This window comes from Balaenoptera physalus, assembly GCF_965194825.1.
Source record: "Balaenoptera physalus genome assembly, chromosome: 17".
NCBI classification, from domain to species: Eukaryota; Metazoa; Chordata; class Mammalia; order Artiodactyla; family Balaenopteridae; genus Balaenoptera; species Balaenoptera physalus.
Window position 1 is genome coordinate 84127560 of NC_138895.1, and position 138197 is coordinate 84265756.

The 138197-nt window shown below is 62.4% G+C and overlaps 2 protein-coding genes across 23 annotated transcripts in view; one reads left to right on the top strand and one right to left on the bottom strand.

The window, feature by feature from the left end:
- Nucleotides 1–3517, bottom strand: part of TSNARE1 (t-SNARE domain containing 1) — a 132228-nt gene extending 128711 nt beyond the window's left edge. For all 17 annotated transcript variants that reach the window (XR_014255388.1, XM_082432810.1, XM_082432812.1 and 14 more), the window contains exon 1: nucleotides 607–3517. The gene's annotated coding sequence lies outside the window, so the exon portion shown is untranslated. The remainder of the gene's footprint in view (nucleotides 1–606) is intronic.
- Nucleotides 3518–31724: 28207 nt separating this feature from the next.
- Nucleotides 31725–114625, top strand: ADGRB1 (adhesion G protein-coupled receptor B1). Of its 6 annotated transcripts, none has more exons than XM_082433450.1 (32): nucleotides 31725–31881; nucleotides 44280–45269; nucleotides 55800–55961; nucleotides 56901–57011; nucleotides 57367–57531; nucleotides 57653–57817; nucleotides 58224–58388; nucleotides 58698–58862; nucleotides 59076–59177; nucleotides 60798–60904; nucleotides 61116–61310; nucleotides 61478–61546; nucleotides 62266–62374; nucleotides 66337–66480; nucleotides 66921–66996; nucleotides 67101–67203; nucleotides 68089–68132; nucleotides 85959–86100; nucleotides 92214–92317; nucleotides 93579–93681; nucleotides 94332–94482; nucleotides 94952–95021; nucleotides 96466–96532; nucleotides 98735–98820; nucleotides 100688–100786; nucleotides 103979–104150; nucleotides 107083–107178; nucleotides 108825–108879; nucleotides 110975–111663; nucleotides 112941–112976; nucleotides 113158–113262; nucleotides 113826–114625. In XM_082433450.1, exons 2-32 carry the CDS (start codon nucleotides 44498–44500, stop codon nucleotides 114024–114026), a joined length of 4830 nt encoding a protein of 1609 aa, XP_082289576.1. In that variant the 5' UTR covers nucleotides 31725–31881; nucleotides 44280–44497; the 3' UTR covers nucleotides 114027–114625. The 6 variants fall into 6 exon arrangements, with proteins under 6 accessions (XP_082289576.1, XP_082289578.1, XP_082289577.1 ...); XM_082433452.1 differs by having other exon boundaries at nucleotides 108825–108864; XM_082433451.1 differs by having other exon boundaries at nucleotides 31726–31881; nucleotides 113829–114625.
- The last annotated feature ends 23572 nt before the right edge of the window (nucleotides 114626–138197 follow it).

Consider the following 138197-nt stretch of genomic DNA (forward strand, 5'->3'; position numbering starts at 1 on the left):
GTTCCATGCCTGCGCCGCGCTGGCTAGTGGCCGCCACACTGGACGGCGCACAAAGAGCCCAGAGGGCAAAGGAGGAGTGAAACGTGAGTCTCCCCACAGGAAGCCCCTGGAGGGCTCCCGCGGGGGCAGCACAGATCAGAGTCACCTGGAAGCTGGACGGGCGGGAGGGCCCCTGCCCTCCGTGCCCCAGAGGCACGTTTTAAGCCAAACGTAGAGGAAAGGCAGAAAGGAGCAGAGGGGAGGAGCATCGTGTCCGGCTCTCCCTCAAGGGCTGCCTCCCGCTCGCTGGTGATGAGCAGCGTCCCTGGCGCCCAACAGGTGGGCACCCAGGCCTCGGTGCGAGCGCTCCGCCCCCGAGACCCTGCCCCTCCCGCGACCCCGCCCCCTAGACCCCGCCCCTCCCATGGCGGTCCCGCCCCTCCCGGAGGACCTCCCGCCGCGCGGGCCCCGCCCCACCCCGCCCCCGACCACCCCTGGCCGCGCGCGCCCCTCCCGGCCCCGGCCTCCGCCGCCTCCGCCTCCGGCCTCGCGCCCTCCCAGCCGAGCCAGCCTACCCCCCCCGGCCCACCCCCGCCGGCCCGGCGCCACCGCGCGCCGCTGCCTCACCTGGGCCTCGGTGGCTCGCGGGCGCGCTCCGTGCGCTCTCGGCGGGAGGGGCGGTACGGGGGGCGGAGCCGGCACCCAAACATCACGTGACGGCCCCTCTCGCGCCGGCGAGGGCCGCGAGGCCGCCCCCCGTCCGTCCCGTCGGCCCCGACGCCTCGCGCCAGCCAATGGCCGCCGAGCCGCGGACGGGCTGCGGACGGCGTGAGCCCGGGGACTGCAAGTCCCAGAGTGCCCCGCGCGGGCGGCGGAAACGGCTTGGGACGGCGGCCGGCTGGGCCAGAAAGCCTGCGCCCGGCGGGAGCACCCGCGGGTACCCAGGGCCGGGGCCCTCGAGGGCCACCGAGGATGCGCCGTCCCAGCCTGCCGGGCTGGGTCGAGCCGTTCCCGCCGCCTTCCCGGGCCTGTAGGTGGCCGGCTCACTCGCACCCCCGAGCCTCAGTCCCCCCATCTGTGGAACGGGGGTGACAGACGCGGAGTAGGCGGCCCCCGCCTCAGAGGCCCGACCGGATCTCACGGGTCTGAGAGGCAGAGCCGCGGCGGCGCAGTGGCCGTGCGGGCCCCGGACTCGGGTCCGGAGGGCACAAGGGCCAGCGCCCGGGTCTAGGGCGGCCGCTGAGCACTGCCGGGAGGGGCCGTGCCCTGCGGACCCCACGCCTTGGTCCGTGCCTGCGGGGAGTAGACGGGATCGTCACCACACACCAAAGCCTTTCCGCGGAGGGCCTTCAGGGGACGGGTCTCCAGAGAGCGCGGTCTGAGCGTGCTCCGGCCACGCCCCACCCTCAGCGGGCGCGGGTGTGGAGGAAAGGAGGGGAAAGCGAAGTACACCTCCTCCAGGACGACCACCTGCAGAGTGTGCTTCCCGCCAACCCAGCGGGCCGAGCGGGTGCCCCGGGGCTGCGGACCGGGTGGTCTAGCGCGAGCAGGGCCGCCCAGGGCGGGTGCTCAGTACCTGCTGCCTCCTCCCCAGTCTGGGGCGAGGCCCCCTAGCGCCCCCCGGAGAAGCTGGAGAGACGGCCCCCTCCATCAGGACCTTCCTCTGGGAGAACCAGGACCCGGACGGGTGAGGGTCAAGGGGATGGCCAAGAGACCCCCAGAGGAAGAGCGGAGGGAAGAAGCTGCCGCAGCCCCCACGGGGCATCTGTCCGCTGCACTGCAGCCTCACTGTGCCCGCGGGGTCTTCAGAAGGAGCCTCCGTGTAGCGCCCGCCGAAGCCGACCCCAGAAACGCTCGCTGTAACAGGAGAAGCCACCTGGGCTTCTGCGTGGTTGTACCAGATCCCTGGGTCAAACACTGTCAACCTGGGGTCTGCAGCGAGTTCCCCTCCCCCACCCTTCCTGTCCATCCCCTGAAGACCGGCTACCAGGTCAGCTTCTCTGGGAAATCAGCCCACCCAGCCCCGTCCAGGGGAAGAAGGTGTTTACACTTCCACGCTGCGCCCCACCACCCCCCCCGCCCCGACCCAGCACGTGGCAGCCCTCACTCACCCACCACAGACCCTCCTCCATCAAATCCTGTGAGCAGGTCATCCCTGCGGCCCAGTCCCCCTTTGTCCCTTACCAACAGAAACCATTTTGTTCAAGGCAGCAAGGTAGTGCTGGCCCGGAGGACGACGGCAGAGGACACGGTGAGTCTTCAGACCCAGAAGGGACCGATGTAGTCAGCTAGCCCTCTGCCTTCTCTTGTTCCAGCCTGGAACGCGGGCACGGTGTCCCAAGGAGAGCAGCCATTTGGGGAGCAGAGGGGTGGGTCCCAAGCTGTGGGCAGGGAGCAGCTGCGTGGTGGAGCCTCCGCCCCAGCTGCACCTTCTCATCAGTGAGGAGACTAGCCCCTGCTTCCTCCACACTGCTGCTGGCACCACTCCTAGCCCGTACGACCACATCCGGGCATGACACCCTCTCATGAGACAGGAGACCAGCCCCTGCTTCCTCCACACTGCTGCTGGCACCACTCCTAGCCCGTACGACCGCATCCAGCATGACGACCACCCTGGTAGGCTTGTGACCTGCCCACCGTGCAACAGGCCTCTTGAGGGCAGGCCCATGTGGTTGAATTTGCATCTTGGCGCTCAGCAGGGCACCCTGCACGTGGTGTGGCCTCAGGGAGTGATGACAAGTCAGTGAGCACACAAGCTGCACTCACGGGGGCCTAGTGTTCACTCTGTGTCCCCACAGAGCCTACTCTCTTCTAACACCAAACCTATCCCTGTGTTGCTGTGTGATGTTGAGCAGTGACACCTTCTCTGGGCGTGGTCAAAGTGGTGATGTGGGAGCTGGCTGGAGAGCAGGCATGGGAGGGGCAGGGTGGCGCACCACTACCCTGTCACCTGTCACCCGTACGGGGCAGTGTCACTGGGGGACACGTGCTGGGGAAGGGCTGGCGCAGGCCCAGCACCTAGCAGGGGCTTGACCAAGACAAGCACCTCAACCCCAGCTGTTCGAGACCAGTCTCAGGCGCTTAGAAAACTGACTCCACGTGAGACTCCTAGCAGCCTACCAAGGTATTTATCACCAAGCAGGAGTGGCAAAAAAAAAAAAAGAAACTGCGTGACAGGAGCACTTGAGTGTTGTCTTTGCTAATCGCATCCTCTGTGAAGGAGGAGTTTGCCGCCCCTCCTGGGAAGTAGCAGAACCTGCTTATTCCCCACCCCCATGGGAGGAGGCATCTCCACACCCCAAGGAGCCAGTCTGTCTATCCCTCACCCACCACCCAGGCTTGCTACCTGGCACAGCGTCCCCCTCTCCTCTTGCCAAATCTTATCCTGTTTGCCATCATTTATTCATTCAACAACCTTCCGATGTCAGGCAACATGCTAGACCTTGGGGATGCCACACAATTAGATTTGGTTGCTAATGCCAGAAAATCCCAATAACAGTGGCTTAAATAAGATCAACGTTTACTTTCAGTGGTACACATTCAAGTCCAAATAGGCCATAGGGCTGGGAGGGTGGGCCTCGCAATCATCAGTACCCTGGACTCCTTTAATCTTGTTGTTTCTCTGACCCTGTAATGGGCCCCTCTGCCTCATGGCACAAAATAGCTGTATAAGTGCCAGCCATCACGTCTGCTTTCCAACAGCAGGAAGGAGAACTGGATAGTGGGAATGCACGCACCCCCAATCCCATCCTTTTAAGGACAATTCCTAGATACTGTACACCCCATATCTGCTTACACCCCCCACCACCACCACCCCCCCCACTTGCCAAAACTGGGTCCCTTGGGTACTTTTAGTTGCAAAGGAGGCTAGGAAATGTCTTCTCCCCGAGGACTATGTTCCCAGTGGCCATCTGGCCTCTTGTACCAAGTAAGAAGGGGAGGATGGGGCCCATCTAATAGTCTCCACCAAGACACAGCCCTTGTCACAGTGCTTGCTGTTTAGCAGGCAGGCCACAAAACGCACAAATGTGCACTGGGAACCTGGGTGAAGGCTGTACAGGAGCAGAACGGGGGTGTGGGGGATCCAAAGGGGGACTGGGGGTCAGGGAAGTTCCCCTTGACAAGGAGGCCTGGCACAGGGGCGTGTTGAGGGGTAGCGCTTCCAGGAGGTGAGTTGGGAGTGTCCAGCAGGAAGGCAAGGAGCCTGCGGACATCCGTGTGCCGCTGTCACACCTCCTCTGTGGAGGCGTCCTGACCTCTCCAGCCACTGATGGCCTCAGAGCCCCTGCCGCTCAGACCACCCCTTCTGCTCCCTCAGCCACAGGTGGGGAACCTGGCCCTGGCAGCGAGGGGCACACACAGGCCCAGCGCTGCTGAGGCCCCAGGCCTGTCTCTGACGCCCAGGCCAGAGCTCTACCTCTACATCACAGCCCGCACCCCTCGGGGCCTAAGATCATGGGCATGTAGTGGCCTTCAGATCATGGGCCGTGGGCTCGAAGACCAGCCCAGTGGACTTTAGGGAGGGTCTCGTCCACTTCTCCCTTTAAGGTCCACCACACACAATTTGGCCTGATTACCTGTGCTCGGTGTGTGCACTGATGTGCAGTACACCTGCGCCCAGGTGACACTGGGACCCCATGAGGGCCGTAAGCATGCTGGCCACACCCCCAGCCCCTGGGCAGCCTGCGGTCCTCACATGGGGGGCGAGAGCAGAAGAGATGGGAAGACAGACACTGAAGGGGACACCTTGGGGGCCAACCGAGGCAGCCAGAGCTCACTGGCGCTTATTTCTCTGCCCAGGACACACCTGCATTCTGTGGCCTCCCGGGCAGTTTGGCGGCCCCATGGCTGGCCCCAGACACAGGACCGGGAGCAGCAGTAAGGGGCGCCTCTTTCCAGCTGTGCCAAGCCTGCCCCACTGTCCTGCGTGCATCCCCCTTGCCACCAGGACATAGAGGAGCTCTGCCAGCTTGAGGGCCTCCAGCTGACGCCAGACAAGCCCCAAGAGGGAAGGGCCCCAGGCCGAGGGGCTCTCTCATGCATGGGCGACTGAGTGTGAGAGGAGAGGACAAAGGTTGGGCTACAGGAAGCGGACAGAGGAAAAGGCACCGCCTCTGCAGGGCCTGGACCACTATCTGAGCCCCAGACAGCACTTGGGGTTTGGGGAAGGGGGTGCGTCAGCCCAGCACTGTTTCCCAGGGGCTCAGGGAGTTGGCGTGAGGAGCTGGCAAGTGGGGGAGGAAGAGAACAAAAGAGCAGGGGGTGTTGGGGGAGGGGGAAGGGAGCAGGGGGCCACTGCCCCACCCTGCGTGGGTCTGGCTCACCCCCAGGTAGGGCGGTGGGAGCTGGGCCTGCGCTTTGGGCTCCTCTGGGAGGAGTGTGGTGAGTTCTCTCGGCCCAAGGCGTCCCCATGCCGGGACCAACGTGGCTTCTGCCCGCACCCCGCCTTGATTTCCTCTGAGGTGCTCTGCACACATGGCACCTTGTTCTTTTGGTACCAAGTCTCTGTTTAAGGACAGGCAGACTCCTTCTCCTCTCCCTGTCCCTCTTCTCCCTCCAGCTGGACCGCCAGATCACTGGCCACAGTGGCCCACCAGCCCTGCAGCGCCTCCCCCTGGCTCTACCACTGGCCAGCAGGGGCGGCACGTCGGCACCTGCCCTGAGCCTTGGCTTCCTCAGATCTGCAGCATGGACCACAGTGTCCCCTGCTCTGTGGAGCTGACGTGAGGCTTGTGTGGGCCAACGCCCGTGAAGCCTTCACAGCCCTTAGCCCAGGCCTGGCCCGCTGGAGACCCTGGGCACGTGTGAGCACATGGCCTGTCTGACTTGTCATTGATCTCTTGGGTGGGTGCTGAGCACCAGTGCCAAATACCAGGGCCAAGAGCATGTGGAGGCTGCCCTCAGGGTGTCTCAGAGGAGCAGAAGGGGACAGACAGGCCCAAAGAATCACCTACTGGGCTGTAAGTCTGTTGTTAGAAGGTTGTATGAGGAAACAGGGTGTTGGAAAGGTTTCCCAGAGAAGGGGCATTTGGATTGGGTGCTGAAGGATGAGTAGGAGTTTGCCAGCAGGAACGGTATGAATTTAACATGGCTGCTGAAGAAGGTCGCCATGTCCACCTCCTGTGTCGGATTCTGCCCAAACTCCTATCCCAAACCTAACACGTGGGGGTTTGCCCGGTCTCTCCCCTGCTTCCCCCTCCTCTCCTCCCTGCACACATTGACATTGACACAAACACAGTCCTACACACTCATACACAGTCACACACATTCTCACACTCATAGAGTCAAGAACTGATTTCAGTGTGTTCCTCCCCATCCCCACCCGCCATGCGCAGGGAACTGCAGTAACGAGATGCTAATGAGCAAAGGTAAAGCTCAGAGAGAACAGCATTTTACAAAATCAAAACACTTTGTGCTTCCAGGGCCCCCTCCCGGCAAGCAAGCTGCCAAACCTCACGACGGCGCTGTGTGTGGGCAGAAAGCACCCGATAGCCCCACCTCCCGGGTTGTTGATGAAGTAGGAGGGGTCTGCAAGGTGGCAGAGTGGGAGCGCAGGCCCCAGGCCCTGCCGGACGCTGCCGCAAGCCCACGGCCACTGACTCTCCAGGTGCATCCTCTCACCTGTGCCCAGCCGGGTCCCTCTGCCTGGAAGGTGACGTCCCCATCCTTCAAGCTGTCCCTCCCACACACCTGCACCTCGGCCTGGGGCTGGGGTCTCCTCCAAGCTCCCCGGCCCCGGGCTTGCCTCTTTCACAGCACTGATCACACTGTCCACGCCTCCACCCCCGCCCCCAACCCCAGCATACCGAGAGCGACCTGTCGGCAGCACCTGTCACGTGGCTGCTTTTCACTGTGTGTTAATAGAAGGAATGAATGAGTGAGTGAATGAGTGGTAGATGGAGTGGCCGAGCTGAAGAGGTCTTGGAGATCATGTGGAATGTTCTGGGGGAAACTGAGCCCCAGAGCAGGGAGGTGGCCCCCCAAGGCTGCCTAGCAATGGGGCAGAACTGGGCCTGGAGCCTGAGCTCCTGCCTGCCTGTCCGATGCCCTTCCCTCCTCCTCTGACTGCTAACGTCCCCAGGGCTGGGGGCTCTGCCCTCGCTACGATGGTCTGTCCCCTTCCCTGGGGTCCCCACGAACCTCAAGCTCCATCAGCTCTCTCTCAGCCCAGACCTGTGACTATCCCTCCTCCCTCTCGGATACCTGCCCCCTGGCTGAGCTGTGGGGTCTGAAAACAGGTGGACTGGGGGCTTGAGGGCGTGGCTGGGGGCTTCTCCCTGGGGCCAGTGGGCCCTGCGCGCCTTCATCTTCGGAGGTGTCCGACACCAGAATGAACAGCGTCTCTGGCCCCTCAGAAGTCAAGGAGGCCTAGAGGAAGGGAATCCAGGCTGGACCACGGTGGGCTGCTTCCTCGGCCTGTCTGCAGGGAGCTCCCAGGGCCTATGAGGCCATGGGATGAGGGTCTTGGAGCCCCCTGGGCAGTGCACAGTTACTGGGTGGAGTTATCCTGGTGTTGACCATGGAGCAGACAGCCCAGGCGTCTCCCCTGTTTCCATCAGGGTGGGTGTTTAACAAGGCATGATTACAGAGACCAGCCCGTGGGGCTCCAGCACAGTCCCCGTGTAATGGGGGAATCTGGGGGAGGGGGCGGCACACGGTGCCAGAGCGGCTCCCCTGTGCCCGGCTCAGGCTGAGCCCTGAGCGGGGCCCCAGGGACAAGTGCCCAGGCCCCTGCAGGGCCAGCCAGGCCCAGGAACGGTGGTCAGTGGGGTGAGATCAGGGAAGACCAAGGCCCCAGCCTGACCTTGACTCCCCGTGTCCTGAGCCACATCAGCATTTCCGGACATTCCTTTCCCATCTGGAAAAAGAAGACGTTGGCCTTGATTCCGAGTCTCACCTGGGGGCACCGTCACCTCGGGGGACAGAGCAGAGCCTCCTGGCTGGGGAGAACCACCCACGTGGGTTTTCTGGATTTACGGCCCCGCCTCCTGCCCCTGCCTGGGGGCCTCCCAGCAGTCCCGCAGGTGCGCTGCGGAGCCCCTCCTCCCTCCACGCCTCGACAGATCCCCATCCATGAGGAGGGGCTGCCTGGAGGTGAAGGTGGGGCGGCTGCCCTGATAAAGCGCGGTGGTATCGCCCTCGCCCCGCACTGAGCCCCTCATGGGCTCAGCGGGGCCATGATTTCATGTCCTCCATCCATCTACCCGCCCACCCACCCATCCTTCCTTCCTTCCATCCATCCATCCATCCACTCACTCAACGAACATTCACAGAGGGTCTTGACCAAGCACAGGGGACAGAAGAGACCGAAACCAGCGAAGCCCCTGTCCCCTCCAGGAGTGGGCGTTGGGCGCGGGGAAATGACCACATATGAGGTCCACCCAGGTTGTCACCCCCATTTCTCTAATGGGAAAACTGAGATCCAGAGACCCCAGGGAAAGAAAATGTCCTATTAACTTGGCATCACAACTGAGAAGAAAGATGAGAGGTGCCCGCATGTCCACTGGGGGGGAGATGGGGTCTGTCCCAGGGCTCCAAGCTGAGGATCTGCCGCACCTCCCCTAGAGCCTCGTGTGTCAGTCCCTCTGCCCCGGGTCCCCGGCTGTGTGGGTGTGCAACACCGCGGGCAGGAGGCGTTGGGCACGTTGACCATATTTGGTGATCACTGCTGTATTTATAGGGCCTGATGGGGATAAAAATAAAGTGAGGGAGCATTGCAAGAGTCACTGTGCGGCACTGCGGGCGGGCGTGGTCCCTGCCTCTCCCGCCAGGAGTCGGGGTCTCGGGGGCAGTGGGGAGGGAGTAGGGGCACGTGGGCCCAGCACAAGGTGTGGACCTGCTGGTGGATGTCAGTAGAGCCACGTGCCCAGCTCAGAGTGGGGTCCCCATAACCACTGCCCCTCTGCTTCTCCTACCCAGGCTTCCCTGTGGCCAAGGACTGTGCCACTGGGCTGTCCAGTGAGGTAAGGGCTCGGACGGGGACCAGGGTCAGCCTGTGACCAGGTTCAGGGCTCAGCGTGCACCGAGGTTGGGTCTCAGTCTGGCCCCGAGGCGGGAGGTCTCCCACGGTCCTGGAACCCCAGGAGGAACCGTGCTCAGGTCCTGTCTGGGAACCTGGGTGCCTTTGAAAGTGTCCCCATCAAGCATCGCTGGGTCTGGATCCCCTCCGAGTCACTCTCCTGGCGAGTCCCTCACAAGCAACCAGGGCAGTTCTGTGTGGAAGGTGGGCACCCTGCCGGCCCTCCCCGTCTAAGGCCCCCAGCCCTGTCCTCCAGGGGTAAAGCTTCCTCTCCAGCTCCATCCCACCAGCTATTTTTGCTTTGAATTCAGCCCCATGAAGTCACCACATTGGGGAGGAGCGAGGTCAGCAATGACCCCACCCCGGGCCATGGGGCTTGCGGTGGCTTCCGGGAACACCCCCTGATTCTCCTTCAGGCCAGGCACCGGCTCTCCAGCGCTGGGGTGCTGCCAACCCCATCCGGTTCCCTCTGTGGGACCGGCCTGGCTGGAAGGGGCCTCCTCACCGTCCACCGCAGGGCAGCCCACAGCCCAGGACTGGTGCATAGACTCTGCAGAGGCCCAGTTTGGGACAGCTCTACAGGGTCGTCCCCCCTCCTGTGAGGCCAGCTGGGGTCTCTGGGTCGAGGGCACCTAGTGCGGTCTCTCCCTCGGCCCAGCCTCCCCCCGCCGCCCCAGGAGCTGTTCCCATCTGCTTTCCACAGTAAACTTCCAGCGGGCAAATCTCTCAGGACCCAGAGACGGGACCTTGGCTGTGGACCACCACCTCCCTGTCCCCGACCCTGGACTGTGAAGGGATCCTCTTGGGTGACGGCCCATCCCCACTCCTGAGTCAGGCAGGGGCGGAGGAACCGGAGGAGGGATGCAGCGGGCAGAAGACCGTACCCCCCAACCGACACCCCCGGCAGCTTTAGGCCAAACTCCTGTCCGGATCCCACAAGGCAGACATGGCCACCGTCCAGCCTCCTCCGTCTGATGTCAGGCCGGACTCACGCACCAGGCGTGCGGTGACTGTGATGGCGGGGTTTCCCGCTGCTGGGCGCGGGTCCAAATGTCCACACCACCGTCAGCCATTGCCTTCACTTCACCACTGGCTCCATCCCTGCCGTCACCGTGGGACCACCGACATCTCCACCGTCCCCACGGTCACTGCTGTACGTGGTGCCACCTCATGTCCCCTCTGCCGCCATCACGGTGCAGTCACCAACACTCGGCCCCATCGTCGTCCCCCCCCCCGAGGCCCACCAGCTCTCAGGCCTGGGAATTCTGTCCTTCATCTAATGGATGTTTGGTTTTTCACCCCTTTGATGACAGAAAAGGATGAGAACTTTGGAACAAACGTCTAATGGCACAGAGGGCCAGCATCTCGTGAGAAGATAAAGGCTTTTCTTAAGGGTCGAGGAGGGAAGTTTAGGTTTAGGCGGTGCAGGGAGAGTCCAAGCACCTTCAGGAGGTCAGACGATGACGTTCCTTCCACCTGCCCTTCCTGAATTCCGGATGGCTCTGGGAGCCATGCTCAGGCCGAGTGGTCCGCGATGGCTTTGGACCTTGCCTACCCCGTCATGTGGCCTGGCTCGCTTCACCCCAGCCTTCTGCACGTGGGGTGATGCTTGGCTTGGCGGGTCAAGCCTAGACCCTCCCTAGTGTCCCAGATGGAGGGTCTAGGACTCCTCTGTGTTGGAAAGACAGATAATTAAACGGGGGGACCCCATCCCCTTTTGCCTTCTCCTCCCGTTTGGAGACAGGTGGGGGGCCCCAGAGGCTGAGGCCGTGGGGAAGGGAGGTTGGTGTTAAAGTCTCTGGGGGATCGGTTGCAGGTAGGACGGTGCAGGCACACACACCCCCTCATTGATCGTGGCTGCAAACCCAGACGGAGTGCCCAGAGCAGTGCGAGGGGCTCTCGCAAGTAAAGGTTAGCAGGTGCCTGGGAAGAAAACTGGACTTTGAAGCGCCCTCAACTCACTGGCCAGTTCCCCCCCCTTTTCCCTCCTGTCCTCCAGCTTAGATCAAGGCTGCCTGAAGTCTGGAATGGGCCTCAGTGCCACCAGAGAGAGTTCAAAGAAAATCCCTCTACTTAAGGCTCAAAGAAGAGGACTCCTAACACTGAAAGAGAGTGGGAGAGGTGCCCCGTTTATTTTTCTTTCCTCTGTCATCCCACACCCAGCCCCCAGGCAGTCCTTGCAGTGGCCAGCTTGGCAATGGCAACAGCAGTAGGCCCGAGGGCATTAAGTGTGTAAAGGAGGGGAGATTCCCTCCCTAATCAGGAGCTGTGCTCTCAAGAAGGCCAGGTGGACCCACTTTTTTTCTCTCTCACTCCCTCCTCACTCCACTTGGTCCTGGATGTGGACACAGTCATAGGAAGTACATAGCAGAGTGTCCTAATGAAAACCCCATCCTTTGGCCAGAAGACCAAAGGGAGGCATCCCAGGAAACAAACGATCAGGAGAACACAGAGAGGGGGCTCGGAAAAGTGACCCCTTACTTGTTTATGATTGCTGAGGATCAGCCCCAAGCTAAGCAGGCGTGGACCCTAAATGGTGTGCCAACAATTCTGAGAAATTAGCTACAGGGTAGATACTGCCCAATCCCAGAATGTCCACGGGATGCTCACACAGGATGGATCTGAATAGCACTGAAATGCTCTAAACTCTGACCTGAGGTAGGAATCACAACCCCTGAAGACTGGTCAGAACTTGCAGCCTGGACGCAACTGTGTTGATTGCCTGCTAAAGTCTAAGCGTCTATTTGATACATCTCCACAGGACTTAGAACATATCCAGAGTCTTATAAAATAATATTCAAAATTTCTAGGATACAATCCAAAATGATTTGGCATATGAAGAAACAGGAAAATCACAACTTGCATTTTTCATGGAACAAAATGATAAACAGCAGCCAACGTGAGATATCACTGATGTTAGGATTATCAAACAAAGACTTAAAAGCAGCCATTATAAAAATGTTCCAACAAGTAAGGGCAAACAGTCTTGAAATAAACAGAAATATAGAAAGACTTAGCAAAAAAAAAAAAAAAAAAGACATAAAGAAGAACCAAATGGAAACATGACAACTGAAAAATACATAACCAAAGTAAAAATACTCAGGGTATGAATTCAATAGCAGAATGGAGATGACAGAAGAAATTACTAGTGAACGTGAACACAGATCAATAGAAAGTGTCTGACATGAGCAGGAGGGGAAGATAGATTAAAAGAAGAAAAATAGAGCTCTAGGACCTGTGGGATAATATCAGAAGGTCTAATATTCACAAACTTGGGGTCTCAAAGGGAAAAAAAAATTTGTGATGCAGAAAAAATATTTGAAGAAAGAATGGCTGAAAATTCCCCAGATTTAGTAAAATACATAAACCTACAGATTCAGGAAGATCCACGAACCAAAGAAATTCATTCTCAGACACATCAAGATCAAACTGCTAAAAGCTAAAGACAAATGAAAGCAGAAAGAAAAACAACGAATTATTTACAAGGAGAAAACTATCCAGATGACTTTGGCTGTCTCATCAGAAACCATGGAGGCCAGACAGAAGTAGAACAATATTTTCCAAGTGCTGAAAGAAAGAACTGAAGTTCAGACTTCTATGTCCAGGGAAAATACCTTTCAGGCATGAAGGTGAAATGAAGACATTCCCAAGTGAAGGATTTCTCTCTCTGTGGAAATTTCATAACCTCCTGTGGGTCTATCATTGTTTTGAAATAAAAAGTTAAGGGAATAAAAAGGGCCAAAGATTTGAAAAGGCACACCACCGAAGAAGATATTCAGATTATAAATAGGCATATGGAAAAATATTCAACATCACTAGTGATTAGGGAAATGCAAATTCAAACCGTGATGAGATACCAATTCATACCTATTAGAACAGCTGAAATAAAGAATATCAACCATCGAGCAACAGCAACGTTCCATCAACCATCAACCATCAACCATCAACCATCAACCATTAACGTCGAGCAACAGCAACGTTCACTGCCGGTGAGGATGTAAAATAGGACAGCCATTCTGAAACACAGTTAGACATACACATAATGCGGGGCCCATAAGATTCCTGGTAAGTGGATACCCATCCTAGGAATTTACCCAAGTGAAACAAAGACTCATGTACACAAGTGTTCATAGCACTTTTATTTGTAATAACTCCAAATTGGAAATAACTGGATGTCCTTCAAAGGATGATGGTTAAACCAGCTGTGGTACCTGCGTGCAGTGGAGCGGTCCCCAGCAGGAAAAAGAAAACAGCTAGATACATGCAACAGTGCAGGTGAATCGCAACAGCTTTATGCTGAGCAGAAGAGGCCAGCCTCAAAATTCGGCCTGCTGTGTTATTCCGTGGACAGGACAGCCTCAACAGAACAAAACTGTAGTGATGGAGGACACACACGCGGTGGCCAGGGATGAGGGGTCAGGGGAAGGTGTGCCCACAGACGGGCAGCCTGGGGGAGTTTTGGCGGGGACAAGACTGTTTGTATCCTGATAGTTGTGGTGGACAAACAAATATAAAATATGTTAAAAGTCACAGAACTCCACGTGTGAATTAATTAGTTTAATGTCTGGGGTGAGGGCCTCGGACCCGGCCGGGCTTCAGGAGCACTTCCGGCGGGAGCGTTGGGTGGGACAGCAGCTCACAGGCTTCCGTCCTCGTTATGATGCTGAGACAGGCGGTCAGTGGCCCTCGGTCCCTCCCTCCACACTTGCACCTGTCCTCCCTCGGGGTGTTCCGTCTCCCCGTCTCCCCGTCTGGCTCTCTGAGGGCAGCGGCGCCCCTCCCTGTTAGACTGGAAACAAGAGATGGAGAATGGTAATTATTGGGCGCCTACTGTGTGCTGGCCCCTGCCGGGCGCTGCACACGCCACTCCCTCGACGGGGAGACCTTTGCCCCACTTTTCAGGAAGCATCAGAGGCCCAGCCGCAGGGGGCCGGTAGGCACAGGAGAGGCTGGGATTTGGAGCCAGGACTGCCTGAAGCCAGGGACGCCCCTCCCAGCGCGCCGCTGGTCGTTCCTCTGCTTCTGCTTTGCCCTCAGGTCACTCTGCAGTGACTCTGTCCTCCATCTAAGGGCACCTGTCGAGCAGGGTGGTGGGGGGGGGGGACAGCGGCAATGCTGGGAGGGAGCTGGAAACCTGTGCAGGGATTCCCGCGGGCTCAGCAGGGCCCCCGGCACAGGGGTGACCGGGGGCAGGACACCCGCGGACCTCTGGGTGAGGGCCGGCCCTCGGGCGCCCTGCTGCCAAGGGCCCCACTCACAGGAGTCAAACTGGGTTGTGCTAAAAGGTGCCTCCCGCTGCAGGAGAGGGCTTGTTAATTCGTTAAATGACACTTTGGCTCCCTGCATGGCCAGTGAGTGAGGACGGCCCCCGGCTCTGGGGAGAGGCAGGAGGGCCGGAGGCGGGCAGCGTGGGCAGCGGGTCAGGCCTCCAGGGGGTCTTGCTGGGCAGGTCCCGTGGCCACAAGCAGCCCGAGGACGCCGGGCAGGCACAGGCACCAGGGCCCAGCGCCATCCTGCGCGCTTCACCCGCCCCCTGCTCCGCGGCAGGCCAGCCCGTTTCCCCAGCTAGATGGTCCACCTCTGGGCTGCCGCTGCCTGTGGCCAGTGGGCGCTCTGCCCCACGCCCAACCGTGGGGTCTTCCCCGCCCTGGACCACCCTGCCCAGAGCGTGCAAAGGGATCCCTTCCTCGGCGGCTTCTGTCTGACCATCTTTGTGTCCCTCGCCACCCCTGTCCTGGATCCGAGGTTTATCTCTCCACCGGTCTGTGGGTGACCAAGGGTAAGTCAGCGTCTGAGTCACCCCCGAGCCACGGCTCCTGCAGCGGGGCACGGCTCTGCTTGCCGATGGGGCTGAGCCAGGACGGTGAGGGCAGGCCCCACGCTGGGATTGTCCTGGCACTCCCAGGGGGTGGCGTCTATAGCCACTTGCCAACGGCCCCATTCCCCAGTGCTCCTCCTTCCTCTGGAATAAACCCTGGGTCTTCAGCTGGGTGAGGAGCTGCCAGAATAGACTTCACTGCGAGGCAGCCTGAGTCTATGTTCTGACCAGTGGGATTCATGGGGAGTGATGTGAGCAACCTCTGGGAAGTGCCCATAAAGAGCAGAGCAGACGTTTCTTCTCCCCTTCTTCTTCCTGCTGACCAGAAGACAGACGTGACAACTGGAGCTTGAGCGGTTATCTTGTACCATGAGGTAAAAGATGCACGATGAGGAAGACTGTGTGGGGTGCAGGTGAGGGCTAAGGATGCTGTTTCGTCCTGCTCTGTGAAGGGAGCCATCATGAAGACAAAGTTGTCACATGAGGACAAGGCAAAGCAAGGAGAATTGCAGAGAAGCAGAGCTGGAACCCTGATCACACTTTGCCTGAAACCCACACTGTCCAGACTTTCATTTATAGGAGTCAATCCATTCCCTTTACGGTTTAAGCCAGCTTGAGTTGGGTTTTCTGTTACAGGCCACTGAAAGATACTGTGGGGGAGGCATGTGCTGTGAGAGAGGCATGCGGCTCAGCCGTCCTCTGTGGACAGGGTCCTGAGGAAGAAAAGGAGCCTGGGGCACACAGGGCAGGCTCCCTGGAAGAGGAGGAGCACTGGCGGGGGGCGGATAAGGGCACGCCACAGTGGGGCGAGGGTGTGGGGGGCTGGGCATGGTGTGGGCAGTCCCTCAGACCGGGAGGGGCTGGTGTCCCTCCTGGAGCCAAGAGCGTGGCAGCCCCTGGTTGCCAAGCCCAGGACACTGCCAGTCTCCATTTGGCCCAATTTAAAATTCGCAGGTAGCACCTCACACCTTCAACTGTGGAAAGCACAACACGACCATTATACAATCCAAGCGGTTTATTCATCGGGCCACCCAGCTTCTCCAGGGCAGACGGATTTGCCACTCCTCCCTCGTCCGGCCACAGCACATGCCAAGCAGGCACTCATACATGTGACGAACCCCCGTGCCCGTGCTCTTATACCCGTGAGGTCTGCACGGACCTCGTGTATTTGTGTTTACATTCACATGCATGAGTGTCCGCGTGTGTGACATGTGTGCACGCCAGCTGTGTTTGTGCAGTGCACCATACCTGTGGCCTTGCCCCGTGTGCATACACGTGTGTGCACACATATGCATGGGTGTGGTGTGCGTGTGCATGCCTGTGCCTCTGTGCATGCGCACCTGCACTGCATATCGTGTGTGTTCACACCAGCATACGTGCACGCACACGTGGGTTGTACACACAAGCACGTGCCAATACACCTGCTTTCCCTCCAGAGTCAGCCGTGACATGAGCACTGCGGGTGGCACAGGGTGGGCCCGGGCCCGCCCTGGACTGAGGGGTGTCCTGCCTGCCCCGCTCAGGCCCCCACTGTGGCAGAGCCGTAGGGGTCTCTGACCAGACTCTGGGCGCAGCTGCGGCCAGGGGCAGATGTCAGGCAATCCAGCTGAGCGCCTACCCTCCAGGCGATGCCTGAGCTCAGTCCAGGTCCTCAGCCCGCGTCACCACTCACCACGCGTCTGCAAAATGGGCGTCCCGTCACCCTCGCGGGCCCTGAGGAAAGCAGGACACGTGGGCTGTGGACACACCAAGAAGCCCTCCGGTCAGGGTGGCCCTTCCCCACCTTGCCCGATGCTGGGACGCTGCCCACTGCCCTCGCCTTCTGAAGCGAGACTTCCGCAGGTCAGGAGGTTGGCGCGTAGACTCGGGACGGCGGCACTGAAGCCCCAGAGCTCTCTGCTGTGGCCCTGATCTCGGCTCTGGGAGAGGCCAGACGGCTCCTTCCCAGGACCCAGGGGACCTCGGCGCCAGTGGGGGTCCCAGGAGCCGAGCCCGTCCTCCCCCAGGAAACCTGGATTCCGCTCTTGGCTGGGTGGGTCCAGGCCGCGCTGGCTGCACCGGGAGGCGGGGGTGCCGCTCTTTGGGGGGGCGGGCACGTAGGTGAAGGTGCCACCCACCTTCAGATCAGCGCTCTGGCTCCAAGGGCAGGGAGGGGGCGGGGCAGGGAGAAGTCCTGTGTCTTTTCTCCTTTTATCAGTTGGGAAATGGCCTTCCCCACCTTCTCAGGGTTTGGGGAGCTGCTGATCTTCACGCATCTAAATCTGGGGCCAGCAGGTCGTGGGCGCCAAGGGCACTAAGGAGGTCAGCCCAGGAGGGACAAGCTGCACAGCCCTGGCCCTGTTTGTGACCCATATCGCCTGCCCATGGCACTCGGGATGCCACCCCTGGGGTGCAGTGTGATTCTGGGGATGGGGGTGGGGGCGTGCTGAGACCATCACTCCTTACACGCAGACACGCACACGCGCGTGCACACACACGCAATGCACACACACGCACACGCACACACATGCACGTGCACACACGCACACGCACTGGCCTCCTGTCCTTATAGATGGCCCCTGGGCGTGTCCCCTAGGCCCCTCTCTCCCCACACCCCATCCAAGAAGCTGGTCTCTGGGTCTGTCCTGGGCAGGAGCCAGACCAGGCAGCCCCTCATGCCAGGCCCCGGGGTGATCCTGGGCCAGGGCGGAGCCTCCATTTCATTCCCTCCGCTGCCCTGTGTCCATCAACTCCACCAGCCACCCTGCCCCGCCTGCCACGTTCCCTCCCACCCCCGCCGTCGGGGAAGAGTCTAGCTGCAGAAACAGGAAAACAGGAAGTCGGAGGTCGAGCAACACAGACTACCAAGAAATGAAGTGATCGGCCCCAGGTCTCACGACCTTTCGGGGTCAGAGCCAGGATTTAAGCCCCCCCGGGTTGGGGACTCCCACCACCCGCCTGACAGCAACACCACCCAGCCCCCCGATCCACCAGCCACCTTGACGTCCATCTCCTTGGCGCCATGCCCTCCCCCTCGTAACCAGCCCCACCACCCCCGGCTTTATTTCTGTCGCGTCACACATTGTGGCAGCAGCACCGGGGAAAAGGGCACAGGCGGCCCGCGGCACACCTGTCCCGCCAGCTCCACCTTCACCAGGCCCGTAGGCGGCATCACCCTCCTGCCCTCCCCTCCCCATGGATGGCGAGCTCTCCCTCGGGGCGCCGGGACCCCCAGTACACGATCATACTCTTCGGAGCCTGCGGCCAGGCCCTGCTCCAGGTGCCAGGTGAGCCTCGCCCGTAACTGTCCGGGCCCCCACTCCCCCCGCCCGGTGCCCGGGCCTTGTGTGGGCTCTGCTGAGCCCCACCCAGGCCCGCTCAGCTGGCCGCCGCTCCCCTTCCCAGAATGAGCACTAACGAACCCTCTGGATGGCTGGGCTGGGTGTTGGTTTCCTGTTTATTTTTTTCCTCTTTGTGTCTATCTCCCTTTTCTCCCTCTAAATTGGCACGGAGAGGGGAATTCACAACTCCCCCTCCGGGTTCCCATCCCAGCACACGCACCTCTCTGCGGTCTTAATCATCTAGTTTGTAATATTTCATCTCCCCTCCCTTTCATCTCCCTCCGAACACCTCGACCGGTTAAAATAAATACGTAGTTTTAATTCTGAGGCACCTAATTTAATCTGGCAGGCAACGTTCCGCCACTCACTGGCACGCACCTCCGGCTGAGTCACATTCCAGCTCACCAGGCACACCGGCCCCCGCCCACCCTGCCAGGGGCTGCGTGGGGAGAGGGCTCGGGGCCGTGTTACCAGGAGGCAGGCCCGGGACAGGCGGCAGTGCCCTCCCCCAGTGGTGTCCTTTCCTGGAGAGGCCACAGGACACCGCCAAGGAATCCCATAGGCGGCTCCTGGCCCCAAGCACTGGCCCGGAAAAGCCAGCCCGAGGGCTCCAGCGTCACTCACCTTCCTCCCTCCAGGGCCGGGCCAGGTACGCAGGAGGGCCTGTCGGCAGGTGAGCAGGTAGAAGCCCCCAGGCAGGTGGCAGTTGCCCCTTCCTGGTCTCCATGGGCATATTTCTGGCCCCTCCTCCCCTTTGCAGGGCTTGGTCAGCAAGGTGGACCTCAATCTGGGTGGCTCCTCTCAGACCACTCAGAGGCCATTGTCACCTCCCTGGAGACCACCGACACCCGACTGCATTACCATCCTTGACCCTGGCCTGGGGCCTGCCACTCTGCTCTCTCTCCCCTGCCCAGCAAGCTGCAGGGCCTGGCCGTACGTTCCACAGGCGGGCCCAGGAGTTGACAGGTGAGGGGTGGCACCTGGCCTGCTTGAGGCAAGGGTGCCTGAGAGGACGGGAAGCCAGAGCCCCAGCCCTGTGTCCCCTGGCCAGGCCTGGCTCTGATGAGGCTGGAGGGCTCACCCAAGGGGACCTCAGACCCCCACTCGCCGAAAGACCTGTTGGAACCCATTACCTTAAGCAGTTGGCTGGAGGTGATTTAACGTCCCTAAGTCAGTGGACATCTTGCCTCCCAAGTGAAGTCTTCTCCAGCTAGTCTGTTCTTTCATTCATTCCTTCATGCATTCATTGGGTCATTTGCTCATTCATTGGTCCAAAAAGTGTCTGGCTGGCCAGGAAGGAGGGGCTCCAGGGATTCAGAAATGAGCTGTGTTGGAAGACGGGGTTCTGAAGTCAGGAAGGTTGTGTGCTTAAGGCTGAGGCAGTGGGGGTGAAGACAAGCTCCCAGGCCCTGGGGTCTCTCTCACGGGTCACGGCTGCCACTCCCACCGGTGCTCAGAGCAGGAACCTGAATCTGGGTTCCACCTGGACCAGGGCCTGGCCTGCGCTGGCCTGGGCCTTTCTGCCACTCCCGGGGCCTCCAGGCAGCGGGTCTGAGGCCTCTCCAGGTCCTTGCCGATGACCTGCTCCAGCCTGCCCATCTCTTGTCCCTTCCCACTCAGCTTCCAAGGCCGACGGGAATACCTGAGTGACAGGGAATGACAGGAATGGAAACCATGTGAGATTTCATTCGTGCCCCTAGGCAGGACCCGCTACAAGGACAGGGGAGGTGACGGCCAGCTCCCCCAGGGTGTGTGCGCCCCACGGCACATCCACACTGGACAGTTCAAGCTTCGCATGCCCTTTGACCCAGCGCTTCTGTTCCTGGATGCACATCCCAGAGAAAGTCTACCCCGTGCACCCAAGGGGTCACCAGCAGGATGTCCCACCCTGTTTGATGTGGGGACAGCAGCCAGGCACTGCCGGAAGCTCGTCTGCACAGCCGCACCTGGGGAAACGGAAGTTCCGGGAGTGGGATAGAGGACGGATGAAAGGACTGTGGCCCCATCCAGGATGGAGCACCTCGCGGCCAGGAGGGTGAGGAAGCACAGGGCTACAACCTGCACGTGATTCACCCCACAGAGTTGAGTTAATTGCTGAAAGGAGTTAGCTTGGGACACCACTCACCCACGTCTCAGGGGCCCATAGACCGCCTCAGTGCACTGCCTGGGTCAGTGCGTACGGCCCGGAGATGTAAAGAACGAGGCAGAGGCGTGATTGGCTCAAACACGGGCAGAAGAGGGGCCATGTGTGCCAGGAAAGTCACAGAGAACCTGTCCACGTTGGCGAGGTTTCCTCCCCTTAAAACCAGAAAGATCTCAGGCCAAACACTAAGCTCTGTCGAAGCTGGGTCCTGGACCAGGGTTCCCCCATAATTATTGTCCCCCCATACTTATCAGCATACTTGAAACGTTATATAGGGACTTCCCTGGTGGTCCAGTGGCTAAGACTCCGCGTTCCCAATGCAGGAGGCCCAAGGTTCAATCCCTGGTCAGGGAACTAGATCCCATGTGCCGCAGCTAAGACCCGGCGCAGCCAAATACATAAATAAACAATTTTTTTAAAAAAAGTTGTATAAGTTTCAAAGGAGAAAAATGCATCTATTAACTCCTCACCATGAAGGTGTAAAATGCTGGCGACCCAGCAGCCCTGGAAGCTCTGGGAAAGTGCAGCGTTCCCTAAAGGGAACAGGGGCACATGGGGGGACATGGCGCTCCTGACCATCAAGGGTGGCAGGCTCAGAGTGGAGCTCCTCCTGGACCCTCTGCAAACATCTCAGCTGGCTGGTTCCCAAGGTGGCAGAGCCTGCATCTAAGCCCCTCTTAAGAGTTTAGGGACCAACCCCAACCTGCTCAGGGAGAATGGGCCCCCCTTTCTCTCTCCATGAGGTACTGACCCCGCCAGCTCCCAGGGGCACTCAAGTTGGTTGATTCTCAGAAAGGATCCTTTGCAGCCACAGCTCCCTCCCTGGGAATGTACAAGTCCGGCTGGGTGACACCCATAAGGAGAGTGGCTGGACCCTGTGGAGGCTCGGGGGTGGCATCCAAGGCCACACGGGGTGCAGCAGGGTGAGCACATCCTGGTGTCAGGAGAACAGACCCCCGGGCTGGCTCTGCTCCGCCTGGCAGCGTGATCTGGGCCTGCGTGCTGGGTCGTGTGTGGATGTGGGTGTGTGTGATCGTGTGTGAGTGGGGAGGGGGGTTGGTGTCTGCAGTGTGTGTGTGCACAAGGCTGAGACCAGCAGTGAACCTGGGACCGACAGAGCCCTGAGGGCCCTGTGGAGCCAGGTTCTATGACGAGGGCAGAGAGGGGCAGGAGCAGGTGCCCGCCTGGCCCCGGACATGGTGATGTGCAGGGTAGGGAAGAGGGCCGCAGAGTGGTGGGGACTCTTGGGGTCTAAGGAGCTGCTCCCTTGTCTTATTGTGTCTCCACATCTGGACTCATTCAGGCATCTATTCATCACATATTGGCCAAGTAAGGCAGCTCCTCGAGGTAGGGGCCAAGATGGACGAAGAAATAAGGATGCCCAGGCCATGCCACCCGAGTGCTGAGAGAGACAGCACAGCCTGAGGGGGCTGCCTGGGAGAACAGGATATGGGGAGAGCACTGAGAAGGGAGCAATTCCCCACCCTCCCAGAGCTCCAGATGAGGAGGGGATGGTGGACTAGCCACAGGCAGAAGGACAGATGCATTAAATAAGCCAGCCACTGGCTCCAGAATCTTCGAGGAAAGAGGCACACAGATTCCTGACTTAGGCTTCATGAGACATCCACACCAGGCAGACCCATTCTCTTCAACATCATCAGAATCACCACTGTCCTCACCATCACCATTATGATCACCATCACCACCACCATCAACACCATCATCACCACCACCACCACCACCATCACCACCATCACCACCACCATCATCACCACCACCACCATCACCACCACCACCATCACCACCATCACCATCACCATCACCACCATCACCACCACCATCACCACCATCACCATCACCACCACCATCACCACCATTACCACCATCACCACCATCACCACCACCATCACCACCATCACCACCACCATCACCACCATCACCATCACCACCACCATCACCACCATCACCACCATCACCACCATCACCACCACCACCATCACCATCACCACCATCACCACCACCACCATCACCACCACCACCACCACCACCAACATCACCACCATCACCATCATCACCACCACTGTCACTATCACCACCATCAACATCACCACCACCACCACCAGCACCACCAGAACCATCTCCACCACCATCACCACCATCCTCCTCCCGCATTATGTTCTGGGTAGAGGACTGTGTCAGTCAGAGCAGGCAGCCGAATAGCCAGGGCTATTGAGGAGTCGGCTGGGAAGAACAGGAGAGGATTTGCAGGATCCAGATCCTTGCCGGGGTCCTTGCTTGTCACGTGACCTCGCACAACTGACTTGTCCTTTTGAGCCTCAGTTTCCGCCCCTTTAAGAGCAGAATTATGCTCCATGGCCCCTCTACTTTGCGATGTTGTTCTGAGAGTGAAATAAACTGAACTATTCGAAGGTGTTGTGCAAATTTGAAAGTGGTGAGCAAACGCTATGCGTTCTCAGCACGTAGAGTCCATTCCCAGCTGAGCCCCTCTCTCTGCACCCCCTCCCAGCAGCCACACACCTGCGGGTCCTGGGAGTGTGCGGTTCCAGGAACCAACCCCAGGAGCTGGAAGATTGACGCCACCTCTGACTGGAATGCAAACAACATGCAAATGAACAAGCGAATTCCCTCTCCTCCTTTGGGAGAGCCCTCCCTGGTCCTGGGTGGGCTGCCCTGCCCCGGCTCCTGTTCAGGACACCACCAGCGCGCTCGGCGGTGGAGGGACAGGGCTGCGGGGGTCCAGGCGGAAGGAGAGGCTTGCAAACACCACACGTGACAGAGCACCTGGCAGGTCAATGTTCTCGCCCTGTCTCTGCTCCACAAAATATCCACGTGTCTTCCGGAGCTGCAAGCTTCCCTCCCTCGTCTCAAACGTGGCATCCGTACCCGTCACTCCGCCCTCCTCTCTCTCCTCCCTTCCATCCTTCCTCCAACTTTCCCTGGGGGACCTTGCAGGCCCTGGACTTGGTGTCCAGCACCGGCACTTGGGCTCCGGGAGAGACTAACCAGAGGCCATGGCCCCGCAGTCCCAGCTTACAGTCCAGAGTGTCACCCTATGGACCCCCGGGGGTCCGAGGCCACTCCTTGAGAAACCCTGGCGTAGAGCTGTGTCTACCACCCTCCACACGTCTGTCTGCCCGGCCACCCACCACCCAGGCTGGGCTGTGTCCTGGGTGCCCACACCAGGGCCCCTGCCCAGTGGCAGCAGGAGCTAGTGAGACCCCCTGGTGGGGCCATGGGGATGGGACATCAGAGCCCGGGGGCGGGGGAGGACCCATGTGGAGGCTGAGGTGGTGTCCAGGGTCCCTGTGGACACCTGGGGCCTCTTTGGCGCTCAGAGGTGGTGAGAGTGGGGTCGTGCGCCTGTCTCAGGGGCCTGGGCAGGGCACCAGCACGCGGGGGAGAACTCGGTCTGCGCCCGCAAGGGGGCCAATGCCTCATCCGTGCCACTTGGAGCCCGCTGGGCGCCAGGTGCGGTGGGCAAGTGTGCAAAGCCGGCTGGGCCGTCTCGAGCCTCAGCTCCCTCAGCTCTGTGATCCCTGCGATTGTCTGTATTTATTTTCACTGCACGGTTTATTCAATGCTTAATCTCCCTCCACGGAAAGCTCCCAGAGCGGAGCGGCGTCCTCACTCCCAAGGGCCTGCTAAGCCCAGGGGAAGGCCTGACGGAAGCCGGGAGGCGACTGGCACGGGCCCTGAGTCCCCACGGCCTCTGCTCTGGGAACCGGGGCGGCAGGGGTGGGGTGGGGACCGGCCCGGTGTCAGCAGGTGCCAGGCTCGTGGGAGGCGCCCAAGGAGGCCGGGCAAACGGCTGCAGTTGATACTCCTCCTCAGGGGTGACTGGGGAGGGTCAGGGCTCAGTCGGGGCGTCGTGAGGACTGGAAGTGGCGCTGCAGAAGGGTCCAGGGCCCGAGGCAGGAACTACGTGTAACGACCCCCCCTTCCCTTTCTGCCCTGTCCATCTTGAAGACCCCCTTTGAAGAACAAGTCCATGACTCTCGGTCGCACCTGGTCGGAGTGAAGGCTTTGGTGTCAACCCTAGTCCCCGGCTGTGTGAGCTTGGGCAAGTCGCATCACCATTCTGAACCACGAGATTCCCAGCTCCAGGATGGAACCATGCCTTGCAGCCTCTGGAGGTCACAGATGGAGAAGGGGCACGCAGTGGGCTGGCCAGCACGGCTGCTGAGGACGTGTCAGGAAGATGCCCTTCGGGCTGCCCACTTGCAGGGCCGTGAAGGCCCTTGGGGGTCCCCAGTCGGCCCCGCCCTGGACCCCCGGAGCAGCAGCAACAGTGCCAGCTGTGGGCTGGTGCCGCCGTGCCTCTCCCTGACCTGCATGTCCTCTGCCGGGCCCCCTGCGGGGGGGGAACCCACCATTCGCGCCTGGTTCTCACCCAAGAGTTGTGACAATGAGTGGTTGAAAATAGTCTGAAATTACCCCGGCCTCCTCCTCCCCAGGGAGGGCAGGGCGGGCGAGGGGTGCCGAGGAGTGGGCAGCGCGCTCGGGTTAATAAGCTTGGTGCCCTGGGCGCCCCGGGCTCCCCGGGAGAAGGCAGAGGACTCAGCTCCATGACCGGGAAGCCAGGCGTCCTGGGCCTGCGGACGGGTCGTGCGGGCAGGGCATGGGCTGTGGGCCCGGCAGAAGCTGCGGGGGACGGCTGGCCGCGCAGACTTTCCCGGGCCTGAGGACCAGGTGGACGAAACTCTCCAAGCACTTGGTCCTGAGTCCCCCAAACAAGTGCCCCATTCCTCCTCCTCCTCCCAGAAGCCCGCCTGAGTCCCGCCCGATGGAGACCCGCCAGCGCCTTCGCCTCTCTGAGCCTTTCCCGGAGAGCTCAAAGAAATAACGCCGCCCAGCCGACAAAGGCGGCCTCAGCCGCAGAGGCGGGCTCGGCAGAGTCCAGAGTAAGACTGGCCGATCTGCCCCTCACCTCTGCCCACCTGCTCCCCCTCTCAGGAGGCATGTCCCTCTCCTGGGTACCCACACCCCAGTACCCCCACGGCTTCAACGCCATCCACAGAAGCAAGCGCCCTGCCTGGCTGAAGGGAACTCTGTCTTTCCAGGCCTGGTGTCCCCCCGAGTGACCCTCAACCTGAGATTTCTGCGTCAGGCAGGCCTGGTGTTCTCCAGGGCCTTAGGCGGAGGTGGTGAGCAGGGATCAGATGGAGGGCCGGGGCCCATGCTGCAGCAAGAGAGCTTAAGGTCAGGCGTAGGAGGAACTTCCAAGGGGCGAGGGTTGTAACAGCTGGAATCGTGGGGCAGCTCTTCCCTCCTGTCTCCTGCCCTTCCACTCCCGAGGCCCATCACTCAGCCAGCCAGCCCAGGCGTGGGTGGTGGCCCGGGAGGGCCCCCGGGGCCAGGGCCACACTGAGAGTGTGCACAGTGGTCCAAGGGAAACTCGTTCCTTGGCACTGGGGGCAGGTGGCAGGAGCTCAAGGCATCAGGGCCAGACAGGGAACAAAGCCGTGGGCAGCCAACTGCCACCTGCTGCCGTCATGCCGCCTGACCCCAAGGGGCTGGTGGGAGGGGGTCCTGTCCTGTGGGCTGGGCTGAGTCAGTGCAAGGAGGCAAGCGGGAGTGGGGCAGGAGCTGGGCCCCAGCCAGGAAGCTTGGCACCAGAGAGCAGGAAAATTGGGGTTCTGGCGTGGAGCCCACACCTCCATTGGTATTCACCATCTGTGCCAGGCCCTCCTTGATTTACTCATTTAATCCTGACAAAGACCACATAGGTGGTACTATTATTGTCCCCATTACAGATGAAGCAGGCACAGAGTGGGTAAGTTGCCTGAGGTCGCACAGCTAGAAAGTAGAGCAGTCAGGACACAACCCAGCCTCCGGTCTGGCTGCAGCCACTGCACCAACGTGCCCTGAGGACACCCCACTCTCACCTGGAGCCCCGATGTGTGGAGGGGAGAGGTGCTGGGTGGCTCACCAGCTCTGCGGCTGAGCCTGGAGCCACAGGTCGTGCGCTCGCCAGAGTGCAGTTAATGACAAATCTCAGGCCCCCTCCAGCCCGGAGCCCTCCCAGGGGAGCCTCAGGGCTCCTGGACGCCAGAGCCCGCGGGGTGGCCGGCCACACCAGCAACAGGGCAGCCACAGGCACACGTGGCTGTTTAAAGTGAAATTAGTCTAAAGTAAGTAAAGTTACAAATTCAGTTCCTCAGGCACACAAGCCACTTTTCAAGTGCTCAGGAGCCACACGTGGCCAGTGGTGGACGTGTTGGACGGTGCAACACAGAACATGGCCACCATCCACTCTATTGGACAGCTCTGTAGGGCCATCTTTGGAGACCGGCCTTCTGTGCCCTTTGCCACTCCCGCCCCCTGGCCCTGGGGTGGGCAGCCTGGGGAGAGGGGCAAGGGGAGGGTGGGAGGGGAGTTTGGCCTCCCTGGGCCCTCTCACTGCCCGCCTCCGGGTAACTCACCCCGACGCTGGCCCTGAACCTAGTCTGCTGGAACGCGGACCACAACTGGGTCGCTGCTGTGTGTCCAGACCTGGCCTGGGCTGGTGAAGGGTGATGGTCCACGCAGGACTGTGGACTTCACGGAATGGAAGCTGGCTGCACATCTGCCCAAGACCCTCTGTGTGCTGGCCCAGTCACCCAGCTCTGGGCTGGCCCTGGGGTGCAGAGCCCCTAGTGGAGGGTCCCGTCACTGTCACTGGGCCCAGGGAGGGTCTCGGACTGTCTGACTTTGTGGATGGGCTGAGATGTGTCCGGTGTGTTCCCGGGATACAGCGAGGGGCCATGCCTTCCAATGAGGAGATCAACGGGGAGGATGGAGGACTTCCCGGAGGAGGGGCCCTTCTGAGCTTCATCCTTTAGAACCCGTGGTTAACCGGAGGAGCTGGGAGCCCCTGGCCTTGCTGTCCTTCCTCCCCAAGCATCCCTCTTCTTTTTCCTCCTCTCACAGTTGCACAGCCTGAAGGGACCAGGGTTGAGTGGGGTGGGAAGGAGGGGGGACCCAGAAGGCAGAGCTACCACAGGGCGGGGCCTCGCTTCTGCAGAGTGGCAGTGCAGGTCCTTCGTGTCCTGGCTGGGAGGCTAATCATGGCATGTTGCATCCACAACTAATTATGTGCATGTGAATCAGCTAATTACTCACCATGCTCAGCGCCCCCCCTCCAACTCTGGCTGGCAAAGTTCACGGAGTGGTTGGAGAGGACCACGAATGTCCCCAGGCTGGGAATCCTGTGCAGTCCCCTCCTGCCCAGCCCCCAGGTGGCCTCTGAAGGCCCGGAGAAGGGTTGCCAGATGCTAAGGGCTCTCGCTCCACCTCTGTCCCAGGAGCCAGGAGTCAGGGAGCTTGGTTCTAGACCACCTCGCTCCGCACGCGACCGCATGTAGACCCCCTTCTCCCCTGAGGAGAGGACTGTCCTATATGAAAATGCTTGGAAATAGACAGGGCCCCGAGGTATGCTTCCTGCTGCTCCACTGGGGGTCCTCCCAGCCCCCCGCAAAGTTCCTGTTTCTCATCCCTCAGGGATGCCTTAGTGTGTACACTCGGGCCTGGGAATAAAGAACTGGATGGGTAAGACTACCATGAGGTCAGAGCTCAGCGTGGGACCAGGGTCAGGGCTCAGTGTGGGACCAGGATCAGGGCTCAGAGTGGGACCAGGATCAGGGCTCAGTGTGTGACCAGGGTCAGGGCTCAGAGTGGGACCAGGGTCAGGGCTCAGAGTGTGACCAGGATCAGGGCTCAGCGTGGGACCAGGATCAGGGCTCAGCGTGGGACCAGGGTCAGAGCTCAGTGTGGGACCAGTATCAGGGCTCAGAGTGGGACCAGGATCAGGGCTCAGCGTGGGACCAGGGTCAGAGCTCAGCGTGGGACCAGGATCAGGGCTCAGAGTGGGACCAGGATCAGGGCTCAGTGTGTGACCAGGGTCAGGGCTCAGAGTGGGACCAGGGTCAGGGCTCAGAGTGTGACCAGGATCAGGGCTCAGCGTGGGATCAGGGTCAGAGCTCAGCGTGGGACCAGGATCAGGGCTCAGAGTGGGACCAGGGTCAGGGTTCAGCGTGGGACCAGGGTCAGGGCTCAGCATGTGAGCAGAGTCAGTCAGGGCTCAGTGTGTGACCAGGATCGGGGCTCAGAGTGGGACCAGGGTCGGCCCTCAACATGTGACCAGGGTCAGGGCTCAGTGTGTGACCAGGGTCAGTGATGAGTGAGTCAATGGCTGTGGTCAGGGATTGGTTTATGGCCACGAAGAGGGCTTTTAATGTCATGCTCTCTCTGCGGCTGGGTGAAGAAGTTCTAGAACCTGGGTAGTGTTGACCTGGCAGGGGATCATCAGTTTCAGCCTCCTGTGCTAAGCCCACCCTGGGTTTCTTCAAGCTGTGGCCCCGCCCTCAGGTGGCTGTGAGATGGTCAGGGGTTTGCACACGCTTTGGTGGAGGGTGCTGGATGTAAACTGATAGCAAATCTCCGGAAGAGTGGCCATTGGCTTAGAGTTCTAGAATCCTGGGGTGTCTGGGCTGCCAGAAACCTTCAAAACCCTTCTGTCACGGTACTCATGTACCCATAGGGACACTGAGGCTGCAGCGGGGCCAGTGTGACTCTGTTTATTTCCGGGCACTCAGCTGGGTGCGGGCCTGGGGCAGTGGATAGAATCCCTGCCCTGGAATTTCAGGGGCCGTGCTGACTTTGCTCCCTCCTCAAGGAGGAGCACGGGGGCAGACAGGCAGCTCTGCTTCTAGGAGGGGGAGCTGTCTGGGGTCTGGACCAGGAACTGGGGCAAGGGGACACTTTTCTAAAAGGGGCAAGTAATGGAGGGAGGCAAGGAGTCCCGGAGCAGGGAGGGGGAGGCATGGCCCTGCTGAGAAGCAGGGACACCTGAGGGGACACCACCTTGCGCTGGATGGCCTGGGTGGAGGGGGTCCCAGCCTTGCCCTGGGAACCCCAGGCGGGGGTCCCAAAGCAGAGGAGTGGGCTGGCTGCTACCCTCCCCCATCCACGGGAGAAGGGTTGGTGGCAAAGCAGCAGCTGAAATCCTGACTCAGAGCTACCGGCACCCTTGGCAGGGCCTTGTGGCCTAATACCGGAGGACCCCTGGTGGCCACGAGCCGCTAGTGCAGGGAGGAGATGGAAGCAAGGGCAGCGGCGGAGAGGATCTGGGCTAGGAAGGGTGGGAGGCGCAGATGGGGCAGCCCCTCACCCCCACCCCGCCGGGGGCACCACCTCCGTCTCTTCCCCCAGTTCAAAGACTTTGGGAAGAAGGTCCTTTCCCCGGGAGGGAGGGGGAGGAATAAGGCTGCCCTGGAGGTTGACTGGGAAAGGGGCCTCCCCTGCCCTCCCAATTGCCTTGGGATCTGTGTCTCCCTAGCTCTTCCGACCAGCCCCTCAGGACACCCCTAGAGGCTTAGGCCACAGGCTGGCCTTTCGAGAGGGACTGGTTCGGACGGAGCTCCACCTGATGAGGGGAGCAATGTGCAGTGACTAGTGATGGTGATGTAGTGGCACTGTTTGGGGGTTATGGCAATGGTCATTGGGAGAACAGTGTGGGAGTGGCTGCTGACATTCACGTTGAGAATGGTGACAGTGATTGTGAATTAATGTTTGATGGTGACAATGATGACACCCTGATGGAGCCTCCTGGGAAGAAGCTGAGAAAAGCAGACAGACAGTTGGACCAGATGCTGGGCTTGGGCAGCAAAGGCATTAGTGGACTGCTAAGATGATAAATGTGTATTGTATTGGATATTCAGGCAGACCCAAAGAAGATTTTGCATTCAGAGTGGACCACAAGTTATGAAAAAGCCGCAAGGGGCTAGGAGGCATAAACATCCTGGTAGAGAAGGACCCTGAAGTAATTTCCCTGAGGTCATTCCTCCAAGATTCTGTATTTCATTTTAGGGAGGCCCCCTATGGGTATCTGGCCAGAGGTCTCAGAAGAAGAGGAACTGTTGTCACTTTAAGATGGGAGATGAAGCAGCTAAAGGGGCCATCTCCATCAGCTTATGGAAAACGAAATCTAAATATGGGACTGGGATGTCCTCACTGTCACCAAGTCAAAGGAGGATGCATGGAGGATGTGAATGTGGATGGAATGGCTGAGGACAGCCCCACAGGGTAAGTGGTGGTCTGGACCTCACTTTCAAACCCTTGGCTCTTCTCCCAAGCCCCTCCCGCAGCATCTCTCAGAACAGAGTACCCCTGAGGAAAGACTTGACAAATCCAACCTGGGCAGTTCAAACTGGCCCTTCCCACGTCCGCCAACCTCTGATCTTCTTGGATGGGGTCCAGAGTCTGTGCCTCTGACTCTGTCTCCTGCCCATCACTCATTCCATCTTCCATCCAACCCGCCCACCCACTCTCATCCACCTATCCATGCATCATCCTTCCAACTGCACGGCCCACCCCATCTCTTCAGCCCTCCACTCATGTGCCATCCATCCATTTATGCACCCACCTATCCTGCCCATCCTCACCCGCCTCTTCCTCCATCCATCCACCCACCCTCCACCCTTCTATCTACCGTCCCACCCATCTCTCTAGGCATCTGTCCATCCACCCATCCTCCAGAGCACCTCCTCAATCTACGCCCACTTACCTCATCCACCCTTCCACACATCCCATCCTCTCATGGACCTTTGTGCATTGTTCACGCACAACCCCATATAACTTCCTTCTCTCCATCCATCTGCCCTCTGTCTATCCATCCATCCCCCTGTCCACCCATCCACCCATCCATTTATCCAGCCGGCCAGCGGCAGCCACTCCTCGGCTCCTGGAAGAGGCAGAGAGCTGAGACCCAACTCTTGGTTTTCCTGCTGCATGGGGCAGGAGCTGGGCTTTCCTCGGTGTGCGCGCTTGTGTGCGTTTTACCCGTGCCCCCCACCCCGTTATCTCTCTCCCCTCCCCCACACCCCACCCCCTGCTCGCGCTCCCCTCTAATGTGTGATCTGGAAGCTCTATACAGCCTGATGTAATCCGTAATGCAGTCTCTGGCTCCCGATTCGGGATCCAGTTTCAGAGAGGGAGAGATTGGGGAGCGCCGGCAGCCCGGTGGGGGGAAGCAGCTCGCCTCTCTCCTCCTCCTTCTCCCCGTCCTCGGCCTCCTCCTCCTCCTGCCCGCGCCGCCCCGCCCCCGGCTCGGCTCGGCTCGGCTCGCCCCCCCCCCCTCAGGAAGGGGAAAAAAGGCGAGAGGAGCGGGGCAGGCGAGAGGAGCGGAGCGGCGGCGGCGGCCGGAGAGGGAGCGGCGGGCGCAGGCGGCGGCGGGCGCGGCGTTGGCGGCGGCCCCGGCGGAGCGAGCGTGGAGCCGGCGAGCCGGGAGCACAGGCGGCCGCGCCGCGTCCTGGCCGGGCCCGGGCCCGCGCGCTCCGCATCGCCCGCAGCCCGGGCATCCGGACCTCCCCGGCGCCCGGGGGGCGCCGGCAGGCGGGGGGAGGGGAGGGGGCCTGCGCGCGCCGGCGGGTGCGCTCCCGGGGGCGTCGCTGCTAGGCCTGGAGCGGGCCGGGGGCGGCGGAGGCAGGAGGACCCCCCCCTCCGCCCGGACGCCCGGCTCGGCCGCCGGCGACGCGGGGCGCTCCTGGGTATTTGCAACTCGCCGGATCAAGTCTTCGCCAGCGGGGCCGCTGCTGCCGGGAAGGTAAGGAAGGCTCTGGCGGGCGGCTGGGGGTTGGGGGCGCGGCGAGAGGGGGCGCAGCGAGGGTGGGAGGGGGCCGGGGGAGGGGCGGACGCCCGGACTTCTTAACTTCGCCGTTTGGAGCTTCGCAGCTCCGAGGTTTGCGCTCGGAGCTCGGGAGTTTGGACCCCCCCATCCCCCCGCCCCCTGCCTCCTCCAGCGGCCGCGACGGAATCTGGCAGGTCTCCGCGCGCCCGCACTGGGGGGCTGAGGAGGGGGCGACCTGGACGTAGGAGAGGCTCCTCGGCGCTGCTCACCTCCCCCCAGTCCACACACACGCAGCCTGGCCCGGGTGGCAGGCCGGGCTGGGGAAGACACCTCCTCCCCGTCACAGGCACAGACCCAGGGCAGGCTGGGGAAGGCGTTCCCGTTGTGTCCTCACCACATACGGACGCTGGCAGGGGCCTCAGGGAGCCCCAGATGTCCCCACAGCCACACGCAGACCCAGGTAGGTTCAGGAGGGACACCCCAGTGTGTCCCCCTTCCCCTCATCACAGCCAGAGCCCCTACAGACATTGTAGGGGCCCGAGATGTCCTCCCCCACGCACAGTGCCTCCCTCGAAGCCTCACGGTAGACCCGGCACTGGCGGTGGACACTCCCCGGCGGTTCTCTTATCCCCAGATCGGGCGGAGGGCTACCCTAGCGCCCGTCCGCCCCCCTCCACACACACGAACGCCCTGGCTCCTTCCGTTCTCGGCTTCTTTTCCGCTCGCTCGCACAGGCCGCGCGGATAAGCCGCTCCGAACTTTGGGTCGGCCCTGCGCCCTCTCCGCGTGAAGCGGGGAGGCCAGGCGCCGGGCACTCCTCGGTCCCCATTCCCAGCGGGCCGAGGCCGCCGGCCCTCCGCGGCCGCCGCGCTCGCTTGGAGCCGCGCGGAGCTGCCTCGAGGAACGAGCTTGGCCCCCGCCCCCTCCCGGGCAGGCTGGGGCTCTGGGCCCGGCCGGGTGCCCTCTCCCACTAGTCTCCGCGGCCCCCTGGGCAGGGCAGAGCGCGTCTCGGGCCTGCCTCGGGAGGGGGCGGCGGAGCTGAAAATCGCCGCGAAGCAAGGTGGCCCGGAAGGCTCGTCAGAGGATGCGGCTCCCAGCCCCAGTACCTCTGCCGGGCCGCGGCGGCTCCTGCTGGGGTCACTTCCCAGGCAGCCTAGAGAGAGCGCCCGTTCGGGCACCCAAACCCCGGCCCGCTAGGCACCTTACCCTTCCCACTTTTATTTTCGGCTTCCAAGTTTCTTGGAGCGCAGGGAGCCAGGATGGGACCGGACGAGTCCTAACCCGCCCCTCCTTCAGCACCCTTTCCCTCCGCGCGCTCCCCAACACGTCCCATTCCCCCGGGTCTGCGTCGAGGGTTCCTTAGCGGCAACTCCCGAGGAGTTGAAACGTGTGCAGGTGTGTGGGTGGGCAGGGGGCGCGCACCCACGCCCCAGAGGAGCGGATTGCCGAACGTGTTGGGGAGGGGGCCTGGAGGTTTGCCCTCCCAACCCACCCTCGGGACCTAAGGGGACCCCCAGTGCCTTCCGCCACGACACAGACACACGCCCCCTACGAGCAGCGGCCGCGCGGGCGGGGTGGAGAGGGCAAACGGGAGGCTGGGGTCCCTTTTCACATCCGGAGGTGGCATACGGTGTATCTGGGGTCTGAGGAGGCGGCCAGAGCGTCTCCTAGAACCCGAAGCCTTCCATTTCTCGGTGAACCCCGCCGCCGCGGAGGCAGCGAGGGAGGTCGAGGGAGAGAGCCGCTCCCTCACCACCGCAGGCGGCAGCGAAACTCTGCGTCCGGACGCCCGGGTGCCGCCGGGTCCGGCTTTGAGTACCCGAGCAAGGTCAAGCAGGCGAAGGAGGGGGCGGGGGCTCCTGGGCGCGCCCCCGCCCGTGCAGAGTCGGGGCCTTGGGAGGGGTGTGGGCCGCCCACCGAGTCAGCCCCGAGCGCCCGCCGCCCGCGCCCGGTCCCCGGAGGCGGACGTTGCGCGCGTTCCGGGATCCCGGAGCGCCCCGCGCCCGGCCCGGCGCCCTTCCTCCCGGCTAGCTTGCTGGCGCTCGGCGCTGCTTTCAGACTTGTTGCGCCTGGATGCGGGGGGCGGGGGGGGGGCCGGCCTGGGAGCCCCGGAGCCCGGGCGGCGGGGGGCCGAGCGCGAGGCCGGCGGGAATGCGCCAGGGCGGCGCGCGGCTCCGCGGGCGGGCGCGGCGCTGAGGCTCGAGCAGGGAGTTTGCCGCCTCCGATCCCGGAGAAGGGCGCTTGTCCCCGCCACGCTCCCGCGCGGGGGCGGAAAAGACGATTCGTCGCCCTCGGCATCACGCCGCTCTCCTCCAGACCCTGGGCCGGGAGGGGACGCAGCCAAGTTGTCGAGCCCTCCCTTGTCCGCAGGCTCCGGCCCCTCTCGGGCCTCTGTGGCCGCGTCCGTGAAATGGGGGCGAGGGTGGGGGTCTCGGAGCCCTTCCGGCTCAGGCCCTCGGAGCTCGTCCCGATGTCCAGCGTGCTGGGCCCGCAGCGTGCTGGGTCTGCGGCGTCCCGACCGGCCGGGTCCGGAGGCAGCTGGGCGCCTGCGGACGCGCGGCCGCGGGGACGGGCACGAGGCGGACCCGGCAAGGCCAGACGAGCAGCGGGGCGCGAGCAACCTCCCGTGGAGTCCTCGCCCCCTGGCCGGCCCGGCCCCGCCTCCGGAACGAGTCCTGGGTCCCAAGCCCGCCCCCTGGGGACGCCTCCCGCTCAGGCAGGGGCGGCGGGCGCGGGGCTGCGGTGGCGGTGGCGGAGGGCGGCGCGCTGTCGCGTTCGGCCGAGAGAGGGCGCCCGCGCCGCCGGCCGCCTGCCCGCCCCTTCCGTCTCCTCCGCGGCCCAGGCGCCCGCCCCATCCTGGGCAGCCCTGGCCGCCCCCGGCCTCTCGCAGGGAGCGCTGTCACCTGTGTCTCCCCACACTCGCCTGGCCCCCGTACCTCCGTGCCCTGTGCACGGGCGTGAGGAGCATGTTTGTATACGTGTGCCACGCGTGCATGTGCGTGTCCGGCCGGCAGGCTGGCGGCATGTGTGGTCGGGCATGCAAACTGCCACACGTGTGTGTATGGCGCGGAGCAGGTCTGTGTGAATGTGCGCCCTGGATGGCGGTATTTAACCGAACCACATTTTACCTGTGGCAGGTCCTGTAACTGGCTGTGTGCAAGAGGTGGACCCCTGGGAGTAAAGCTCTAACCCCGCCCCCCAAACCCCAAACCTGGAGGATTTTGTTAACTCCATCCGAGCCAGCAAACCCACACTATCCCATTGTCCTCTGGAACCCTCTGGCCTCCAGCCTCCGTGGCTGCAGCTGCGCCATCGGTCAAAGCTGTGATTTCTGTGTGAACACACACGGGCCGGATACCCCTGTGCACAGCCTGCGTGCACACACATACTGAACATGTGGGTGCCCACGTGTACACAATCGCACTAGTGGTGCGGCGGGGACGAGGCAGAGGGCATGCCCCCCACCCGGTGTGAAGGCTGGTGGGAATACAGGAGGAAAGAGACCCTGCTCGGCTCAGTGAATGGACCCTGGGGGTGGAAGACAGCAGCCTGCAGGAGCCCAGAGGTGGGCTCCCCGAGAGCCCTCCACGGGGAAGTGGCAGCTAAGCTGGGAGAAGAGCGGTGGTGGTGGTGAAGATGAGGAGGGTCTCAGTATGGGACCAGCCATGCAAAGGCCCTGTGGCAGGTGTGAGGCGTAGACAGGAGCTGGAAAAGAGGTGAATGGCAGGATTGGGGCTTCAGAGGGAGCGGGGCCAGACCGCAGATCCCTGTAGGCCTCGGGCTATGTCCTGGGAGTGGTGGGGGCCACGGGGGGTGGGGGTAAACAGAGGTGATGACTTGGCCTGATGGACATGCCAAAGAGATGGCAGGTGCTCCTAGGGGCAGCCAGGTTGCATGGGGCTGCCCTGCCCACAACTGCACTGGACTCCAGACTTCACTTGTCACCACAGAACGGCCATCACCCTGACACCACGCAAGAGCCCCATCAGTGTACACCGACCCACAACACAGCACAGAATGCGAGCGTGCGCTACCCTGGAATCTGGGCCCTGAGGTGGACATTCATGTCCGGGGACATGGCGTCGCTCCGAGGACCCTGGGGCCGCAGGGCACGGGGAGAGCCCCTCTTCCCGCCCACTGCCCATTTACAGTTGTTGGAAAAGTAAGGCCAGAGAGGGGAAGAGCTTCCCGTTGGAACTTTGATTCCAGGCCTTTGCCTCGGCCGCAGCTGCAGGTGACAGAGGCACCAGCCCCTCCCCCTGCAGGGCGGGACTTCGCAGGGAGACCCCAGGACCTGTGGCCTCAGCTGAGTGTAAACCCCTGGGTTCAGATCTCGTAGGGAGCGGTCCCTGCGTCCCGGTGTCCTCCTGGCTCCCAGGGTAGGGGAGGACTGGCGCTCGCCCGGAAGGCACACAGCAGGCGGGAGGCTCCTTCCCGGCTGCAGCCCCCGCCCCCTCCTCTTTCTCTTAATTCATTTCTACTCATTGGAAAGTGAACCGCGATGGGGGCAGCACCAAAGGGCTAGAGCGCAAAGGGAGTCTCCTTCCCTCCCCAGACCCCAGGTCCTCCTGTTAATGGGTCCGTGTTATCCTTCTACAATGTTCTGTGGCTCCACAAGCGTAACTGCGTTTGTCCTGTAAGTGCTTTGGACAAATGGAGGCGGTCTGCGTGCGCAGGGGCACCTGGCTCACCACCCGCCGTCACCCCCCGCCGTCTCATCCCCCCCACTCCCCACCACTGCGCCCCGTCCCCGCCAGCTCCCCCGCCCTCACCTTCGGATCTGCACCATGTTCATGCTGATCCCACCGTCCGCGTCCCTGTCCGTTGGGGTCTGTGAGCATCCTCGAGGGCTCACTTGGAGGGGGCGTAGATGGGGTCCCCAAGGTCCGCTGGGCCCTGCTGGGTGACTGTGGGACCCGGAGAGGCCTGCAGGGCAGGGGGTTTCCAGGGGCTCAGGGGCCGAGGTGGACAGCGAGATGAGACCCAGGCTGTCCCCATCCCCTCATGCTGTGTTCGGTTTTGGGGGTCCTGACCCTCAGCTGAGACATGGGCTGAGGGGTCCCTGAGGTGGGAGGAGAGGTGGAGGCACGGCTGCAGGAAGAGGAGCTGAAGTGCTGGTGAGCAGAGCCTGAGAGCTCTGCGGGCGACCCAGGTGGCCTGGCCGAGTCACCGGACCTCCCTCCTACGTGGCCTGGGGACTTCGGACAGCACTTGTCTGAGGCTCAGAGACTTTGGATAGGGAGTCCCGCCCCAGAGAGGGGCGGAGCGGGCGCCGGGGTCCCAGCGCCCAGGGGCGCCTCCGGAAAGCCTTCCACTCACACACGTGCACACCCGCGCACATTCACCCCGTACACAGCGACCCTCCCCGCTGCCGCGCACACGCTCCCTCACGCACTGCACACGCGTGTGCATAGGCGCCCCCGCGCGTGCACGCTGGTCCCTCCGCAGCCCTGTCCCCGGTCTCGGGGTCCGCCTCCTCCCCGACGCTCACCCTGGGCCGCAGGTTGGCTTGCCCTGTCTCCTCCCGGCCCACCCTCTGCCACCCTCGCTCACCTCGGCCGTCCTGGAGAGAGGGGAGAGGGCGCCCCGTGGGTCTCGGGGAGGCCCATGTCTGGAGCCTTGATACCTCTGGGCACCAGGTACCAAGGTACCTCTTGGGACGGCCAGTCCTGCCACAGCTGCTGGCACCATTAGGGTGGGTACAGGGGGCGTCGGGAACCAGGAGACCTGGGTTTCCTGAAGCACGTCCAGGCTAAGCATCCCCTTCCTCTGTTGTCATCCCCCCCTCCCCACTCCATGCTGTCAGGACCTCTGCGTCCCCACCTGGCCAGGCCTATCCGGGACGTCCCTGGGACCTCAGTGTTGTCTGCCGGCCGCCAGGGCCCTTCCTGACCGCCTCTTCCGAGCTTGTCACCATCCTCACACCCTCCCCATGTGGCCTTGGACAGGTGACCTTGGATGAGACCCTCTTCCTGGGAACCTCGGGAACGGATCCTGGCGTGCGGTGTGGGTGGGTGTCACCCATAGGCCAGCCCTGAGCGGGCATGGAAGCTGTGTCTCCCTCTCCGGGAGCAGGGGCTTAATCTGGGTACCGAGCAGGGGGACACAGAGAGGAGAGGGCAGTGACGTACGTCACACCCAGAATTTCAGGAGCCTCCCCTCCTCAGCAGAGTTCCCCGCTCCGGTGGGATGCCCCAGCTGATGGGGCAGACGCTCTCACTGTCCCCGCCTGGCACTCTCCAGAGAGCGTGTCTGTGTGCACGCAGGGGCATCGTGTGTGTGTGTACGCAACCATGTGTGTGCGTGCCCGGGGCGCAGGACGCAGTGGGCGCTCAGAGGGGGAGGGGTCCGGCAGGCTCAGGTAAGGCTTCTAGGGCAGCCACCTGGCCCGTGTCCTGAAGGACAGGTGGGTGTCTGCTGGGCAGGGGCCAGGGCAGCGGGGGCAGCCCGGGGGCTTGAGGGCACGGGGTGTCTTCAAGACCTACAGGTGGTTTGGGGTAACAGGCTCCTGGGCAAGAAGAGGTGTGATGAGGGTGAGGGTGTGTACGGGGAGGCCTGGAGCAGAGCCAGAGGGCCCTCCCTCCACCCCCCAGCAGTGGACCTTCCGGGGCACCTTTCTTTTTCCTCCTGGGGAGCTCTGCCTGGCCTCCGGCCAGATTCCCCTGGCAGCCCCTGTGCCCAGGCAGGCAGGGGAAAGAGGCCTCCCTGCCGGCAGCCCCGCCCCACCCAGGCGGCCCCTCCCAGCCCCGCGGAGACACCTCACTGGCGTGCTCCCACCTCTCTGCTGTGAGTGGAGCATGGCCGGGGCGCCTTGGGGCAGGCCTGGGATGCGCCACACGTCAGTCAGGCGGGCTGGGGGCAGGATCTGCTAGCGGCGCCCCCCCGCTCTGCTCATGAACAGAGGCCTGCCTGGCTGCCTGACCTGCCACGGCCCAGGAGGGCTGCCCACGTCGGGCGGGCAGGCTGCCGTGAGCAGGGTGGGCAGGTGGCCCCGGGGGGCCTCTCGCGCATGCTCTCCCAGCCCCACCCGGCCGCCGGCCCCTTGGGCTGCCCTCCGCGCCGCGGATGCCCACCCGCCCCTCCCCCAGTACAGCCTTCCCCAGGACACACAGGCGGGCACTGTTCAGAGGGCCGGGCAGGACAACAGAGTGCCTTTTGTGGCTGGTGTCAGGGGATGCCATTGGCGGCCTGGGGTGGGTGGGGAGGGATGGAGGCAGGGCCTGGGTCCGGCCTGTGTGTTGGACAGTTGTGGGGGGGGATCCCACGGACTAAGGTGAGGCTGGAGACTTCTGGAGGCTGATGGGCGGGCATTCCAGCCCACGCCCCTGTGTGGCGGCGATCCCGAGGCACCCAGGGCTTCTGATCGAGGCCAGGGGCTGGATGGTCCCCCCTTGCGCAGATACGTCTGGGGCGGTGGTGGGAGGAGAGCGCGTCACCCCTCAGCGGGTGGCGACCCTGCCAGCTGCGGAGTGGGGCCGCTACTGCTCCCGCCTCCTGGGGTCCCGTGAGATCTGAGACCGGTCCTGTGTGCGGTCAGCGCTCAGTAAACCAGTCATCGTCTCCCTCTCTCGTCGCTGTGACTCCAGATCCTCGTCCTCCGCCTGCTGTGGCCGGCTCTCTGGGGTTCCCCGCCCCTCACCCCGAGGCCACCCTGCAGGCTCTGAGAGGCCGCGTGGTAGGTTCGGGGCAGAGGCTGGCCAAAGGGATGGGGGCCAGACACCAGGAGAGTTTCCTGCAGCAGGGCAGTTTGGCCCTGAGAAGGTGATGGGAGAGGCGGGGGCCTGAGGGGGCTTGGGTGCTAATTGGCCACCGTCCTTGGGAACCCAAGATGGGCAGGGGGCGATGGACGCTGCAATGACCCAGGTTGGGATATGGGAACCCAAGGACCAGACAGGGGGCCTGCAGCCCCAGGGAGACAGTCCCCCCGTGAGCACCTCTGGAGAGGAGCGACCAGCAACCTCGCTGGACCCCGGCACCGAGGCCAGGAGCCTCTCCCACCCCCCTCACCTGTGGTCGCCAGGCTTGTAGAGTTTGACCCCCAGCGGAGGCCTGGGCGCTGGGTGTGGCTGAGGGGAGGGGGCGTGAGCCAGCCCAGGGGAACCACAGCGCCAGTCACCTGCACCCAGCGTGGAGCCAGCCTTCTGCTGGCCTGGCCCTCCTCTGAGGCCCTGCCCTGGCCTCCGTGGGGCTCCATCCTGGCCACGGGCTCCCCCTCCAGGCAAGCACTCCTCTCCCAGCCCCAGTCCCTCTCCCACTGCCCTGCACATCCCGTGATTACACGCTGAGCCCTCCTCCTGCTGGGAGCCTTGTACACGCGTGCTACTACACGTGTGCATGTGTGCAGACACAGTGCAGGCACGCACACACATGTGCGCACACAGAGACATAGGTGTTGGCACATGCACGTGCATGCACGTGTACGGGCACACGTCTGCTCCCCCCAGCTCAGCGAGGGTCCCCACCACCCATCGCCCGCATGCTCAAGCTGGAAGCCTGGTCACCTCCATGACCCTGTTTGTCCTCTGACCACCCTCCCAGCCCAGACACCACGCAAGCCTCCCCCCGGCTCTCCCTGCCTGTGCCCCCTCCCCCGTCAGAGGAATCCCCCCAGTGAAGATCGATGCTGTCCCCCTCATCCCGGGACCCTTCCCCGGCAGTGCCCCCTCCAGGACACTATCCCTGGGTGCCAGGTGGGGTCAGGGGCTCCCCTGCACGCCCCACCCCGTCTCAGCTCTGCTTGCCCGGGCCTGGGCTGGATTCAACCGGCCTCCACCACGGCTGTGTGACCTGGGGCCTGACACGGGTGTGCCCCGGACCAAGGCTAGAGGGGACCTCTGAGCCATTTATCCAAGGCCTTGCTGGAGCGTTTCAGGCAGGCAGTTAATGGGAATGCAGAGGCCTCAGCCTCTGGAAAGCATCTGTGGGTGTGTTGGGGGCGGGGCAGAGGGCAGGGTGTGGGGTGTGGGCAGGTGGAGGGTGAGTGGCCGCTGGCAGGCACAGGAGCTGTCCGTGCTGACGGCCTGGGCCTCCTGCCCAGCTCTGCCCCAAGACCCAGCCAGAAGAGGCAGGGCCAGGCCAGTTCTGTGGCACTCAGACTCAGAGCTGGGACAGCGTTCTGGCCAGCAGAGCCTTTCCCAAGGCCCAGGGTGTGGAGCTGTTCAAGGTGTAGAGGATGCCTGGCCCCCCGGTGGCCCTAGTGGTCCGCGCTGTGGAACCCTGTGTGAAAACCCCATGGGTGGGCTTTTCTAGGCCATCTTCCGGCCCCAAGAGCCTGTTGAAGGCTCACACCAGAGCCTCAGTCCCGGGGGTGTGGCGTCCTGACCTGCCACTTATCCCCCGTCCCCATAGGCACCTCCCGCCTCCCCAGGGTCCAGGCCAGCAGTGTCCCCTCCACATCCCACCGCCCAGCCGGGACCGGGGCTGGGGCCGCTCTCTTCTGTGTCCTGAGCGTCCTGGCCCTGCCTCCTTCCTCACCGCCCCCCTGCCCCCACCCCGCGTTGCCACCCTTCTAAGGGACAGTTCTGAATGGGGCACTGTCCTGCATCTGACCCTCACTTCTCCCTCTTGCCCGCTGTGCGGAACACTGGGGTGGGCCTCGCTCCCCTGACAGGCCCTCCAGGAGTGGAGTGAGCTGGTGTGGATGAGGGCCAGCCGGCAGGGATGCTAGGAGGGCCCCGGCTCGGCCCAGCTCCCACGGGCCCTGGGACAGGGGCAGGATTAGGGCCCGTTCTGCCTGGCCTAGGGCAGTGCCAGCTCTCAGAGGGCAGGGGCTTTGTGCTGCAGACCTGGGCCCGGATCCTGCCTCAGGCGCCCAGCACCTGCAAGCCCCCACCAAGGTTGTTCGTCTGTGGCCCCCATGTGCCCATCTGCAGAACCGCGCCATAGCAGGGGCCCCAGGATTGCTCCTGCGGAGACAGAGTGCCCCGCACAGGATGGAGCCCAACGTTGGTCCCCTCCCCGCCATGAGCCCTGCTTCTCCTGTGCTTTCCCTCCGCGCTGGGCCTGGCTGGGACGCCCCTCCAGGCCTGCGAGCCCTCAGGGTGGTGGAGGCAGCTGTGCAGGCTTGGGGCTGAGTGTCTGAGACACCTGAGCCCCGGTGTCTGCGCCAGGCTGTACCCGCTTTCCAGACGGGAGGGCTGTGGCGTCGGCCGCCAGGGGCTGGGGTGGGGAGGAGAGAGTGTGGGCCCGGCCTGGGCCATCTCAGGACCGGGCAGGCCCCTCTGGGGGAAGGTGCTGGGTTTTGGCGTGGCCTTGACCCCGGGTCAAGGGGGATGAGTCAGAGTGAGTCGGCTGTCACGTGGCAGGGATCAGGGTGGTGTTGGGGGAAACGTTCGACTACGATCCGAGTTTCTGCTGGGCTTTGCCGACTTCCACCTGGGATTCTCCGGGGCATCGGAGAGGGTTTGTCCCCAGGCTGGGGCCCCAGCTGGGGGCATTAGGTCCCAGCCTGGGACCAAAGAAGGGGGCGCTGCAGCTGGGGCTGGGGCTCAGGTGAAGTTTCGGATGTCATGGCCGCCCCTGCGGGCAGCCTCCTAGGTCTGGGATTGACTGTGGGACCCTGGCCCCGGCCTCTCGGTTCCCACATATGGCAGTGGGTGGCCAGGGCAGGCGGCTCTGCTATGCTGGCGTCCAAGGCTGGCCCAGAGGCGCGACCGGAAGAGGGGCTTCCTGGAAGCAGGGGCCAAGTGCAGGGTCTGCATGAGGGGTCTGCAAGTTCTTTCCTCAGGGGACCTGAGCGTTGGCCACTAACGAGCCCCACAGGGCCGCCCCTGGTGATCCAGAGCCCCTACCGCGGTTGCCTCCTGCTCCACCTCTGGGTAAACCCGCAGGTCCAGCGCTGACCTTATGCTGGGAGAGGGAGGCTTCAGCCCCCACTTGACAGGTGGGGAGGCTGAGGCTGGGAAGTGAGGGCCTTGGCCGAGTCCACACAGCCATGAGCGGGGCAGCCCGTGTCCAGCCATCCTGGCCAGCCCGAGGCCGCCCACGCCCAGCTCCCTGCCCTGCCTACAAGGCCTGCCAGGAAGGACGCCAGGAGGGGACTGCAGAGCAGTGACCGACCTTGTGTCGCCGGCCAGCTGGGCCCAGGCAGCAAGAAGCAGCGAGTCCCTGTGGGCAGGCGGCCGGCGTGTGCACGGTCGGCGGAGCCGAGGCGCCGGCACCAGGCCAGGCGGGCTGCGGGGGGCTGCTGTGGCTCGCCCTCCTTTGCCCACCCGCTCAGCTGCTGCCGGGACGACGCCCAGCAGGGGCTTTGGGGAGGGAGGGTGGGGAAGCTGAGGTTTAGGCAGAAGGAACTTGGCCGGGTCCGCGTGGAGGCGGGCCAGGGTGGGCAGCGTTGGCTTCCCGGGTCCAGGACGGCTCTGCTGTGTCCCTGCTGACCTGGGCCGGGAGCTGCCTGCCCCCCCTGCCCAGGTGTGAGCCGGCGGCACACAGCCAGCGCCCACTCCTGGTGCAGGGCAGGTGACCCCAGGGCCACAAGGTTGGGGTCAATCTGGGGGGGTTCAAGTGTGAACCCCCTGCTCCCGCCCCCTCCCTGTGACGCCGTCAGAGCCTCGATTTCCTCATTGTGAGATGGGAGGCGGGGAGCAGGCTGGCTAAGTGGGACGGGGCAGGCGTCAGGTGACTCCGGGGGCGGGGAGAGGGAGGGTCCCTGGCAGGAACATGGCTGCGAGGCCAAAGGGGCACCTGAGTGGCTGTGTGAGCAGGAAGGGGGGCAATAGGACGTGGGTGGATGTCATAGTCACAGCCAGAGACACAGAGACGGGGCACCAACCCTACCCTCACCCCCCAAAAACCGGTCACTCCTGCTGTGACGAAACAGAAGTGGGAGGGGTCTCTGCACCCGCACCCGGCAAGGCCCAGAGGGGCAGGGCTGCAGGGAAGCTGGGCGATGGCCAGAATGACCTGTCTCCTCTACTCCCCTGCCCTGCTTCCCTTCTGGCTGGGTTTGCAGATTCTTCCCTGAATGAGGGCTGGAGAAGGGTATGGTCAGAGAGGCCACAGAGGCCCAGGGGCGGAATGGCCTCCGTGGCTGCCCCAGGGCTGGTGGGCGGGCCCAGAGCCCGTGGAGCCACGCCAGGCTGCCCAGCCAGATGGGCACAGCCGAGGCCCCTGTGGCCTGCGGCCCTGGCCGGGGCGGCCCACCGCTTCCCGCTCAGGCTTGTTGGGGGAGGAGGGGCCCCGGCCCCTGGCTCCTGCCCCTGCAGGTGGACATGCTGGCAGGTGGCAAACAGACAGGTGGGCAGAGCAGGTGCCTGAGAGCGAGGCCAGGGCCTGTGTCGGAGGCCCAGAGCCCGGGGCGGGCACTGCCCCCAGCGTGCCAAGTCCCAGCCTCCCCAGGGGGCTCACGCGTCCCCTCTCCGCTCTTTCTCTTCCAGCTGCTGCTGGCGGCCACAGGCGGGCACTGGGGCCCCGGACGTTAGGAGCCGCCCCTGCCCACTCGGTCGCCTGAAGCCACCTCCTCCTCCTGTCCTCGCTTGAAGCCCCTGCCCCCCGGCCCCGGCCCGCTCCGCTCGCTGCCGGACCCTGGCATGTCAAGGCCTGGCCCGCGCCTGCCTGCCCAGCCGGCGGAACCCTGGCGGCCCCGCGAGCTAGGATGAGGGGCCAGGCCGCCGCCCCGGGCGCCCTCTGGATCCTCGGGCCACTGCTGCTGCTGCTGGGGCACCAGGCGGGCACGGCCGCGGGGACGGACGTGGGGCCCGGGGCCGAGCCGTGCGCCACGCTGGTGCAGGGCAAGTTCTTCGGATACTTCTCGGCAGCCGCCGTGTTCCCGGCCAACGCCTCGCGCTGCTCCTGGACCCTGCGCAACCCGGACCCGCGCCGCTACACGCTCTACGTGAAGGTGGCCAAGGCGCCCTCCTGCGGCGGCCCCGCCCGCGTGCGCACCTACCAGTTCGACTCCTTCCTGGAGTCCACGCGCACCTACCTGGGCGTGGAGAGCTTCGACGAGGTGCTGAGGCTCTGCGACCCCTCGGCGCCCCTGGCCTTCCTGCAGGCCAGCAAGCAGTTTCTGCAGATGCAGCGGCAGCGGCCGCCCCAGGACGACGGCCCCGCGCCCCAGGACGGGCCCCCCGGTCCCAGCGACGACTTCTCCGTGGAGTACCTGGTCGTGGGCAACCGCAGCCCCAGCCGGGCCGCCTGCCAGATGCTGTGCCGCTGGCTGGACGCCTGTCTGGCTGGCAGCCGCAGCTCACACCCCTGTGGCATCATGCAGACCCCCTGTGCCTGCCTGGGCGGGGACACCGGCGACCCTGCCTCGGGCTCCCTGGTGCCTCGCGGGGATGTCTGCCTGAGGGACGGCATGGCCGGTGGCCCCGAGAACTGCCTCACCAGCCTGACCCAGGACCGGGGCGGGGATGGCGCTCCAGGTGAGTGACGGCTAGGAGAGGCCCTGGGGTGGCTCTCTGGGCATACGGTGGGTGGGAAGGGTCTTCTCTGCAGGGCTGCCCTGGCCACCCATCCCCCGAGCACTTCGGGGAAGCCAAGTGCAAAGAGAGAAGTTCTCTGCAGGCTTGCTGAGAATGGGCAGCCTGGGATGCTTGCCTCTGGCCCCCAGGGTGCTGGGGTGCCTGCCTCATGGGTGGTGCTTGCTAAGTGCTCAGGGAAGGGAGGGATGGAAGGAAGGAAGGAAGAACGGGTCTGATTTCTCCCAGGATGAGGGAGTTTTAGATTCCTGTCTGGGGAGGGTCCCTCCGGAGGGTCCCTCCCTTTTCTCAGGCAGGACCATTCTCATGGGCCAGCAGGCTGCTGTGGCCTGTGGCCGGGGTCTGCAGGGGCCTTCTGGGACATGGGAGAAAAAGTGAGCAGAGTGGACTCATGTGGTCAAGGAGATGCAATGTGGGGATTGCAAGTGGTTACAGCCATGCGAACCATCATGCAGCAGTTAGTTACCCAGCGCCTGTGAGGTGTCCTGGGCGCCGGGGACACGCAATGAAGACAACAAGAAACAACAAAAACAAAACAACAAAAGCCCCGCTCTCGTGGAGCTGCCTTCTGGGTCTGGGCGGTGTTAAAAGGCAAAGCACAAGAAACAGGCATGTCAGGTGGTGATGAAGACATCGCAGGGGGAGGGACCCTGGTGGCGGGGCTGCGTGTCACCTGGAGGTCAGGGGGTCACTTGGTCAGGGGGCTGTGTTCGAGGTTCTGGGAGGAGTGCGGGTGAGCCCCATGCGGGTCAGAGGGCAGGGCAGGGCAAAGGTGGGCGTGGGCGTGTGCTCGGCTGGTCCCACCTTCTTAGCAGTGTGGGTTCCTCGGTGAGGCGGGCACCTGCACAGGAGGGCGCCACCAGTGGGATGGGACGCTGAGCGGGCTCCCTGGCATCGGGGCAGGAGGGAGACCCTGCGTGGGCTCGGAGCGGGGCGCCCAGGGTGTCTCGGGAGGCTGGGGCTGCGGGCCCGGGACAGCTCTTCACCGAACGCGGAGTTTGAGACACCAGACAGCGTGCCGGGCGTCCGGGGGCCAGGCTGGGCTGGGCGTTCATGCGGGCAGGTCACCGTGGGACCAGGTGACGTGGTCCAGGGCTCTCGGTGTCTCCGGAGCCAGTGAGGCCGATGGATTCCTCCGAATAACGTCTGTAAAGGCATAAAAGAAGCTACGTGGGGTTACAGAGGAAACCAGCTATCCCGGAACATGGTTCTATTCATGGGCCCCGGGCCGTGGATCCCAGATTAGAAACCTCCGTGGAGCGGTGAGCGTAGCTGGAGAGGATAAGGAGAGGAGGGAAGAGGCGGGCAGAGCCCCGGGAGGTGGAGGCGGTGTGGTGTCCAGGAAACCATCAGAAAACCCCCATCTTCCATCAGTTGTGTCAGGGCCCCCAGCGATGGCGTGGGAGGCTGGGAGGGCTGACCTTCGGGCTGGGCAAGGTAGAGGTCACTGTGACCTTGGCGTGGGCAGGCCCCGCAGCGGGGTGGTGGGAGTGGTCCTCGGGGGATGGGGAGGAGGAGAATGGAGCAGAGATGCCGGGCCGGCGGCTGGTTTGGGAGGTGGGCGGATGCAGGAGGACCAGGGGGGCAGGGGCCCGGCCGGACATGTCGCTCAGCCACTCCCCAGTGGTCACCTGCCCCTGAGCCTCAGCGTCTTCGCTGGCAAAGTGCTGACTGCTTGGAGGGACTATTCAGTCACCTCAGACCTGATTGCCCCGGGGCCTGGCCCACACTGGAAGCCAAAGCGCAAGAGCTGATCTCCGTTAGCATCTCCGGGCGGTGACCGTGCCGGGTGGATACCTGGTATAGCTGGAGCCATGTGGAGCTTGCGGGAGAAGGTCAAGGGGGCAGGGCTGGTGTGATACATGTGCGGCAAGTGGCAGGAGTTTGTGGGGCTGTGACGTCGGTGCTGGAGGGAGCACGCCCCGCTGCTGGAGTCGGGTGCGATGGTGGACAGGCCTCCTGGCCGGAGTTTGCATGTTATCATGAGAGCTGAAGGGCCATGGGGGGCTTTAAGCAGAAGGGTGACATCGCTGGGGCTGTAAATGCAGTGTCTGGCTCAGAGGGGGAATCCGGGGCAGGGACAGGGCACTGCAGGCATCCAGGAGGGGGCTGACGCTGGCCTGGGTGGGAGGAAGGGGGAGGATCTTGGGGGGGGGGCGGTGGTTGGGGTGATGGACTTGCTGATGCAGAGGATGTGGGCGTGGAGGAAGGAGATGGCTGGACCGCTCCTAGGTTTCTGGCCAGGAGTGAGGACCCCAGCCGAGGTGGGGAAGTGGCGGGGAGGATCGGGCTGGGCAGGAAGATCCAGAGGGCAGAGTGGGACCTGACTGTGCGAGGCCCGTGGGTCACCTGGTGGGAATGTCGTTTGAGAGGGAGCTCTGGGACCTGGCGCCCCAGGATAGGACCAGGTCAGGTTCAAATCCCAGCCCGCCCCACACTCGCTGTGTCCCTGGGCCAATCCCCTCAGGCCCCTTGTCTTTAAAATGCAAAGAGTAAAAAGTCTTCTGTTCTTGATTGTTATGAGGAATGAGAACTGGGGTGAAAGTGTTTCTAAGCAGAAGCAACATCAGTGATGAAATGTCAATATCTGTGTTTACTATGAGGTAGAGAATCTAGAGGGCTTGGGGGGCAAAGAGACAGATTGGAGGAGCGGAGCTGTTTGGAGACCAAGGCTGGGTGCTTCGGGCTTGCACAGAGATTCTGAGAATGGGAATGTTTGGAACTGGTGCTGGAAGGGGGTGGGCAGGCGTGCGTGTGTGTGTGCATGCTTGTGCACATGCTTGTGCTCATGCATCCATGTGCATGTATGTGTGCAGTGTGTTACGTGAGCATGGGTGTGTTCATGCATCCATGTGTACAAGTATGCATGTGTGTGTGCGTGTATGTGTATACACAGCATGTATATGTGTGTTCACATGCACGTTGCCAGTACGTGTGCCGTGCATGCATGGTGTGTGTGCGCGTGTGTGCAGTGCATCGGGCATGTGTGTGAGTATGTGCATGCGTGTATGGCTGGTGTATATATGTGTGTGTGCCTGTGTGCAGTGCATCGTGTTTGTGCACACGTGTGCATGTGAGCATGTGCAGGTGTGCACTTGTGGTATGTACTTGCTGTGTGTGTGTGTGTGTGTGTGTGTTTAGGCTGGCTCTGTGCAAGCCGATTTCAGCAATCCTGACAGAGCGCAAGTCAAGGCTGTGTGTCAGGGCTGGCAGCCTCGTGGAAGGCAGTTGGGAGGGCACGAGGGCTGGGGCTGCCGCCATGAAGTGAGGAGCTCGACTCCGCGGGGCGGGGGGCACAGGACATGGTCGCCGGGCCCACAGGCAGCTCAGACCCCGTGCCCGTGCCCTGGACTCGGAAGGTCCTGATGCTCCTGAGACCTTGGGAGTAAACCTCATCTTAGTAGTGGCAATAGCCGCATTCTGCGTGTTTCCTTTGTGCAGGAAGCACCCACATCTTAACCAGTTAACTCTTGCCAGTTGCCCAGAGATGGCTCCCCAGCGAGGCACCTACCTCCCTGCCCAAGGCCTTTGCATGGGCCGTTCCCTGGCCTGGAACACTCTCCCCGCGTGCCCACAGGGCTCCGTCCCTTGAGTGCTTGCCCAGATGGCACCTTCTCAAGACGCCCTGGCCCTGCTGCAGAAAGTGGCAGCAGCCCCAGCCCTGCTGTCGCCTCACACTCTCTCTCTCCCTCTTTCTCTCTCTTCCCACACGGTATTGCCTGTGAACACTGGAGAATTTCCTGTGTCCTTATTCTCTGTCCCTGCCACGATGTACCCACCACAGGGCAGGGGAGTTTGCCCTGCTCTCTGACAAAGCCCTGTGTGTGGGCCAGTACCTGGCACACAGCAGGCCCTTGATTAATCCTTGTTGAGTGGAAGGAGGCACAGAGACGTTAAGGCAGTGGCCAGGGTCACACAGCTTGTAAGGGGGAGACAGAGAGCAGAGCCAGCTCTTGGTCACCTGGTGGTCCTGCCTGGGGCTTCTCCTGCAAGAGCTCTGTGGGGAGGGTGTGTGTGTGTTCATGTGTGTGTAGGGGCGGGGTGGCATATGGACCAGAAAGGTCCAGCAGTAATTCAGAAGACACACAGCAGATCCAGACCCCATATCTTGCCTGCCGAGCCTGTGCCCAAGGAGCTGCGTCCCCTCACGCATGCCAGTGGAGGCTGGGTCAGGCGCGTCCCTCCGTAGCCGCGGAGCCGGAGCCGGAGCGAGCAGGAGGCCCAGGCCAGCCCGTGGCCCATTTTCAGCCCTGCCCCCGCCCGGCCTGTCCAAATGCCACATGGCCACGTCACGCGCCCGACTGGCAAGCGTTACTCAGGCCAGAGCAACTGTTCCCTCTCCCCTTACCCCGCCGGCTGCCCCTCTGCGCTGCCTGCCCGCTCCCACCCGCTCTCGGGCTGTCCCTCCTTCCCCCTCCCAGAGTCTCTCTGCGTTTTTCTGCCTCTGGTGAGATGGTGCCATTTCTCTCAAGGGTTGTTTTAAATATTCATGTTTTAATTAAAGAATTTTATTGCAGAAGCGACATGTAAGATAATGGAAAAGCAGCATCCTGAGGGCTGGGGGCGAGTGTGCGTGTGTCTCCTTGTGTGTGTGTCCCTGTGTGTGTGTGTGTACATGACCCTGTGTGTGCCCGTGTGCCCCCTCCATATGCCTGCATGGGGTGGGGGTGGGGGGCTGGAGCCTGAGCGTGTGAGTGTGACATCCCGGGCGTGTGCTGGGCTGCGATGCCGGCCTGGGGGGCCGTGACCTGCCCAAGGCCACACCCCCTCCTCCAGGCCCGTCGCCTCTCAGCTGGGGCGCCCCCTGCCCTGACACGCCCCCCCCCCCCCCCCCCCCCCCGGCAAGGGCTTTGGAGTCATTCCAACTCTAAATGCCCCACAGCTTGCCTCAGGAGGAGGCTGCCAGCCCTCTCTGGGGCCCGCAGGGTGTGCAGAGGGGCTGGGCTGGGGGGAGGGACGAGTGGGGAATTCCAGGGGGAAGGGCGTGTCTCTGGAGTTTGGGGGCGACTGGGAGCATGGGGGTGGGGAGCAGGGGCGGGGCGGGAGTAGGAAGGGTTAGGGCCTCCCTGCCAGGACTGGGTTTGTCATCCCAGCCAGGGGAGCTGCGCTTTTGCCCAGGGGCCAATTTAGAAAAATCTGGAAAACAAGGTTTCAGGCTCCATTGTAGACAGCCCCCATTCCAGATGGAAATAGCAAGATATGACCCCATGAAAACAATAAGTACGCACGGGGCATCACCCACAGAGGAACTGCCACGAGAGGCCAGAGCTCACCCCACGCCACCCGGTAGTGAGGGAGGCTGGGAGTTGTGGCCCTGCTGGGGTCCCACTTCCCTAAAAGATGGGGAGAAGGGCTGTCGGTCGTATAGCCAAGGCTCAGGGAGGAGAAGCGACCCGCCCAGGTCATCCAGCGCGGCAGGGCAAAGCCGGGTGGGACCCAGGCCTTCGAGCTTGTAACGGGCACCCTTCTTAGGGGACACCTGCCTGACTGAGGAAAAGCAGCATTGAGAAAGTGAGTAACCCTGCAGACGGGGCCAAGTCGCCCCTCAGTTTCCCTTCTGTGAAATGGGGATGGGACAGTACCCTGCTCATAGGGTCTTGGCGCCTCTACCATGCTTGGAGGAGCCCTCCTTGTCCTCCTTCTCTGGCAAGTGGCCCCATGGGCAGTGGGCACGGCTCTCAGCCCGTCCTGAGATCCAGGGGTGCCTGCGGCAGCTGGGCGGACTGCTGGTCACTCGGGCCCCGACAGTGGGTGCTGCAGGCCTTGGTGAAGGATGCACCAAGTCTGGACCTGTGGAGCCAGGGGCGCTGTGGACTGGGGATTGGGTTGGAGAGGGGCTTCAAGGAGCTGTCCAGTTCCCTGTGGTCCTCATTTGCACATCCATGCAGGGGGCTGAGAGGAGGATCCTGCGTGCCGCAGTACAGACCTCAACTCGGTGGCGGGCAGGGGTCCGCAGGGGTCCGCACAGGGGCTGGACTTCGCGAGGCGGATGTGTACGGAACCCGGCCTGACGGTCGGGGGCGGGGCGGGAATGGGCAGGGGCTGACCCCCCAGCCGGGTGCTGCCTGACCTGCTAGACTGGGGAGACCTCTGCTGGAGGAGACGGGAAGTGCACCGCTCCCCTCCTCCGAAGGGGACCCAGGAGGCAGGAAGGCCCAGCGGGAAGAGGGCCTCCCCCAGCGCCCTCATCCCAGCCGACTGGGGGCACAGGGACCAGGGAGGCCATGGCCTGCAGGCTGGGGCGCCAGGGTGGGAAGGGGGCCAGGAGCCCCCCTCTCCGTGCGCTCTCTCTCCTGGGCGGCCAAGGCTGCCTGGCGGCCATTAATTGGCTCTATTCATCCCTTAATGAGATGGAAATGAGGCTTCCAGACAGAGGGGGCATTGAGCCCGGGAAGAATGGCGGCTTCTTTCCGGGCCTGGAGGGGCAGCCCACCCCCCAGCCTTGCCCGCTCCTCTGCTGCCCCCTCAAAGCCCACCCAGCCCAGGAGCACCGTGGCCACCCAGGAAAGGGTGGCCTGAGTTCCTCTGTGCCCAGCTCTGCGGGCCCCAGGAGCCCTGCCTGGGTAAATCCCTGGTCGTGGATGCATTTGCTTGACAAACATTTATCAGGTGTCAGCCGTGGGGGGGACACACGTTAAAAATAAAAATGATAACAAAAATAGCAGCTACCATTAACTGAGTGTTCATCAGTGGTGGGAGTGTGGCCAAGGTCAGGGATCAGTCTGTGAGTGGGATCAGGGCTCAGTATGTGATGGGGGATCAGGGATCCTGTGTCCAGGATCAGAAGTCAGTCTGTGAAGAGGATCAAGGCCCAGTGTATGATCAGGGTCAGGAATCAGCATGTGACCGGGGTCAGGGCTGGGCCTGGGGGGCAGTCTGTGCTCTGAGCCAGTGGACCCCCTGCCTGGCCTCTCCTGATATGACCCCTCCTCTCCTCCCCCTCCCCCCACCACATCCCCACCACCTGGGTCACCAAGGTAACCAGCCCTGAAATTGTGGGTGTTTTGGCAGCGGAGGCCTAACCTGAGTCTATCCTGAAAGACTGAGCTCTGCGGCAGTTGCCATGGAAACCAAGTGGCATCCTCCGATTAGCCGGCTTGGACACCCTCTCTCTCCCACCCACTTCCAGCTTCCACGTCACTCAGGCTTCCGCGCGGGGGCTGGGCTGGGGCAGCAAGGGGGGACAAGGCAGGACGTGCCCACGTTGTCCCCGCCGCCAGGCCTGTCTCCCTGGACTCCAGGCCTCCCTGTTCCTTTGTCTCAGTATGACGGGACAGGGGGCTTCAGCAGATGAGACCACTGAGGCCTGCGGCGCCAGGCTGGGGGTGGTCCAGGCGGGCAGCCTCTGCCTGGGGGGCGGTGTAGGGGGAGCGCTTGGAATCTGATCATGAGTCCAGTCCCAGCTCCTCTCCGTGTCAGCCCGGTGGGTAACTTGGCCTCCCTGTCTGCATCTGCCAAATGGGCGTGGTTGCGGGGCTGTGAAGGTCCCCAGAGTGAAGGCGCCTAGAGTGGCGGCAGTGAGGGCCCCATATCTGCGCAGCCTCGCCCCGTCACACCCTCAGAGCCGAGCCGCTCACCAGTCCTGCCGTGTGCACCTGGAGGCTGCCCTGGGGGCTCCCCACCCCCTCCCCCGTGGCCCTGGCCTGCTTGTCTCTCACCCCCAGGGCACGGACATTTCTGTCCACAACGAAGTCGTATTTGTGTAGCGTCCTCCATACTTCTGGTTCTCACTCAACCCTGGGGACCCTGGCGCCTGCCTTCTGAGGCTCGGGCCTCCATGCCTCCTCAACTCCAGGGCAGATCCTCCTGCAGGTGGGGGGGGGGGGTGGTCACCAGCCCCTGACTGTCTGGACCACCCATCTTTGAGCCTCAGTTTGCTCTGCTGTAAGTGGGGTGAACGTTTGGTTCCTGGGTGGACTTGGACTCGCGGTTCCTGAGGCGTCTGGCATGGAGTGCGGGGAGACGGGGGTGGGGGAGTCAGGACTCGCCTGCCCAGGATGCCGCCCTGAGAGCCGGCCTTGAGGGAAGCAACCGTCCTTGAAGGGTGTATGGGTGGGCCGGGTCCGACAACCTGGGCGATTCCTGCTCAGCCCCCTCGTAACTGGGGGAGCACGGGCATCCCGTCACTAGGGCAGGCCTCGGTCTTCCCATCTGAACAATGGGAGCAGAGAAGCCTCCCTTGTGGGAGCACAGGACGTCACGCCCAGACCCAGGAAGGGGCTCAGAACCAGGCCCCTCGGCCCCCTGAAGCGAGGGTCCCTGCAAAGCTCAGCCGGGCTCCTACAGAGTGAGAAGCTCCTCCCTGGGCCGCCGCTGCACGGCTAGGAACCAAGTGTTACTGCGCGTGCGCGAGGGGCAGAGCCGGGTCCACGCCCACCCACAGACGACAGCGATTAAGGTCCGAGCCGGCCCCCCCTACAGGTCCCTTGTCTGGGTGCGTCGGCCCGCCCACCTGCCCCACCCACCTGCGTGACCCACCAGCATGGCAAGTCTGGAGGACAGGAGGCCTGACTTCTGTGTGCCCTTGGCCCCTTGATGCTCTGCCTCTCTGGGCTCAGGGGGAAGTGAGGCGTATGGGAGGGCGGGTTCTGCAAGGGGAGAGAAGATTCCTCAAGGGCTTGGGGGCGTGGAGGGAGAAATGAGCCCCGCCTTCCAAACTGGGGGAATTGGGCTCCCTCCCCCGCCTCCCGTTCACTTGCTTCTGGCGCCCCCTGCTGGTCGGTTCCCAGCACAGGCGCAGGGACCACTGGGAGGGGCTCTGGCACCTTTCAAGCGGCCGTCCACAGAACAGAGCACCTGGACGCCCAACTTGCTGCAAATCAAAGTGAGTTCTCTGGGATCGACTGCGACCCCAGTGACACCCACACCTGTCGTCTCCCAGCCATTTCTTGCCATTTACCCTCACAGGCGTCAGTCCTAGGGAGTAGTGCCCTCATCCTCTGGTGAGGGGTGTGAGGCCAGGGCAGGGTGGACTTAACCATCCCATGGTCGTGGGTGCCGGGGCCGCCATGTGAACCTGGTCTTTCGGCTCCAGCGCCCACCCTCCAGGATCCGCACAGGCCTCATTCTCACCCTATGTGCTCCCCAGATAAGCCAGGCTCCAGGAGGCATCAGGGACGCTCCTGCCGGGCCAGGTGTGACCTGCCCCTGGCCAGCCTGGCTCCCCTGCTCCAGCCCCGGGTGAGCAGGCAGCATGGGGCAGTGGCCCAGCTCTAGTGCAGCTCCCAGTGCTGGGCCTTGGCAATGCCATCTCCTCGCCTCCTCATACATGGGTGCCCTGTCAGGGGGCTGTGTGCAGGGTGCCCGGCCCAAAGTAGGCGCTTGGTGAGGCTGCGTGCCCTTGTTGAGTCTGCCCTGACCCTGCTGTGCTGGGAGTGTAGGGGCCCTGGGGTTCCCCAGGACAAATGGGGTGGCAGCACCAGAGTCCCTCGAGGCGGGGGTGATCTGGGCACCTTAAGCGTGGCCTCTGACCAGAAAGCCTGGATGGAGCAGCCCCTTCCTGAGCGAATCAGTGCAGCCTCCGGCTCTGGCCCAAGATGTGTGGCCTCCCTGCTCCTCACCCCTCAGTGGCTCGCCAGTACTTTGAGGCTGTCCCTCTTAGTGTCCTTGGTGGCACTGGGGCCACCAAGGGGCTCAGAACTTCGGGGTCACGAGGTCATGATGGGGGGACGGGGCCGGGATGGAGAAGACCCTTGAGAGGGCTGAAGGAGGGTGGCCATAGGGGCCTGGAGGCCCTCAGCAGCCAGTCTCTGCTGGGTCTGGGGGAGGCTCCGCCTGGCGGGGCCCTGGGTGTGAGACCCCACTCGGCTCCCAGGGGTGGGACCTCGGTCACCTCTGGTGTCCCTGCGTGTGGTGGGGGAATGAGCACATGGGTCATGGGGGGGGGGGGTGAGCAAACTGGGGCTCAGAGGAGACTGGACTGAGGACCACGGGGAGGGGGTTCGGCAGGGCGTGAGGCTCGGTGCCAGGCAGGAGAGACCCTCTGCCCCCAGCCCATCACCCGGCCCTGGGTATAAGGTAGCCGTTGGGGTGGGCAGGGGTGTCATTCATTCATTTATTCATTCATTCATTCTCCAGACCCACCTGGGGCTCCAGCTCTGTGTCCAGCCCCACACTGGGGACCTGGATTCAAAGCCAGTGGAGACCCTGGCCCAGGTGCCTGTAGACAGAAAAGGAGAGCACAGAGACTCCAGAGAGAAGTGGGGTGGGCCCCGGACCCCACCTTGCCCGGCACCTCTGCCCCTCCCTGCCCTGTCGGCCTCTGCTTCACACCCCATCACCAACCCCGTCCAGGCCCACACTCGCCTCCTAGCTGACCCTCCAGGGTGCTGGTGCTGGTTCCGACGCGGAGGCCTCTTCGCAGGGGCCGCTGTGCCCCAGATCCCTGCCTGGGAGACCCCTAGAGGTCACTCCCCGAAAGACACCGCAGCCCTTTGCCCCTGGCCTTGACCCCTGCCCTCTGGTCCCCACCAGGCGGCTGGAAGCTGTGGTCCCTGTGGGGCGAGTGCACGCGGGACTGCGGGGGAGGCCTGCAGACGCGGACGCGCACCTGCCTGCCCGCGCCGGGCATTGAAGGCGGCGGCTGCGAGGGGGTGCTGGAGGAGGGCCGCCTGTGCAACCGCAAGGCCTGCGGCCGTGAGTGCGCGGACTGGCGCGTCCCGGACGGAGCCGGGAGAGGGAGGGGCGCGGGGCGGGGTCAGGTGGAGGCAGGAACCCGGACTGGGCCGGGCCGGGCGGAGAAAAGGGCTTGGCGCGGGGAGGGGGGGCGGGCAGGGCCTGGCCGGGTGAGGTAGAGAGGGAGGGCGCTCGGGGCGGGGCCGGCCCAGGCACGGCCTGGGCTACGAGGGGCGGGACCTGGGGCAGGGGCGGGGTCAGAGGGTGGAGCCTTCCAGGGGCGGGACCAGTAGAAGTAAGGTCCCAGGAGGAGGGGTGGGACCCGGTGTTAGGACTGGATGGGCCTTTCTTAGCACCTGTGGATTGGGAATTCTGGGGTGCACGTGGGAAGCCGGCTGTGGGGCTTGTCCCGCCACCGCCATCCCTAGCCCTGGCCAGACCCGACTGTCCCAGCCGGATGCTGCCTCCAGGATGTATTTCTCTAATAAGGCTCTCTAATGACCTCATGCATATTTTAGCTGCTTCCATAAAATTAAATCAAGTTATAATGAGATTGTCATTCTTCGGGTTGTTTTTTCCCCGACGAACTTTCCTGGGGAGAGGAGCTCATCTCAGAAGCCTGGAGAGGGCCCTGGGGTGTCGGGGCTGGGCCGCGGGGGGCAGTAGCCGTTCAGACGTGCTGCCCCGCAGGTGACTCCTGCGGGCCCCGGAGGAAGAGAGGGAGGGGCGCAGGGCAGGGGAGACTGGACCAGACAGGGATTGGCGCCAGGCCAGGGTGCCCTGGTCCCGAGTTTCCCACCTGTCCAGTGCGGCCAAGTGGCCCTGGTGCTGACAAGCCCGGGCCTTGCTGCGGCTGGGGACCGAGGGACCGAGGGACCAAGGGCCGAGAGCGCCCCTCTAGAGCTGCAGGGCGGGGGCTGCAGGCCACGTCCTGGACGCTTACCTGAACCCGCCCTGCAGCCGCTGGGCGCACCAACTCCCGGAGCCAGTCCCTGCGGTCCACGGATGCCCGGCGGCGCGAGGAGCTGGGCGACGAGCTGCAGCAGTTTGGGTTTCCGGCCCCGCAGACAGGTGAGTGGCAGCGGCTGGGCGGGGCTGACACGCAAATGCACTAAAACCCTGGGAAGTGGGGAAAGTTGGTTTCAGGGGACTAGGTCTTTGGGCAAGTACTATACGTTATTAATTGCCGTTGCTTCTAAGTAATGACTGTAATAATTTTCCATAATTAGACTAATCTCTCAGGTGCCAGGCGCTCGTCTCCAGGCACACTGGATTTAGGGGAAGTGGTGTGAGGAGAAGGGGACTGTCGAGAAAAAAAAAAGGGGTGGGGTGCTCAAGGGCTTTGCTGCGGCCGCCTGAGGGTCTGACCGTAGCTCGGGTGCAGGGGCAGCAGCAGGCCTGTGATGCTGTAGGTCTGGGCCCACAGGTGACCCCGCGGCCGAGGAGTGGTCCCCGTGGAGCGTGTGCTCCAGCACCTGCGGCGAGGGCTGGCAGACCCGCACGCGCTTCTGCGTGTCGTCCTCCTACAGCACGCAGTGCAGCGGGCCCCTGCGGGAGCAGCGCCTGTGCAACAACTCCGCCGTGTGTCCAGGTGGGCGGCGCGCCGTGGGGGGGCGGGGATAACAGGAGCAGGGGGCGGGGCGTCAGGGGCGGGTGACCGGGCTGCGGGCTCCGGCAGACAGGGGTCGCAGAGTATTCTGTTCCTCCCGTAGTGCATGGCGCCTGGGACGAGTGGTCGCCTTGGAGCCTGTGCTCCAGCACCTGCGGCCGCGGCTTCCGGGACCGCACGCGCACCTGCAGGCCACCCCAGTTTGGAGGCAACCCCTGTGAGGGCCCGGAGAAGCAAACCAAGTTCTGCAACATCGCTCTGTGCCCTGGTAGGTGAGAGGGAGGGCGCCGGGTGAGGTGGGACAGGGGCGGGAAGGGAAGGGAAGGGAAGGGCCCAGTGGGCCACCGGCCAGCCCCGGGAGCCCCGCTTTGCCTGCTCAGACCCACCTGCTAGGGGGCTCAGAGGTTGGAACCTCAGGCTGTGATCAGGCTGAAGGTTGGAGACCTTGGGGCGTTCTCACTCGCGTCCCGTGGGCGTTGGGGTGATGGCAGTGTCCATATACTCCAGTTGCTGAGCAACTGGTGATGCCCTCTTGGGTGTCACACCCGTGCCTCAGACTTCGTGGGGGTGTGGTGGCCACACCTGTGGGGTGTTCACGCCTGTGCCCCAGGCTGGGTGTGGGCCCTGGCTGTTCACGCTGCCCTCCCGTCCCCTTCCTCCCCTGGGCCGGGCAGTGGATGGAAACTGGAATGAGTGGTCAAGCTGGAGCTCGTGCTCCGCCAGCTGTTCTCAGGGCCGGCAGCAGCGCACGCGCGAGTGCAACGGGCCTTCGTACGGGGGCGCCGAGTGCCAGGGCCACTGGGTGGAAACGCGAGACTGCTTCCTGCAGCAGTGTCCAGGTCAGGGCCGTGCTCCGGGGCCTGCGGGTGGGGGGATCTGGCGGGCGTGAGCCACTCGGGAGGGGTGAGACCCCGGGGGGCTCATGGTGGGCCCTTGTACACGGCCCCGGGGATGTGGGGGGCCGCGGGGGTGACCGTGAGGGACCAGTGCACGTGAGGCGTTTGTCTTATCCTGTGTCAGTCTGAGCTCTGGCTTCCCCTCCCTGGGTCTCGACTTCTTTCTCCTCGTGGCTTCCCGCCCCTACGTCCCTGTGTCCGCACCCTCCTCATCCCCATCCTCGTGGCTCTGTGCATGGCCGTGTCCCACAGTGGATGGGAAGTGGCAGGTCTGGACGTCGTGGGGCGGCTGCAGTGTCACATGTGGAGGTGGCACACAGCGGCGGGAACGCGCCTGCTTGGGGCCCTTCTTTGGGGGAGCAGCCTGCCGGGGCCCACAAGATGAATACCGGCAGTGCAGTGCCCAGCGGTGTCCCGGTGAGTGTCCCACACACCCACCCCACAGCTGGACTCTGGGGAGGGGCCTTCTGAGTGACGGGGGAGGGAGCTTGGAGCTTAGCTCTACTGGGGAAAGACTCCCCCTCGTGAGGATAGATGTCCTGCAGGGGTCTTGGTCTTCCTGACCCTGCTGCCAGGTCTCGGCCCACCCCCCGTACCCCGCCGCCACTCACATTTCTAGCCCCTTGGCAGAGCCCCATGAGATCTGTGATGAGGACAACTTGGGCGCTGTGATCTGGAAGGAGACCCCGGCGGGAGAGGTGGCAGCAGTCCGGTGTCCTCGCAACGCCACAGGTGAGGGCCGACGGGGCAGGTGTTGTGCGGGGCTCCTGTCCCTTCCTCACAGAGGTGCATGGAAGGCACGGAGATGCCCCTACAGGCCCGCCCACGGAGCTGTCAGCTCAGGGCACGTGGCCCAGACCCTGCCCAGGCAGCCCTGTGCACACAGAGGCTGGTGCAGTACAGGCGGGGGCCCGGGGCCACCGCGTCCTGAGAGCTCACCAGGAGCCAACGCCAGTATGAAGCCCTTTAGTGCGATGTCCCACAAAGTCACCCATTTACATGTGGGAAACTGAGGCACAGAGGAGTTAACACACTTGCCCTGGGCTTGGGGGCCCTTAAGTGGGAAGTCGGCTTTGAACACCGTCATCTTAATCCCCATGCAGCCCTGTGGAGTGATGGGAGGTGTGGAAAAAGCAGGGTGGGCTCCCAGAAGGGGCTCGGTGCATCAAGCTCGGGCAGACAGCTTGGTTTTGGTTGGCTTGGTTTTCTTCGCCCCTCTTATCTGAGGAGTGCATGCAGTTTTTTACCCCTGTTTGCTGTGTGACATCCAGGAAGTGACTTAACCTCTCTGAACTTTGGTTTTCCTTCTGTAAAACAAGTGTGTTGTGAGTGCCGCACCACCCGACAGGGCTGGTCCACGTGGTGGAGGCTGTATATTTCCAGCTGTGGTTGTAGCCCCCCTACCCAGAATAATACATGTTCTGGGTAGCGTCTTACAAATACAGGGAAGCCAAATGAATAAAATACAAGTCACAGAACGGTGTGACTCCTCTGGCCTTTTGTCTGCATGTATGACCTCTCATTTTGATGCTGCACCATGCTGTGGAGCAGGTGTGCTGTCCTGCCCCGTGGCTCCTGTTGGATGACAGGGTTGTGGCAGTTCCCTAGGGTCACCACCGCTGTGTGTGTGCACAGCTGTGGCTGGCTCCCTGGGAGTAAGTTCTGAGTCATAGGCTGTGCCCGTGTTCCAGGCCGTCGACACCTGATGCCAGTCAGCCCCAAGGCTGCCCAGTGTCCGCAGCACACCCGGGCCATCGGGGGCCCCTGATCCCAGGGGTGGAGCTAGGCAGGGGCCAGGCCGTTGGTTCTCCCCAGGGCTCTGGATAGGAAGGGGCTCCAGGAGAGGCCCCGGGCTGAACACTGAAGCCCCTCACTCGGCCCAGGGCTCTGCCTCCACGCCGGTGGGCTGCCTGCAGGTTTGCCTGGCTCCTGCCAGGTTCCAGTGCTTGGCCTGTGGCGTCTGCGCAGAAGTGCTTTGAGTGAGAGAATTCCCTGGCGGTCCAATGGTTAGGACTCCGAGCTCTCATTGATGAGGGCCAGGGTTCAATCCCTGCTTGGGGAACTAAAATCCCACAAGCCACGCGGCCAAACAAAACAAAACAAAACAAAACAAAAGCAACAAACAAACAAACATAAAAAAAAAGAAATGTTTTGAGTGAAAGAAACCAAGGGGGGCCTGGCCCCCACACCAGCTCTGCTCTTGGAATGAGGCCACAGGCGAGTGCCTGCTTCTAGGGCTGTAGGGTCTCATCCAGAGGGGCTTGTGCCTGGGAGCCGGGGATGGGACTCCCACCCCGGACGTGGGCATCTACCAGAGAAGTGGGAGACAGAGCTGACCCACCGTGTCCCCAGGCCTCATCCTGCGACGCTGTGAGCTGGACGAGGAGGGCATCGCCTACTGGGAGCCCCCCACCTACATCCGCTGTGTCTCCATCGACTACCGAAACATCCAGATGATGGTGAGGCCGGCCCCGGGGTCTCCCGCCCCACCCATCACACCAGGGCTCACCTCTGCCCTCCGTCCTCAGACATAACCCTGTGTCCCCAGTGGCACACTCTGTGGACGTGAGTCAGCCATGGCCACTGGCTGCGGGCTGCAGAGGACCCTCTGGGCATGGGAGGTCCTTGGTACCTGCAGAGTCATGGCACTCATACCCTCCACCTCCCCAGACCCGGGAGCACCTGGCAAAGGCTCAGCGCGGGCTGCCCGGAGAGGGGGTCTCCGAGGTCATCCAGACACTGGTAGAGATCTCCCAGGATGGGACCAGCTACAGCGGGGACCTGCTCTCCACCATCGATGTCCTGAGGAACATGACAGAGATCTTCCGGAGGGCGTACTACAGCCCCACCCCGGGGGATGTACAGGTGGGCGCCCAGGAGGGCTGTCCTCCACCCCAGCCTTAGACAGAGCCCTGACCTCAGATAGAGCTCTGACCCTGGTCCCACGCTGAGCCCTGACCCTGGTCACATTCTGAGCCGTGATTCTGGTGCCTTATTCTCTGCTCACTGGCCTTTCTTCCTCTTCCTTTCAGAACTTTGTCCAGATCATCAGCAACCTGCTGGCGGAGGAGAACCGGGACAAGTGGGAGGAGGCCCAGCTGGTAGGGACGCCAGGCTGGGACTCTTGCGGTCAGAGCAGCAGGATGGGCGCGGGCGTCTCTGGTGGCTCCCTGAGCCCCAGGCCAGCTCAGGGTGGGATCTTGGGTTCAAATCCCAGCACAGCCTCTGCCAGTCTCGTGGCTTTGAGGAAGTCACTTAATCCTTCTGAACCTCGGCTTCCCCGCCCGTCGGAGGGCAGTGGCTCACCACGTGGGGCTCAGGGAGGGGTGTGAGAAAACGTGTTGGCCGTGGGGTACACACCAGGACGTGGCGGTTCTTTCTCATCTGGAGAAATTGGCCCGCCTCCCTTCCTCCCAGGCTGACCTGGAACCTGCCAACACTCCTGTGCCCAGGGCAGCACCCGGGGTGAGGACTGCAGCGGCCAGAAACCCTCTGCTCTCCTCCCAGCTGGACCCCTGGCCACCGGGCTGGAGCGCAGCAGCCCCTCTGGGCTCAGTGTTCTCGTCCACACAATGGCGATGGAGACTCAGGTCCCCATCTGCTTCCCAAGTCAGGTCCAGAGCCCTGCGGGGCTAGGGAGTGACCGACAGGACCTTGATAAGGAGGGAACAGATGAGGGAAGGAGGCCGGCGGAGGCAGAGCAGCGAGAGGGCGTGTCCCTGCTGGGGCGCAGGGGTCTTCGGGGACCCTGAGCTCCGGTGGTTGGCGTTCTCTGCGGGGCTGCTCCCCACCATCTCCCTGACCCCCGCCTCCCCTCCAGATGGGCCCCAACGCCAAGGAGCTGTTCCGGCTGGTGGAGGACTTCGTGGACGTCATCGGCTTCCGCATGAAGGACTTGCGGGACGCGTACCAGGTGACAGACAACCTGGGTAAGCCCAGCCCTCGCTGCGCCGACCTCCAGGCCCCTGCCCCACGGCGCTGGGCAGGGCGCTTCGGCCTCAGTTTCCTTGTCTGTAAACAAGCAGCGCCAGATGCTTCCTGCAGGACCCCCGGGCCGGGTTCTAAGATGATCTCTGTATCCTCAGGTGCACAGACCCGAGTCTTCTGACGATGGTCTGATGTGACCCCGGGAGGGGGTCGGCGTAGGGGCTTTCAGACCCAGACAAGGTCCTGGAGACCTCGAATCGTGGGGCACACCAGGAAGTCCCAGCCACAGCCAGCCCCTTGCTTCCACCTCCCTGGGGCTGGGGGCCCACCTGGACTTGTCCTCACCCCCCCGGTGCCCTCTCTGTGCAGGGACCTTGAAGGCAGGACTACGTAGTCCTCCGCTCCCAGAAGTGGCTTGTCAGAGGGGCCTGGCTCCACCCAGCTCCGTGGTGTTGACCGACTCTCTAAAGTGGGAAGGCAGGAGCGCTGGCCTTGTGGGGTCAGGAGGAGCAGTAGATGGGCCTGGGACCTGAGAGCTCAGTGGTGACTGTCAGCACAAATACTACACAGTTACATTTAACGATTGTCATCAACGTCCCCTTAAATAGCTCTCTTGGGCCACATTTGTCAAGTCCTCCCTGTTTTGGGGCACCTCCCCAGATAATCTCCATTGTCAGGGTTCCTCCTCACAGTGGGGAACCCAGGAGTGGGCGCTGGACCCGGCTGTGGTCCTAACAGCACCAAGGAGGGAGACTGTCACATCCCTTGCAGAGACACTCGGGCCTCTAGTGACATATCCTAGGTCAGCTGTGCTGCATTAGCACACACCTGGGGACCTGCCTGGGCCGGGACAAACGTTCGCTAAGCTGGAGGTTCCCAGAGTACTGGCTGGCCCTGCCTTTCTGCCTTAGAGCTCAGGACCCCAGAGCCGGGGAGACCTCTGAGGCCAGGGGATCGGGGACAGCCGTCATCTCGCAGGTGGGGAGACTCGGGCCTGGGGGTCAGGTGCTAATGGAGGTCACCTGGCAGGTGGGATCAGTGGTGGCACCAGGCCGGCTGGGCCTTCCTTCCCTTCCTCACTGGGCTGACTGGGCCTTTCTTCACGGTGAGATGGGAGTGGCCCAGAGAGGGGAGAGCTTTTATGCAGCCGTGCGTGAGCGGGCATGGGACCGGGTGGCTACTGCAGCTCTCAGCCCCCCTGGCCCAGGACCTCACTGTGGAGGCTGGTTCCCCAGCTGCCTAACCCCGCCCATGGCCCCTGGAGGGGCGCTCAGGGCCCACCCTTTGTCACCAAAGGAGGCCCTGGACTCCTTCCCATTAGTCCTCATTAGCCATCCCACCCCACGCACCCTCACACCCCCAGTCACCCCCTAGCCCCCCATATACTCACACACCCGTGTACCCTACACGCCTACACACCCTACACGCTGTGTGCCCCATGCACCCATACACCCCATGCACCCTGTGCACCCTAGACCCCCAGTTCACCCCCTACACCCCTCATATACTCACATACCCATGTACCCTACACCCCGTGCGCCCCATGCACCCATACACCCCCATTCACCCCCTATACCCCACGCATATACTCACACACCAATGTACCCTACACCCTGTGTGCCCCATGCACCCATACACCCCCATTCACCCCCTATACCCCACGCATATACTCACACACCCATGTACCCTACACCCCGTGTGCCCCATGCACGCATACACCCCCATTCACCCCCTATACCCCACGCATATACTCACACACCCATGTACCCTACACCCCGTGCGCCCTATGCACCCATGCACCCCCATTCACCCCCTATACCCCACGCATATACTCACACACCCATGTACCCTACACCCCGTGCGCCCCATGCACCCATACACCCCCATTCACCCCCTATACCCCACGCATATACTCACACACCCATGTACCCTACACCCTGTGTGCCCCATGCACCCATGCACCCCCATTCACCCCCTATACCCCACGCATATACTGACACACCCATGTACCCTACACCCTGTGTGCCCCATGAACCCATGCACCCCCATTCACCCCCTATACCCCACGCATATACTCACACACCCATGTACCCTACACCCTGTGTGCCCCATGCACCCATATACCCCCATTCACCCCCTATACCCCACGCATATACTCACACACCCATGTACCCTACACCCCGTGTGCCCCATGCACGCATACACCCCCATTCACCCCCTATACCCCACGCATATACTCACACACCCATGTACCCTACACCCTGCGTGCCCCATGCACCCATACACCCCCATTCACCCCCTATACCCCACGCATATACTCACACACCCCATGTACCCTGTGCACCCATACGCCCTGTACACCCCACGCACCCTACACATCATACACTCCCTACGCCCTGCTGCTGGAACACTCGCCCCAGGAATCCAAGCAGCCTGACCCCCTCCAGGTCTTTATCCAGAGGCCACCTCCTCAGGGAGGGCTTCCTGGCCACCCTGCTTGGAGGTGCCCCGCCCAGGGGTCAGCGCTGCCCAGCAGACCACAGTCCACCTGTTTCTTCTCTGCTTGGGCCACTGTCTGTCTCCCCCGCTCCCTGTCGGCTCTGGGAGAGGGTCTCGCTTTCCTCTGCATCCTCAGCGGTAGAACAGTCCCAGGCACATGGTTGGGGTTCGGAAGCGTGTGGCGCGGATGAATTTGCTTATTCGTTCTGTCCTTGGGGAGGACCTCAGCCACAGAGGGCCAGCCGTGTGCTGGGCTGGGCACCCAGACAGGGGCGCCCGTCCCTCTTGCAGGGAAGGTGCCCTGGGCCCCAGAGCTGACCACACAGGTGCAGGGAGGGCACGGCCGGTGGGGGAGGGGGGCACGGCCGGGTAAGCCAGGCCTGGAGGGGCACAAGAGTGCAGGCAGGTGCTGCACCAGCAAAGTTATGGAGGTGGGCATCAGCTGGTCAGTGGGGTTTTGCTGGGGAAGAGACCCCAGGGGTGGGGGAAGGCCAGGTGAGAGCCGGGCAGGAGAGGCTGTTGGTTCCTAAGCCCCTACCCCTTCCCCCTACACCTAAGGCCACCCCGGTGCAGACCCCAACCCAGGCCGTGGGTGCTGGGTGAGGGGAGCAGTGTCTGCCTGGAGTGGGTGGGCCTGGAATGAAGGGACTCAGAGACGATGGGACCCCACTCCGCCCCTTCCTGTCCTCCCAGGCCCATCTGCCGCTTCATCTCTGGGAAGCCTGGGGCGGGGCTGGACAGAGCCCACCAGGGCTGGTGTCTTCAGGAGGCCTGCCAGGCGCCCACAGGGAGAGCTCGGGAGAAACGGCTACAGGCTGCCAGCTCTCCCTGCCCTGGCCTCTCCCCGAACGTGCTGTGTCCCCGCAGCCCATCCCCCTCCACCCTGAGTGGAGCCCTTCCCCACACCCAGCACCTTCCTTCCCGGGTCCCCTCTCCACCTTGGTCCATCCGTTGGCCCCTTTACAGTCCCGGCCCTGTGAGGAGGGATCTGTCCCTGTCCCTGTTACAGAGCAGAGCCCAAAGGGGGAGGGCTGGGCTCCAGTGTCCCAGGGAGGGGCACCAAGGTGGACACCACGCCCTGTGGGTCCCTCTGTGGCCGCAGACCTGCCTGCAGAACCCGTCTCTGGCACCTCTGGGGCCACGGGGACTGGGTCCAGGCCTGGGTCCTCATAAGGGCCTTGGGGCTCCTGCTGGGGTGGGAGTGTCATTTGAGGGCTTGGAAGGAACCAGGAAGTCGCCCGGGCCCTGGACCTCATGGGGAGGCTGGTGTCAGGCTCCCGCCTGGCTGGGTGGCCCCGTGCGCGCTGCACCCACTCTGAGCCAGGAGCAGCCCCGTGTCGTGGTCCTGGGCTCCGGGGCCCACTCCCCGTCCCAGGGCCGAGGCTCCTCTCGTGAGCCGACTTTGCGTCTCACCGTCTCTGTCTCCCTTTGTCTCTGTCGCCTCTTGCTGCCTCCCGAACCCCAGTCCTCAGCATCCACAAGCTCCCGGCCAGTGGAGCCACGGACATCAGCTTCCCGATGAAGGGCTGGCGGGCCACGGGCGACTGGGCCAAGGTGCCAGAGGACAGGGTCACTGTGTCCAAGAGCGTCTTCTCCACGGGGCTGGCAGGTGAGGAGCCTCGGGGTGTGGGAGGGGCCCCCCAGAGTCTGAGGCTGCCCCCCAGGAAGTTCCTTCTGGAGTCTGGCCTGCTGCTTCGAGGGCTAGGGTGGCATCCGTCTCTTCTTAGTGTTCCCCGGGTTGCCCCCTCCTCCAGGAAGCCCTCCCTGCCCTCCCTGTGTTGGGAGGCTCCCAGGCAATCTTGGCTGAATGGACCAATGCACCCCCTCACCGCAGGGAGGGAGAGGGTCTTGCCTGGAGTCACACAGCAGGTGACTCTGGTTCCCAGGAAGATGAACTGTGCCCTGCCAGTCCCCGGGTCTCAGGAGTCACTCAGGGGGACCCAGGCAGTGCTGCATCCGCAGTCGGGGGGGACATACACTCCCCTTGCCCAAGCAGGGTCCCGGTTTGTGGGTGGCCGGGAGGAGGGTGACCGCGGTGCTGTCTTCCAGAGGCTGATGACTCGTCCGTGTTCGTGGTGGGCACCGTGCTCTACAGAAACCTGGGCAGCTTCCTGGCCCTGCAGAGGTGGGTGCCGCGGGCACACGGGGTGGGGGTCAGGGAGGCCAGGCCTGGGGGAGGTGAGGGCGCAGAGCTCCCGACCCCGACACGGCCCACCGGCTCTCCCCCAGGAACACGACCGTCCTGAACTCCAAGGTCATCTCGGTGACCGTGAAGCCCCCTCCCCGCTCCCTGCTCACACCCTTGGAGATCGAGTTCGCCCACATGTACAACGTGAGTGCCCTCTGTGTGCACGTCTGCGTGCGCGTGCCCCTCTGCCTGATCCCACGTGTGGTGTGTGCTCACACGTCTCCACCTCGCGTCAGCCTTGAGAGAGAGCTCCCTTACTCCCGAGTGACAGGTGGGGATACAGGCTGGCAGAGCTGCGGGGACTTGCCCAGGGTCACCCAGCAGGGCCGTGTGGGAGCTGAGGCTCAACCCCGCCCCGTCGGCCTGGCTGTTCCCTCGGGGAAGAGAGAGCCATGCTCTATGAGAAACGCATCTGCCCCGGCCTCGCGGACCCTCTACACCCTGCTCCTTGGCGCTTTCCCTCGGGCCTCAGAGCAGCCGGTGCCACGAAGCCCTCGGACCAGCCGAGAGCCAGGAGTCGCCCCGGTTACCCAGCCAGGACAGGGCAGCGCCAGGCCAGGCTGTGGGACGAGCCAGGCCTTCCTTTCCCGCTGTGAGGCCTTGGGCCTCGCTCAACCTCTCTCTGCCTTGGCTCCCTCCCTTACCAAGTGGGAATCCTGCTGTTACCACACCGCAGCCCTCGGGACAGGGGTGTCTGCTGAGCCCCACCTGTGCCCCCTGACCCCAGGCTTTCCGTGTTAGCCCATTTTGCGTCCAGCTGCACTGGTCACCTGGGCATCTAGAGTTGGGCTTCAGCCGCTGCTGTCCGGCCCTGCTCAGAGAGGGGACAGAAGATACCCAAAGCCACACAGCAGGGGTAGGGGCCGGGCCAGTCCCCCCCTGCTCTGGGCCTCAGTTCCTCCTCCTCAAACTCTGTCTCTGGGGAACAGCGGAGGGAGGGCGCCTGGCACGCCCACGGGTGGACCCCACAGTGACCCTCGGGTGCGGCTCATAGGGCGGCAGGTGGCCTGACCCCTCCCCTCTCTCCAGGGCACCACCAACCAGACCTGTATCCTGTGGGATGAGACGGATGTGTAAGTTCATCTGGGCTTTGTGGCCTCGGGTCCTCGGGGCTGACTTGGTGGGGGGATGGGGGAGGAGGCTGACCCAGTAGGGGAGGGACATGGGCTTCGGGTTCAGGGCCTCCGACCGTCCCCCCGACCCCGTCTGTCAAGCACGGTCTCTCCCTGCCTAGTTCAGGCTCTGAGGCAGCAGGGCGCGCACCCAGCCGGCCTCGCACTCCTCCCAGGGAAGTCCACCGTCAGGGGTCCCGAGGGGTGTGGAGGTCCCGAGAGGCGTGGGGGTCCCCCGGACCAGGTGACAGGCAGCAGCACCGCCACGGGCTGGGGCAGCTGGGTGAGACCCAGAGGGATCAGAGAGGAAGCAGAGGCGGGGGCTTCTGGGGCCCCGGGCCCGGTTCCCTGTCCAGCACGTGGCGCCAGCCTGAGCCGCAGCGCGGCGAGTACAGGTGGGCGCGGGGCATTGGTCTGGACTGGCCGGGCTGTGATTCGGGGTCACAGGGCCGTGTGGGCACCCAGAGCAGGGTGTCCTCCCAGACCCAAGGAGGCGAAGGGAAAGGTGGGTGGGGTCTCGTGTAGTCACAGGGAAGAGTTTGTGCAAAGGCCCTAAAGTGGGGGCGGCCCTCAGAGGTGAGGAGGGTCAGAATCTGGGGAGACTGGGCAGGAGAGAGCTTAATGTCTGGATCCTGATGGGCCAGGTGGGCCTGGGGAGGGCTGGGCCTTCCCCGCAAGGGGTTTGGTATCCGTTGAGGAGGGGGTGGTCAGAGAGCTGCGTGTCATTGTTACCACCCGCCTTGCTCAGCCCTGGCACCGCCAGTCCCCAGGCCAGCACCCGGGCCAGGGGGTACATGCGGCGAGTCCCTCACACTATGGGCAGTGCAGTGACGAAGGTGCATCCCGGGGAGGTCAGGGGAGGCTCCCGGAGTGGCTGACACTCAAGGAGGACACATTTCCCTGCAGAGAATGTGAGGGAGGGGTCTCGGGCAGAAGCACAATTTGAGCAAAAGTGTGGAGGCCGGAAGGTACAGGAGGAACAGGAGGCGTGGCCAGGAAGAGCAGGCAGCTAGAGAGGCGCAGGGGTGCGGGGAGGCTGCAGGGGCCATGGGGCCACTTTGTAGGGGCAGTGTGCCAGGAACCATGGGAACTTGGGGAGGGATGTGATCATCGTGTATCCATCCATCCATCCACCCATCCACCCATCCATCCACCCATCCACCCATCCATCCACCCACCCACCCACCTATCTACCCACCCACTCACTCATCCACCCATCCACCCCGCCATCCATCCATCCATCCACCCATCCATCCACCCATCCACCCACCAATCTACCCATCTACCCACCCGCCCACCCACGTATCCCCCAGTGATTACTGACCACTGACAAGGCACTCCTCTACAAGGTCCTGGCCCTCAGCCTCCTCCTATGCCTGATGAGTAGGAACAGGAAATTAGGAACGTATAGATCCCTGTGAAACTGTCAGGGCGTGCCACATGCCAAGAAGTGGAGGCAGTGGATCTAGTGGCAGGTGGGGCGAGGTGCCTTTCAGAGCATGTTCACAGAAGCCTCTCTAGGGTGGTGTTTGAGCAGAGGCCTGACACAGCACTGTACACATGGGTGTCTGGGGACAAGCATTTTGGCAGAAGGAACAGGCAGTGCAAAGGCCCTGTGTGTGCAGGGAGTGTGCAGGGCCATAGGGCAGACTGCACTGCCCTTTCCCACTCTGGCTCTGAGGGTGTGAGGACAGGGTCTGGGGCCGGGAGCTGGGCTGGGGGAGAGCTGAGGCGGACCCTGTAACCCTGGGAAACTGGCCCTCTGGCTTTGGTTGCTGTCGACTGTTTTTCTCTGGATTTCGCAAGCGGCATGAACTCTTTGTACAAAACGGGGTATCAGAAAAGGGTGAAAAGAGAAAAAACAAGAAAGAGGGCCCACGTTCTCACAGTATCCAGGCTGGCCCCCCTGGCCATCGTGAGAGGTTGTGCAGCGGCTGCAGTCCATCCCTGATGTCAGCACGAGCCCCTCCCCACAGCCCAGAAACCCTCCCAACAGGCTGTTCAAAGGCTGCCCGCAGCTCCCTGGCGGTGCCCGGTTCACCCAGCGGCCCAGCATCCTCGCTTGGACAGCGCTGCTCACATTTCTGGTCGTCCCCTTGGCTTTGAGTCCCCCAGACCGTTCCGAGGTCTTGGTAGTGAATTGCTTTCCAGAGCGGTGGACCCATCCCCTTTGCTCTCCCAGGGCAGCAGGTTGTGAGAGGTCTGGCCAGCCCAGTGTCAAGTTCACTGTCCTTTGGGGCTGATGGTCTGGGGCAGATTCCACCCTCCAGAAGCCTCAGCCCTGCACCCCCGTGGCGGCGTCTGCCTGCTTGCGTGTGAGAGCGGAGTGGGGAGAGGACAGCGGCCAGGTCCACGGGTTCTCACAGCTGGCCGTGGCCTCCACTCGCCCTTCTGCTCTCAGGTGTGGGGAGCCCACCCACCGCCCCAGGCCTGCTTTGCCCACCGCCGGTCACCTCTGGATAGATGGGATCGTTACGGTCTCTGCACCTCGGTTCAGGGCCCCGAGGACAGTGGGGAGGTGACAACAGCTGTGCTGTGTCTGAAGCCCCCTGAAACGCATTTTGCCCGCAAGCTCCCTGTGCAGTCCTGGGTGCAGCCCCGGGAGCCCTGCTGACTGTGCCTATTACCTCTGGGGAATCTGAGGCTCCAGAAGGACTGTGGTCCAGCTCAGAGTGGGGACTGAGGCATCTGATCCAGAGCTGGACAGCCTGGGACCCAGAGGCTGACACTGAGGGAGGGGGGCCACGGGGAGAAGGTGGCTGGCTCTGCCCCCTCCCCCGCCCTCCCCCCTCTGCTCTGTGCGGGACAGCACCTCCCTCCACCGCAGGGCGGGGCCACTTCTCACATAAATGGGCTCAGAGGAGCCAAGGGTTTCCCAGGTGACCTGAAATGGGCACCAGGGACAGGGCCCCAGGTCTGTTTCCACCAGTGTGCCCAGAGATCAGGTCTGTGCTGGTGTGGGCTTGTGTTTGTGTGTGTTTGGATGAGGAAGGGTCTCACGTGTCTGCAGAATTGTGTGCGTGTGGGGGGGGTGCCAGTGGGGGGTGAGAGCCATCAGTGACCATCAGCTGAGAAGTAGTGACCTTCTGACCCATGACTGGGCCCTGGTCACTGAAGGAGCCTAGATTCCCAATCCCAGACTGAGCCCTTGTCGTGGTCCCACGCTGAGCCCTGACCCTGGTTACATGATGAGCCCTGACCCTGGTCACACTCTCAGCTCTGACCGTGGTCACACTCTCAGCCCTGACCGTGGTCACACTCTCAGCCCTGACCCTGGTCCCACTCTCAGCCCTGACCCTGGTCCCACTCTCAGCCCTGACCCTGGTCCCACGCTGAGCCCTACCCCGTGTCTCATCTGGAGTCACTCGTGCATGTTCACATGTAGTCGTGCACGTGTCATGTGCGTGGAGGGCTGCCTCCTCTTCCAGCCACACGTAACAGTCAACCATGTGACACAGTCGTCTTGGAAAGTCTGAGTCAGAGGCTTCCACCCACAGGGCAGACCCTCTACTGCCTCGCCCCCAGTTGTACGCACACACGGACTCAACATCTACAGCTGGGGCGACTGCTCACAGCGAGGCTTAAGGCCGCCCCCCCTCACCCCCGCACACCTACGCCAGCCTGACCAGTGGCAGTGAGGGCCTTGGGAGCAGGGCTGTTAAGGAGGGAAAGGGGGACTTTGCAGAATTCTCAAATGTTTAGGGGGATGGAGGATGGGTGGGTGGATGGGGGGGTGGAGGATGGGTGGGTCGGTAGGTGGATGGATGGATGGAGGGTGGATGGGTGGGTGGGTGGAGGATGGGTGCAGGGAGGATGGGCTGGTGGGTGACAGGGGTTGATGAAGGCCAGGAGCACATCCCTGGAGTTAAGTTCTGTGGTTCTGAAAGGACAGCTCCCTGGATCTTTCACTCGTAGAAGCTGCAAATGTTTTGCGGTTTCCTTTTTAAAGACAAACAAGAATTACATAGAGCATAAAAGTCAGAGCTGGCAAGATCCTCAGAAATCATTTGCTCTGCCCTCACTTGAAAATGGTGCAGCTGAGGCCCAGTGCGGGGACGTCAGGACAGGCCAGGCCTGGGCCAGACGCGCTCCATGGTGCTCGTCCTGCTACGCCAGCGTTTCTTTCGGGAGGTGTTTTGCCCGATACCAGTCCCACGTGGGCTCCAGGGAGGGTCTTGTGCTGCCGGGTCCACACTCGAGTCAGCTATAAAGGCTCTGAGAAGTCCTGCAGCAGCCTCCCCTTCAGTCGGGTTGGGGCACTTGGCACCCTTACGCTGTAACTTGAGCCGGCAGAGCAGAAGCTGGGACAGGCTGGTGGAGGGCGTGGTGTTCCCGCAGAGTCTGTGGGGTCCTTTCCCGAAGCCTGAGCCCGCTCCAGGCACCTTTAGAACCCTCCGATTTACTCACACAAGCTTCCTCAGTCCGGCTGAGGACCGGGGCCCAGAGTGACAAGCCCAGGGTCGCCCCGTGGGTCGTGCGAGTCTGCGCTCTCTCCCCGCCGGTGCCGACCCCCAGCCCTGCTGGGTGCAGCTGTCCTGGGGGACGCTGAGGACCCAGGGCCAGCCCCCTCCCTGGGGTCCTTGCCCAAGTACGTGTCCTGGTCCCTTTAAGAGCCTTGCCCCTCCCCCATCCTTGGTTTCCTTGGAGAGGGCAGTGAGGGGCCAGGCCGAGGGGGGCAAGCGGAAGGGAGTCTTGGCAGGGTCCCCAGGTCGCTGTCAGCGACCGGTTCCCAGCCCAATTTCTCCCACGCCGCCCGCCGGCTGGTTCCTGATGGGGGCAGAGGAGGCCGGCTGAGGGGGACGAGGAGGGGGATGGGGTAGGAGACGGGCTCGACACAGAAGGCCTCCCTGGCGGCCGGGGTAGGGCCTCGGGATCCACGTCATCAGTGAGCACGGGAGGGAGGTGGGGGGACATGCTCTGCTCCCCCCACCTGGATGGGGGCTGGGGCTGGGGGAGGGGTGCAGAGCTGCTCTCAGAGGCGCGACCACCCACCCGTCCTAGCCTCTGCTCTGGACTCAGCCCAGCCCCTTCCCCAGCGCCCGTGCCTTCTCTGAGCCGCCCCCTACTTCGTCCTTGGGGAGCAGGGGTCTGGCAGAGGCCCACGGTGGGCCTGCCCTCTCTTCCAGGGGCGTCTGAGCTCCGGGCCTGCCTGTCCCCTGCCGGGTTTGGGAGCTGGAAGGGACAGACAGCCATGAGGTCACGGCCCAGGGGCAGCAGCTGTGCTCTGGACCTGGGGCAGTGAGCGTCCCCACTGCCCTGCTGGCAGCCCAGCTCCCGCAGCCACTGCTGGCCACCCCGTGGGCCCCCTCGCCACTCCCCTCTTTGGTGCCAGCTGGAACACTTGGCGCCTTTGTCCATGGTCCCCGTGCCCTCTTCTCCAGCCTCAAAAGCCACCTGCTCCTGGAGGCCTTTCTGCCGGTTTTTCTACATCCCCAGCCCTGTCCCCTTCCTCTCAGCTCTGACCCCCATTTGCAGCAACTCCGTGTAGCCGCATGTTTGTTCCCCCAGCAGAGTGTGAGGCCCGCCGTGCGCAGGGCCTGGGTCTCCTCATCCAGCGTGCCACCTCCCCCCACGCCGGGTACACAGGAAGCCCCCAGGAGGGCTTATTCTAAGAGCCCCTGCCCTCTCGCCCTCTTTTTCTTCCTGCTGGAAAGAGCACTGCTTGGCCAGTGGCGCCCCAGTGAGGCGCGTCTGGGGAAGGGGGCAGGGTTCGGTGCCAGGAGCAGGCTGGGGGCGTCACAGACATGTGCTCGAGGGTCTGGGGGGTGCCTGAGCGTGGGGGGCTTTCTGGGGCGGAGTCAGGGCCCACGAGTCTCCCACTGGGCGTGTCCAGCTGCGTCCCGTCCCGGTGCTTTCCCACCTCCGCGGGGCCCCGTGTGTCTGGGTGCCCCTGTGTCAGTGGTGTGGGTGTGCGCCCCTATGAGTGTGGTGTCCATGGAGACTCGAGGGTGAGGGTCCGGGGCTGATGGGTCAGGGGAGGCACAGGACGTGGGCAGCCTTGAGCCCCCAGGGGCTGCTGGATGGGAGCAGGGGCCACGCCGGGCAGTGCTGGGCGGCTCGGTGTTGGGAGGGTGCCAGGGGTGCACAGGGCAGCTGCGGGCGGGGGCAGGTTGAGTTAACCACGTTGTCTGTCCCTGGTCAAGTGGCCGAGGGGTCAGCGGAGTGTGGCACCGCCGGGGCCTGGGGCTGGGCGGGGCCCCTTCAAGGCCTCGCCTCCTCCTTGCCTCCTGTGCCCGCGCTGGTGATGGCGGCGTTGGGGGGGGACAAGGAGGAGAGCCTGGAGTTGCCCTCAGGGAGGAGGGGGCGCCCACGGGGAGGTCAGTGCCGGGCCCTGAGCGCACGGGGCAGTGCCAGGAAGGGGGGAGGGTACTCACTTCCCTCCTCCACTGAGACCTGGGGGCTCCAAGAGGGGCCGCCTAGGGGGAGGGGGACAGCTGCCTCGTTGGGCCACTTGGTGCAGGGAGGGCGCAGGTGAGGACAGAGCAGGGGCTCTCCGGGAAGGACCAGGCCTGGCTGGAGACAAAGGTACTTCAGGCCGCTCCTGACAGGAATTTCATTTGTCTGTCTGTCCTTCTGTTTTCGATGTTCCCGAGCTCTGTGTCTTCATAGTGACGTCAGCCCTCGGTTGAGCACTCACCCACGCCCAGCACTTGGGCCCCCTTCGTCCTCCCAGGAGGAGGGGTCAGTGCGGGGGCTGCCCCTGCCCAGGCCCTGCCACCCCCACAGGGCCCCCGTCTGCCTCGCATCCTCCGGAGTCCCGCTCGCCGCTCCCCAGGCCCGCACGCCCTGGGCTGCCAGGCCTTTGCCCCCGCTCTTCCCACAGTGTCACAGCGTCGTTCCATCTGCGCCCTGCACGGTCGTGTCAAATGGGGAGGTGCTTCACCTGGCACATGTTCCGGGCCCTGTGTGACGTGGGGGGCGGAGCAGAGCTCTGACCTCCAGCCTGGACGCCAGTCCTGGCCCTGTTCTCACTGACGGGTGACTGTGGGCAACCCTTTAGCCTCCTTGAGCCTCAGTTTCCTCATCTGTCCAAGGGGCGGCTGTGATTCCTTGACGAGATGATGCGTTAAGGAGCTGGACCAGGAAATGCTCAGCAAGTAGATGCCGTCATTACCTCCCCCCACCCTGTTCCAAGAAGCCTGCGGGGGGACAGCAGTGAGCCACTCAGGCAAAGCACGTGCCCTTGGGGGGCAGGGGGATGGGGCACAGCTGCCCCACGTGCTGGGAATAAAGGACCACCTCTAGGAGTGGGCTTCCTGGGGAGGGGGAGCTGGAGTCCTGGGGCAGGAGGGTAGTAGAGGCCCCCCAAGCCCAAGGCACAGTATGTGCAAAGGCACCGAGGCAGAGAGCATTTGGGGTGCTGGGGTACAAGTGGTGAGAGGTGGGCTGGGGGCCTCTGCCAGCTCCACTTTTTAGGAGCAGAGAGGTGTGAGCTCTCTGGCCTTGAGGTAATCAAGCACAGGCAGAATGGGACTGGGTTTTGGAAGGACAGAGCGACACTTCCTGGGCACCTGCTCTGGGCCTGGTCCTTCTGCCAAAAGCTCATTCCAAGTTCAGACCAGGCCCCAGACCTCATACAAGAAGCCTGAGGCTCAGAGTGGTGGAGAGGCTTGCGCGGGTCACACAGCCAGCTCGCGGGTCCTGACCCTGCAAAGCCCTGAACTTGGATGGCCCCAGTGATCTTGAAGAGGCTTGGTGAGGACAGGGCTGGGGGATTGCGGGGTCCCTGCCACTGGGATGGGCCTGGAGGGCGCACGGTGACCCTCCTCCCTCAAGACACTTGCTTCCCTCCGCTCGGGGTGTGCAGTTGCTAGTTTCCTGAGGCAGAAAAGTCTTAATCAAAACCCCAGCTTGCCAGGCGGCTCAGTGGTTTGCTGGTATGGTATTGGGAGGGCAGGGACTAATGTCCTCATCTCTGCAGGAAGCTGACTAGGGATGCGGGAGGGCAAGATGTGGGGTAGACACAGGAAAACTTGGCAGGGAGGGCAGGGTGACCGTGGGTGTCCATTACCCTTTCTTGGCCTTGGTGCAGAGGCACCTGGAAATGGGGGATGATGAAACAAGCTTGAGGTTCATCTTGAGAGGCAGGTGAACTAGGAGATGCCTGGAGGGTGGGGTGTGGTCAGGGGTGTGATGGATAATGGCGATGGCGTGGTTGCCTGGGTTCAGCCCATCATGGTTGATGGGGTTGGTGGTGAGGCCTCCTGCAAGACGGGTTCCGCCTACACGGTGTCCTGGACATGGCGAGTTGAATGTTGGTGATGGGAGTTACCAGCTAGTGTCGGTCCACAGACATGGTGCTGGTTCAGAGGTGATGGCAGTCATGGTGATGTTGCTAACAGCGGAGGTGATGCTGGTGACCATGGTGATCATGTGATTGTGGTGACCAAACAGATGGAGAAATGGCGGTGACATGGTAGTGATGATCGTGCTGTTGATGGTGGTAGTATTGGTGGTGAGAGTGATAGCATTGGAAATGATGTGTTGTTGATGGTAGTGATGATGGTGATGGTGGTGGTGATGATGTTGGTGCAATGGTAGTGTTGCTGCTGATGGTGTGATTGTTGGTGGCGGTGGCAATGGTGGTAATAATGGTCGTGTATTGTTGCTGCTGTTAGTGTTGGTAATGGTGATGGCGTTGGTAGTGGAGATGATGGTGAGGGTGGTAGTAATGATGACGCTGTTGATAACATAATGGTGGTGGTGGTGGTGGTGGTGACGGTGTTGCTGGTAGTGGGGATAGTGGTGATGGAGTGGAAATGGTAGTGGTATTTATGATGATATTGATGGTGTTGGTAGTGGTGATGGTGGGAGTAATGACTGTGTTAGTGATGATGGTGGTGGTATTAATGTTGGTGATGATGGGGATGTGGTGATGGTGGTGGTGGTGGTGATGATGGTGATGGTGGTAGTATGATTGTGTCATTCTTGATGCTGACGATGGTGGTGCTGTTGATAATATAATAGTGGTGTTGAAGTTGATTGTGTTGGTAGTGGTGATGGCAGTGATGTGGTGGTAATGACAGTACTGATGATGTTGGTGGTGATGGTGGTAGTAATGATTGTGCTGTTGATGTTGCTGATGATGGTGACAGGGTGGTAATGGTGGTGCTGATGGTGTTGATGGTGTTGGTGGTGGTGACGGTGGTGGTGTTGGTAGTGGGGATGGTGGCGATGGAGTGGAAATGGTAGTGGTATTGATGATATTGGTGGTGGTGGTGGTGGCAATGGTGGTGATGTAGTGGTAATGATGGTCTGATGATGTTGGTGGTGGTATTATTGTGTCTTTCTTGATGCTGGTGGTGGGGCTGTTGATAATGTAATGCTGTTTCTTTTTCAATGTAGTAATTGTATTTTTGTATTAATTTTTATCGGAGTATAGTTGCTTCATACTGTTGTGTTAGTTTCTGCTGTACAGCAAAGTGAATCAGTTATATGTATACATATATCCCCTCTTTTTTAGATTTCCTTCCCATTTAGGTCACCACAGAGCACTGAGTAGAGTTCCCTGTGCTATACAGTAGGTTCTCATTAGTTATCTATTTTAGACATAGTAGTGTGTATATGTCAATCCCAATCTCCCAATTCATCCCACCCCCTCTTTCCCCCTTGGTTCCCATAAGTTTGTTCTGGACACCTGTGTCTCTACTTCTGTTTTTGCAAATAAGTTAATCTGGACCATTTTTCTAGATTCCACATATAAGCAATATTATATGATATTTGTTTTTTTCTTTCTGACTTACTTCACTCTGTATGACAGTCTCTCGGTCTATCCACATCTCTGCAAACGGCCCTATTTTGTTCCTTTCTATGGTTAAGTAATATTCCATTGTATATATGTGCCACATCTTCTTTATCCATTCCTCTGTTGATGGACATTTAGGTTGCTTCCATGTCCTGGCTATTGTAAATCGTGCTGCAGTGAACATTGGGGTGCATGTGTCTTTTTGAATTATGGTTTTCTCAGGGTATATTCCCAGTAGTGGGATTGCTGTGTCATATGGTAGTTCTATTTTTAGTTTTTTAAGGACCCTCTATACTGTTCTCCATAGTGGCTGTATCAATTTACATTCCCACCAACAGTGCAAGAAGGTTCCCTTTTCTCCACACCCTCTCCAGCATTTATTGTTTATAGATTTTTTGATGATGGCCATTCGGACTGGTGTGAGGTGATACTTCACTGTAGTTTCGATTTGTATTTCTCTAATACGTAGTGCTGGTATTGCTGTTGATGGTGTTGGTGGTGATGGTGATGGTGATGTTATTGATGTTGGTGGTAGTTTCATTGAGAGCCATGAGGGTGGAGGCTGTGGTGACAGTTAAGGTGGTGGTGGTCTCAGCTTTTTGGGGGATTTGAAGCCCCCCCCCATGGGAACCAGGACGCTCCCATGGCACAGTTTTGGAGGTAGACTGCAGCAGACAGGGTCAGACGCCAGCCCGAGGAGATGAGAGGGTGGGGTGGAGGGCAGAGGGGAGCGCTCACGAGGCCACGCAGTCTGGGAGGGTGTCTTGGAGGAGACAAAGCTGGGCCAGCTGAGGGTGGTGAGGTTTGGGATCTCCTGGAGCCAGGGAAGTGCCTGTGGAGGTGCCCAGTGCCCAGCACAGGGCCTGAGCAGGCGGGCGAGGGACGCGCTTGCTGAATGAGTGAGTGATGGACCAGCCTGACCCCCAGGTGCACCAGCGGCTGGAGCGTGAGGGGGTGGGGTGTCGAGGCGCTGGCCCCTCAGCTGGTAGGGGTAGGTGACAGGCTGGACAGAGCTGGGCCAGAGGTGCACCAGGCGAAGGTCTGAGTGAGGGGCAAAGGGCTCAGGTAGGGTTCCTGGGGTGCAGGGCTCTGAGATGGGAGGAGTTGGCAGGTAGGCTGGGGTTTAGCGGGACCCTGGCGCTCCCAGGCCAGATGACTTCCTTGCGAGGCGGGGAGCTCAGGGTCCCAGCCTCTCCAGGGGCCCCGGTGGCCTTGCCCAGGTGGGTGGGGTGGGTCAGGCGAAGAGCTGCTGAGCCCTGAGGATGGCCAGGTTTCTAGCCTGGGGGCAGGCCTGCGGCCGGAAGCCCTGACTCAGAGCGTGGCTGGTGCCAGGTGGGAGCCAGGAGATCGGCATCGTGGCATCGTGGGGAACGTGAGAAGCCCTGGGGGCCCTGGTCACAGCCCCACAGATGCTGAGCCAGCCTGAGACACTATCAGTGCCGCGAGAGCCAGCCCCACGCGGGCAGGGACGCAGGCCTGAGGGGGCATGGGTCTCACCTGGCGATGCACTCAGCAAGACCCAGGTCAGGCAGATATCCATCCCCCAGGGTCCCCAGGGCCACAAGCATTGCCCTCAGGCCCTGAGCCAAGAGGGGATGGAGCTGACCTGGGCTTGCTCTGGGGGTTCTTACAGGCCAGTGACCAGATGGGGGTTGGGCACAGAGCAGGAGGTTGAGGAGGCTTCCTGGAGATGACAGTGCCTCGGGGAAGCCCCGAAGGACGAGGCTGAGTCAGCCAGGGTACAGGAGGGTGTGTGGTCAGAGGGACTGGTCAAGATCAAGGCCTGGAGGCAGGAGAGGGCGCCTGTGTTCTGAGTCACCGGTGGTTCCTCTGGGCTGGCGCATGCAGGCAGGGCTGCCAGGGCTGGGATAGTGGGGGTGACGGGGTGCTTGGGAGTCATGATGAGCTCCAGCCGCTGGGTGAGGTAGGACCCAAGAAGGGAGCCCCAGCACGGCAGCAGGGTAGGACCTGTTGGAGGAGCCAGGTGCAACGCTCAGGAACTCACGGCTTATCCAGGCAGGCTCCCTGGAAGAGGAGGCTCAGCACAAGCCTTGGTCTGTGGGTCAGAGGTCAGTAGGCGGAGGTGGGAGGTAGGCACCCTGGATGTGTGAAGCGTGATTCAGCAGGGCTTGTGCCTGGAATGCATGGTTTGGGGAGCACGACGGCCAGTCTGAGGAGTTTTCAGGGGCTCCTAGAAGCCCCTGCCTGCAGAGACACCTTGCCCACTCCCTGTTCCCTCATTGGGGTGAGCTGTGCCCACTGCGGCTTCTCTCTGCTGTGTGGGGGGACACCTGTGAGTCATTCACACTCCACTGTGAATTAGCCCATCAAACCCCAGGGGACCCTGATGCACACCGTCCCATAGTAGCACCTGCTTCGTGGGCCGGCAGGAGGCATCCTGAATGCAGCGAAGGCCCTGGCTCAGCGGGCCGGCGGGGGGCTCTCCACGCACCCTCTGTTACTGTCCCCTGATGTCCCACGAGTGTGCCGGGGCCTGTGCTGGGCATTGTGTCCCTATGGTCTCCCCACAGCATGTCGCGGAGGATTTATGCCCACTTCACAAGGCAGGCAGCTCAGCTCTGAGTGGCCGGTAGGGAATTGGCCCAGAGGTGGGAACAGGCCTCGGGTGCCCAGTTCCTCCTCCCGGGGCGGGGACGGACGAGCACGTCCGGGCACGGCAGGGACCGGGACGGAGGGGTGCCATAGGCCGAGCCTCCTCCCAGGGCCTCCGACATGCCTCGGCTCCCACCCACCCTGGGCCCCGGGGGAGGTCCCCTGCGGGGTCTCCTGAGCTGGGTGGGGGCCAGGCTGCCTTCTCTGAGCCACCTCACCTGGGCACCAGGATAAGGTTGTGGCTCTGGCACAGGTGCTGAGTGAGGCGGGTCTGCACCAGGCGGGAGTTGCGCAGAGCCGGGGCTCACGGTCTGAGTGTGGCTGGAGGGGAGGCTCAAGGGGGAGAGCGGGGAGGCTCAGGGAGGGGGTGGCCAGTCCCCAGGGGCTGTGGTTCCCTGAGTGAGGAGGGAGCCGGGGGAAGGTCTTGAGCAGAGGATGACGTGTCCTGGCATATTTCAGCTGGTGGCGCGGGGACAGGCGGTGGAGGGCAGGGCGGAGGCTGGCAGTGGTGGGTCCCACCAGGGTGGTAGCCACAGCGTGGGGAGCAGAAGTGAGACTCTCAGTGCATTTTGCAAGGAAGGTCAGTTGCTGATGGGTCTGTAGGTATGAGAAGGAAGGAGGGAGGGAGGGTCCTGGAGGCCGCCGCCGCCAGGTTGGAGCGGCAAAGAGGGGCCTTGCTTGTCCACCCATAGCAAGTCCTGGCTGAGCACTTCGACCCCACTGGGGTGCGGGCAGCGGGGTGAGCCAGCCAGGCCCCGGTCCTGCCCTCCCAGAGGAGGATGCAGGTGGGAGCATCAGGCCATCACACGTGGCGGGAGAACCGGGCCGAGGCGGGAGGACCCGCGGATGGAGGCCACGGGTCAGGGACGGCCTCGCCGTGAGAGCCAGGGCGCTGGCTGGCCCGTGGCTATGGCCGTGGAGGCGGAGCCGTCCAGGCCGGGCCCAGCTGGTCGGTGTGCAGGGCACGACAGCCACCGGAGGGGCCGCGTTCACCGTGGCAGTGACTGGCCTAACACTTTCTCAAGGAGCACGTGGGGCCGGGGAGGCGGGAGCAGGAGGCAGCTGCCCAGGGAGCGAGGGGGGTGGATGAGGGTGGCGTGGTGGTGAACGGAGGACGCACGGTGTCCTCAGGACCGACCCCAAGGCGTCCAAGGGGTGGGGGCGGCAGAGGAGACTCAGGTCTCAGCTCAGGGTCAGGACGCACAGTGGGGGCCCGTGTGGAGGGGTGCCGGCTCAGAGCTCAGAAGTGGAGTAAAAGGGACGGGAAATTGTCCCTTGGGTTTGGTGACTCGGGGGCTTTGGTAGGAGCAGGGTGGGAGGAGCCTGTGGTGAGGGACCGGTGGCCTGCAGAGGGGTGGGCAGTGGCTGGACCTTCCTGGGGGCCCTGGTCGATGGGGGAGGCACAGCCTTTCTCTGGGAGCTCTGATCTGAGGGGCCCAGGGCCCCCTGCAACCTCCCCTCAATCTCAGGCAGGGAGGGGCTCCCGCCCTCCTGGTGCTGGCAGGGGCCCCGGCTCCAGCTCCTCCTCTCGCCCTGGACCTGGGGGATGGGGAGGCGCAGGTGGGTGTCACTGACCCAGATTCCTCGGGCCTGGGCCTGGGAGGGGGGGCGTGGCTCTGTGACCCAGATATTCCAAGTTTCTGAAGCTCAGTCAGGAGGCGACCAATGGTGTCCCACATGTGGGAGTGTGTGTGAGGAGGGAACGACCTGCCTGTGTTGCAGAGATGGTAACAGGTGTCACCTGCAGCAGGAAGGATTTCGGTCAGACATGGTGAAGAACTTCCAGATGTTGTGGGTATAAGAGGATACATCCTGGAGGTTTTGTTGAAGAAAGAGGGCTGAGGGTCCCCTGACCTTTCCCAGTTCAGGGTGTGCCTAAGATACAAGCGAGGGTCCACCGGTCAGGGACCACCGCCCCCCTGTCCTGCTCCAGCCAGCCCTCAACTGATGCCCAGCGCAACACAGGAAGCTCAGCTAATGGCCTGGGAAACCTCCACTGACCGAGCTCTGCCCTGGTGTGGGACGGGCCTTAGGCAGGCCGCCCTCCGCCTGGTCTGGGCCTTGGGCCATCCTTGAGGGTCCCTTTCAGATTTGCTCCTCGGAGTTCAGTGGCTCAAATACTGTAGGCCTTGTAGGTTGGTCAGACAGATAAAAAACTGGAATCCTGGCCCTCCTGCTGTCTTGCTGTGTGGCCTCGGGCAATCATACCACTCCTCTGAGCCTCAGTTTCTACATCTACACAGCTGAGTTGAGGATTATTGCAAAGATTAAATGATAAAATGCACATGAAGCTATTAATATTGAGGTGGGGGAGGGGACAAGGAGAGGGTCCCTGTCCCTGTGTCGCATGTCAGTGGCCTGCCAGAGCCAGGGGGACAGTGGAGTGGGGAGAGGCCAAGGCCAGGGAGCCTGCACTGAGGTCGTGCAGGGTCTGGGTGAGCCCAGAAGCTGCCCACCTCCCAGGCTGCCAGCCCCAGCAGCTGGTTCTCTGGACCAGGGGCGGAGGCCTCCTCGTGCCCTCCGTGGCCTGAGGCTGCAGGGGCAGGCCCTGGCCGGACCCGTCAGCAGAGTGGGCGGTGCTCCTCGTCGTCCCCTCCTCTGGGAGGCTGATAAGCTAATTAGTGCCCATAGCAGGAGTCCTGTGGGGCTAACCAGCAGCCTGGGCTGGCCTTCTCCCAGGAGGTGGCCAGCCGCTGTCAGCCTGGCGCCCTGCAGACCCGCCAGCACTGCCTGGGAACCTGCCAGCCTGCCGGCCCCAGCCAGCCTGGCTCCCCTCACCCCGGGCCTCGGGGTGCTGTCCCTTCCCAACCCTCCCAGCAGCCTTCAGCAGGCGGAAAAGATGGGTTCGGGGTCCCCCCCCCCGACTCAGAGCAGGAGGGCTGAGGCAGCGTCCGTGCCTTGATCTGTGAAAACTAGAGCTGAGACTTGAACCCAGGACCGGCCGGCCACAGACTCCTGCGCTTAGGAGCGGGCACGCGGCCAGCGTCGTGGGCAAGCCTGAGCGAGAGGCAGGCACTGTCTCCAGGCCAGAACAGCCCGCCGGCCTCCTCCCTGCAGGTCCTGGGTCTTGGGGACTTCTGGGCTGCACTTCCTTGGCCGTCTCGGCGTCTGGTCAGTGACTTGCACGCGCACCCCAGGCGTGAGGATGGGGTGCTCTGGGGCTGGGAGGGACTGAGGGCAGCTGGGGCTCAGCACTCTGTGCCCATTCTGCGTGGTGCTGGGGGATGAGGGGAGATAGGAGTGTGATGTGCCCAGCACGGCTGAGTGAGGCCTTGATAAACCCCCGCTGAGGGTGCGGGAGGACCAGGCTGGATCTCCCGGGCCGCTCCAGGGCCCCGCACTCCCTTTCCTGATCCTTCCATCCCCCAGGTCTTGTTTCTGGTTCTGTGGTTATCGGGGTCTTCTTTTCTAGAGGAGGGAAGGGAAGAAAAGGTCTCCACCAGGGCCTTAACAGGTCTTGACTTCTGCTCCACTCCACGCCAGGGACGCCGGGTGTGCGGGATGGCGGCCCGGGAGGTGGGACCACACAGGCAGCCGAGCCCCTGGCCTCCATCCCAGGGGCTGCGGTCAAGACTGTGGCCTTGGCCCTGGCCCTGCCTGGGCCCTGCTGTGCTGTGTCGTCAGGCACACCTCGGCTCCTCCCGGGCCAGCACGGGTTCAGGTGGGCCAAGCTGGGAAGGCTCAGGTGGAGGCGTGGTCATCCGGGGGCCCTCCCAGGCATTCTTTATGAGGGCCCCTATGATGGATGAGCTTTGGGCCCCCAAACCCTGGCCCCCATGGGCTCAGGGGCCAGTGCTAGTGAGAGGGCTGTCCCCTCCTCTTGCTGCACTTCAGAGAGTAGCAGACAGGCGTGGGGGACGGGGTCTTCTGAGGCCACAGAGCCCTGATGCACCCCGCGGAGCCAGGGCCTAGCCTCTGCCTAGCTGTCACCTTGGGCCTCAGTTCTCCTCCTCTGTAAAACAGGGGCAGGCCCTTCCCCATGGGGGGAAAATGAAGAGAGAAAAGCAGACTCGAGGGCATCCAGCGGGCCCAGAGTTGTGTCCCTTCTCCCCTGGGGCCTGAAGCTCAGAAAGGAGATTGTATAACATCTCAAATTCAACAGAAGCAGCTCTGGGTTCTGGGATGCCCGAAGCTGAGACCCTAAGCTTTCCTAAAGACGTTCTTGCTGGGCTGGGCTGGGGCGGGTGGAGGGGGGGGGCCTTGACGGTGTCCCACGTCATCCTCCCGACCGTCTCCTCCCCATTTTAGAGATGAGGAAACTGAAGCTAGGGCTGGTAGCTGACTTCCCAGGTGACACAGCCAGGAGGTAGCCCAGGATGGTTGCTTGCAAATCCAGGTGTTAAGCAGACGTCTGCTCAGTGCGTGGGGCTCAGGGATCTCCTGGGAGTGCACAGGGTGGGAGCCACTCAGCCCCCAGCCCGCCTTCCATACAGAGGGGCTGGGATGGGGGAGACAGGCTGAAGGCTTTGGAAGGCACCTTGCCGCTCCCTCCTTCTGGGGCTGGGGCTGAGGGATCTAGGGCGGGCCGGGGGTGGACCCTTGCCGCAGAGACCTGGAATTTCCCCCCCAAAGTCCCGGGGCAGACACCGGGTCTGAGTTATTTGGGGGGTGAGGGGGCTTTTTCGGCCCTGGGGTCAGAAGGATACCACTCCCAGCTGGGGCTCCCGAACGGCGGTTTCAGTCTCGACTCTTCAGCCTGGAGCCCTCCAGCCTCCAGGTCCAGGGCCCTGGGGAGGGCACTCCATGGGCACCTTTTGCGGGCGTGCCTGGCTGGACGCTGCCAGACAAGTGGGCCGGCATGGGGGTGGGGGACTTAGATCAACAGCGACTGGTTCGCAGAGTAGTTCAGTCCGGCGCACTGAGGCCCTAACAAGCGCTGGTTTCAAGGGAACCAGAGCCACCCGAGCGGCAGACAGCAAGAGGGCCCTGGGTCAGATGGCAGGGCGCACGCTCAGGCTGCTTCCCCGACCCCGTGGGGAAGGCCTATCGGGGCCGGGGCCGGGGGAGGTGGCTGTAGGAGCGGGGAGGTCCCAAGGTCACCAGCGCGACGCGGGGTCCGGGGGCGAAGGCGCAAAGGCGCCCCTCATCCCGCCCCGGCCCGCGCGCGCACCGCAGGCCGCCGCGCCCCCCAGCTGGCGCCCGGCTCCACGTGCGCCCACGCGCCCCTCCCGGCCCGGCGCTGGGGCGGGGCGCTCTCCGGGCGCGAGGCCAGGGCTCGGCACCCCGCCGGCCCCGCAGGCCCGCGCTCCCGCGAGTCGCTCTCCCGTGGCTCGGCGGCGGCCATGGGGCGCGGGGCTCCGGGGGCCGGCGGGGCGCGCGCGGCGGCGGGCGCAGGTGCGGGCGCGGGCCGGGGACGCGGGGCCCGGGCGCGGCCGGCAGCCGCTCACGCCGCCCCTGTCTCCCCTCCCCCCGTGTGTCCCGCCCCCCAGACCCTCCTCCCCCGCCCCCCCGCAGCTCGGGCCCTGGTCGTGGCGCGGCTGCCGCACGGTGCCCCTCGACGCCCTCCGGACGCGCTGCCTCTGTGACCGGCTCTCCACCTTCGCCATCTTAGCCCAGCTCAGCGCCGACGCGGTGAGACCCCAGCCGGGCGCGCGGCGGGCGGGCGGACGGGGCGGGGGCGGACGGGGCGGGGGCGCGCGGGGCGGGGGCTTCCGGGGCCGACTGTCGCCTCCGGGCCGGCTCGGGGAAGGGGGGCTGCGCCCCGCCGCCCCCCGTGGCCTGGCCGGCGGGGCCCGGGCCTCTAGAGAGGGTGGGTGGGAGCTCAGTGGGTGGCGGTGTGGAGTTGGGGACTGACCTGGGAGGAGCCGGGCCGGGGCCCCGAGAGTGACTGATGGGTGAGTGAGTACCCCCCCCACTCTCTTTGGGGGCCTAGGACCCTGGAGGGAGCCGGTCCTCAGGGGAGCCGGGCAGTCTGGGCCCCGGGCCCTAGGGGCTGGAGGAAGGCTTGGCCTGGCAGAGCCGGGTAGACACCTTCACTTGGTGGGGTTCCTTCCCCCAGCCGGCGGCAGGCTCCTGGCCTGCCTGGGAGAGGGAGGGGGAGGAGCTGCCACCTTCCTTGGAGTCCTTCCCCACCCACCCCAAGTGGACGGTGGTCTCTGGAGGCAGCTGCGTCCCCAAGTAGGGGTCCCGGGGGTGGAGAGGGTGCTGGGCTTGGCCCAGGTTGGCAGCCCTCCCCAGGAAGGCCCCATCATCTCAGGGGCCTCCTTTTTGTTCTCGTGATTCTTGTGGGGGCTGCCAGTTTCTATGGCGACAGCATCTGGGGCCAGCTTGCTGGCTGGGGCCGGCCAACTGGGGCTGGTGGGCGCTCTTGCCCAGGGCCAAGCTGCACTCGCTGGACCTAGGAAAGCCGGATCCCCCAGCTGGGTCACTAGGCCCCCCGAGGAGGGAAAGGGTAGGGGTCTTTGCTCACTGAGCCCCCTGGCCCCGGCCTGGTGTGGAAGGGTCCTCAGGCAGCAGATATGGAGGACGGACCGGGGGCGGGACACCGATGTGGGGGCGTTTGGGGTGGCTGGGCCTCGTCAGATGGGGGTGGCGCAGCTCTCTGCTCATGGAACCCCAGTTTCCATGTGGAAGATGGTTCCAGGCCTCTCTGAGAACAGTCTGCCCCCCTCCTTTGTCCTCTGAGACGTGGGGAGAGAGAGCGATATTGTCAGCCAGGATCCCCTGGAGGGTCAGAGCTGGACAGGACCTTAGAGGTCATTGCCACTAACCCTTCTATCAACAGGGAAATCGAGGCTTGGGGTGGGGGGCTTGCTCAAAGTCTTGGGGTGACTCTGCTGGACAGGGATCTGTGGTCTTGGCCCTGATCCCAGTGTGCCCTCCCCCTCAGGCTGTCCCTGTGACAGGACTGTTGGTGTTGCTGATTCTGGGGGCAGGCCCCTGAAGGCAGCAGCCGGGGCCATGCTGGGGGCTCCCCGGAAGAGATGGCTTTCTGCACAGGCGAGAAACCAATGGGGCTGGGACTTCCTGGGTCCCCTGCGAGGCCGGAGCTAGCAGGGCAGGGCCCACCTTGGGGGCTGCCCTTCCTTGGGGGGCGGGGGGGGGCTCCAGAGCGGGACACATGCCCAGATCCCCTCTCCCAGCCCAGGGTCTGGCCTGTAGGAGGTCAGTGCCAGTGGAATCTTGAAATGCAGGCTTGTCCCTTACACACGGTGACCCTAGACTGGCCTTCAGTCTCTCTGAGCCTCAGTTTTTTCACCTGTAAAACGGAAATGGCCGCAGGCTGCTCCGGGTGGCTGCGAGGGCTTGCCGGTTGACAGGGACCCTCCTGGACGGGGCCTGGAGCGTGGCAGGGCCACTGCGTCCACGAAACGTGGCATCCCGCTCAGGGGCTGAGCCCTGGGCCACCTGGCATGGAGAGCGTGTTGGGTGAGGGGTGGGCAGCTGACGCTGGTGGAACTCCGGGGGCGGAGGAGTGGGATGCCCAGGGGGCCTTTCTAGGAAGAGCTGACCTGTACTGGTGCCTCTGAGGGTGAGCGGACGGGAGCCCTGTGCCAGGGTGGGCAGGCAGAGCTTTGGTCTCTGAAGGGTTCAAGGCTTTGTTTAGGGGGGGGGGGTCAGCAGCTGCAGTCAGAGGGGCATCTGGTGTCAACCTGATCTGCACAGGAGGGTGAGACGCAGGCTGGCAGGTCGGGGCACCCCATCCCCACATCCCAGAGGAGGCAGCTGAGTCCGAGGGTTCGGGAGCTGTCAGTGGCCGTGGGACCAAGGGCAGGCTGCCTGGCCGCTGGGAGCCCCAGTTTCCTCCTCTGTCAGATGGCATAGTAGTGGGCTCTGGCTGATCCTGTGACCCCCTGAAGGCCTGGGCGTGGCTCAGAGGAGCATGCTGGGAGGGCGCGGGGTCGGGGGGGGGCTTGGCCTGTGCTTGGTTGCTCCCCTGTGCTCACCTGCTCTCAGATCTATCGCCACCTTCCTCCCTTTTCCCAGCCAGCTCTGGCCCCAGAGATGCTGAGTGGGCAAGGGCCGAGAGGGAGAGGGAGACTGCTGTCCTGCCCCCCATCACGCTGTGCCGACCCCTCTGAGTGCCTGCAGCTGGGCCCTCGAGGGACACGGGGTCTGACGGGGAGACAAGCCCAGGCTGGAGGGAGGAGGCGCTCTGGGGGCTCAGCACCAGCCTCCTTCATTCCAGGGGTAGCTTGGGAGACGGGCACAAGGAGGAGGTGTGGAGTAGGGCCCTGAGGGGTGAGCAGGAGTTCCCAGCAGGCTCGGTGGGGAGGAGTGATGGTCGCCCCAGGGAGGGTGAGAAAGGCAAGAAGCAAGCGGGAGATCGGGTGGAGCTCAGAGGGCAGGCAGGGCTGGGGCGCGGGCGCTGCAGCGAGGCCGGGGCCCGGGCGAGCTAGAGCTTCAGCCCGAGGTCAGTGGAGCTGGGTGGCTGGGAGGTGGTGGGCTTGGGTCCTGGAGGGATCCCAGCAGGTGTGAGGGCGGAATAACCCACCAGCAGGTGGGGTGGTGGCAGCGGAGAGCTGGGCTGAGGGTGGGGGTGGATGCTACCTGTCTCCACCCGCGGAGCTGGGTGTGTGCGTGGGGCGTGGGGATTCGATCTGAGCGGGCAGAGGCTGCTGGCATCTCGGGGTATGGCGTGGTCTCGGGACCGGAGTCCAGAGCAAGGCCCCCAGAGGGGACGGAAGAGGAGGGGTGCTGTGGTCACACCCCAGGAGCCAGGGAGGGGTTAGATCCCGGGGGGCATGGAGTGAAGGAAGATGAGACCCAGTCACCCTCCCCCTTGCGTGCAGCCAGAGTGTCAGGTCCTGGCTGTGCCGCTGCAGGCCTGTGACCACGGAGGGTTGAGTAACTGCTCTGAGTCACATCTGAGGGGGCGAGGCCACCTGCCTCAGAGCCTGGTGGGGACTGAACCTGGTGAGGTATTTACAGCATCCACACAGCCTGGCGTGTAGTAAACAGTCTGTAAGCCATCGTTGTTGGTGGCATCGCTTCGGTGATGTGCCCGAAACTGGGCTACTAATCTGACCAGAATCAAGGCTCAGCGTGTGACCGGGATCAGGGATCAGGCAATGTTGGAGTAGGGCTCGTTCGCGTGGGTAGCTGTGAGCCACGTGTGGTGTTGGAGCGGAGACGGGATAAAGACAGTGCCATAGCAAGGAAATCAGTGTTCAGGGCGCATGAGACGTGTAAGAGTTGGGAGAAGATTGCAGGTAGGGTGTTCACGTGGTGGAAACTAACAACAACCACGTAAATGACAAGTAAAGGTGGGGGGGGAGGGGCCGGTGCCCTGAAGAGACTCAAGACAAGGTGATGGGCAGAGAGATGAGGGGCTGGCTCAGATTGAATGTCCAGCGAGAGCCTCTGTGCGGAGGAGACAGCCAAGCCGAGAGAAGAGCCAGCCGTGTGAAGGTCAGGGGAAGAGCACTGGGTGGCGGGACCAGCATGTGCAAAGGCCCTGGGGTGGCACGGAGCCTGGCTGGGGAGCCAGTCTCCAGCAGGAGGCCGGCCTGCTTCTGCCTGCTCCCTGTGTGGATTGGGGCCAGTCTCTCACCCTTAAGGTCTCCAGTCCAGCCCTCCCAACAAGACCTTGAGATCCCTGACACCCCTGCCCACAATTCTGTTACCTGTTCCCTCCCCACATTGTTGAGAACCTGCAGGGCTAGGGCTGTCAGAAGTGACGGATGAGCCAGGCGGAGAGGAGGAGGAGGGCACGGGAGGGCAGGTGGGCGAGCTGGCGGGCATGTGGCTGCCAGGCCTAATGAGGGCAGATGGAGGCAGATGGCCACGGAGGTCGGGGCCGGAGCCAGCCACGAAGCAGGCCTGAGCCACTTACTCGGCCACCCGTGACTTGCGTGGCTGGCCGGGGCCCCGAGATTACCTGGTGAGTTCAGGGGTGCTGGCCGCAGCCCGGAGTCCCCCTCCTTCCCCGGGGCCCTCCAGCTGCCTGGATGGAAACACAGAAGTTTGTGCTGGAGCCTCACCCGGGCCAGGCCCCCAGGGATCGCTGACTGCCTGGGTGACCTTGAACGACTTTCTCGATTTTTCCGGAGCCTGCCTTCCTGGTCTCCATTCATCCAGCCAGTCACATTGACCGAGCGTCCATGCTAGGCCGGGCCGAGGGGGGCTCACAGACATGAGGAGACTGGGCTGCAGGGACAGACAGGCACCCCCAGCCATGGGACAGGGCTGGGACAGAGGGACAGCAGAGGGGCCTGGGGGCGGGAGGTGGTGCCTTCAGTGTGGGGAAGGGCAGTCCAGGCCTCGGATAGAGAGCACTGCACGGTCACCATGGGGGTGGGGGGGGGGCAGCTGTGTCAAGTGGGGTGGGCCCTGGGGTGCCCTGTGCAGGGGCCCCGGGACCTTAGGCTCCCAAGGAAGGTGGAAGGTCCCATCTGAGGGCGGAAAGGGCCACCGTGGCTTTAGGAAGTGGGTAGGAGTCTCGTTCTGCCACGTGCTGGGGTCAGCAGGGGTCTGAAGGGTGTCGGCCAAGTTAGACTTGGGACGGGCAGGAGGGTGCCGGCTCTGGGGTGGGGAGCCCACGAGAAGCCCCTCGTCCCCTGGCCGAGCTTTCCCGTCCTCTCCAGCCCTGGAAGCCGTGGGTGCTAGCTCTCTCCAGTCCCTCCATTTGTCTCTGGGTTTTGGATACAGAGGGACCTGGGTCATTCCTCAGCGAGTACACGCGGTCCGCCTGCCGTGTGTGCTGGGCACTGGGCTGTGGTGTGGCCGTGGTTCACGCGGTCACGTCGGGGGGCACGCAGGGATGCGTAAGCAAGGACCAGCCGGTACTTAGGGCTGCACTGGGCCACATGGTGGGGAGCGGTGGGGTCCGTTGGCCCCTCTGAGAGGGGACAAGTGAAGACCAGAATGGCCCAAGGCACTGCCACGTGACGGCTGGGCAGGGCATCCTGGCAGAGGGAATGGCTGAGCCAGGCGCTGAGTGGGAACGAGGGGACAGCCCAGTGCGGGGGGGTGGTCTCACGAGCTGAAGGGGGGCAGGGCCAGGCCTGGTGGCCTTTGGGGCCTTCAGACACAGCTTGGGCCGTGGTGGGGTGGCATGGGAGACTCTGAGAGTGGCCGCTGCTTGGGGAAGAGCCCGGGGGCTGGCCTGGGGGCGTGGAGGGCAGAGGGCCAGCCCAGATGGAAGGGGCCTGGCGGAGGGAGGAGGTGGTCGAGCGCCTGGTGCAGGCTGTGGGTGGAGCGGGTGTCAGGGAGGGGCCAGGTCTGGGGGGGTGGGCGCTGAGTGCCCCATTAGATGCAGCTGGAGCTTTGGGCCCCTTTCAGAGAGTGGTGGCTTCTGCCCGTGGCTGGAACTGCAGAGCCACGGAGCCAGGGAGAGCTGTCCGTGGCGGGGCGCTGGGCCTGCTGCCTCCGTGACCTCACCTGTGACTCAGGGTGGGGGAGTCCTTCCCTGGGATTGGTGGGGGGCGTATTGCCAGGCTGGGCACACGACTCTTAATTCTACCAGTGGGGCCGGGGCGGGGCACAGACAGAGACCCTGCCCTCAGCAGGAGATGAGACCCCTCACCGGGCACAGCCCAGGCCGGAAGGTGCTGGCGTTGAGGGCTGCTCAGAGCGCTGCAGGAGGGCGGCCGAGGGCTGCGGGGCAGGGGCGCCTACGGAGGATGCAGGGGGGGAGAGGGAAGGCTCCCCCGGCGCCCCCCGCAGCCTGCAGGGCCCTCAGTCTGCACGTCTGCCTGGGCCCCCTCACCCTGTTCTCTGTCCCCCGCCCCGGAACCCGCCAGAACATGGAGAAGGCGGCCGTGCCGTCGGTGACGCTCGTCGTGGGCTGCGGCGTGTCGTCCCTGACCCTGCTCATGCTCATCATCATCTACGTCTCCGTGTGGAGGTGCTGCTTCCGGCGGGGCCGGGGCGGGAGCGGACGGTGCACACAGCTCCCGGGAAGGGGGTGACTGGGGTCGAGCCTTATCCCTTCTCCCATCGAGGGCAGCTGTGGGGGGCGGGGACCCAGCATCCTTCCTCCCCAGCTTCCCCGTCAGCAGCACCTGTCACTCCGTCGTCACCACCACCCCGCCCTCCCCGGCGGCCGTTCCGTGGACGCTGCGTGGCACTGATGGTGGGGGCACAGGTGCAGGCCAGGGATGCCAGGCCTGCCTGCTCCTGCCTGGCGCTGTGCCCGCACCGCCGCGCACAGGTGCTGGCAGGTGCGCCCCGAGCCCACGCCCCAGCTGAGCACCCTGGCCCGTGACCACGGGGGCCCCAAGAGCACGACTTCCCTGCCTGTTGTCTCTTCTGTCACGTGGACGTGCAAGGCCACTCCCCAAGCCCGGGGTCAAGTGTCAGGATGGGGGCCTCTGCTGGGCCGCCTGCCCCACACCCCCTCCCCCAGGCCACAAGGCGTCTTCACAGACCCCTGTGCCCTGGGTGCTGTCTGACCAGTGTTGGCCCCTGGGATGTGGGGCGACCCTGTCCCAGCCGGTCACCAGCCCTGGGGCGAGGGACACGTGTGCATAGACTCCCTTCCCCCAGCGTCCCTCTTTGGGCCCGGAGGAGCAGGGGTTTGGGACAGTAGGACAGGGAGGGTCAAGCCAAGGTCACCTGCCCAGCAGCACTCACTGGGCCCAGCCAGATTCCTAGTGCGTCAGCTCCAAGGGCAGCACGATGTCAGCCAGAGGCCAGCGAGGAGGGGTCGATGTGGCCATCGGGGGAGGGGCGCCCGTGCTTTCCTGCCCCCCACCACCCCATCCTGCCCAAGGGCAGAGGCACCGGAGGGTCAGCGACCCGGAAACATCCAGTGCCCCTCCCACCAGCCCCCGCCCAGACCATCTGTCCTGAATCCCCCGGAGGTGTGCTTGGCCCCCTGGCCCAGCCCCTCCCCCGAGGCCGCTGTGGTTCTGAGGTTTTGGCCCACGGTCTTCAAAGCACCTCCTTCCCTGTGAGCTGTGTTCAGGACCCCGTGGAGCTGGCGACCCAGAGAGGGAACGTGGTGGTGATGGAGCTGGAGGTGGTGGGGATGACGACGGTGCTGGTGCCGGCCGCGGTGCCTGCAGGGCGGAGGTGGCGCTGGCCTTAGTGGCCACAGCACCCCGGGTCTTGTGAAGCTGAGACCCTTTTGGGCGCTGATCGTGGCCGCCCACCCTCTCCCACAGGTACATCCGCTCAGAGCGGTCCGTCATCCTCATCAACTTCTGTCTGTCCATCATCTCCTCCAACGCCCTCATCCTCATTGGGCAGACCCAGACCCGCAATAAGGTAAGCGGCCTGCGCTGTGCCGCGCGCGTCCCAGCGTCCAGGTTGGGGGGCGCTGATGGCGGTGGTGGTGATGCCCCACGGCAGAAGCCTCGACCCTGGGAAGCTTAGGGAGGAGGGTGCCAGAGCTGTGCGGACCCCTTTGCTGCCCTTTGGCCGCGGCAGCCACGTGGCTCAGTCCGGAGGGGGCTGTCACCTGGCCAGGGCATGGGGGCTTGGTGTCTGGAGTCTCCAGCTGGACTGGTGCTTTGAGATGAACCAGCTCAAGCCCCGGCCCTGGCCCACCATTGGTACCGGGCTGTCTGAGCTTGTCTGTACCTCGCCATGTGGCCTCCGGTGACCAGCTGCTGAGCGGGTGGGCTCAGGCCGGGGCTTTTGGGTGGGCTCCTGCGGCGTTTGGTGCACGTGTGAGTGGGTGAGGAAGCCGGGGAGAGGGGTGTCTGTCCCTGGCAGTTTGTGGGTAGAGTTGCGCAAGCACCCACCAGGGCCGCGACGTCCCACAGCCCGTCTCAGGGTGGTGGAGCGGGTGGGCGCTGGCTGGCGTCCTGCCTGGGGAGTTGATGTGGTCACCGCGGGGACGCTGGGCTCGGGCCCTCGCCGGGGCAGGCGGGGTCCGGGGAGCGAGCGCCCGTCCGCCTCTCCCGCCCGCGCAGGTGGTGTGCACGCTGGTGGCCGCCTTCCTGCACTTCTTCTTCCTGTCGTCCTTCTGCTGGGTGCTCACTGAGGCCTGGCAGTCCTACCTGGCCGTGACGGGCCGCCTCCGGAACCGCCTCGTCCGCAAGCGCTTCCTGTGCCTGGGCTGGGGTGAGCGCCACGGGGCCGGCGGGCGGCGGGGCACCCCTCTGTGACCCGGCCCTCCTCCTGGCCCCTGGCAGCTCTCTGTCCTCTGAGATTCCGTCCAGGCCTCCACCCCACGGGGTTGCCTCGTTGTGTTTGGATGTCAGGTGAGGGAGTAACTCTGTGGTATGAGGACGTCCCATCCAGTATTTGGGCTATACTCACGACAGAAAGTTTCTCCTTCCTTTACCTGGAGTTCAGCCGTGGCTGGGCGTCCCGTGTTACGTGCTGCTCCGGCGCCCCGCCCCCCCACCCCCGGCGCCCCCCCCCATTTCTGTGGGTCCTCCTCCTCGTCCACCTCCTGTCCCCTTTCTCACACGCTCAGTGTCGCCCTCTGTTCAGGGGCTTCAGAGGTGCGTTTTGGTCCCCCTCCTGAGACGGGCGGGGCCTTGGACGGTGGGGGGACCGACGCCCTTTCTTTCTGCTCCTCCCCTAGGGCTCCCTGCGCTGGTCGTGGCCATTTCTGTGGGATTTACCAAGGCCAGAGGGTACAGCACCATGAACTAGTGAGTCGGGGCGGGGTGGGGACGTGGTGGAGGCCGCACGGCTCCCCCAGACCCTCCCACTGCCCTAGAAGGTGAGGGCTGGCCGGGCACCCATCTCACAGATGAGAAAGTCAAGGCTGGGCGAGAGTGAGGGCCCCGGGAGCTGGAGGCCGGGCCCTGGGGAGGCACCGTGCCTCCCATGAGCCAGCTCCTCCCGGCAGCGGGCAGCGGGGTCGAGAGAAACCGGGCTTGGGGCGGTTGGAGCCCTCACTTCCTCCTTGCGTGGCCTTGGACGGGTGCCTTAGCCTCTCAGAGCCTCAGTTTCCCCATCCGCACGATAGGGGATGCACCCCTGCGCCAGTGTGGGGATAAGGGGGGCTGTATGGCCCCTGGGCAGGGCAGGGCAGGTAGGGGTGCCTATTTCACAGATGAAGTCACTGAGGCCCTGAAGGGTCGGCTGGGCCAGGTCCAGGGGCCTTGAACGCCAAGCCAGGAAGCTCGGGGTTATCCTGGAGGCCGTGTGGCTTCCCAAGGTGGGGGGAGAGGAATCAAGGCCTGGAGGGCCGTGGCTGTGGATGTGGGGAAGAACGGGGCAGCGAGAGGCAGGAGGAGGGGCTCACGGGGCTGTGCAGGCCTGGCTCACTGCAGAGCCCCAGGGGGACAGGACGTGACCAGGCCCTGAGGCACCGCCCTGCACTCGAATGAGAACCCGCGGGGTGAGTACTGGGAAGGAAGTATGAACACCATCCCCAGAGCTGAGAGGAAGGAACACCCAGCCTGCTGGGCTCGGGGATGGATCAGGAGGAGATGGGGTGTCGCAGCAGGGTTCTGAAGGATAGAGAGCTGTGCGTTTGGCACGTGGCGTGGCACAGAGAGCACGGGGCAGAGGACACAGCACGTGCAGGAAGCAGAGCGGCCTTCACTGGGCTCAGGGCTCCTGTGGACCGCCCTGGGTGGTGTCCAGGGGATTTGGGGAAGTAAGGCTGGGGCTGGTGACTGAGCTTGGTGGAGGGCCCAGGTCATCGTGTGAGCAGGGGGCCTGATGCAGAGGGCCTGGGTTGAGTGGGTGGGTGGAAGTCCAGGCCGGGGACCCAGCCCAACATTTTGGCATCATGTCAGGAAAGAGGGTCTGCACGTGAGATTGGGGACGGTCTGTGCGGCAAGTTGGGGAGCCCAGCCCTGGGGGGAGAGTCGGGGGAGGGGGACGGTCAGGGTACCTTCCTCTGGCGGCCTGGCCCTCTGCTGTGTGGTCCCCTGCTCTGGACCTGCTCCTTCATCCGTAAACTTTTGTCTGTCAGCTGCCTGGGGGCTCCCGTGGGTTCTGAAGCTAAAGAATGTGCGGTCACCTGGCTTCCTTCTGCCACTTCTCAGCGTCACACTGCCCTCCTGGGAAGCTGGTGGTGCCCAGCATGTGACCGGATGGGGGCTCACGCCTGGCCGCTAACCAGCCTGTCTCCCTTCCCAGCTGCTGGCTCTCCCTGGAGGGGGGACTGCTGTATGCCTTCGTGGGACCGGCCGCGGCCGTCGTGCTGGTACTGACCCCCATCCCGACATGCCAGGCTGAGCCCCTCGCCTCCCCCTGGGTCGGACTTGGGTTTTACCTGCTGCCCCATCAGGGTTGCCCTGGTCACCAGGGGTGGGTGGTGTCCACAGATCAGCCCCCTGACCTGCCGCAGGGGTGCAGAGGCGGGGCTGGGCTGGCGGCCTTTTGTTTCTCTGAGCACATTTTGCCTGATTGCTGGGCACCGGCTGTGTACCTGCCAGGAGGTCTTGCGGATTTGATGAGCGAGTGACCATAGGGCGGGGAAGGCGGACAGACGGATGACCGGGGCAGCAGTGGACGCAGCTAGGCCTGGGGCTTTTCCCTCGATGGGGCCAGCCCGTCACCCCCTGGAGGAGGGAAGCACCTCCCCTTGCTTGACCCTCAGTGTTTTTTTTTTCTGCTGTGCCCACGTCCGCTTGGTGAGGGTTGAGAGACAGTGCCACATGCACACAGGGCTATGGTCCCCCGGTCACGGATGAGCAGGGGGAGGCTGCTCAGGGGGTATCCCGAGATCAGTGGCTTCTGCCGGGCCTGGCTCGGAGCCCATCTCGCCCTCCCCTCCTGCCTGCCCCCAGGAAAGGGCATCGCGTCTGCAGACTCCTGCTCTCCGGGCAGGGCCACACCTCCTTGTTGTCATATCCGAGCCAGGCTCGGGCGCAGGCTGGACAGGGCAGAGGAAAGTGAAGCCCAGGGCACCCAGGGGAGGCTGAGCCTGCAGGGGGCACGAGTTGGGGGAGCCAGCGGGGGGGTGGAGTTAGTGGGCAGAATCCGTGGGCCAGCCCCAGCCAGAACCAGCTCCTTTATTCCTAGAAGACAGCGGGCAGGGAAGCGGCAGCGTGCCGGGCATTTGAAGGCCACTAGGCAGTGGGCTGGGCCTTCTAAGGGCAGGTGCCCCAGGAGGGGGATGTCAGAGGCAGGAGCCCCCCCAACGTCCCTTCCCACAAAGCATCTGGAGGGCAGGGCCGGTCCTGACCCGCCGTGCGCTCCTGCCCGGGGCTCCTCCTGTAACATGGGGACACGCAGGGAAAGGCAGGCACAGAGCCTGCTGCCGGCGGGGCAGCGGCCACTGGTGTCCTGCCCTCTCCCGCCCCAGCGCTGTCACCCGGGAAAGCTGCTTTCACCCAGACGGCGGGAGGCAGGGCTGGGGCGTGTGTTCGGCCACGAGCTTGGCTCTGTGGGGCTGCGGGGAGTCGGCCTCCCCAGACCTGCGGGTCCAGGGATCCGTGGAGTCCCAGTCCCCGCCTGAGACGCAGGAACGTGGCTGGGGGTCAGGCAGCCTCTCTGCAGAGTGGAAGCCCTAGGGGAGCGAGGATGTGAGCTGGGAGCCGCCTCCGCCCAGGCGAGGAGGCCAGAGGGGAGGGGAGACCAGCGCCTGCGGGCCGTGGAGGAGGTGGATGGCTGGGACGCTGGGGACAGCCTCTCTTTGTCGGAGGCGGCAGTCTGAGCAGCCGGAGACTAGCCTCAACACCCAGAAGCACTTCCAGGGGCAGGTGCCCAGCGGGTGGGGGGGGGGGGGGTTGAGGGAAGACGCCTGTGGCGTGGCGGCCCCAAGTTAAGGTCCCTAAAGGGCTGCGCGGTGCGGAGAGCACGTGGTTCAGGCAGAGCCAGGCAGGAGGTGTCCTGAGGTGGCGTCAGGTCCGGCTTGAGCTGGGCGAGCTCGCGTGCGGAAGGTGCACGAGTCGCAGGGACGCTAAGGGGGGGACGCGGGGCGGGCCTGGGCGTGGGCGGCGGCTGGACTGGAGGTCCCCTGAGGTCCCTCCTGTGGTCTGAGTGGGCCAAGTGCCCCAGCAGTGCGGCTCGGCCAGCCCGCTCGCGTGTTTGACTGCCCTGGTCAGTCCCACTCTGGGCAGGGGCAGGCTCACGGTGACCCCAGCCCGGCCTCTGACCTCTGGACTCCATCCCAAATGGAATCCCAGCTTCATAAACTGCCGACCCCAGTGGGGATGGCCATGGGCCTGGGGACCCGTCACGTGGGAGGCTCGAGCCGCAGTGCCCAGCCCTGGGCGGGGTGGTGGGGGGACCGTGTGGCACGGAGAACCCCACCTAGCGGCTGGGGCTCTGGAAGGAGACGGCGGGGTAAAGGGACGAGTGTGAGGGCAGCCGGCAGAGCGCCCGAGGGGCTGTGCCTCCTCCCTGGAGCCCATCTCCTGACCCGGGGCGCCCCCCACAGCCGCTCCTCCCTGCCCTGCAGGTGAACATGGTCATCGGGATCCTGGTGTTTAACAAGCTCGTGTCCAAGGACGGCATCACTGACAAGAAGCTGAAGGAGCGGGCAGGGTAGGACCGGCCGCCACGCCACTCCCCACCCGGGGTCGAAACGACCCAGAGCCCAGCTACCCTCGAGCCCCACACCCCTCCCAAGCAAGTAGGAAACGGAGGCGCAGAGAGCTGCGTGGCCAGCCCCGCCTTGCTCTGCGCCTCAGTTTCCCCATCTGCCCCATGACAGAGCAGGGACTCCGTAAGTTCTGAGAAACGGTGAAACTGATTGCTTTTGGAGACCCCAGGCCCACCAGAGTGGTGGGAAGGTGCCCCGGGCTTCTCCCTTCCCCACCGTGGGGTTGGGTGACCCTGAACCAGGACGTGGCCTGCCCATCCTTGTGATGCCTTCAGCATGGGGACAGTGCAGGGGCCGGGCCGGATGTTCCTCCTACCTGGGAGCCTGAGCTCAGAGAGGGCAGTGCCTGGCCAGAGGGCACACAGCACCAGGTGGGCGGTCCTGAGTGGCTGGGTGCCCAGCCCTGGGGGAGGAGCAGGCTTGGAAGGGTGCTTCTCCTCTGGCTGCCGGGGGACAGGAGCCCCCTGGTCTCGGCAGCCCTGCCATCACGGATGGGGGCCAACTGTGGGCTGGGACAGGCCCCCTCTCTCCTGCCCCAGCGCTGAGCCGTCCTCACCTCGCCTCTGCCCGCTGCTCTGTCTGTCCCTCTGCCCTGGCTGGTGTCTGCGTGGGGGTCCCCACCCCCTCCTCCACCCCCCCTCCGTGCCAGTCCTGCTCGGTCTCTGTCTCTCATTGTCTCTCTCCCTCCCCCTCTCCTCCTGCTCTTGCTTTCCCCCCTGAACAAAAGCTTCTGGAATCCTTCCCCTTGGGTCCCTGGTGGGTTCTGTCCTGGTTAGAAACTTGCTCTGGGGGAGGAGTGTGACCCTGGAGAGCCTGGAGTGGCTGGGAGCCCGTCCTGGCCGTCTGTGGGCCTGGGTCCTACACTCTCTGGGCCTCTTAGTCTGTGAAGTGGGGATTGGCAGGCTCGCCCCCCCCAGCCCAGCCCAGCACACACTGCCACCCACACGTGCTCCCAGAACAGTGGGTCACACACGGAGGAGGCCCTGGGGTGCGTGGCGCGCCCACCCTGCAGCACTGTCTCATTTGCTCCCTGCAGTAACTCTTGAGGCAGGGTCTGCTGTCTTGTTCCCACTTCACAGCTGAGCAGACCGAGGCTGAGGCCTGGGAGTGGCTGGTGGAGCAGGGCTGGGCTGCTGAATTAGAGCCCAGTGTGTCCGGGCGGCCGCCTGCCCCGCCGGGCCCCTTCCCCAGGTGCAGCGGTGCCACGGCTCGGAAGCTCACGCGGACCCGCCCGTGAGGCTGTAGCAGCCCTGCCCCCACCCAGACAGGAGGCACCCCGCGCTCTCTGTGCCCACACGCACGGGCACACATGCTCAGGGCTGGTGGGGAGGCCACTGCCCAGGTAGCTCACAGACGCCCCCGTTGACTGTCTGGCGAATCCCTCGCTCCTTGGCGGGGGCAGTGCCTGGTCAGACCGGATGTGGGCGGACCAGAGGGAAGGGACAGTGGCTGCGCTGAGGTGTCCTGCTTTTTTGTGTGAATGTGGGCGGATAGTGTCACCCCACCCTCCCGCTGGACGTGGACGCACACGGTCCCAGCCCTGCCCTGCCCTCAGGCCAGCCGCGTCCAGCCACAGAGCCGGCACCCCGCTCTCCACCCCTGCCCCCGCCGGGCTCCGGGTGCGTCAGGTGCAAAGAGGCCCGAGGACCCCGTCCCCGCCCGCAGCGCCCCGGGACCCTGTCCCCGGCCGGGGAGGCTCGGGCTGGACGCCACCTGGTTGCTTTTGCTGTCCCCGCCCCCAGCCCCCCCCCCCCCAGTGTCTGCGAGAACAGTTTTGCTTTCGTTTCAGTCTTTTAATTTCACTTGCAGTCAGCTGCCCCGGGCCCCCCTCGGGCGCGCCCTCAAATGTGCCGAGTGTGGAGCCCTCTCTGCGGCCGACGCCACCTCCGAAGCCGCCAGTAACGCCATGTTAGTGCCGCTCCTCGCCCGCCCGTCCGCCCGCCCGCCGGGCTCTGCTCGCCTCAGTTACATTTTGTTTGTTTTGAGTTTTTCTGTCATTTCTGTCATCTCTGCCGTCCACCCTTGGGGGCCTCGGCAGCCCCTGCTCGCCCTCCCCATGCTCTGGCACCTCGTTTCCTGCCCTGCCCCCACCCCTCCCCGGCCAGGCTCCCCCCTTCCATCCTCCGGGGCCTCGCGGTACCAGACTGACCGGAGGGCAGGGAGCCGGGCCAGGCCTCGGGCCGCGAGAACACGGTCAGCTGGTGGCCGTCGTCAGCGTGTGGTCACGCTGGGGTCGCAGCGCCCTGCGTGACCGTGCAGGAGTGTGGCGTGTGTGCGTGTGCGTGTCGGTCATGAATTTGAACGTGAGTGCGAGAGTCAGGCGCGGCCTTGGAAACAGGATGTGCTGGGGCAGCTGGCTTGTTCGCTGACCCCGGGCCGCCACTAGGGGTCTGTGAGCGGGGCAGGGCCAGTGCGGCCTGGGGTCCAGGGTGGATGCCAAATCCGGAGGGACCTTGGCTCAGATGACCCGCGAGTGGTCGTCTTGTACCCAGGCACACAGATCCCCTGGGACCCTCCTGTTTGCTTCCTGGGATTCAGGAGCCCCGTGGCGAGGGCACTCCTGGCCGCGGGGAGCGAGTGAGCAGAGGTGGACACGGTTCCGGGGTGGGGACTCGTCCGGTGGAGCCAGAAACGTCCGGGAGGGCGGCTGCTCCTCTGTGCTGGGGTCCACGGCCCAGACGCCCTGGGTCTCCTTTGTTACACACACAGGCCTGTGGGGTGGAGGACACAGCCTCCCAGCGGCCCTGCCCGCCCCCGCCCCCCGCCCCCATCCACACTCAAAGCCCCTCCCCCAGAGGCATCTGAGTTTCCAAAGGGGGGCGGGTGGTGCAGCTGCCAGGCTCTCCCCCGCCCGCCTCCTGTCCTCCCCAGCAGTCACGCCTGGACCTGCGTGACCCCTCCACGAGGCCCTCTGCAGAAATGTTCCAGAAACTGCAGAGGCTGGGCTGCAAGAATTTGAGTAATTTACGGGCCCCCGAGCCCCGGCCATCTGCCAGCCTGCTGCAGCATCAGGCAGTAAATACCAGGCCTCGGCCCAGGGGAAGGTGCCTCACACTGGGATGAGAAGTTGCGCTGGGGGAGGCCTGTGCCTCTTGCTCGGAACACGGGGAGCTGTGTCCAGGGCTCTGGCCAGAGCAGGCCTGCTTTGGAAGGGAGGAGACAGACTGCAGCGCTCCACCTGCCATGGTGGGGGCACTGAGGCCCGGGCTGCCGTCACGGGAAGGCCCCCTCCTCTCAGGCCCTGTGCCGGCTGCGGCACAGCAGGTATGGAGGGGAGAACGCCCGCAGGTGCAGGTACCCCGCCCCCGGGAGGCCTCCGCCTGGCTCACTGTCCTCAGTGCCGGGGGGCAGCAGGGCCCTGGGAGGGGAGGCGAGGAGAGCGGTCCGAGGTCTAGTTCTGGAGCCCGTGCTGTGCCCAGGGAAGAGGCGTGGGTGCTTCAGGGTGACCCTTGGCTCTGGCCTGAGCCGCCGGGCAGGGGGCCGGAGAGCCATCCCCTGAGCGGGGCAGGCCTTGGGAGGGGCAGGGTTAGAGGCTGCGTCCTGGAGGAGATACGGGGCTGGCCCTGGGATGGGGGACCCCGGTCACGGAGACGAGCTGAGGAGGAGATGGAGGAGGACGTGAGGCCCAGGGCCCTGCCTAGGGGGCACGAGGGCAGAAGTTCCCCGCGGGGCTGGGCCCCTTGCAGGTCCAGTTGCAGGGGTGGAGCGGCTTCAGTGGCTGAGCCAGGCTGGAGAGGGTGGAGAAACAGAGTGTACTGTCTGGGGGGGACCTCTGCCCCTGCCCCGGTCAAGGCCCCGCTGGTTTGGGGGGGTCCTTGATCTGGCCGGACCCCAGCCTGTCTCCCCCCAGCCCCAGTGCCCCCAGCTCCTTCCTGGTGGCCTCCCCGAGGTTCTGCCCCCCCTGCTCCTGCCTCTCCTTTTGACCAGGGTGATCCATGAGGGAGGAGGGGGTCCTGATGCCCCCGCCCCTGGTGATAGTGGCAGGAAGGCCAGGAGCCCCTGCAGGCAGTCACCGGCCCGGGGGGCAGAGCTGACCCTGGCTGTGGTCCTCAGGCCGCAGTGGCCCTGAGAGTGGTGGTAGCGGCGGGGACGGGGTTGGGGTGGGTCAGGCAGGTTTCCCGACACTGTACTCCAGGCCTCCTGCTGGTGCGTTCTGTCCCCACGCAGCCCCTTGATTGGCATAGTGTCCCTGCTGTGCGGACCAGGAGACAGGCTCAGAGTGGCCACGTGTGTAGGTGGTGCAGGGAGGGGCCGGCTGCAGAGGGCCGTGCCTGCCTTGGGGGTGCTCCTGGAGGACTCCTTGGAAGAAGGGGCAAAGGCTTCGGAGCAAGGGCAGGTCCTCCCCTGGGGAGGGCAGAGCAGGGCCCGCCCAGAGGAGGAAGCACCTGTCGTCTCTGTTCCTGTCTGTCTGTCTGTCCGCCCCATGCCCTCCCCGCCTGGCCCTGTCTGTCTGTCATCTATCTTCTTTCCTCACAGGTTTCCTCCTTCCTTCTCCCTGAGGAGTTCTCTGGTTTCCCCCCACCCCCCCCTTCTCTCTGTCCAGAGGCCTCACCAAACGCCCTCCCCTGGGGCCATCTTGCAGTTCTGGCCCTGGACCCCGGCTGGGGGCCTGAGGGCTCTGGGAGGAGAAACCTCTTCCCCTTCCCCCAGCTCTCCCCCTCCCTCCAGTGTGCCTCGCTCCCTGGGGCCTCCTGGACAGTCAGGAACCTTCGTGTTCCAGAGATCTCGCCTCCGCCCTCACTGTTGCCCAGCCCACTGGGACCGCCGTCCTGAGTCCCCAGCCGCCCTGGGAGCCCTCGGGCTGGGGGTGTTGGGGCGGAACTCCGCTCCCCAGGAGAGGCGGCGTCGGGGCTGAGTGGGAGAGGGTCTCTAAGGGGATGGGGAGGAGAGGATGCAGCCCAGGACAGGGAAGGCCCCGTGGGGCCCCAAGGGAGACGTACGTGCCCCAGGTGGGACGGGCAGCCTGGCCCCGGCCCCGGCCCCGGTGAGGGAGTTGGGCTGAGGCCGGGTCCCGGCCGGGGTGGCCCCTCCCAGGGGCAGGGCGTGGGCGGCAGGGCCCAGGGCAGCCCTGATGCCGCCCGCCCGCCGTCCCGTCCGCAGGGCATCGCTGTGGAGCTCCTGCGTGGTGCTGCCGCTGCTGGCGCTGACCTGGATGTCGGCCGTGCTTGCTGTCACCGACCGCCGATCCGCCCTCTTCCAGATCCTCTTCGCCGTCTTCGACTCGCTGGAGGGCTTCGTCATCGTGATGGTGCACTGCATCCTGCGGAGAGAGGTGGGCTGGCGGGCGGGCGGTCAGCCTGCTCCAGGCGCCACCTCCCCACGTGCCAAGGCGGGACGGTTCTGGGAGGAGGCCGGCTAGCGGGGAGGGGCCGCTTCCTTGGCCGGGACTCTTCCGCAAAGCTGGACTGGGGTCCAGCACGCGGCCAGGGCTGCTGGGAACGGTCACTCGTTAAGGTGACAGCTTCTTCTAGAAGACGCCCTGGTGCCCCGCGCTGGCTCAGACCGAGGTAGCGGGTAGGCTCTGTCCTCCCGGGGCCCAGGGGCATGGGAGCCGCCGGAGGTGGGAACAGCTCTCGTGGCAGCTGAGACTCCCGTTCTGGCGTTTTCTGGGCTTCTCCAGGAGGTGCAAGAGAAGGTTTTTACCAAACCATCCCGACTGCCCCCTGGCCAGTAGCAGAGACTCGGGATGGGCCCCTATCTGAGGCGGGTGGGAATGTGAAAAACCATGTCTCTGGATGTCGGCGCGTGGGAGCCCTCTTCAGGGTCGTGGGGAGAGCAGGGGGGAGCACGGGGCAGCTGAGGGGCATGAGGCCGGAGCGTCCCCGGGTGCTGAGGGAGAGTCTGGAGTGGACCACTGGTCATCTGTCTGCTGAGGCGGCGCTGCCCACCCAGCCTCCCCCACCTGGAACTTCCCGTCCAGGGGGTGGACGCCAGGGCCCTGGCCGGGGGGCCTGCACAGCTGGAGATGGGGCTGCTACGCTGGGAACAGCTGAGACCCCCCGGCTCACACCTGGGCGAGACGGGCCACCCCTCTCCAGGGGCTCCCATTGCAGGAAGGACAGGAGGAGTGAAGACCTGACGTTTCTCATGTGGAAACGGCGTTTCCACCACCTGCAAATGTCCAGTCGGTCCCGAGCGTCCACTCTCAAGTCCTGAGGACCTGAGGAGAGTCTCCCCGGGAAAGCCGCGGATCCGCCAGCACCGGAGCCACGGAGACGACCCAGGAGGAGCGACCTAACAGACCCACGTTGACGCCCTCGAGACCCCGGCCCAGCACCCTCGTGCCCCCAGCCCCCGACCTCCTCGCATTAGGGAGCCTCAGGACAGCCCCCGAAGCAGCTACTGCCTGCTCCCCTTGGACAGACGGCGGGGAGGGGGGGCTGACTCAGGCTCGTGGTTCTCGGCTGCCTCGCTTCTGTGAAGCAAGACCGGCAGCTGGGACAAAAGGACACCCCAAGAATGGAAAGAGAGCCTGTAGGAATTACAAGAGCAGAAATGGAAATGCTCAGTAGACAGGGCAAACCGAGGCCGTGTCCCTGAAAGGAAGGAAGGTGGAAATCAGAAAGCAATTAGAAGGTGGAGCCGGGTGAAGGAGCCCCGAGGGAGAACAGGAGGTGCAGAGGGAGGGCTTGCCGGGCGCCAGCATGGACGCGGGGGTGTCTGGAGCACCGGGCCGCTCCATCGGGAAACGAGAAGGTGGGGTCGGGATAAAGGCCCCAAGCACGCCTGCGGGGGCTGGGCCAGAGGACACGCAGGCCAGACTTCTCCGTCTGCCCTCTATGAGCTCCAGGGTCCTGTGTGCAGGGGCCGCGCTCAGGGGCCCTGCCACCTGGGCCGGCTCGGCCGTGCTGGGGAAGATGGGCCAGGAGGGGCAGACAGAGGCCGGCCCCGTGGGCACGGACCGTTCCAGCAGGTGGACAAGCAGGGTCCTCGTCTGCGCCAGAGGAGCCTGGATGTCCTGAGGGGGGCAGAGTGGGGACACTAGGCATCGGGGAACCCCAGCTGCTGTTCAGGCCAGCGGAGGATGTGCTTTCATGTCTGCCGTCCCCTGGGTGGAGGCCCACCCCTGCTGGGCACGTGGCAGGGCTTAGCAGGTGTTTGCCGGCCGGGTCAGCGGGTGCAAGGATGGGAGGGAGGCACGCCTGTGGTGGGTGTGCTCTGAGTGTCCGGGGCTCTGAGGCCAGCAAGACCCTGGCCCTGCCTCTGACCAAGTCCCTCACAGCAGCACAGGCTCAGTGGCCGGGGTGAGTGGGAAAAAGTCCGGGGGTCCATGGTGGGTCTACTGGGAGCCCTCCTCTCAGCTCTCCCCACCTTCACTCAGGACGCCTCCTCCAGGAAGCCCTCTGTGCTCAGCCCACCCCACCCTCCGTGCTTTAGCAGCCTGCACCTTCGTTTATTCCGTTTGCTTCCCTCCGTGACCTCTGAAGCATGGGCTCCCCAAGGACAGGCACTTTGCTCACTGCTGCCCCCAGTGCCTGGCGCTGTCCATGGCGGGTGGAGGTGCCGCCTGTGGCTCTTGCCCGCGTTGACCAGCAGCATCCCTGGATAAGCGGGTCTCCTCCTCCTCCTCCTCCTCCTCTGGCGGCTCCTTTCTGTTGACCAGCTCTGGGCTGGCTGCTCGCGTGGCCCCTCGCTTGGAGCCTCCCTTACTGTCCCCTCTGAAAAGTCCGAGGCCGTGATTGTTCATTTCCCTTTGATGGAGCACGCCGCTCTCAGTGATAAGGGAGTGGGGGCCTGACCCCAGCTTGCCCCGGACATTCAGGGATGTGCAGGTCACGGTGACTCAGGACAGGTCTGGACACCAGCTGACCCACTTAGGCCAACGGCGGGCTCTTAATGAGATTCCGGCCAGGAGGGCCTGCAGCGTATTCTCAGGGGCCCAGAGCTCTATGTTTTGGAGTTTTCACCCAAAACGGGCATAGAGAGGATCTCAGAGGGCAGAGGAGAGGCTGGGCCGCAAGGCTGGCTGCTGGCAAGGCTGCCCCGAGCCGCTGTCCCTTTTCCAGCTCGCAGATGGTCCTGTGCCCTTGGGAGCACCCCCTCCCCCACTGCAGGCCCTTCCCCGCGGCACGTGGCCCGTGTGCATCCGGGGCAGGGCTGCCCCTCGCTGAAATGCCACCCTGGAGGGACTCGGCCTCACCTTCCTGGCATCGCGGTCACGGGGGGCGGGCTGGCCGTCGACCGCCTCTGCTCTCCCTCCCCAGGTCCAGGACGCTGTGAAGTGCCGCGTGGTGGATCGCCAGGAGGAGGGCAACGGGGACTCGGGGGGCTCCTTCCAGAATGGCCACGCCCAGCTCATGGTAGGGCTCGGGGCCGGGACACAGGCTGCCCCTGCTTGGCACCCCCACTGGGTGTCTCCAGCAGCCCAATTAGGAGGACCTCTGAGCCCAGTTTAAGGTTGGGGAAACGGAGGCTCGCCGAGGTGAAGTCCCCAGTCCAGGGTTTGGGGATGGACAGGATCCCTTTGGGGATGACAAGGGATCTGGGCGGGGCTGGCATCTACCCCAAGCTTACCCCCTGGTACCAGCCGTGCCCTTTGGCCAGACACCACTCTCTGGGTGTCCGGCCCTCATCTCGGCTCCTTCCCACCTCTGTATGTCTTCCACACTTCTCATTGCCCTCCACCTGGGACGGGCCCTAGCCTGTCCACTCACCCCCCACCCCACCGTGGCCTTGTCCTCAACCAGATCCTCTAAGGACCTGACTCCCTGGTCTTCTGGCATTACACACACTGTCCAGCCCCAGGTACTGCACACCCTTGTCTGCTCCTGCTGCCCACTTTGTAGGTGTCGCCTCCTCCAGGCAGCCCTCCCTGACCCCCATCAGGCCACCTGTTCAGATCTTGGTAACGTCCTGGGGGAATTCCCTGTGCTGTCATTTGGTGCCTGCCCCCCGCTGGGTGCCCCCTGGCAGGTGGGAGGTGCTCCTTCAGTCTTTAGGGTGCCGGCCACCTCATGACGGTTGTAAGGGTCACAGGCAGGGCCTTGGCAGAAGCCAGCGGCCAGGCTCAGGGAAGCGTTTTCAGGGGTGAGGCAGGGGCCCACAGTGGGAGGAAGCCAGGTTCTGGACCTCCTGACACTTACCCTGGCCTGATCCCTGACCTCTGGGCAAAGATCTTGCGATCTTCCCGACAACCTGACGTCTGCGTTTGCCAGGAAGGAACTTCCAGGCTTGACTAAGGGCCCCGCCATCCCCTGAGGCCCCACAGTCCCTGGAGAAGGCCACCACCCAGCCTGGGGTGGCCCGAGCTGGGTTCCCCAACCGGCCGAGCTCGCTGAGGGCGGGGCCGAGGTCACCCACTTCTGCCTCCCCCAGCTCCTAGCCTGAGACAGGGCAGGTGCTGCAGCAGGGACCACGGGCCCTGCTCCAGGGGCAGCTGGTCCCGCCCTGGCACTGGACATCTGCGTCCCGACCCCACTCTGCCTCTGCTGGGCCAGCTGGCCTCCATTTCCTCGTCCCCAGGGCTGTGGTCAGGACCAAAGGGGTGACGTGGGACAGGCCCCCCTCCCGGCACATCAGTGGGTGGTGGCCTGGGCAGCAGGGGCTCTGGCGTGGGGCCCTCTGTGTGTCCCATTGGAGGGACTTGAGGCCAAGGGCATGAGTGAGCTGTGCCTAATCCACGGATGCACCGGAGGGAGAGCGTGCTCACACGGGCGTGCACATTCACATGCCCGCAGCTGTGCACACGCGGCGCACAGGGGCACGTAGGGGTTCGCTTTGGGTGAACACGTCAGCCCACGGGCACCCTTGAGCCTGTGGACACCCTTGGCCCTCAGGAGCGTGCGCGTGTGCGCACACACACGGCATCACACGCGCCCCTCCGAGGTGTGGCTGCAGCTTCAGGGCGGCCCTTGCCCGCAGCCTGCAGGCAGCGTGGTGCGCGGGGCAGCAGCCCAGCCCTGCCCGCTCGCCTTCGGGCTCACTCTGCCCCGTCTCTGCCTTGCAGACCGACTTTGAGAAGGACGTGGATCTGGCCTGTAGATCAGGTGAGCGCCTGACAGGTGAGAGCGACAGGTGGCCCTTCCCCGGGCCCACTGCCTTTTCTTTTCTCCGTGCGTCTGTCTGCTTGTCTGCTTGTTCGTCCTCATCCCACCCCCGCCAACCACCTCCATGCCCCCCATCCCCCAGCCGCTCCCCTGAGGCTGCCGGCAGGTCTGTGGGGCAGGAGTAGAAGCCTCCAGAAGACTGTCCTGGGGCTCAGGCCTGGCAGGTGCGCGGGACGTCCGGTGGTGGTGGAGCCCTTAGCGCTGGAAGGAACCACCTGGGGCCTCCCCCGCCCCAGCCCTGGCCCGCTCCTCTCCCTCAGCGCGCCCCTAGCCCTCAGCCCTCCAGCCTCCTTGTAGGGGCAGTGAGGCTGGGCCAGCTCTGTGAGTCCCGGAGCTGCCCTGCCCCCCTGCCCCTCCTCCACCCCTCCCCCACCCTGCCTGCCCTCCCTCAAGGGCCCATGTTCTGTGTTGCCTCCTTTTCTTCACTGTTACTCCAACCATGGAGGAGGGGTTGGTCGAGCTTTCAGATTGGGGGCCGTTAGTGGAAGCAGGAGGAAAACAGTGAGAAGGACCCACTGCTGAGCCCTAGGCTAGCCATGAGCTTCCTGGAAGCAAGTGCAAAAAGGGAATCAATTGCCTAATAAAAGGAAGCTGCCCAGGCATCATTTCTTTATGAGTCAGGTGTTTGGGGCAGTGAAAGGCAGCGTCTGGGGCTGTGGACGACTAACTGGTTTTGGTTCCTCTGGTCTGTCAGATATTTGTGGAGCATCTTTTCTAGAGATAGCCACGGGGAGGGGCTTACAGCTCTGGGTGGGGAGTGTCTGCTGCTGCCAGGTGGACCCCAGGAAGCCTTCCTTGAGGAGGTGACCTCTGGCTTGGGCTGGACGAGAGGTGAACAGAGCATCTTTTCTGCCCCATCTTAGTCTTGTGTGCTCTAGCCAACCTCCCTGAGAGGAGAGGTGACCCCAAGACTTAGGGGCCTTTGGGGGCTTGGGCCCAGCCCTGTGTAGTACCGGCCTCTCTGAGCCTCCAGTTCCTTCCTCATTAGTAACATGGCCCAGCCTGGCCCTTGGCCTCGAGAGGAGCGAGCGGCCGGCAGCTGTGGGTGGGGACCACAGACACAGCCAGTGCTGGGTGGACAGAGGGCAGGGACCAGCACAGGACAGCTGGGGGCCCCGGCGAGTGCACAGGAGGCCTGCAGCTGGATCTGAGCAGGGAAGGCCCACAGGCCTCAACACTGGCTTTGACGTAGACAGCCGGAGGGAAGGGACACACAAGGGAGAGGCAGCGAGGGAGGCAGCCTTTCCTGACCCTGACCCTGACCCTGATGCGAGGGGCGGGAAGCAGGTTTGGCAGGGAAGATGGTAGGTTCGTTGGGCCACGGGGACTGGGGGCAGAGCAGGACTGCAGACCTGGGTGCTGGTGTTGGCATCCGGAGGGTGGAGAAGAGAAGGGGCCCGAGACCCCTGGCCATCGGGGAGGCGGAGGAGGAGGACCAGGGCGGGCAAGTGACCGGTGGCCTGGGCAGCTCGGAGGGTGTGTGCTGAGGAGGTGGGCTGCGGGGAGCAGCTGATGAGCGCTGGAGGCCGGGCGAGGCTGTGACGTGGGAGCCTGTCCACCCAGCAGTGCCCGCGTGGGGAGGGGTTCCAGAGGATCAGCCCTGAGGGGGCTGTGGGCTGCAGCTCCGGGCCCTCTGCAGGCCAGTGGAGGCTGAACTGACGGGCAGGGGCGAGCCGGGCGGTGGGCAAGCCTGAGCCCAGGTCGGAGGTCCAGGCAGCCTGGTCCCCATTGCTGAACAGAAGAGAGGCTGGGCCCCCGGGAACGGCTGTCCCGCCCGCAGCGAGGGGCTGGGTCCCCACACTTCCAGGCGGCCCGGGCTGCCTCTCACTTGCCCTTCCCAGCTACTGTGGGTGGAGGTCATTTGTCCTCTTGTGGGGAGGACAGAGAGGCACCCCTGCGTCCCAGCCTTGTTTGAAAGGACAGAGAAGCACCAGCTGCTGCAGCACCGAGCACAGGGCGGGTGCCCAGATCCGCCAGCCGGTCAGACCCAGCGGGACCCGGAGCCCCCTCCGCCTCCGGCCGCCCTGACCGTCCTCGCCTGTCCCCGCAGTGCTGAACAAAGACATTGCAGCCTGCCGCACGGCTACCATCACGGGCACGCTCAAGCGACCGTCGCTGCCCGAGGAAGAGAAGCTGAAGCTGGCCCACGCCAAGGCGCCCCCCAATTTCAACAGCCTGCCGGCCAACGTGTCCAAGCTGCACCTGCACGGCTCGCCCCGCTGCCCGGGCGGCCCCCTGCCCGACTTCCCCAACCACTCGCTGACCCTCAAGAAGGACAGGGCGCCCAAGTCGTCCTTCGTCGGCGACGGAGACATCTTCAGGAAGCTGGACTCAGAGCTGAGCCGAGCCCAGGAGAAGGCGCTGGACACGAGCTACGTGATCCTGCCCACGGCTGCAGCCGTGCTGCGGCCCAAGCCCCAGGAGGAGCCCAAGTACAGCATCCACATCGACCAGATGCCCCAGACTCGCCTCATCCACCTCAACATGGCACCCGACGCCGGCCTCCCCGCCCGCAGCCCGCCCTCCCGCCAGCCCCCCGAGGCGCCCCCCGCCCAGCCCCCCCCGCCCCCGCCCCCGCCGCCCCCACCCCCTCAGCAGCCCCTGCCCCCGCCCCCCACCCTGGAGTCGGCGCCCCCCAGCCTGGGGGAGCCCGGGGAGCCCGCTGCCCACCCGGGGCCCAGCACAGGGGCCGGGACGAAGAATGAGAACGTCTCCACCTTGTCTGTGAGCTCCCTGGAGGTAAGGGCAGCCTGGGGGGCTAGCGGACAAGCGACAGGTGCATTGTGGGCACTGCGGGTTTGGGCGGTGGCTCCACAGGTGGGGCTGGCAGCCAGCCTCAGGGAGCCCTGGCCTGGGAAGCCCAGGGGCCGGCATCACCCCTGTCGGAACGAGTCCTGTTGGCAGGAAGGGAACCTGAGGCCTGTGCAGGGGAGGGCTTGCCTTCCCCTTCCCCTTCCCCTTCCCCTTCCCCTTCCCCTTCCCCTTCCCCTGCCCCTGCCCCTTCCCCTGCCCCTGCCCCTTCCCCTGCCCCTTCCCCTGCCCCTGCCCCTTCCCCTTCCCCTGCCCCTGCCCCTTCCCCTGCCCCTTCCCCTGCCCCTGCCCCTTCCCCTGCCCCTGCCCCTGCGGGCGAGTGGCAGGGCTCTGCCTGGAGGGGGCAGCATCTACCTGTCCTCCAGCCATGCTCCCCGCACCCCCGGGCCTGCTGGGCCACCGTGACTGGGAGCTTGCGCTTGTGCTGAAATGGCCACTTGTCAGGTGGTCGCCCTCGGTGGTGGTCTGACCCATCACATAAGGGCTCGAGAGCTTTCGGCCTGGGCACTGAGCTGGACTTGAAGTGGCTTGAGTCTAGTTCCTTCCATGGTTGGGCACTCACGGCAGCAAGGCCCTCTTAGACCAACCTAAAACCTGCAGTTGACCCCCGAGCCCTGCTCAGCCTGTAGCACAGGGGCTCAGAGATGGCAGGGGTGGGGAGCTGCCAGGCCCAGCACCCGCGGGGAGCCCCACCCTCCCCAGGCCGGGCTCCCACCTCCTGGCTCATGGCCTCTGATGAATGCAGCCCGGGGTACCAGTTCTGTGGCCAGCCAGCAGTGCCACGGCCCTGTGTCCAGGTCTCCTTGTCCCTGGGAGCGTGTCCTGGGCCGCCTGAGCTGGACACCCTTGCCCAGCCCTGGCACTGGCCTCAAGGTGGCACAGAAGGTGAATGAGGGCTCACCCACAGCCTGCCCCTGCCTTCTGGGTCCTTGGGCTTCTGTTTCCTTACGTCCAGTGGCCCTTCTTTCTATCCACCCTCTTCCTCCAGGGCCCCCGGCTGGGCTCCCGGTGTCTCCGGGCAGGGGTGGCCTACAAGGGGCTTGGGCACTGAGACTGATGGCTTCAGTGTAGTCAGAGGTGTGTCTCCCAGGGCTTGGGCAGGGGTGAGGGGGTCCCTGGCCTCCCTCATCCTCAGGCAGGAACTCGTGGTCTGGGGGATTTGGGGGAACTGCTTGCGAACGTGCACAAACCCCTTCTCCCCACAGCGGCGGAAATCGCGCTATGCGGAACTGGACTTTGAGGTGGGTCCTGGTGTCCCCTGTCCCAATTACCTGGGCCCAGGCCTTCCAACAGGCAGGGAGGGGCTGGGGAGGAGGACCCCGTCCTGATGGGGAGGCCAGTCCCCAGAGCCTACACTGGGCGGGGGCGGGGCAGGGCAGCCCCCCTCCTGGCTCAGGACCGCCGCCCCTCCTCCCCCTGCAGAAAATCATGCACACCCGGAAGCGGCACCAGGACATGTTCCAGGACCTGAACCGGAAGTTGCAGCATGCCGAGAAGGACAAGGATGCGCCGGGCCCCGACAGCAAGGTCTGGAGGGCGGGGCTGAGGGGGGGAGGGTGGGGCAGGGTCTCAGGGGCGGAGCCTGGGCGGGGCTGTGGGACAGCCCTTAGGTAAGCTCTTCTCTCCTTCCTCCGGCCCTACTTCATTCATTCATTTGTTCCTTCACTCATCCTTTCCCAAGGACTGGCCTGACCCAGCCCATGCTAGACCCTGGAGGGACAGGGCAGGTGGATGGGTCTGTCCCAGGGGGCCATCTAGAAGCTGGGTTGTGGCTGGGCTGGAGGAGCCTGGGTAAGGCCGCCCCCCAGCGGCGGGCAGCAGCCAAGCGAGGGGTGCTGGGTGGGAAGGGGCCTCCAGCTGCCCTTCCCTGCAGGCCACCCCGACTCACCCAACGGCAGGGGTCGCAACCCTCGCGCAGTCCAGGAAAAACTCTGCGCCCACGCTCACCCGTCTGTGCCGGGTCTCCTTGCCGCCCGCACCTGCCTGTCTGGTCCCTTCCTCACTGTCCGCCTTCTTTTCTCCACTCCCCATCTGTTCTGCTCTGTGTCTCTACATCGGGGCCCTCACCCCCTCCACTGCCCGCCGGCCAGCAGCCAGAAAAGCAGCAGACGCCCAACAAGCGGCCCTGGGAGAGCCTCCGAAAAGCGCACGGGCCACCCGCGTGGGTGAAGAAAGAGCTGGAGCCGCTGCCGCCATCGCCGCTAGAGCTGCGGAGCGTGGAGTGGGAGAAGTCGGGCGCCACCATCCCGCTGGTGGGTCAGGACATCATCGACCTCCAGACCGAGGTCTGAGTGGGCGGGCGGCGGCCACGCACCGGGCCACGGAGGAGGGATGCTGCTCTGCCCGCTCCCGCCACAGGACGGGCACAGACACGCTCACGGGCGGCGGGCAAGGCCCGCGCCCCGGCCTCAGGGCGCTCGGACGGCGGCCAGGCAGAGGCCCGCAGTGCTGGGACCAGAGCCAGACGGGACAGGAGGCAGCGGCCCCGGTGGGCACAGGGCTGCAGAGGCCCGAAGGTGCCTCAGACTCTGCCCTCCTCCGGCCCGGCCCCGGCGGGCGGGCAGGCAGCCGTGGACAATGGCCAGGCCGGGTGTGGCCAGCATCCCTGGGATGCCCACCTGAGCTGCTGCAGCAGAGGACCAGCCTGCTTGGCCTGGCCAGCCTGGCACCGTTTTTTAGACCCCCCCCCACCCCTCGGGAAGCAGCCAGCCCCCCACACCCTCCCAGGGCCCAGGGGCCCCTCCCCAGACCCAGGCAGAGAGCACAGCCTTCCCACCTACGCCGCCCCAGGGGCAGGACCAGAAGCCCACTCCGGGAAGAAGCAGGGGTGGGGAATCTATTTTTTCTCTCCTTTTCTTTTCTTCAATAAAAAGAATTAAAAACCCACGTCCTCACTGTGTGGCCCTCCTCTGTGCAGCACGCACGCCAGCACCCTGGCGGGCTGGGGGTGGTCTTTGCTGACCTCGGTCCGTCCACCTGGGTCGGGGAGGGCTGGGGAGGCCTAGTGGGCACCGCGCCCCGCCTGCGGTCAGGCCCGTTTCTGAGCCTGAGCTCTGAAATGCTCGCCCAGAGAGTGCAAGTGCGGAGTCCCGCCTCTCCTCCGTGCTTCCAGCAGGGGGCAGCCGAAGCCGCCGCAGGGAGCTGGCTGGGGAACTGCCAAGCTGGGGGGTGGAGGGCGGCTCTGCAGATCCCCTCCCCTAGGCTGTGCGCCCCACCCCGGGGAGCCCCAGGACCTCAGCCGCCAGACAGAACCCCTGGGCTTCGAGAGGCAACAGACAGAGGCCGCCTGTCCAAAGAGGAGGTGTGCAGGTGGGCCATTTGGAGGCCCCAGCACCCCGAGATTATGGGCCCCCAACCATGTGATCCAAGATGAAAACGATGGCAGGCCCAGCTGAAAGGCCGGGGGCACTGCCTGGCATGGGGTTCCCATGGCGGCCTTGCTCTCCCCATTCAGGGCTCAGCTTGTGGGAATCTCACCGGGCGTGGATGTGCCTGTGACCCACCCCCCATCCAGAGGCCTCACCAGCAGGTGGAGATGGGACGGGGAGGGGCTTGGTGGGTGCTGCCTCTGTGTGAGTGACCGCAGTGACCATGGGTGATCATGAATGACCGAGGATGGAGAGAGACACTGGTGACCACGCATGGCTGGGAGGGGCTGAGTGACCGTGACCGTGAGTGACCGCAAGTGGCCCTACATGAGTGGACAACAGCGAGGGAGGGAAGTGTGGTCACAGCAGCAGCAGCAGGAGGGCGGTGCTAAGCCCTCCGGTCACACACAGCCAGCACTCTCAGGAACCAGCGCTTCACCAGGGCACATAGTGTCTGAGTCTAATTCTCAACACTTCAAAAAGCCCAAACTGGTGAGATTTGGCAGCAAGACCTGACCCAAACTGAAGCTTCTTATAGCTCATTTGAACCACTAAATGCACGTATGCACATTTTAGCGCGTTCCCCCTGGGGTGTTCAGTGAAATCTCACCCATGCACTGTACTAGCTCTAAACCCAGGGAGTCCCCAATTCCAAGCCCATCTGGCCTGGGGTATTCAGATGAGGGCTGTGGCCTGTGCTGGCTTCCTCATCCTCCGGCTGTTACAGAAGGAAGCCAGAGGGTACCGAGGAGCAGAGGGTCCAGGTGGACGAAGTCCCGAGCCCCCAGCGACGCCCCCTGCTAAAGGTAGCACAGAGCACCAGGCCAGGGTCTGGAAGGCTGGGTTTCTGCAGAGGGCTCACCACCGTCCTTGTGGAGTGACCCGCGCGAGGTCTTGCCAGCTCCCTGACCTCCCTTGTCCTTTTCATGCCCAGCACCACATGCAAAAGAAAAACTGAAAGAAAAACAAAAAAGACAAGATACACTCAAACCACACACTCCCTGCATACAAAAGGAGTGACTCAGGTGGTGTGAACCGCTGGTGTCAGGGCTTGGCGTGGGACCAGGGTCAGGATTTAGTGAGAGGCCAGGCTCAGGGCTCAGTATATGACCAGGGTCAGGGCTCAGCATGTAACAAAAGTCAGGGTCAGCATGTGACCAGGGTCAGGGCTCAGAGTGGGACTGGGGTCAGGGCTCAGGGTGTGACCAGGGTCAGGGTTTAGTGTGTGACCAGGTCAGAATCATCCTGTGACCAGACTCCAAATTCCCCTCCATCCTAGGTCCTCTTTCCAAGAAGGCTGTGTCTTTCTGAGATAGGCCACACACCTTGTTCTGCCTGGGCCCCACGTCCACAGCGGTTCGATGCTCTGTGACAGCCTGGCATGGTGACCAGTCACAGAAGTTGCTCTCTGCTCCCTTGCTCTCACTGCAAGAAGCCTGCCAGGGATGTTCCCACAAGACTTGCCAAAACCCTCGGGCCCTGCCTCGGGTCCTCCATCACCTTCTGGAGGTGAGCCCCGTTCTGGGCAGCGTTTCGGGCCAGAGACCGTGAGGTGCTCAGAGCTGGGGCAGGGACCACTGCAGGTTTAAGTTTGCCTCTGTATTCATCCCGCTGTTCAGACTGCTGGGCTCCCGACGCGGGACAAGGGTCCTGGTGGCATCTGCAGATGAGGAAACTGAAACTCATGGTGGCGAAGGGATGCCGCCAGTGCTTCACGTGTAGTGAGGGGGGAACTGCGTCTGAACCCAGCTCTCCTGGTTCTAATTCCTGGATCCTCCCCTCCATGGGTAGATTACCCAAGGGCAGCCATGCCACCTGTCACTGGTGAAGCTGAGAACACCTCCTCTGCTACCTTTCATCTGCCATCAGCAGCACCACCATGCCCAAGGTGGGGGGGCTGAGTATGGTGGTGGTTACCATGACGAGCAGGAACATGGGCAGCCCAGGGTGGTGGTAACAGTTTTGTGGATGGAGCTGGAGGTCTTGGTGGTCATGACGGTGGTGGTGATGCTGCTGATGGTGGTAGTGGTGGTGATGGTGGTGGTGGCGGTGGTGATGGTGATGGTGTTGGTGTTGGTGTTGATGGTGAGAGTGTTGTGGTGGTGGTGATGATGGTGGTGGTGGTGGTGATGGTGGTCGTGGTGGTGGTGGTGGTGGTGATGCTGCTGATGGTGGTGGTGGCGGTGGTGATGGTGATGGTGTTGGTGTTGGTGTTGATGGTGAGAGTGTTGTGGTGATGGTGATGGTGGTGATGGTGGTAGTGGTGGTGATGGTGATGGTGTTGATGGTGGCGGTGGTGGTGATGGTGGTGGTGGTGATGGTGATAGTGGTGGTGATGGTGGTGATGGTGGTGGTGGTGGTCGTGGTGGTGATGGTGGTGGTGGTGATGGTAATCGTGTTGATGGTGGTGGTGGTGGTGGTGATGGTGATGGTGGTGGTGATGGTGGTGATGGTGGTGGTGATGGTGGTGGTGATGGTGGTGGTGGTGATGGTGGTGGTGGTGGTGATGGTGGTGATGGTGGTGGTGGTGATGGTGTTGATGCTGGTGGTGCTGGTGGAACTGCAGGTGGAAGTAGTGATGGTGCTGGAGAGTAATTTTGGTGCTGATTATGCCTAAGACGGCAGCCACCATGATCTATGTTGCTGATGGTGGGGCGTCTGGGATTGAAAACAGGATCTCACCAGGTCACCTTGTCCCCAGCGCTCACAGACTGGGAGCATGTGGAGGGTGAACGGGTTGATAGAGGGAAGGAGGGCTGCATAAGGACAGCCACTAGAGCCTCTGAGTCACCTGGGGGTGGAGCCACCAGGAGCGGCAGCTGCCAGGTGCTGGCATTTCATCAGCACCCACACTCCTGAGATGGGAGGCAGCTCCTCCTCACCTGGCTTCCACCTGCTCTCTCCCTTTCCTGTCACCAAGGCCAACAGTGCAGGAGCAGAGGGAGACCCAAGAAGTCCCCCACCCTTCCCTGGGGCGACCCTCCCTCCAGGCAGGTAGAGGCATTTTCTGGCCAAGCCTGGTCAACCGCCTCTCCCACCCTACTTCCTGGCCCCAACCCGGTCGCAAACACACTCTCTGTCGGGAAGTCCTTCCTGTGGTCTAAATTCATGCCGCAGTGGGAAAGCTTCCTGTCCCCGTTAGATGACATGCACTCAGTTCTCACTCTCCGTCCAGCCTGGCAACCACTCCCTCAGTGCCGTCTGGGCTGCTCTGTGACCACCAGTAGGGCACCCCGCAGCCTCTGCTGGCTCCTCTAGGTCTCCTTCAAGAGGAAAGACAGAACCCCCCAAGGCTTCCCACAGCAAATCCACCGTGTGCTTCACGCTCCAGGACTTGTTCCAGAATCTTCCACTAGCTGGGAGTGTCCTTCCCAGCCCTGCTCCATCCGCCCCCAGCTCACTGTGACCGCCTGAAACCAGGCCCTGTGTCGGAGAACGTAGGACCGGGAGAGCTGCCACCTCCCTGTACCTTCGCTGTGTGACACCCCGAGGTGACAAGGCAGCTGGGTCCTACTTAAGAAGCCCAGAAAGCGCCACATCTCGGCCATCCTGCTGCCCTGGGAGGTGACCAGGCCGCCCTTTCTGATAAACGTAAAATTGGGGGGCCTGAGCTGCCTGCCATCCACCCCAGGCCCCAACAAGTGTCCTGCCTCAAGGCATTATCCTGTCACTCCCAGGCCCTGGGGAGGGCATCAAGGCCCTGCCTGGAGCTGCCCGCAGACCTCAGAGTGCACCAGTCAGGGAAGGGAGGGCTCACAGGCCCCCCGCCTACATTCAGCTCTGCCACCTGCCGTCTGCGGCCGGGGAGGTCTCTCACGCCCTGCAGAGTGGGGGTTCCACAGCCCCCTCCCTGCAGACCCACAGGAGATGGTGGGGGTGATTCTGGCCCTTGCAGGACCTCCTCCGATACGTCCCCGCTTGCTGCACCCCTGCCCACTGGGGCGTCCGTGCCCCTGGCCGGGTCTGCTCAGAGAGGCCCACAGAGGGGCCCCAAGGCGGTGAGACCCCCGCGCAGGGCGAGCCCATGGTGGACCCTGCCCGCTGGCTGCGGGGCTGGCGGGGGCAGCAGGCCTTGACCTCGGGCAAGCCCTCCCCTCTGGGCCTCGGTCTCCCCCGCAGCGCGGGTGTGGAGAGCAGGCCTGAGCGGCTGGGACCCCTTCCGGGGCCCGCAGTCTGACTCCATGCTTCTCCGGGCACGGGAGCGGCAGGCTCCCCGAGTTATTTTGTCAGGCCCTAAAAATAACCAGGAGAGGAGGGGTGTCTCTGAACACTCTTGACTGTGCCAGTCGCTGCCCCACTCGGAGCGGAAGCGCCTCCAAATAAGGCCTCGGCACAGTCGGAAGCGAGTCCCCAGCTGGCACTGCTCACGTCAGCTCCCAGCTGTGCAGCTCCAGAAACTTCCTCCCAGGCGTGCCAGCCCCGGTGCTCTCCCAGAGGGCGGTCGGGCCTGGGGCGGGGTGCGGCCCAAGGGTCCTGGAAGTCGGGCTCAGGCTGGACGCCCAGAGCCTGCCAGGGCTGGGCACAGCTGCTTGATGAAAGCACTGGGTCCCGGAATTTAAAACACAGAACCTACGATTGACTGGCCTGGAAACCTGCGTTTACACTGTGGAATCTTAGCACCATCGAGTTCAGACCCCTCCCCCCGGCTCAGGGGACAGGAGGGCCCCTGTCCTGCCCCTCCCCACACCCACAGCCCGAGCCTGGCCTCCCAGCCAGCAGGGACCCCGACTGGGGATGGGGACAGCTACCGCAGGGGAGGGGGGCTCAGCCGCCCCAGGAAGGCGGAGGACGTGTTGCTCAGATGGCTCTCGGGAACCATATGGACCCCGCCCCGAAGGGGAGCTGGCTTGAGGCAGAAGACGGCGCCCCCAACAGCTCCCTCCTCCCTCCCTCACTGTGAGTTTCTTGGGTGGCAGATGGTGGGTGCGAGTGGCCTGGAAGTCTCAGCTGCCCGTGACCTCAGGGGCCCTGTCCCCTCGTGGTTGTCCTCATCTGTCAGCCCCACGCCTCACCTCCTGTGTCCTTCTAGATCCTTTCCAGGCTAAGGGTCCCCCAACCCGTAGAGGGGAAGCAGCTGACAGACCCCACCCCAGTCCCTCCTAAAGGTAGCCTTTGGGCTGGAGGAGGGGGTCCAGGGGTCCAGGACAGGAAAGAGGAGGGACGGAGAGGTGCTGGGGTGCCGATTCTTCGGAGGAGAGGAAGGGGGGGCCGGCTGGTGATGGGACCCTGAGACCCGGCGGGGGCCGCCAGGACAGGGACGTGAGCCACCAAGGCTTCCTGGAGGACAGCACAGGCTGAGCCCACAGCGGGGTGGGGCGGGAGCTGGGACCCAGGTGGGCCGCCTGAACACAGGCTTGGGGCCCGCTGATGGGTGCAAGCACTTGGGAGGACAGAGGGTCCACTCTTGGACCCCAGCCCTGGGGAATGAGGAGCCTTCTGGGGCCCATCCCAGGTCACCACTTAGTGGCTAAGAGGGAGGTGTGGCCAGGGTCACACGCTGGGGCCAGGACTGCTGCTCGGCCAGCCCTAGAAACCCTGAGCCCCGGTCTCCACCCCGGCCCTCGCCAGCCCCCAGCAGTCTCCGCCCTGGGCTGCCAGATGCTCTCCTGGCCCAGTTTTGGTGGCGTTTCCCGTCCTTGCCCCTCCCTGGTCCTGCGTCTCTCCAGAGTCCCGCGTCTTGCATCAGGCTGTGGCCTGGGGGTCTGATCCCCCCCCCTCTTGGTTTGGGGGCCAACCCAAACCCCAGCAGGCACGCGGGGGCCTGAGAGGACCTGGGGGAGAAGGCCCGCTGGAGCCTGCTGGGGAGGGTCCACAGACCACCTTACTTGCCTCCAGGCGTGTGCCGGAGGAGGGGCACAGCAGTGTGAGGCAGGCCGGGCGGAGGCCGGCGTCCAGGCTGGGGAGTGGGAGCATATGCCAAGGGCACGGGCTGTTCCGGACATTCGAAGCCAAGGCAGCCTCAGTCCAGGCAAATTGCTCCGCTGGTCTCAGTGGCCCATCGATGCGGTGCCTGCTGTGTGCCAGGCCCGCAGGGGCGGTGACGGTGGGCGCAGGGCTCCCGGAAGAGGCTCCCGGAGCAGGTGGACCTCAGCGAGGACCAGAGCCATCACAGGACCGCCTGTTGGGACCGAGGGGTGGTGGCAGCAGGCATCCGTCCCGCTGCGGGGCAGGAGCTGCTCCTGTCATCCGCCTTCACAGAAGACCGGCCCGCAGGTAGCGGAGCGACAACACCGTGCTGGCCACCTGGGCACAACTGAACGGGCATCTCGCCTGCACCCAAGCCTGGCCCTGACGCGGGTCTCAGGCCGGAGGGCGACATCAGCTTCTCTTCTCTCCACCTACCCGCCCCGCACCCCTCCCCGTGCCCTGACTCCCTCCACACCGCCGGTCTGTCCTTTACACCAGGGATTTGCCTCTCTTGCCCCTCTCTCCCTCTCTCTCTCTCCCCCCCTCTCTTTCTCTCTCTCTCTCCCTCTCTTTCTCCCTCTCTCTCTCTCTCTCTCCCTCTCTTTCTCTCTCTCTCTCTCTCCCTCTCTCTCTCTCTCTCTCCCCCCCTCTCTCTCCCTCTCTTTCTCTCTCTCTCTCTCTCCCTCTCTCTCTCTCTCCCTCTCTTTCTCTCTCTCTCTCTCTCTCTCTCCCTCTCTCTTTCTCTCTCTCTCTCTCAACTCTTCCCCATCATCTCCCTTAACTAGTCCTGCTCATCAGCATTTAATTATAGAACTATTCAGGCTTTCTGGTTCTTCCTGAGTCACTTTTAGTAAGTTAGGTATTTTTAGAAATTCAACTAAGTTTTCAACGTATTGGAATTAAATAGCTCATAATATTCTCATTACCTTTTTGATTTCTGACGTGTCTGTAGTTGGGTCCCCTTTGTCATCCCTAGTTGTTTGAATTGTGCCTTCTCTCTCTCTTTTCTTTTGTTCTTGTTTTTCAGTTATAAAGCACAAACTCTGGGCTTTGTGTTTCACTTATTTTTTTATAATCACGGACCTCTTTGGGCTTGTTTCCCATCTTCTTTAGTGCTCTATACTGGCCCTGCTTTCACTCTACCTTTTTTTTAAAAAAATCCTCTTTCTTGATTTTTTTGAAGTGATTACATTTTTAAAATATTTATTTTGAATCCACTTTTTTATTGGTCGGTAAACTATACAGATTCTTTCTATTCCCTTTCAGCTTACGTTTGAAATTTAACCAGTTATATAACTTAACAAGGACTAAAATTTATCAATATATTACCCCCTTTCATACAATACAAGGACCTCAGAACATTTAAATAATTTTCTTGGGGCTTACATGGTAACATTTTCTACAATTTTCGTCCTGTATTTTTTTTTTTTTACTGCCATCAGTTAGACACTATTATCATCTTTTTTAAAAAATGACAACATTTGGTTATACCTACTTATGTAACAGTTTCTTTGCTCACCATTTAACCGGGTTCTGCACCCAATTCCGATTTGTGGGTGTGTTTCCCCACACCACCACCAAGCTGTGCTCCAGACACCAGCTGGGTGTCCTGATTCAACTCAGTTCTGACCATCTAGCTGGGATAGCATCAGATCCCACAGGTTAAGGGCCCAGGCCCACAAGGCTGCCCCCTCAACCCACACTTCAGACGCCAGTCTCAAGTCCAGGTCATCACCTGTGCTTCTGACCACCGGCTACAGACTGAGGGCTCCCACGGCCCCTGCCTTGGGTTTGATTAACGCGCTAGAGCAGCTCTCAGGACTCAGAGAAACATTTTACTTGCTGGATCACTGGTTTGTGATAAAAGGGTAAGGCTCAGGAACAGCCAGATGGAAGAGGCATAGGAAAAGCACGGGAAAAGGGCCTGGAGCTTTCACGTTCTCTCTCAGCACCCTGCTCTTCTCAAATCTCCACGTGTTCACCAGCGCGGAAGCTCTCCAAATCCCATCCTTTTGGGTTTGTGTGGAGGCTTCATTACAGAGACATGACTGATTAACTCTCTGGCCTTTGGCAGAAGATTCAACCTCCAGCCCCTCTCCCTTCCCCAGGTGGGGGTGGGATTGAAAGCTCCAGCCCTCTAATACCAAGGTTAGTTCTCCTGGCAACCAGCCCCATCCTCTGGTGGTCCAAAAGTCACCGCTTTAGCATACGAAAGACTCCTTTAAGCTGTCATCACATAGTAATTTCCAAGGATTTGGGGAGCTCTGTGCCAGGAAAAGGAGGAAGACCGAATACATGTTTCTTACTATAAATCACCGTATCACAGCACGTCATCTTACTGATACATTTCATGCCTCCTTCCTTCTTCCTGGAGTACATTTTTCTAAGTCCCTCAGTCTGTTGATGGTAAATGCTCTCTCTTCTTTCCACAAGTAGAGGATTGAAGTCTGGCACGTTTTCACCATTAGCCCACGCGTGTCCCATTCTGGCTTATTTACGTGTTTATTTATTCTCTTTTATCCCCGTAATCCTCCCACCAACCTATAAGCAACTATTCTAATTTAGTTAATGTGCCTTTTTTGGTTTGTAAGTGCTCTTGGGGAAAAAGAAAGTGTTTTCTGAAAGTTTTTTATTCTGAAATAATCTTAGCTTACAGAAGAGTTGCAGAGATAGGACTTCCCTGGTGGTGCATTGGTTTAGAATCTGCCTGCCAATGCAGGGTACACAGGTTCGAGCCCTGGTCCAGGAAGATCCCACATGCTGTGGAACAACTAAACCCGTGCACCACAACTACTGAGCCCAAGCGCCGCAACTACTAAAGCCCACGTGCCTAGAGCCCGTGCTCCGCAACAAGAGAAGCCACCACGATGAGAAGCCCACGCACCACAACGAAGAGTAGCCCCCGCTCGCCGCAACTAGAGAAAGCCCGCACGCAGCAACAAAGACCCAACGCAGCCAAATTAATTAATTAATTAATATTAAAAAATATTCTTCTTTAAAAAAAAAGAAGAGTTGCAGAGGTAGTATAGAGAGGTTCCTTACACCCTTTGCAAGCTTCGTCTAATGTGAGCATCTTCTATAACCACAGTACAATGACCAAGGGTATATATTTTAAGTTTATTTAAATTATATATCTCATTCTGTTTTTTACTTTTTTTCCACTAAGCACTTTTTTTCTTAAAGATCCATCTGGGTTGCTATGTGTGCATCTGATCTGTTATTTCTTTTTCTTTTTTTTCTTGACATAGTTTCTTTTAATAAAAAATCCTGCCAAACGTGTATCACAGATTACATGAAGCTATATATAACGGCATTCTCTGTGCATAATAACTAATATTGATGTATATCCTTGAATTTTACATTTTTTTATTCAACTTTGTTGAGGTACAATGTATATATAAGAAGCTTCACCCATTTTAAGGATTTGATGAGTTTTGACAACGTACAACTCTCGCAGCCAGGTAGGACTGGGGTGAGGTCTAGAGGGAGACCCTCGTAACCTTCACACAAGTGGGGCCCGGAAGCGTCAGTTTTCTCATTGTTGAGTTTGAGCTCCTCGTATATTTTGGACAACATTCTTCATCAGATATATGTCTTGCCAGTGTTTTCTCCCAGTCCCTGGCTGGTCTCTTCAACCTTCCAGCAGTGTCTTCTGCAGAGCAGGATTTTTTAATTTTAGAAACAACTCTAACTTCATTTTTTTCTTTCCTGGATTGTGCTTCTCGTGTTCTTTCTAAAAACTCATTGTCACGTCCAAGGTCATCCAGATTTTCTCTATGTTAACTTCTAGAAGTATTACAGTTTTGTATTTTACATTTAGCTCCAAGATCCACTTGAGTTCATTTTTGTGAATGGCTGTGTCTGGATTCTTTTCTTTCTTTTTTTTTGCTACGGATGTCCAATTGTTCCAGCGCAATTTATTGAAAAGACTATCATTTTTCTGTTGAACTGACTTTTCCCCTTTATCAAATATCAGCTGACTGTAATTGGGTGGGTCTATTTCTGGGCCCTCTGTTCTGTTCTATTGACCCATTTGTGTATTCTTTCGCCAATACCACAGTCTTGGCATTTTACTCTTGTCTGTCTTCCATTTCTCTGTTCTAGGTTTCTGTTCATGGCACTGCTTCTTAGATCATGGTTCCAACACTTGCTTTAAAGTCTTTGACAATTTCAACGTCTGTTTCATCTCTTAGTTGGTACTGTTGAATGACTTTTCTCTTGCAATTGAGATTTTCTTGGTTCTTCATATGCCTAGTAACTTTGGACTGCACCCTGGACATTGTGAATATTTGGTTGTGAGACTCTGAGTCTCGTTCAGATTCCATGAAGAATGTTGATTTGGGGGTTTGTTTTTGTAGGCAATCAGCTGCTGGTCCCACTTTCTGTGAGCTGTGGTCCCACTTTCAGGTCAGAGATGTTTCCAGAGCTATTCAGATGTGTCTTATGTATGCATCGCCCACTGGCAAGTCTGGGACCTGAGCAGTGGTCTACCCTTTAGATCAATTCTGAAAGGCTATGGTATGCTGTTTAGGGTCGGACGCAAACATAGTGAGATCGGGGGAGCCCAAGGGTGCACATGCAACTTCGCGTGGTTGCTCCCCTGAACTCCCCCCTCTGTGTGATTTCCCTATACTTTCTGGCTCTTAAGGGACCCCCCTACCCCCATCCTGGCCTTCTGGTTAGAAAGTTGGGCTTTTAGCTTCCCGCCCTGCTGTACACCTTCTGCAAGTGGTTCTTTCTCCCACGCCAAGTGCCAAGGCAATAGAAAGAGCAAAACAAAAAAGCAATGGGCGCTCTCTCCCCACACTCGGTTTTAGGTGCCTGTACTGCCGGAGGCTACGTCACAACCACTGCCTCAATGCAGATTTGCTGGGGCCTGGGGCAGAGAACAGAAAACAAACAAAAGCCTAAGGCGTCCCTGCCTCTTCCTCTGCCACGTGGGAACCCAATTTCCAGCTCTTTGGACCAGAACTCGAGGGTTTCTCTTGAAGCTCTTTCTGTCTACACCTGGTGAACACATCCAGGTCTGGAAATACCAGAGGATAAAACAGGACATTTATCACCAGTTCAGTGGTACTTTGAGTTCCACAATCCACATGCTGGTATTTACTTTTCAAAGCCCTCAGAGAGCTGCTGCATGCACGTGGTCCAGGAATTTTAGCTGCATTCGCAGGACAGCAGTGTGGAGTGTGCGGACTCCCTCTTGCCCAGACCGGAGCTGGTTCTCGGCATTATTTCTTACTGTCTCGGGCGGGGATCTACGTGGCAAGCTTTCCCTGTGTTCCGTCCGTCGACTTCTCAAACGCTTCACCATCACCAGCACTACTCTGGCGCACATCCTCACAACGAGCCCCTTTGGGACTTGTACAGGGATTGTTTTGTTTTGTAAACTCAGAAGTGGAATCCCTGGGTTATCAGATATGTGTATTCTTAGTTTGCTCCAGGGGTCAGATTGCTCTCCACTTACCCACACCAGTGTTTTTGAGAGGCAGCAATACATTAAAAAGTACGGTTATTGTACTTTATCCAAGATCTGGCTGTATTTTGGTGGGAGGCATCTTCCGAACACCTGGTCTGTGCACCGCGGAGGTGGGAAACTTCTGTCCCCACCTGCTGACCCCGAAGTGACCTCGGGAAGACCTCAGCCCTTTCGCCTTCCTCATCCCCAGCCTCGGGGGCGCTCCGCACAGCCCGCCCCCCGTCTGTCTGAAGATGCGTCCATTCGTGGCTCCTGATGCTCCACGCTGCCCCTCTCCCGCCTCTCTCAGGCAGGGTCCCCGCAGGGCTGCTCTCCTCCATCCAACCCTGACAAGCAGGAATTCTCAGATGCAGGGCCGGCCTGCTCCTCCGCGGGGCCCAGGTGCACTGATGCTGCAGGCGCCTCCCCACAGCTCCCTCGCCAGGCCCACACCTGCCGCCCTCGGCTTCGGCAGCCCGGCCAGACGCACTGGTGCCCCCGCCCTGCCGCCCCTGCTGCTCGGCACCACCTTCACACGGAGCTTGGATGCCGCAGTGGGGCCGGCGGAGCACTCAAGGGCGAGCGCTGTTAGGAGGAGCGCTCTGGCCTCCATCAGGGAAGGGCTGCGGGGGGATTCTCTCCTGCCCAGCGCCCGCGCGGGCCCACATCCTCGGCAGACGCAGGTCCAGACACCCCAGGCGGGCATCCTCAGCTTCCAGCCTGACCCCGGCCTGCCCTTCCAGCCGTCCTCCCACAGTCCGCCCTCACCTCCCCTCAAGCAGCACCTTCCGCCCAGACGGGCTCCCGGCTCAGCGCCTTCCAGCGCACCCTGCCCCTCAGTGTGGACCTCCTCCAGGCCGGGGACAGCAGGCCCTTCCTACCGAGCTCCCTCCCTGCCCTGGCTGGATGTGGAAGTCTCTGGGGATGCCGGGGCCTTGACACGGTCCATTCCCCACAGCTGTCCGGGGCACGTCTGTGCTTCTCCCCAAAAGGGCCTGTGGTGCCCAGTGCAGACCTGAACCGCGTCCCGGGCACCGTCTTCACTCATTCATTGGATTCATGTTCGCTGAGGGATGACCTCGGGCCAGGAGCTTTCGAAGCAGCTGTAGATGCCATTCCCAGACCAGCCACGGGGAGCCCGGGGGCCGTGGGGCACTGCTTGAGGGCCCCCCACCTGGGCCTGGGGCAGGAGGGAAGACTCCGACCTGGAAGTGGTAGAGTCCAGGTTGGGCAGGAGGACCACTCTGGAAAGGGCCGGGCACTGCCCGCTGGGCACTGGGGGGGGCAGGGAGAAGACCTCGGGCCAGAAGGCGGTGGAAGTCGGGGACCAGATCGCCAAGGGTCCCAGGGCCACGTTCCAGAGTCAAACAGGATCCTGAGGGCAGGACGGGCGTGGGGTTAGGACGGCCTCTCTCAAGGTCCAGGGGACGGGCGCCCAAGGAAAGAGTGCTGACCCTTCACTCATCAGTCCTCAACAGCCACGGCCCCTGGTCTCACGACCCCTTTAGAGAGTCCCTGCGTCCCCGTGATGGGCAGAATTGTGTCGCCAAGATCCATGTGTTGAAGTCCTAACCCCCGGTACTTCAGGATATGAATGTATTTGGAGAAAAGGTCTTTAAATAGGTGATTAAGTTAAAGCGAGGTCATGAGAGTGGCCCTAATCCAATATGACTAGTGTCCTTATAAGAAGAGGAGATCAGGACACAGACACGCACAGAGAGGTGACCACGTGAGGACACAGGGAGAAGATGGCCGTCTACACGCCAAAGAGAGAGGCCTCAGGGGAACCAGCCCTGCCGATGCCTGGATCTCAGCGGCAATATCTGTGGTGGTTCATTACGGCAACCCAAGCTGGCTAAGACAGGCCCCATTCCCAAGCCTGGACTCTCCCTCCTTGCTGAGTTGGGAATGACCTGCCTGGCTTTCACTCTCCAAAGCCCTTAGCCTCTCCCTCTGAGTCCATGCTGCCAGGGTGCTGTGGGGCCCACAGCTCTGTCCCCGGGAGGCAGTGCTCCTCAGGGGAGGGCCACCTCCTCTCCATCACCTCCTGATCGCAGGAGGACCCTCTGTCCCCTCCCTCTACGGGCAGTTCATCCGAAGAGCAAAGACCCAACTCTATGCTTCCCATGGAAAAAACCCACTCTAAGACACAGACAGGTTAAAAGGAAAAAGGCCTGTGATGCTGACACCATCAGAAGCTACATTAACACTAGACAAAGTCGACTCCAGCGCGAAGAACAGACCCGCAGTAAGGATGGTCGTTCCACAATGGTCCTGGGGTCTTACTCCAAGAGGACAGGTGTCCTAAGTGTTTGTGGAACAGAGCTTCAAAGTAAACGGAGCAAACCTGATGCAGCTACAGGAAAGAGACAATCTACAGTTGTACTGGGATTTCCACACTCCTTTCAGTCACTGATAGAAGAGACAAAATTGGTGAGTACACAGAAGATTTAAACAGCACCACCCCTCGCCTTCACCTGACGGGCATTTGTGGGCACGCCCCAGGGAGAGCGGGGTGCACAGCCTTTGTCAGCTTGCCCAGCATGTTTACCAACACAGGCTGTAGTCTGGGCCAATATATTTTAAAAGATTCACACTTGTATAAAGTGTTTTCTTTGACAAAAAAAGGAATTAAACTAGAACCTAATTAACGTACTTCTAAATTAGTCATAGAACAAATTTTTAAAAATCTAAACTGAATTTAGAAAGTGTTTTGAACTAAGTGAAAAGGAAAATACAACATATCAAAATTGATCATCACAGTAGATACAGCAAAAGCATTTGACAAAGTCCAACCTCCACCCTCATAAACACTCTCAGCAAATTAAGAACAGAAGGGAAGTTTTTCAACCTGACAAGGAGCTTCTAAAAACCCACAACAAAGCACAACTAGCAGCATGCTCGAATGGAAAGACAGGTGCATTCGCCATCAGATCAGGAGCAAGATGAGACGTCTGCTGTCACCACTGCTGGCCAGCACTGTGCTCGAAGTTCTAGCGTGTGCAGGAAGTTAAGAATGAGATAGAAAAGGCATCGAGATTGGAGAGGAAGACTTTATTAAATAAAACTGCCTTTATTCACAGAAGTCATGCATCAAATCCTATGGAATCTACAGGAAATCCAAAAAGTTAATAAGTGAGTTGAACAAGGTTGCAGGACGGTACAAGATCAATATACAAAAATCAATTGCATTTGTATATACCAACAGAGCACAATTGGAAATTAAAATATTTCTTCTTTTTTAAATTTTTATGGAAATTAAAAATTTTAAATATCATCAGCAAAATCCAAAAAACGTGAAATACATTGGAAAGATCTGACAAAAGATATGCGAGAAATGAGAAGCATGGTCTGGAGGAATTAAAGAAGCCTGAGTAACTGGAGAGGTGGAGTGAGGTCACAGAGCACAAGGTAAAACAATGTTGAGATGTCAATTATCCCCAAATTGATCTAGAGATGAAACAGAATTCCAGCATGCTGTTCAGTAGCGGCCAATCTGCTGATTCTCTCATTCATATGGAAATGCAAGGAACCTACAATAGCAGAAGGAACTTTTAAAAAGATGAACAAAGTTGAAGGATTCATACCGCTCAACTTCCAAGACTTATTATAAAGCTGCCACAAGCAGACAATGTGGTGTTGGCATAAAGACAGTTCTAGATCAGTGGAACGGAATAAAGAGGTCAGAAACAGAAACAGACATGTGGTCAATTGACTTTTGACACAGGTGCAGAGTTAATTCAATAGAGAAGTGTGCTTCTGGAACAACTAGGTATCCATGTGCAAAAAATCCATCCTCAACCCATACCATATACCATATAAAAACTAATTCAAAACAGATCACGGACCTAAGTGTTAAACCTAAAACTACAAAACTTGTAGAAGAAAACGTAACTTAGAAAATATAGAGAAAATCTCTCTTGTCTTGGGTTCAGCAAAGATTTCCTAGATACGTTCATCCCTTGGTATCCGTGGGAGATTGGTTCAAGGACCCCCGCAGATGCCAAAATCCACAGATGCTCAAGTCCCTTAGTATATAAAATGGTGCAGTATTTGCATACAACTTATGAACAGCCTCTCATATACTTTACATCGTCTCTAGATTACTTATAATACCTAATACTATGTAAATGCTATATAAATAGTTGGCAGCCTGGCAAATTCAAGTTTTGCTTATTAGAACTTTATGGAATTGTTTTTGCCAAATATTTTCTATCTGAGTTTGGTTGAATCTGCAGATGGGGAACCCGTGGATGCAGAGGGTCAACTGTAGGATACCAAAAACCAAAATAGATGATTGAATAAATTCAATAAATTGAATTTCCTCAAAATTAAGAACTTCTGCCCTTCAGAGGAGACAATAAGAGAATAAAAAGACAAGCCACTAACTGGGAGAAAATGCTTTCACATCACGTAACTGATTAGGGCTCACATAGAGACTATAGCCAAACAAATAAAGCGACTTAAAACTTAGACATAAAATTTGAACATACACCTCACCAAAGAAGATATAAGGATATAAAAAGCACATGGAAAGATGTTCCCCATCTTAGTAGAGAAATGAAAATTTAAACCACAACGGGACACCACTACAAGCCCATTAGAACGGCTCAAATTTAAAAGACCCACCGTACCGCGTCTTGATGAGGACTTGGAGCTGCTGGAAGTCTCGCCCCCGAGGGGTGGGAGGACACTTGGCAACTGGTTGAAATGACCCAGCCATTTCACCCCTAGGGACTCACCCAACAAAGGTGAAAACATATGTCTATACAGAGACCTTACACGAATCTCACGGCAGCTTTGTGTGTAATAGCCCCAAACTGGGAGCAAAACCAACGCCCCTCATCCAGCGAGTGGATCAGCAAATGGTGGTAAATCCATAAAATCAAATACTGCTCAGCAATAGAAGGAGTGAACTACTGATGCACGTACAATGTGGACGAACCTCAAATTCGTTGTGCCGAGTAAGAAGAATCCAGACAAGGGTAACTGCATGTGTGTGATTCCATTAGTACAGGCTTCTATAAAATGCAAGCTGATCTATAACGACAGCAATCAGGTAGTGGTTTCACTGGCGAGGGGGGAGAAGGAGGGGTTCCACAGTGGCACAAGGAAGTTTTTGGGGTCATGGATCTGCTCATTATCTTGATTTGGGTGATAATTTCACAGTGATTGATAGGTCAAAACGTGTGAAATTGTACGTTTCAAATATGTCCAGTTTTTGGTATGCCAGTTATACCTCAACTGTTAAATCTGTTAAAAAACCAAAACCAGTGCCTGCCCAGTGTCACGTCCCGTGGCCCTACCTCCGATGCCCCAGGACTGGCTCCGGTTAGACACACGGGTGAACATGCGTGCTGGCCCAGGCCCCCTCCAGGGTCCAGGCACCCACTCCTGGCTGCCAACAGCTCGGACTTGCCCTTCAGTATTATGCCCCTTTACCGAGGACGGCCATAGCCAGTGACTGGTCAGCTCAGGGGCTGGACAATGCCCCAGTTGAGTGTCCTCAGGGCCAGAGGTGGCCCACTTCTCCTGGGACCCCACCTGTCTTCTAACATCTACACCAGCCTCCCAGCTCAGTCTGCCCCCGGGGGCCCAGCCCAGGTGCCTGCTTGGCCGCCTCCCCATCTGCTGTCTCTCAGTGACCGGGGCTCCTAGGATGGGGAAGGCCAGAGCAGGGTTTATGGCTGGCTGGCTTTGTTTTCATGGATCTGAACGTCAAAGAAAGTGGTGCCCCTATTTACAATAGCCAAGACATGGACACAACCCAAGTACCCACCAACAGATGATTGGCTTGAGAAGATGTGGTACATATATACAATGGAATATCACTCAGCTTTAAAAAGAATGAAATATTGCTGTGTGCAGCAACATGGATGGACCTAGAGAATATCATACTAAATGAAATAAGTCAGACAGAGAAAGACAAATATCATATGATATCACTTATATATGGAATCTAAAAAATAATACAAATGAATCTATACACAAAACAGAAGCAGACTCACAGACATAGGAAACAAATTTATGGTCACCAAAGGGAAAAGGGAGGGGAGAGGGATAAATTACGAGGATGGGATTAACTGATACAAACTCCTATACATAAAATAGATAAGCAATGAGGATTTACTTACAGCACAGGGAACTATATTCAATATCTTGTAATAACTTATAATGGAAAAGAATCTGAGAAAATATATATAACTGTATCACTTTGCTGAGCACCTGAAACTAACACAATATTGTAAATCAACTACACCTCAATTTTTAAAAAACGTGGTACTGGGGGTGGCAGGGGATAGGATGGGGGAACTTATGGTTACTTGTAGGTTACAGTCAAGATACTAGCTTTGGTTTTGGGTAACATGTTTTGTTTTTACAAATAACTAAACCAAGTGTAATATACATGGGCCAACAGTAAGAGTGTATCATAATCAAGGATTATGATCATCTAATTCTGTGCACCAGGGATCCCCTTGAAAAAAAATTAGCAAAGATACTAAATGTTGAAGTTGTAAACACTTCTAAATAAAATCTTTTCAACATTAAAAAAAAAAAGAAAAAAGAAAGAAAGAAAGATGTGCCTGTGCCGGCACCGACTCCGGGCAGGGGCTGGTGACAGGTGAGGCGTGCCCAAGGATGTGGGCAAGCCCGAGTGGGGTGTGTGGAGGCGGGGAGCTCGTGTTCCAGGCGGGCAGCGGGGTCTTGGGAAGAGACACAACTCGGGGCAGACCCACGGCCTGGGGTGAGGGAGACCTGGCCATTCATCTTGGGGTGAGCTTTCGCCCCATCACTCCTTCTGATTCTCACAAAACCCTATTGAGCGATGCAGAGACCACAGCCCCATCTGAGGAGGCAGAATCCAAAGGTCCATGGTGAAGCCGGGATGAAATCCACGCAGGCCCGGGGCTCTCTCCTCTGCTTCCCTCACTCACCCACGCGGCCCAGCGCCCAGAACCCCCCACCCCAGGAACAGGGTGGTCACCACGACGTCCGGGGCCAGCTCCAGCGGTGCCAAGCTGATCTTCAGCTTCTCCGTGGGCGGGAGCGTGTACCAGCTCTGCAGGCAGGTCTGCGGGATCTGGGACTTGACCGTGGGTTTGAGACGGGGCCGCAGGCGGCTGGAAGAGACACCAAGGAGGTTCTGGACTCATTTGCACGGCCGCAGTCCCAGGAATGGAAGACCTGGCTGAAGCAGAGTCCCAGCGGGCAGGGGCGGACACCAACCACAATGGAGGAGTGGGTGAGGGGGGGGCGCTGCGGGGAGCGCGGAGCTCATTTGCACCGGGAGGGGCCATCCCAGCTCATTCATTCACTTCTCTTGGGCTCACTGACGTTTACTGTGAGAAAAGTGAGGGATTATTCTGGGGTCAGTGTCAACACTGTGAATAGGATCTGGGTCAACCTGTGAGAAAGGTCAGGGCTCAGAGTGTGACCAGGGTCAGGGGTCAGTGTGACCAGGGTCAGGGCTCAGGGCGTGACCAGGGTCAGGGCTTAGAGTGGGACCAGGGTCATCGCTCAGAGTGGGACCAGGGTCAGGGGTCAGTGTGACCAGGGTCAGGGCTCAGGGTGTGAGCAGGGTCAGGGCTCAGAGTGGGACCAGGGTCAGGACGCAATGTGTGACCAGGTCAGAGGTCAGCCTCTGCTGAGGATAGGGCACAAAGCCATGGACATGGAAGCCTCCCACCCACCATGTCCCACCCTCAGCCCCCGCTCCCCCGTCTTCACAGCTGACTCCTCACCAGGCCCTGCTTCCTGGGTGCCGTCAGTACAGCCCATCTGACGGGCAAGGAAGTCGACTTGCTGACTGAACGTGTAGAAACATTGGCTTGTTCTGCACGCACACACATGCACACATAATGCACACAGGTGCACACAGACGCACACGGCTCCGCTACCCCGCTGCCCAAGGCCAGGCCGGGGCTCACGTAGGTGCTGCAGGATAAGTGGTACCGCACCCTGGAGGCGATGTTGTCCGCCCAGGCAGGACCTGCTTCCCGGCGTGCGTGGCCATCTGCCCGTAGCAGAGCAGGGCGGTGCTGCTGACCCCGCCCCGGTGCATGTCGGGGTCCAGCTGCTGCGGCGGGGAGCACGGTCGGCGGCGGGGAGCGCGGTCGGCAGCGGGGCTTCGGGCTGAGAGAAGGGCCCCCAGCACCCCCCGCCCTGCTGGACCGCAGCCCCTCAGGGCAGACCACCTCCTCTGAGCGGCCTGGCTCATCTGCTCTCCGGGCGAGGCACCCAGGGGGGCAGAGCCGCTCAGCGCGGCCCCCCAGGTCAGGTGCACCGTGTGGACACAGTCGTGGGCCGCACGCACAGCCCGAGGTCAGGGTGGGCCCCCCGGCCCCTGACCGTCAGCCCCGACAGAGGCTCGGGAGCCCGCGGGTGGGGTCCTGGGGACGAGGCTCACGTCTGCCCGGCCCCCGCGAGAACGGAGAAGGTCTGAGCCCCTCACCTCAGCCCCTCAGGGAGGTGGGCTGCACAGAGCAACCCCCCGCTGGTTCCAGTGAGCAAACCGAGGCTCAGAGGGCACCAGTGGCCTGGGACGCTCTCCAGGCCCCCGCCCTTCCCGCCCCCATGCCACCCTCTCAACCTGGCTGTCCGGGGACACGGGGGCAGACCTCAGGAACCTGGTGTGGCCCAGGTGCTCCAGCATGGCGCACACCTGCTCCACGTGCGAGGTTGACATCACACCGACGGCCAGCGCGATGCCCTGTGGCCAGAGGACCCCGTGAGCCTGTCCCAGGGGGCAGCGCCTTGTAGCCCGCCCGCCCCTCCTAAGGGCCCAGCCCGCGCCCGTCCAGTGTCTGACAAGCAGACGGGCAGGGGCGCCCTGCTCGCCCTCAAGGGCCTGCGCCTCGGTGGGCCCCCCAGGCCAGGATGGAGCCAGGACGCGCCCCGGGCAGTCCCCACCGGCACTGCAGGTCAGCGCCTGCTCCGTGGGCCCCGGGTTTATTGACAAAGGGCTGGGGTGCTGTGAGAGTCGCAGAGTCCCTGTGGGAAGGGCGGCAGGGCCATCGGCCGTGAAGCAGCAAGGTGCGCAGGAGGCGGGCTCGGGCCCCGTGGGACTGAGGGAGCCCAAGGGGCTGGGGTGGCGCAGGCCTCCGACCCACCTCCCGATGGCAGCACGACCGGTGGGACAGCTCGAGGAGCTCGGTCAGGTGCCTCCTCGCCGGCGCTCTCTCTGGAGGATCAGCCCGTACAAGCGGAAGAGGAAGGCCTGGGGCGGGGAGAGCAGCCGTCGGTGCGGGGCTGGAGGGGGTGCCCACCCCGCACTCTGTGCCCAGCGCCTGGCAACAACGGCCCTCCCAGCCCGCTCATGTCAGGGGCTCCGGGCAGAGCCAGGCCCTCTGCACCCCAATCACGCTTCAGGTGGGTGTGGAGACTGAACACGGAACCTTCTAGAATCTTCTTTATTTTCCTCTTAATGAAAATTTGTACTTTCTGTGTTGGGCAACACGACTCGAACGGGACTGACATCACCATGTGTCTCCATGCGAGAGGGTAAGGCCCAGGGGGCAGACACTACCGTACCCCCAGGCCCGGAGCAGGTCCGGCAGGCCTGGAGCCAGTGCCTAGTGAGCGGGGGAACTGGCGCCCCTGAGGCCCGAGTGTCCGCAGGCCTGACACCCTCGCCTGCCCCGCCGGTTGGGTCTGGGTGTCCTGGAGCAGCCAAGGTATGAGCAAAGCTTCCCCTTGCCTTTCCAGCACTTTCCGGGCCGGGCTTGGCATTTGGGAACAGGGGGTGTTCTGTGCAGTCACAGCCCCCCGGGGGTCTCCGAGCCGCACCCGTGGGAAGCCCTGGCAGCCCCGCCTGGGCACCGACCTTCTCCAAAGGCGACTTGAAGTCCAGGTTCAAGGGCCCCAGGAGCTCCTGGATGCTGGCATCTAGAACCTTCTTCCTGATGAGCTGCAGGCAGCACACAGTGCTCAGCCCCCCGCCCCCGAGGCTGGCGGGACGGAGCCCAGAGTGCACAGGGCAGACAGGCCCCGCCAGGACCGGGTCAGGGACCTGGAGGCCAAGTCCACTGGGAATCTGCGGGGACAGCAGTCACCCCGGGCAGGCAAAGAACACACAACTTGTTCCCAGAGCGGGTAAGGCGAGGCCCAGGATGCTACCTCTCCAGCAGCCCTCCGGGGCGCTCATTCTAAGTGGATTCTGGCCGTGCCCACCCCTGCTGACCCCCGGCAGCCAGCTGCCCGTAGGACAGAGGCCTATCCCTTAATACGGCTGGTGAGACCGGCCTGGCCCTGCAGTATCTCCCGAGAGAGCTCCCCACCCTTCTGTGCTGCTGTCTCGAGCCTCACGGCCTTTGCACAGGCCGTGCCCACGGCTGGACGGCTCTCCCCACCCCAAGCCAGATCTCCTGTGCATGGGTCAGCCGTCAGCCAGGTTCCCGGCCCCTGAGGCAGAGCCGAGCTATGCTTGGAGCCCGTCCCCCTCTGTAAGCACACGTGCCCTGCTGTGATCCCTCCCCATTGGTCCTGTCTGTCCATCAGCCCCAGACCCCCGGAGAATCTGGAACAGGAATGAAGTCTGGCGGCAGCCCAGGCCTTCACGTTGGACGGAGGGCCGGAGCACGGGCGGCGTCCCCTCACATCAGGCTGAGAGCAGTCGCAGGAGGCCTGAGCTGGGGAGCCTCCTGCGTCCTGCAGAGGTGGACCAGTGCCGCCCAGTCGTCAGGGGCCCCCAGGGCCCTGGGGGCGGGTAGAGCTGGCTCCAGGTGGTGCCCAGGCCCTGGCCCGGCTGACGGGCACCGACGTGTGGGGTTGTGTGCCCACCTGCCCTCCACTCGTGCCCTGACTCCCTACTACCTTGGGGAACCTTCCCCTGCATGTGCCAGGAGGTCAGGGGCTTCAGGGACGACAGAGGCCGGTGGTAGCCAAGGGGCGGAGTGGACCCTGAGGCCCCGGAAGACCCCCCCACAGCGGCAGAGGGTGGGGTGGGCGCCTCGTCGGTGGCACGGGCCTCTCTCAGAGGCCCGCCTGGCCGTGTTGCTGGACGCAGCAGAGGATGGGCTCCGACACCAGGCTCCTCTCCACGGCTGACCTGGTCCTGATCTTGTTGACGAGCGGCGGGCTGCCGCTCAGGGGCTTGTGCAGAGTCACCCTGCCTGAGTGGTCTGCAGGGCCCAGAGAAGCGGAGGGGCAGTGCTGGGGACACCGAGGAGGAGCCAGGCCTTCGGCTCCAGCTCCAGCCGGGCCCCCAAGTCGCAGCAGCCCGGCTGCCTGGTGCACGAGGCATCTGCTGTGAACGTAGCAGGAAACTCTGAAAACACAGCACTCGGAGGGCACACGCCTCCCCGGATGCCGAGACTCCATCAGGAGGCGCGGCGCCGAACCAGCACCCAGTCCGGGAAAGGGGGGCACGGCGCAGGGCAGGAACTCCGAACCTCCGATGAAGGGGAGAAGGGGGTGCCAAGGAATTGCTAATCATTTGGGGCCCAAATTAACCTGGATCTCAACCCTGCTCCTCGCACCCAAGTAAACAGCAGACCGTCCTGATATCTGAATTTCCGAGCTACAACCGTGAACGTACAGAGGAGACCGAGGGGTTTGTATCTCTGAATCCTGGGATAGAGAAAGGCTTTCTAAATATGGCGCAAAGGCAGAAACCAAAGGGAAGGAACCTGTAGAGCTGGCGACATGAACTTGGGGCCCAAGCAAGCATTATATTCAGTGTTTACTGGTTAAACACTGAAAAAATATTTGTGACATCTATAACAAAGGGT

Coding starts and splice junctions, on each gene's coding strand:
- ADGRB1 (XM_082433450.1), top strand. CDS start 44,498: ATGAGGGGCCAGGCCGCCGCCCCGGGCGCCCTCTGGATCCTCGGGCCA. Junction 68,133..85,958: donor CTGTGGGATGAGACGGATGT/GTAAGTTCATCT, acceptor CCCGCCCCCCAG/ACCCTCCTCCCCCGCCCCCC. Junction 93,682..94,331: donor AGACCCAGACCCGCAATAAG/GTAAGCGGCCTG, acceptor CCGCCCGCGCAG/GTGGTGTGCACGCTGGTGGC.